The sequence below is a fragment of the Natrix helvetica genome (assembly GCF_964273705.1).
Source record: "Natrix helvetica genome assembly, chromosome: 4".
NCBI lineage: Eukaryota > Metazoa > Chordata > Lepidosauria > Squamata > Natricidae > Natrix > Natrix helvetica.
Window position 1 is genome coordinate 159,467,723 of NC_138550.1, and position 142,568 is coordinate 159,610,290.

General features: G+C 44.6%; 1 protein-coding gene across 1 annotated transcript; it reads right to left on the bottom strand.

The window, feature by feature from the left end:
* Positions 1–24,971: 24,971 nt before the first annotated feature.
* CYRIB (CYFIP related Rac1 interactor B) lies at positions 24,972–116,309 on the bottom strand. Its single transcript, XM_081949878.1, has 13 exons — positions 116,073–116,309; positions 77,383–77,457; positions 62,052–62,083; positions 45,067–45,149; positions 43,098–43,219; positions 41,312–41,417; positions 40,703–40,839; positions 38,434–38,511; positions 38,217–38,333; positions 36,114–36,193; positions 31,255–31,381; positions 28,068–28,138; positions 24,972–25,869 (listed from the first exon to the last, which is right to left on the bottom strand). Exons 4-13 carry the CDS (start codon positions 45,137–45,139, stop codon positions 25,806–25,808), a joined length of 975 nt encoding a protein of 324 aa, XP_081806004.1. The 5' UTR covers positions 45,140–45,149; positions 62,052–62,083; positions 77,383–77,457; positions 116,073–116,309; the 3' UTR covers positions 24,972–25,805.
* Positions 116,310–142,568: the final 26,259 nt, after the last annotated feature.

Below are 142,568 nucleotides of genomic sequence, written 5' to 3' on the forward strand. Positions count from 1 at the left end.
TCCAGAATGGTATATAGGGCTGTGATGGCGAACTATGGCACGACATCAGTGAGGCAGAGGAACAGCTGGAGCCTGTTCCCAGTACGCACATGTGCAGAGTTGCCAGACGAAGGGAACAGCTAAAGAACAGGGGTTGACTTGGGAGTAAGGCCACAGGTGGATGATGAACGGCCCCTCCCAGAGGAAATAAAAGAGGAGCAAAAGGGGAGGGGAGTTTGCAGGAGACAATTTGTTCTCTTAATTAGTTCGTGACTCTCCAAGATCGGCCGGCACACATCAGCTCCAGCACGCATGCGCACACAGGCTAGCTGATTTTCGACCTTTCGGAGGGCTGGGGGAGGCCGTTTTCTCCCTTCCCAGGCTTCAGGAAAGCCTCCAGAGCCTGGGGAGGGTGAAAACCAGGCCCAACGGGCCAACTGGAAGTTCGCAAACAAACCATTCCCGGCTTCTGGAGAGCCTCTGGGGCGGCGGGGGGGCATTTTTGCCCTCCCCAGGCTCCAAAGGCTTTCCTGGAGCCTGGGGAGGGTGAAAATGGCCTCCCCCCCCCAAGGAAATACCAAGCTCAGCTTGGAGGCAAGCAGTGTGGCGAGCAGGGTGGGGGGTTGTGCATGCATGGAAGGGCACACTTTGCATTATGGGTGCCAGCATGGACCCACATTTTTGGCATCCAACAACAAAAAGGTTCGCCATCACTGGTATAGGATCTCCTGCTTGGGCAAGAGTTTGGATTAGAAGATTATGTCTAGTTTAATAGAAAGAAGGACTAGGGGGGACATGATAGCAGTGTTCCAATATCTCAGGGGTTGCCACAAAGAAGAGGGAGTCAAACTATTCTCCAAAGCACCTGAGGGCAGGACAAGAAGCAATGGGTGGAAACTAATCAAGGACAGAAGCAACTTAGAATTAAGGAGAAACTTCCTGACAGTTAGAACAATTAATCAGTGGAACAGCTTGCCACCAGAAGTTGTGAATGCCCCAACACTGGAAGTCTTTAAGAAGATGTTGGATAACCATTTGTCTGGAACGGTGTAGGGTTTCCTGCCTAGGCAGGGGGTTGGACTAGAAGACCTCCAAGGTCCCTTCCAACTCTGCTATTGTATTGTATTGACCTCCAAGGGCCTTTCCAACCCTATTGTTCTATGTTCTAAGAACTGAGGTGGATCTCCATCAGAAATCCTGCCTAGCTTCCAACAGTAGCCTCCTTACCAAGGCACATTTTAGGGACATAAACAGAAAAAAGCCAATGCATGCCATTCTTAATTTCACTTCGACATTTGGCTGAAATTCTTTCCACCTATATCTGTTGGCCAAACTGGCTAAGGAAGCTGAGAATTATAGCCCAACACATCTAGACAAAATATTCCTATAGCGAAGGAGGTCCAAAGGTATAACTCTCACCTGTGGTTGCAAATGAAAGATACTTATTACTCGGCATCCTAGCCATAATAACCTGCTTTCCTTCGGCCTGTATATCCCATCCCTCTCCTTAACCAGCAAGGGACTTGCATTCTTCTTTTGCTCACTATATTCCCACGCTGGAATTGGATTCCGTAATTCAGCAAGAGAGAATCTCTCCTCTCCCTTCTAGTACAACAAAGAGCTGGCCACACAGCAACAGAGGAAATGAGAAACAGCTGGCCAGCTTCCTTTCTCTCTGCTAAGCATTGCACAGCAACAGCTGTGTCTGGCATTTCATCCAGTGCAGAAATCCATCAGGCTTCATCCCACCCACCCCTCTTGTTTTACATCACACACCCCTCAGCACCGGCATCTGGGCTCACACCAAACAAAACAATTGCAGTAGTTGGAGTCCTTCTGAGATGCATGGTCATAGAAGTCCTCACTCACCTTTTGGCACAGAGGTCCTCACTCACCTGTTGATGGAGAAATGCGAAGGGCCAGTCATCCCTTTTCCAAAACAATGTTCTTTTAAATGAAAACATGTTGCGGGGTCTTCAACCTTTTATCTGCTTCCTTTGTAGAATCCAGAAGGTTTAGAAAGTTGTGCATATAGAGGCATTACATGTACCTTAGGGACATGGTGGCTCAGTGGCTAAGATGCTGAGCTTGTCGATCAGAAAGGTCGGCAGTTCGGCAGTTCAAATCCCTAGCCCCAGAGTGAGCTCTCGTTACTTGTACCAGCTTCTGCCAACCTAGCAATTCGAAAGCACATAAAAAATGCAAGTAGAAAAATAGGGACCACTTTGGTGGGAAGGTAACAGCATTCTGAGCGCCTTCGGCATTTAGTCATGCTGGCCAAATGACCATGGAGACGTCTTCAGACAGCGCTGGCTCTTCAGCTTTGAAAAAGAGATGAGCACCACCCCCTTGAAAAAGAGATGAGCACCGCCCCCTTGAGTCGGGAACAACTAGCACATATGTGCGATGGGAACCTTTACTTTTACCTCTACATATAGAGGCATTCTTATCATTTCCATCTTTCTCAACGAAAGAGTTCGGATTTCAAGCGTAGTAGACTCATCTCTTTGAGGTTGCTACCTGGATGAATTCTTGTCAGCCCAACACAGTAAATCAGATTAAGAAACCATCATCATAGAGGTCAGAACTACTTTTATTGTAATACTATAGTATTCCCAGGGTATATGTTTTCAAGAGTAGCATAGGAGGTAGTATTCAGCCGGTTCTCACTGGTTCAGCCAAACCGGTAGTTGAAATCACGGGTGGCCCCACCCACCCCAGCTTTACGGCATCCCATTTAGGCCCCCTTTTTTTTAGGCAAAGCGCATACACCGAAGGCAGAGCGCATGCACAGATGTGGGGCGCATGCTCACTGGTAGGGAAGGTAAGTGATTATCACTCCTGAGTAGCATGCATGCTCTGAAGCTCCTGGATCTGGGCGGACCTGTCACGAACAGCAGCCTAGAGAAATAATCAGCAAAAGAAAATGTGCAAAGAAAGAATGATAAAACGTGTGTGCCTCGAAGACATTGCAGCCTTCAAGAATCCTGCGGGAAGAAGGGGCTCTCTTGATCCCACCCACCCCCCTCCAGTTTGCAAAAGTTCCAGCAAAAAGTTTTATGGTGCTGTCAAAACATTGCATTATTTCAGCTAATGAATTAAACATCCTTCCCATGCAGGCTTAGAGGAGTTGCGCTCAATGGCTGAAGCCAGATTCATCCCAAGAAAGAATGTATCTGGTTTGTGAATTTTTCTAATGAAAACAGATAATCATTGTCGTAATAAAATATTCTGCCATGCCACACAGCAACTGATGACATAATCACAGATGGACGTATGGGAAGTGGGCTAATGTTTAAAATGTGTTGTTCTTTCTTTTCCTTAGGTTGCAGCAGACATAAATATATGTCAGAGGAGAGGCAGTAAAGTTGCTTTAGGTTGTCGTGAAAAATATTCCCTTGCAGACTGAGCATTTTGTGTAGATTGCAGGTTTGTGGCAATTGGCTTGGACTTTAAAGTGTCCTAATTTTTCTGTCTGAAGTAACTGTAGGTGGAAATATCTCTGATATTCCAACTATTTTTGTAAGTTGTGGGCTGTTCACCCATCTCTAACTGATTCAGATTTAACAGATTAACAGAGTTGGAAGGGACCTTGTAGGTCTTCTAGTCCAACCCCCCACCCAAGCAGGAGACCCTTCACCATTTCTGACAAATGGTCCTGTCTCCTCTTGAAAGCTTCCAGTGTTGAAGCTCCCACAACTTCTGAAGGCAAGATGTTCCATTGGTTGATTGTTCTCACTCTCAGAACATTTCTCCTTATTTCTAGATAGAATCTCTCCTTGGTCAATTTCCATCCATTATTCCTTGTTTGGCCTCCGGGTGCCTTGGAAAATAGCTTGACCCCTTCCTCTCTGGGAGGGAGTGGGAGCCCCTCAAATATTGGAAGACTGCTACCATGTCTCCCCTGGTCCTTCTCTTCACTAGACTAGCCATGCCCAGTTCCTGCATCCGTTCATCATCTGTTTTAGCCTCCAGTCCCCTAATCATCTTGGTTGCTCTTCTCTACACTCTTTCTAGACTCTCCACAACTTTTTTTATTGTATGTTGACCAAAACTGGTTGCAATATTCTAGGTGTGGCTTTACTGGGGCTTTATAGAATGGTATTAGTACCTCACTCAATCTTGATTGTATTCCTTTGTTAATGCAATTTAGGCTTTTTTTTCGCTGCTGCTGCACACTGCTGGCTCATATTTAGCTGGTTGCCCACTAAGATTCCAAGATCCCTCTCACAGTTACTGCTATTAAGCCTGATTTCACCCAGTCTATATGTGTACTTTTGGTTTTTCTTGCCTAAATGTAAGACTCATTGAATAATTTATTGATTATATGTTACCAAGTCTGTTAGCAAACTCATAGACAGAACTTCTCCAGATGATCTGGAGAAGATCCTTCAGAACTCCAAACAGTGCACTCATTGTCCCTGTGGTTGAGTCCATCATTCTGCTTACTGATCATCCTTCTCTTTTTCCTTTCATCTTTTCCAGCTTTATGGGCTTCTCAAGGCAGTTGGCTGCTTATATGTCATTAAATCAGTGCTAAATCTTAGCAACTACATCAGAGGTGAAATTCAGCAGGTTCTAACAGGTTCTGGAGAACCGGTAGCGGAAATTTTGAGTAGTTCAGAGAACCAGCAAATACCACCTCTGGCTAGCCCCAGAGTGGGGTGGGAATGGAGATTTGCAGTATCCTTCCCCTGGAGTGGGGAAGGTTATGGAGATTTTGCAGTATCCTTCCCCTGAAGTGGAGAGGAAATGGGGATTTTGCAGTATCCTTCCCCTGGAGTGGGGAGGGAATGGGGATTTTGCAGTATCCTTCCCCTGGAGTGGGGAGGGAACGGGGATTTTGCAGTATTCTTCCCCCAGGAGTGGGGAGGGAATGGGGACTTTGCAGTATCCTTTCCCAGGAGTGGGGAGGGAATGGAGAATCTGCAATATCCTTCCCCCAGGAGTGGGGAGGGAATGGGGATTTTGCAGTATCCTTCCCCAGGAGTGGGGAGGGAATGGAGAATCTGCAATATCCTTCCCCCAGGAGTGGGGAGGGAATGGGGATTTTGCAGTATCCTTCCCCAGGAGTGGGGAGGGAATGGAGAATCTGCAATATCCTTCCCCCAGGAGTGGGGAGGGAATGAGGATTTTGCAGTATCCTTTCCCAGGAGTGGGGAGGGAATGGAGAATCTGCAATATCCTTCCCCCAGGAGTGGGGAGGGAATGGGGATTTTGCAGTATCCTTCCCCAGGAGTGGGGAGGGAATGGAGAATCTGCAATATCCTTCCCCCAGGAGTGGGGAGGGAATGGGGATTTTGCAGTATCCTTCCCCAGGAGTGGGGAGGGAATGGAGAATCTGCAATATCCTTCCCCCAGGAGTGGGGAGGGAATGGAGAATCTGCAATATCCTTCCCCCAGGAAGTGGGGAGGGAATGGAGAATCTGCAATATCCTTCCCCCAGGAGTGGGGAGGGAATGGGGATTTTGCAGTATCCTTCCCCAGGAGTGGGGAGGGAATGGAGAATCTGCAATATCCTTCCCCCAGGAGTGGGGAGGGAATGAGGATTTTGCAGTATCCTTTCCCAGGAGTGGGGAGGGAATGGAGAATCTGCAATATCCTTCCCCCAGGAGTGGGGAGGGAATGGGGATTTTGCAATATCCTTCCCCCAGGAGTGGGGAAGGAATGGGGATTTTGCAGTATCCTTCCCCCAGGAGTGGGGAAGGAATGGGGATTTTGCAGTATCCTTCCCCTGCCACGCCTACCAAGCCACGCCCCCCCAGAACTGGTAATGAAAAAAAATGAATTTCACCACTGAACTAAGAGAGATCTTAGTTCCCAACTAAGAAGGATCTGTCCCAACCTGGTCCTTTGATCCTTCCTGGATCCATAAGGTGTATAATGTGTTGAAAATATAAGGAACAAAATCTGCTGCTACTCAGCCATTAACCTATATATGGTTAATCCAGGAAAGAAAGAAGAAAGAAAGGGTTGTATTGGAGCAATCGGAAGAACATCTACTCAAGCATTCTCTGTCACAAATGCGTTTGGGAAACTCACAGGCTGAAGTAAAGAATGATAGTCCCTTCCACTATCTCTTTCCACAGTTAGTGCTGAAAGTCCATGATTAAAGAGGTAGTCAATAAACATCAATATTTGTAGCCATTGATAACCCGCTCCTCCAGTCCTCTGTTAAAGCCATCCAGCTTATGGTACAAAACTCCAGGGTTTAACACTACATCGGATGTCCCAAAGGCGCTTTTTTTCACGAGGCACTTGGACTTTCTGGTTTTTCTTTGAAGACGCTCCACTTCTCATCCAAGAAGCTTCTCCAGCTCTGACTGGATGGTGGGGAACGGAAGGATTTATATTCCATACAGACGGCTGTACAGAAGGTGCAAAGGGGAGAGGTGATGGGTTGCTCCATCAGCCCGGATTGGGCGAGCCGGTAGTGGCAGTGGCGGGAGGCTCCGCCCACCTGACTAGATGCTTCTGCCCATGCGCAAAAACATTGTGTGTGCGCCCGTGCATGAGCAAACCAGTAGTAAACAAAATTGAAACCCACCACTGGTGTGGAGCCTTCTTGGAACTGTTGAAAGGACTGTGTTGTAGATAAATCTCTAGATGACCTTGAATGACTCACTAAAAAATGCAAATGTACGCGGGCCAGATGTATCCCACACACTCCACAGTCCAGGGGTGGGTTCTGGTTTCTGTTACTGCCAGTTTGCCGAGGGGCACTCTGCATGCGCACTCCGCCCACGGTCACAGAAGTAAAAAAACAAATTGCTTCTGCGCATACTCAGAAGCAAAAAACAAGATGGCGGCGCCTGTGGCTCTGCCGATAGAACCAGTTCAGGGGCACGTCCAGCCAAGTTACTACCTTCTCAGCTGAACCAGTCCAAATCGGTTGGAACCCACCTTTGATCCACACCCACCCCAGCTCCACAAATGGGGAAAATGTCATGAAACGTCACCTGAAGGCAACGCAATGCGATGTGAGTTTGACACCTGTGCTCTAAGCCAACTCACTCTTTGGGAAAGAAATGATGTGTCCCTAAAAGATGGAGAAGATGGAAGATTCAGGAAATTTCTCAGGGAATATCTCCTTAGTTCCAGGTTGCTTCTCTCCTTGATTAGTTTCCACCCATTGCTTCTTCTTGTCCTGCCCTCAGGTGCTTTGGAGAATAGCTTGACTCCCTCTTCTTTGTGGCAGCCCCTGAGATATTGGAAGACTGCTTCTTCTTTTCATGAAATTAGATATCATCAATTTCCAGCAAGATGCCAGGCTGCCCGTTTGCCATGGTTGCATAACAACGAAAGATGGGCCTGCCCCGTGTTCACCAAGCCGATGGGGCGGGAGGGTTTACACAGCCACAGAGTGCGGCAGCACTTTCTGTTCCTCACACCGAGAAAGAGATCTTGCCAGGCACACCACCAGCAGTTAGGTAATCGGAAGCCTTTGTTTCCGCTAATTGCCACATTGGGGCACTATATAAAGGAACACATTGTTGTGGAGGTGACCAACGACCAAGCCACAAAAGATGCAATGCTGACAAGGGAATTGATGTTTCTTTCTCTCGTACGTACACCACAAACACACTCACATATGTACACCCAGCCGGGCCAACACTCCCATGTTTCGTTTCCAGGGACAGATCTTGGTTGGGCGGCTTTTGACCCAGGCACCTTTGACATGGAGAGAGGGAAGGCAGGCATTGGTCTCCAGTTGGCACCATCTCCCATCCGTGTTTTTACAAGGCCAGCGGGAAATCTCTTCTCCTTCAAGAAGAAAAGTTGAGATGTTTTGGGGGGAGGGGGGAATGCAGTCTTTCCTCCAGAATTGTAGAGCCGGGGTCCTCAATGGTGGAACAATTTTCTCACCCTGGTACCTGGTGCTTCATGGATATCGCGGCACCTCGCCATCACTTTCCATCCTTCAGTAATAATTAGATTTATTTTCCTCTCCCTCTGCCCAAACATCACCCTTGTTCCCCTGAGGAGAAAGCAAACTCAGCAAAGAAAGGAGGACATTGGAAATCTATCTCATCTACCTACCTACCTAACTACCTATCTACCTACCTATCTATCATCTATCTATCTATCTATCTATCTATCTATCTATCTATCTATCTATCTATCTATCTATTTACCTACCTACCTACCTACCTACCTACCTACCTACCTACCTACCTATCATCTATCTATCTATCTATCTATCTATCTATCTATTTACCTACCTACCTACCTACCTACCTATCATCTATCTATCTATCTATCTATCTATCTATCTATCTATCTATCTATCATCTATCTATCATATATATATATATATATATATATATATATATATATATATATATATATATATATATATATATATATATATATATATATATATATATATATATATCAATCTATCAATCAATCTATCTATCTATCTATCTACCTACCTACCTACCTATCATCCACCCATCCATCCATCCATCTATCTATCCCTCCAATCAGATTCCCACAGGCTCCATTACGGTTATAGGTCAAAAACTACTCTTCAACTCTCTGCCTGTGGACCAGAAGAGAATTTAACGATTGTGCGGAATTCTGTTTTTCTAGCTCATGGATATGAGATAAGTGTCCAAAGGACAAAGCTAGGAATATTAAGGTCATCTATGAGAGCCTGTTTGTTCAAATGGTTAGGGCAGTGGTAGTCAATCTGGTCCCTACCCGCCACTAGTGGGCGTTCCAGCTTTCATGGTGGGCGGTAGGGGTTTGCTGTAACTCTGCTTTATACATTTTATAAAGTAAAGTTACTTCCCTACTTTATAAATCACCATTACTGTGGAACCGGTGGGCGGTTAGAAAATTTTACTACTAACAGAGATACAAAAGTGGGCAGTTGGTATAAAAAGGTTGACTACCTCTGGATTAGGGCATTGGACTAGAAACCAAGAAGCTGTGAGTTCTAGTTCTGCCTTAGACATAAAACTAGCTGAGCGACCTTGGGCCAGTCCCTTTCTCTCAGCCCTAGGAAGAAAGCAATGGCAAATAATTCTGAAAAACTTTGCTAATAAAACTGTGAGGACTTGTTCAGGAAATCTCCACGAATTGGGCACAATTAAAGTGAAGAAAAAAAAGATCATATATACTGTAAAACGCTTCACAGGGGAAATGATTAGATTAGATTGTTCTTTTTCCTTGAAAATATATATAGTTAGTCCTTGACTGATGACCTATGACCTGGATTTGAAGTTCTGACAGTCCCTTCCCGCTCCCCCCTGCCAGTTATGTGAATGCACCTTGGTTGCTTAGCAAGTAATCTGCCTTTTATGACGGTTTTGCTGAAAACCAGAAGTTACATCTGGTTTTCGGCAAACCGCAATCATAGCCAACTATTGGTATGCTTTAATGATAGTGAATTTGCTTAATGAGCACAGTGATTTCCTTAATGAGCACTGCAAAAGGGGTCATAAAATTGGGTCAGTCCTCGACTAACTCACTTTATGGCTATCACCAGTTTTGAGTATGGTGGGGCAGGCTTCCAAATGGTCGTAGCTCAAGGACTATCGGTATACACTGAGTCTGTTTAGTGATTGATTTTTGGTTAGTAATTGATACCCTCACAATTCTGCCATGACACACTGACAAAAGATGAGCCATGGTGATCCCACTGTCACTGTCTGAAACCCCCTCCCACTACAGTTCAACAGGCTGGGATAACTCTCGGAATTCACATAACTTGGGAGATGTTTAAAAAAAACCAGCGCTGAAATCAATAGCGCTTTTTCTGCTACCACTATCTCAGTCTCTTGAATTTGCTGGTTTCTGCTGCCATCTACTGCCTCTCTTGTTTTCCAGGGACTAATGTGCGAACGCATTAAACACCCCATATCTCTATGCAATGTTGCATATCTGGATTGCAGAAAGGTGATCATCCACTAGATGGCAGCAAGGACAAACAGGAAGGAAGCTCTAGGCTGCTGTTGCCACCTGTTGGACACCTGGATTTTTGCAGCCTAGGTGCATTGATTTATTTATTTAAATGGAGATGTTATTGCTACGATTACTGATTGAATAATATTGTCAGTGATATCTCTCTCCTGGCTGCACAATGCCATTCCCGCCCCAGCTGTTTAATATCCAGGTGGGCATTTTTAGAGTAGTGGTTAGAGTAAGTTCAGCATGCTTTTCGGAATGGGGTCAAAGACGGCTGGGAATTTATGACCACTATGACAATCATGGGTTAATCTCCAAGACATCAGGGGCCCAACCAATGGTGAAATTCAACTTTTTTTTACTACCGGTTCTGTGGGCGCGGCTTGGTGGGAATGGTATAGCTTGGTGGGCGTGGCTTGGTGGGCGTGATAGGGGAAGGAACCGGCATTTGCCGGTTCTCCGAACTACTCAAAATTTCCACTACTGGTTTTCCAGAACCTGTCAGAACCTGCTGGATTTCACCCTGGGCCCAACTCTTCTGATCTAGGAATGGCTGTTCTTGTTCACCAGATTGAGTTTTGTAAAGTCTTTCCTGGCCACAGCAACTACATGTTCCTCAAGCAAGAGGTGTGAGTCCAGAAGACTTTGAAGTCATAAGAGCGGCTCTACTCAGGGTCACTCATGACTTGGTCACCTCTCAACTGGACAATTGCATTGTGTTCCACATAGCACTGATCACTTGGAAGCTGCAAATAATCCACCATGCAGCATCCAGAACTGTTCTAGGTGCCTCTTTCCTTTTATATTGGCCCATATACATTCTGGAGGGGTTTTATCTTTGGCCAAGTGCATTTCTGTAGATATGTCATGATCTCTTACATATAGTGCCCCTCCTCTTTTTGCAGATCTGTTTCTTTTGGACAATTTGTATCTGTCCATCCATACATTCCAATCATGGGGTGAAATCAACTTACCTTTGCTATGGGTTCGGGTGGTGTGAGCGCCCGCGCCCGCCTCCATGCATGCACAGCACCATCAATTTCCGATCATCAGCTGTGATACACAATTTAAATTAGCTAGAAAGCAGGAAATCTGACAATTCTAGCTAATATAAATTGTGCGTCCCAGCTGATTGTCAGAAATACTGGTTCCCGCCGAACCGGTAGCATTTTACCTTTGGTTTCATCCCACCAGGTTTCTATCATGGCAACTATAAGTCATACTAACCCTCATGTACCATTGCTTCTACTTCACCCTGTTTGTTCCCCAAGCTTTGAACGTTTGTATATAAGTACTTAAGACTTACATGCCTGTCCATGGGCATGTTTCCTGCATCTCCTACCTGTTGTTTGAGTTTTTCCAAAGCACCTGAGAGCAGGACAAGAAGCGATGGGTGGAAACTAATCACCCAGCATTCCAAGAGATACATTTTATTACGGCAGCAAGAACGGTCTTTGCCCAAAACTGGAAAAATAGGAAAATTCCACAAGAAGAGGAAGTAATTAGGAAAATTCTGATTTGTGCTGAAATGGATAAATTGACATGGGAATTGAAGAACAAAGACGAATCAGAATATTATAAGATCCGGGATAAATTTTATCGATGGTTGGAACAAAAAAGGAAAGACCCCCAAATAAGCAACGACTAAGATTTATAGAATGGAGATTAGAATTAGGTATGAAATCATAACAGTGAGAATGTATAAGACAAGGACAAAGCAGCATGGTTAGAAATACGATATCCTTAGATTTGTAAATATTGAATAGACCAATTGTAAATAAGCATGGTGGTTATAATATTTAACTTTATATTCTAGTATGTATGGCAAAGACATTTCCAGGGCAGTTACTCTGTGTCCAATGTTTTAATGTGTGTTTAATAAAAAAAAGTTTTTAATAAAAATAAAAAACAACAACTGGATTTCTCACACTACATGATGTTGCCTAATGCCATTTCAATCTAGCTTGGCGTTTCATCTGAAGCTAGCCAAGGCGTAAACTGTTACTTCATGGACAGCACTCCTTTCTCTGGTTTCCTTCTAGTTTAACTTTAATTGTGCATGCTTGTTGTAAATGACTTTGAGAGAATTCTTCTTCCCTTCACCACTTGTAAAGTAAATTTATCTTAAGTTTGTTCCTGTTCGCAAGACTTTTTTCTTTTAATTCCTTTTTTCATGCCCAGCTGCTACTTTAAACTTTTGCTGGGAATGCGCTCTTTTTTTCTTAGCCAAAAATGACAAAGATCTTCCTGTGCAACATGACAAGGATCGAAAGTTATGGAGAAAGCTGTTCCGTGTTTAAAATCTTGAAATGTTAAATTTGGGGGCGGGGGGAATGCAGGGCGAAGAGATAATAGAAAAGGAATGTGGGTTCGTTTAAAACAAAATTCAAAGGGGCAACAAATGGCTCAGAGGATTGTTGTATTTATTCTATTAACTGTGCATGGCCCTTCTTCTCTCCAAAGGTCATAGACTCATTCCATAAGGTAAAGGAACATGGCGAGCGCCATCTAGTGTATTTATCTAATCTAACTTTGGCAGAGTTGAGATTAAGAAAGCCACACAAACTTCCTTTTTTAATGATTTTTTAAAAGGTCCTGATGGACAACACCGATGTTCTAAAAACAATAGCATAATGAGTCAAAGAACAAGGTAGGTAGATGCATTCTAGAGACTTCTGAACATGTCAGGTGGCATATACAGCACATCTAAAATGTATAGGGTTATGGCTAAGAGTCTCTAGAGATTCTCAGTCATTCAGGTCATGGTTGTCCCCAAAGTGCTTTTTCAGGAGGCAAGTGGACTTTCTGGTTTTTTCTTTGAAGACATTTTGCTTTTCATTTGACTTTTTTTTTGCCTTGTGGAGCAGGGGTGGGCGTGGCCTATATGTGATGCATCCAGCCCGTGAGCTACCAGTTTGACACTCCTGGTTTAGCCTATCAAAGAGCAGGATCAGGTGGGACATGATAGCCAACTTCTAGTGCTTGAGGGGATGTCATAGAGAATAGGGGATTGACTTATTCTCCAAAACACCAGAGGACGGGCCAAGAAGTAATGGGTGGAAGTTTGTTAAAGAGAGATTCAGCCTAGAAGTAAGGAGTTGTAGTGGCCCAACAGCAGCCAGTGCAGCTGGCAGCAGATTAGGACAGTGAGGAGGTTGGGGAGAAACATGGGCCAGTACTGGAGTCTGGGGAAGGCTCTGATGAGGGCTCTATGTCGGAGGCAGAGAGGGGGCCAGAACCATATGCCAGTTATCAGCTGCCTTCGGAGTCAGACATCAGTGAGGCAGACAAACAGCTGGAACATATTCCCAGTGTGCGCATGTGCAGAGTTGCCAGACGAAGGGAACAGCCAAAGAACGGGTCGACTTGGGAGTAAGGCCACAGGTGGATGGTGAATGGACCCTCCCAGAGGAAATAAAAGAGGAGCGAAAGGGGAGTGGAGTTTGCAGGAGACAATTAGTTTGCTTAATTGATTCATGACTCTCAAAGGCTCCTTGCCAAGTTTTGCAGATATCGGCCTGGCAGCTCTCCAAGCCAGATAAGGTCTGTGACTGTAAATCCTCCCTTGAAAGACTTTCCTGGATGTGAATGAGCAGAAGTCACTGTAACTTTAATAAAAAGGGTTTTTTGTCAGGACGAGGAGTTTGCCTCATGCTCTTGGGAAATCTCGGTCAGAACAGGAGTAATTTTCTGACAATGTGAACAGTTAATCAGTGAAACCTTGCCTCCTGGAATGCTCTATCGCTGGAAGTTTTCAAGAAAAAAAATGGATATCCATTTGTCTGGGATAGTATAAGTACTCCTGCCTTGTGGAATCACAGGAAAACCTAATTAGTTACACAGTGGTGAGAACTGTGAAACTTCAGCCAAAAATATCACACACACACACACACACACACACACACACACACATACACCCAGTTCCCAGGAGATATGGGATTCCCACCCTCCCTCCAACAAATGTTCTCTGAAAGCTGAATGCCTGTGGATCATCAACAGTGAATGGAGGTGAAGTCTACATGTCCCAGGCGGGGGAAATGTGACATTTTACATACTAGAGAAACGTAACCGCCTTGATGAAACCTGGTGTGTAAATGAAAAGAATGTCCAAAAAGGCTGAAATGTTTGAAAGAACAGCTGGGAAGACATTATTCACTGCTTAAATTAGACTCTCTTCAACTTTGCTTTGAGGAGTATTGCAGTTACAACCCAAGGCAAGCAGAACTGAATAACACGGCTTCCATATGGAATGTATATGGCTCCAAACCAAATGCATAATAATCAGCCCATTTGGCACTTCAATTATTTCAGCCAATAAATAAGTTGTTAATTTATTGAAAGTTTGTTTTGTCTATTTTTATCTTTACTGTGGATAATTTACGTATCTGTCTATCTGCATTTCCCCTGCATACCCAGTTAGCTTTCGTGCCTAAGGCAGGACTAGAACTCATAGTCTCCTGGTGATGGCCCAAAGTCACCCAGTCAGCTTTCGTGCCTAAGGCGGGAATAGAACTCATAGACTCCTGGTGATTGGCCCAAAGTAACCCAGTCGGCTTTCGTGCGTAAGGTGGGAATAGAACTCATAGACTCCTGGTGATTGGCCTAAAATCACCCAGTCAATTTTCATGCCTAAAGTGGGACTAGAAGTCACCATCTCCTGGTTTCTAGATCAACACCTTAATCACTAGACCAAACTGGCTCTTGATACATATATAAGGTATAATAAGGCCCAAAGATGATTATAAGACTCAAACAATGTTACTCTGGGTGGTGTACAACAGAAACCAAACATGGCACAGGAAAAAACCACACAAAGCTAAAAGGAACAACCCAATATGTAAAATATAAATGAGATAATCCAACAACCAACAGGGAACTTGCTTCATCTGGAGGGGGGAAATGGGGTCTTAACCTAGTGGTGAAATCATTTTTTTTTACTACCAGTTCTGTGAATGTCGCTTGGTGGCCGTGGCAGGGGAAGGATACTGCAAAATCCCCATTTCCACCCCATTCTGGGGCCAGCCAGAGGTGGTATTTACCAGTTCTCCAAACTACTCAAACTTTCCGCTAACGGTTCTCCAGAACCTGTCATAACTTGCTGAATTTCACCCCTGTCTTAACCCCTTTTTAAAAGGCAAGTAGAGTTGGGACCTGTTGTGTTTTTGCTTAAGCACATGTGGGAGATAATTTGTGAAACCAGGAGACATCATCAACTTAGAGATTTCAAAAAATCCTTATTACTCAGAAATCCTTGATAAAGGACTTTATCAATGACTTCTCAGTAAACGTAACAGCCTTGGAATAAGACAAGTAAGTAAGTAAGGCCACAGCTGGAATACAGTATCCAGTTTTGGTCACCACATTACAAAAAGATATTGAGACATTGGAAAAAGTGCCAAGAAGAGCAACTAAGATGATTAAAGGCCTGGGGACAAAAACATATGAAGAACGGTTACAGGAAGTAGAGTTGGGACCGGTTGTGTCTTTGAAGAACGGTTGCAGGAACTGGGTATGTCTAGTTTAATGAAAAGAAGGACCAGGAGAGACATGATAGCACTATTCCAATATCATTCTAAGGGGCTGCCACAAAGAAGAGGCAGTCAAGCTGTTCTCCAAAGCACCTGAGGGTAGAACAAGAAGCAATGGGTGGAAACTAATCAAGGAGAGAAGCAACTTAGAACTGAGGAGAAACTTCCTGACAGTTAGAACAATTAATCAGTGGAATAGAAGTTGCCTCCAGAAGTTGTGAATGCCCCAACACTGGAAGTCTTTAAGAAGATGTTGGATAGCTATTTGTCTGAAACGGTATAGGGTTTCCTGCCTAGGCAGGGGGTTGGACTAGAAGACCTCCAAGGTCCCTTCCAACTCTGCTATTGTATTGTATTGTATTGTATTGAATTGGGTATGGCCAGTCTAGAAAAAAGGAGGATTAGGGGTGGGACATGACAGCAGTATTCCAGTATTTGTGGGGCTGCCACAAAGAAGAGGGAGGGTCAGCTTATTTTCCAAAGCACCAGAAGGCAAGGCAAGAAACAATGGATGGACACTAATCAAGGAGAGATGCAACCTGGAATTAAGGAGAAACTTCCTAACAGTGAAGAAAACAGGAGTTTTTTCCAGCACCATAGTTCAAAGGCCTCCATTCTTTGGCGCTCAGCCTTTCTTAGGGTCCAACTTTCACAGCCATCCATTGCAACTAGGAAAACCATAGCCTTGACTATGCTTACTTTTGTTGGCAGGGTGATGTCTCTGCTTACAATACAATACAATAGTAGAGTTGGAAGGGACCTTGGAGGTCTTCTAGTCCAACCCCCTGCCTAGGCAGGAAACTCTATACCGTTTCAGACAAATAGCTATCCAACATCTTCTTAAAGACTTCCAGTGTTGGGGCATTTACAACTTCTGGAGGCAAGCTGTTCCACTGATTAATTGTTCTAACTGTCAGGAAATTTCTCCTCAGTTCTAAGTTGCTTCTCTCCTTGATTAGTTTCCACCCATTGCTTCTTGTTCTGTCCTCAGGTGCCTTGGAGAATAGTTTGACTCCCTCTTCTTTGTGGCAACCCCTGAGATATTGGAACACTGCTATCATGTCTCCCCTAGTCCTTCTTTCTCTTAAGCTAGACATACCTAGTTCCTGCAACCGTTCTTCATGTTTTAGTCTCTAGTCCCCTAATCATCTTTGTTGCTATTCTCTGCACTCTTTCTAGAGTCTCCACATCTTTTTAGTATGCTGTCTAGATTCCATAGCTTTCCTCCCCAGGAGCAAGCCTCTTTTGATTTCTTGGCTGCAGGCCCCCTATGCGGTGATCTTGGAGCCCAGGGAAATAAAATCTGTCACGACCTCCATTTCTTCCTCATCTATTTGCCAGGAATTGAGAGGGCCAAGATGACATGATCTTAGTTTCCTTAATGTTGAGTTCCAAGCCAACTTTTGCACTCTCCTCCTTCACCCGCATCAACAGGCTCTTTAGTTCCTCTTCACTTTCTGCCATTAGAGTGGTATCATCTCCATATCTGAGGTTGCTGATATTTCTCCCGGCAATTTCTGCTGGACGAAGTAGCAAGAGATACCGTGGGGAGACCTTTTTTCTAAGCATTATTTTTTTTCAAAGAAAAGTAAAGGAAAATCGGGAGTAGCAGCAACCTACTCTTGGCCCCCTAACCAAAGGTGGGCAATCCCTTCTGTCTTCTAAAGATAATGGCTGCTTCCCGGAACCGCATTCTTATCAGGGAGTATCTTGGGTTGACACAATAGGGAAGAGGACTGGGCAGTGACACCAACTTCAGCACTGGGGCAGAGGTGGGGGGTGGGGGGGTAGAGGGGTTTCAAGAATCGAGCCCTGGAGTCCTGCTAGGAAATGGCAGACCCTCCCTTAACCCTTCCTAGCACTGATGGTGCTACCTAGTTCGTGGAATGCAAGGCAACATCCAGGTTCAGAGAAAAAGGGGTGGGCTTCAAAAAATGTTAGCAAGGGGTTCTCTGCCCGGTTGCTGGGTGGGTGTGGCCATGATGGGCGTGGCCTAGTCAGCCACCTGCACCATGGTGGTGGTGGGGCAGTGTTTTTGCTCTCCCCGGGTGCCTTCCTGAAGCCTTTGGGAGGGCAAAAACGCCCTTCCCAGGTAACAGAGGCCCTCTGGAGGTGGGAAACGGGGCCATTCCTGCCCTTCCCGAACTTCTGGTGGCCCATTTTTCACCCTCCCCAAGCCCCCATGTGTGCCCTGCACTTATCTGCATCGAAAATGGGTTGTGTGGGGACTCCGGGGAGGGGTAGGGTGGCCGGGGCAGCCAGGAGTGGGATTTGGGGGTTTTCCGAACTGCACACAATCTTAGCTAGAGGTTCTCCCAAACCCCTGCAAACCCCCAGCAGCCCACCCCTGACAAGGACCCTTCATTTCAACCCCGAGCTATATTCTCCTTTATTGGTAACTTCCTTAACAGCAATAGCAATAGCACTTAGATTTATATACCGCTTTACAATGCTTTACAGCCCTCTCTAAGCAGTTTACAGAGTCAGCCTATTGCCCCCATTAATTTTGGGTCCTCATTTTATTCATCTCGGAAGGATGGAAGGATGAGTCCATGGTTCTACTTTCTGCAAATAGGGACTGGACTTGCTGGATAGGTGAAGAGGACAATGTATGGGCTGTAAAGGCCTGAGGAAACCCAGTTCAAGTCCAGCCCGAGCCACAGCTCACTGGACACCCTGGGACCATTTGTCTCTCTCTCTCCAAGGCCATGCTACTGGTTATACTGGGGGTAACTGGGGAGTGGGTATACTGTTTTGAGCATTTGAGCAGGCAAGAAGGGACAGGGAAGGAGAAAGAGGAAAGAAAAATAAAAAGAAGGGAAGATGTGAAGAGAGCAAGGAAGAAAAAGAAAGGAAGAAGAAAGGATGATGAAGGGGGGAAAAGAAGAAAAGGAAGGAAGGAAGGAAGGGAGGAAGGAAGGAAGGAAGAAAAGGAGATTATAATGAGAGTAAGGGAGGGTCTGAGGGAAGACCACCACAAGCGCCCCTGACTGACACCAGTGAAATTGAGCTGGCCACACCCACCCTAGCCACACATACACATACACCCCAAGTCAAAAACATCCCTGATGTGGCCCTCAATGAAATAGAGTTTGACACCCTTGTCATAGAGCCTTCCAGGAATGGGCTAAAATGGATTGTCCTTTGATGTCCAGAATGGAAGAATGCCAGAATTTCTATATTGTTTGCAAGAAGGACCCTGGGGGTCTCAAAAGAACTTGACCTTTTTAAGGGACAATAGAAAGGAGAAATCTGGAGGGGGGGAGAAAGGGAAGCTGCCGCTCTTAAGATTACGGGAGAAGGGCCTTAATTCATTGCGTGAAACTTTCCAAGGCTCGTCAAAAATGGACGGAGGACCGAAAAAAGATGATCTGACGTAAGGAGAGGCTAATCTGGAGCAAGGGGTTTGGGGGAGGAGAGGCGGGCAGGCAAAACTCTCTCGCCATCCTGCCTTGCAACATTCATCACTGACAACACCACCACTACCCCCTCCTCTCCAGGGCCTGCCTCTTCAAAGCTGGCAGCCTTTCAGCGTTTTCGTGTGCCAAATCTCCCGGCGATACCATTAGCCTACTTTCAAAACTGCCACAGCCTTCAAAAATCCCTGGAAACAGCCTTTTGCGTCAAAGCCTTCTAGGAAAGGAGGCTCAGCAGTTCATCAACTCGGAAAGCGGGTGGTGGGACGGGATGGCTGCTGTGTCAGCACAGAAAGATTACCTGGGGAGGTGGCTGGTTTAGGTTGTCGGGTGTGTGTGTGCCCCAATCCATCCTTTAAATAAAAGATGAAGCCCCGGTCATTATCTGAGCCGTGTCAAAACTTCCTTACAAGCAAACCAAGCAAAGCAAGTAGTAATCATTAGAATGAAGGACATGGAGTTAAAAGAACTACCCTATTTTTTGGAGTATAAGACGCATCAAGATTTTGGAGTGGCAAATTAAAAAAAAAGGTTTTTGCACTCTGCAGACCTCCCAAAAACAGCCCGTTTTTCGTGAAAACAGGCCTGTTTTTTGACAAAGAAGGGGCATACATAGCCTTGAAGATACTTGTAGAGTGCTCCTGGGAGCTGGGGAGGGGGCAAAAACAAGCAAAAAAGGTCTTTTGTGAAAACGGGCCTGTTTTTTGTCCAGAAAAGGGTATACATAGCCTTTAGGAGGCTTACAGAGTGCTCCTGGCAGCTGGGGGGGGGGGCAAAAATGAGCAAAAAAGGCCCATTTTTTGGTAATTTTGCCCTTCCCAGCCCCCAGGAGCACTCTGGAAGCCTCCTAAAGGCTATGCACAACAATGTTTGCAAAGGGGGTTGGGTTTCAGGAGACCAAAAATGCTGCATTCAGTGTATAAGACGCACCCAGATTTTTTGAGAGAAAAAGGGGTGTCTTATACTCTGATAAATATGGTACCTAGGGAGGGGGGTGGTTTAGGTTGTTTTTTTGGGGGGGGGGGTCCCAATCAGTCCTTTAAATAAAAGATGAAGTCCCGGTCATTATCCGAGTGGTGTCAAAACCTCCCTACAAGCAAACCAATCAATAGAATGAAGGACAGGGAGTTCGAAGAAGAGCTAAATAGGTTGCCTCTCCACAGAAGGGACAGAATCAAACAGTGTCTGTGGGAATCGGCAAGGTATCTAAATGATCTGATCTTCCCAAAACAAATAATAGCTTTCTTCAGAGCCAGATTTAACATTCTCCCCTCAGCACTCCTCCAGGACAGGTATCAGAGGACACCAACAGTAGAATGGGTATGCGTGTGTAGCAAAGGAGAAGTTGAAGATATCTCACATGTTTTATTGTACTGTGAGTTATACCGAGTTTATAGGTCAGCATATATTCTCCCCTTACAAGAGAGATTGCCAAGGAGGGCAGACAATTTTTATGTAGGCTTTCTCCTTCGCGACTCAAACCCGTCTACCACGCCTGCAAGTGCTGAAAACTCTGTGTTGCTGCAATGTCCACAAGAAAAAAAAAATGGTTACAGAATTATAGCTGTCAACTTGTACCAATTTTTGGAGATATCTCTAACTATTTTGGGAACATTATATTTACTCACATACTTATCAGCCTCTGGGCACAGAAAGGAGATCAAACACGTATTATAAATAGCTCCCAGCTCCCGCCATTTTAAGACAGCATGCGGTGCTGTGGGAATTATGGTTAAATCATGGGTGACTGAACAGAGAACATATCAAGCCACTGTGCTAGGGACTGCGACGGCTGCATTGCCCTAACAAGTCACCTTCTATCCCTGATGATCCTGGGAAACGTCTTCAAACATGATCATAATAGAAGTCTGATGCAATTCAAGATGGTCTGGATATCTCCTGGAACAGATGGGGATTGAAAAGCAAAATCTATTTAGGTAGTCCTAGAGGAGATCAACCATGACTGCTTTTTAGAAGGCCAGATCCTGAAGAGGAAAGTCAAAATACTTTGGCCACCTAATGAGAAGGAAGGACTCCCTGGAGAAGAGCCTAATGCTGGGAAAGATGGAGGGCAAAAGAAGAACGGGACGGCAGAGAAGGAGGTGTTGGATGGAGTCACTGAAGCAGTAGGTGTGAGCTTAAATGGACTCCAGAGGATGGTAGAGGACAGGAAGGCCTGGAGGAACGTTGTCCATGAGATTGCAATGGGTCAGACACGATTTTGCAACTAACAGCAACGATTTACAACCATAATTGGAACTAGAATTTCTGGAGCTAAGCAAGTTAAGTGAATCATGGCTGATTTTTACCACTTTTTTTTTTTTTTTTTTGCTATTGTTGCTAAGCAAATCGTTGTAGTTGTTACATGACTCTTGTGGGTTTTTAAGCCAATCTGGCTTCTCACATTGACTTGATTTGTAGGAAGTTCGCAAATGGGATGCTGCAAACTGTCATAAATATGTGCCAGATTGCACGTGCCCGAATTTTGATCGTGTGACTATGGAGATCCTGCAATGGTTAGAAGTGCGAGTACCGGTCGTAAGTTTCTTTTCTTCTCTACTGTTGTAACATCAACAGTCACTAAATGAATGGTTGTAAATCAACCTAAAGGCTACCTATAAAAACTCCCTTTTTGCGACCCTGTAATCCCTTAAAAGTCGGGTTGATTGGACAGAGCTGAGCGCTTACTGGCCGGATGGCCTTCCTAATGCCTACATGGAGTTCACAGCAGTTATTTTTTTTCACTAAGCCCTAGGAGATAAATATCTGCTGCTCTCTAGGACTGAACTATCAACCCTCCGAGTGGGAGGCGAGTGTCTTCTCCAGTAGGCCAGCACACTGCTCCTATAAAGACTACCTCAAGAGGGTGCTAAACTTTGCTTTAGAATATCACAACAGCCCACTTTTTCTGCTGAGCCAAAACTGGCCAGTTGTTGCAAGTTACAAGTAACCTGTTGCGTGTCTATGATGGTTTTCTCCAAGTTGATGAATTGTAGGCAGATATAATCCCCAGCCAGTAAAGGGCGGAGTAGATTGTTTTAGACCAGGGATGGCGAACTTTTTTTGCCTTGGGTGCCAAAAGCACGCACATGCTATCATGCGCACTCACCTGCCCCCCCCCAAATTTAATGCCCCCCCCACCGTTCTCCCGACAGATGTGTGCATGACTCCCGCTGCTGCCCCGCACATGCGCATACGGCTTTCTTGGAGCCTGGGGAGGGCGAAAATGGCCTCCCCCACCCACATGGAGGCCCTCCGGAGGCCAGAAATGGCCCAATTTCCGACTTCTGGTGAGCCAAGTAGGTCCATTTATCTCCCTCCCCAGGCTCCAGAAGCTTTCTAGGTTGCCTGTTTGGCCGCTTTTCTCCCTCTGGAGGCTTCAAGAGACTTTCCTGAAGCCTCCGGAGGGCGAAAAACAGCCTAACGTGCAAACCGGAAGTCTGTTCCCGAACTTCCGGTTTGCGCGTTGGGTGGTTTTTCACCCTCTGTAGGGCGAAAAACAGCCAAAAATCAAGGCCAAAAATCAGCTGCACACATGCGCACTGGAGCTGTCAGGGCAATGCCTTGTTTGCCCTCAGAAATGGCTCCGCATGCCACCTGTGGCACAGGTGCCATTGGCTTGCCATCACGGTTTTAGGCAATTGTCTCACGCAACAAATCCAGGATTTCCTCCTCTGAAAGGCCTTGCCAAAAACATTGGATTTCTCTCCCACATACCTACACTCAACCTCTTTCAATTTAATTCCACCCACCTACATCATTCATCGCAGGAATCCCGGATGCAGCCCTCAACAACATGGAGTTTGACACCCCTGCCAGGTATTGTGATGAGTCAGCTGACTTATCCCAAGACATCATAATGTAACAGAAGAACACTCTACTTCCCCTAAACTTCGCTGAAGGTATTACCTAGCCTGGTAACGAAACATTCGGAAACCAACCCATAAGCTCGGAGAACGAACCTTCAACTTCAACCTACATTCTACACCTGAGCTACAGATATTCACCACTATTACAAATTGTTTCAAGTGCTGGGCAGGTCTGGGAGACTTGAACGGGAGACTTTTCTTCCTTTCCATGCACCCCCTAAATCTGATCCAGATGCTTGAGGGGGACTCCCCCCCCCAGAGTAGGTTGGACAGAAAGGGAGGTCTTGTGTCAGAAAGTTGCTTAGGCCTACCTGGAATCTTTAAATGGTTGTTTGAAAATGGACTGGTCAATTTAGGGCAAGGTTTGCTATTTTGTACACACAACACGGAAACCAAAACATGTTGTCTGTAACCAGAGCACCTCTTTCCCAGCGCAACAAACTAAACCAAACATAAAAACCACATGACGACTTGTTTTTAAAAATTCTTCAATAACAAAAACATGGTGATTCTTGTGGGAAAACAAGACTTGGGAAAAAGTTAAGTCAAAATTCCATAAATTCCACGTAAAGCTAACAAGGCTGTCTGTGAGACGAGAATTTATTACTGTATGTAACTGTTTCTCAGGAAGTGGATTAAAAGCGACTTAATCCAATGAAGTTATGCCGGTATTAACTCACGACTTATGGCAGAGAGGTTAAAATAGGTTTTTTTTTCCAGCCAAGAGAACAAGTAAAATTAATCTTGCTAAAATACTATTAAAATGAAACAAACAAAATGTTGAACAATTATATTTATATAGTTACATACTGAGCAAGAATAGAATGGGATGGGGGTGGGAGTAGAATGGGAATTGGAATATAGAATAGAATGGGATGGGATGGGATGGGAAGGGGATGGGATAGGATAGAATTGGAATATAGGATAGAATAGAATAGGAATTGGAAAATATAATAAATAGAAGAGAAGAGAAATCATCTGGAAGGGGCCTTGGATTACCACTCCAAACAAGTGTTTATCCAGTCTCTTCTTAAAAACCTTCAGTGATAAAGCATCCACAACTTCTGAAGGCAAGCTAATCAAGGAGAGGAGCAACCTGAAATTAAGCAGAAACTTCCTGACAGTTAGAACAATTAATCAGTGGAACAGAAGTTGCCTCCAGAGGTTGTGAATGCCCCAACACTGGAAGTCTTTAAGAAGAGACTGGACATCCACCTGTCTGAAATGATACAGGGTCTCTAAGGTCCCTTCCCGCTCTGTTCTGATTGATTGTACAGGATCTAAATCCAGTTCCACCGAAATTACAGACAGTACTCAACTTACAATTATTCACTTGGTAACTATTCAAGGTCATGAAGGACCTCCCCAAAAGATACTTATGATCCAGTTCTGAAATTTGAATGGCCGCCCCGATTCCACCCGTGTTTGCAGAGTCTCATGGTCCCTGGACTGCTTTTGTTGAAAACCAGGATTTTACTTCTGCTTTTCAGCAAAAACGCCCCATAGTGAATAATAAGTTCACTTAACAACCATGGAATTTGCTTTATGACTGTCCATTCATTGAACTGAGGAGAAACTTCCTGACAGTTAGAACAATTAATCAGTGGAACAGAAATTGCCTCCAGAAGTTGTGAATGCCCCAACACTGGAAGTCTTTAAGAAGATGTTGGATAGCCATTTGTCTGAAACGGTATAGGGTTTCCTGCATAGACAGGGGGTTGGACTAGAAGACCTCCAAGGTCCCTTCCAACTCTGCTATTGTATTGTATTGTATTATTGTATTGTATTGAATGCCCATGATTTACTTAGTGACCACCATAGAAAAATCATAAAATCAGTTGAGTTACTTGGCCATTTTTACGACCATCTTGACTCACTACTGTAAGTGGAAACAGGACTATTTTTCAGAGTTACGACCTTTGCAGCATCCCCATGATCACTTGATCAAAATTTGGATGCTGGGCACCTGGTTCATACTTATGACGCTTGCAATGTCCCAGTCTCGCATGATCCCCTTTTGCGACCTTCTGACGAGCAAAGTCAATGAACGGGGAAGCCAAATTCAAATAACAACCGGGTGACTTATTTATCAACTGCAGTGATTCACTTAAGAAAGGTCCTAAAACGGGGCAAAACTCACTTAACAAATGTCTTGCTTAACAACAGAATTTTTGGTCTTCAGTCCAGGACTCCCTCTATTCTTTTTAAACCAATTTTCTCCAATTACAGGCCCCTCCCTCTTCAATTACTGAAACAAACCACGCTTAGAAAAATGAAAGCTGATTTTTATTGTTGTTTCCACAGCCAATCCTTTGACACAAACATGCATACGTAATTTGGCTACGCACACACCAATTTTTTTTGAAAAACATTAGTTATTAAACATACAACGTACATCCTTACAAAAATGAGTCGAAATGCAAACTTAACCTTTTTTTAAAAAAAAACAAAAAAACGAACGGTTTTTACTAGTTTCTTTTTTAAAAAAAAATCTTTGTGTTGGGTACCATTTGTACAAACACAGTTAATTTAAACAAATCTGCTTTTTTTTTTTTAAGTTTTCCTCCTGGTTGCACATAAGAAAAGCTGCAATAGAAAATGAAGTCACTGAGGAGTTTTCTTTTTTCTTTCTTTTCTTTTTTTTTAAATAGCAGTAATAGGCAGTTTTGCCATGCACAAGAAGCAATATTAAATATTAGTTTTTCAAAAACAAAAAGGAAAACAAAAACCACATTTAAAAATATTTAGTTCAAGTCACAGAGCTTTCTCTCATACAGAGAAATCCATAACGCAATGCAGAAATTAGCTGCCATGTACAATGGCGACTCTGAAAAGTAAAACCAAAACCCCCCCCAAAAAAAATTTACCTTCCAGAGATGATACATTTCATTGATTTTGGCACAGAAAAGAAGTTATCAGCTTACTCAAGGACAAGAACGTGATATATTTTTTTTTAATGGAAGAGAGGACACGGGGAAAGAAAGTCAAAAGCAAGACTGAACAAGATAGTAGTTGCAATCACTTTTTTTAAAAAAATCTGTGCATCTCAGTCATTGCAGAATACTGTTTACAGCAGGAACACACCTTGCAGGTAACTGTTATTGCAACATAGATTTAATTTGCTTGGAGGTAGTCTCATCGTTCAAATGTTTTGTTGTGTACCTATCGAGGAATGAAAAACACATTGTTGATCTTTCGCCGTTTTTTATTTTAAAAAACTCAGCTCAAGTACGGTTTGTAGCGTTGAGATGGCCATAGCAACAGCACTTAGATTTCTATATGCTTTGTAGTGTTTTACATCACGCTCTGAACAGTTTATAAATATCAACCTATTTCCCCCAACAATCTGGGTCCTCATTTTACTGAGCATGGAAAGATGGAAAGTTAAGTCAACCTTGAGTCAGTCAGGATTGAACTGCTGGCAGTGGGCAGAATTAGCCTGCAATATTGCATTCTAACACTATGTCACCACAATGATGCTAAATAGTGCAATTGTATCCCTCCCTCCCTCCCTCTCTCTCTCTCTCTCTCTCACACACACACACACACACACACACACACACTCTTACTCTCTCTGTGTCTCTCCCATCTTTCTCACCAAGGGACTCTGGGCGGTGTACAAATGACATTTTAAAACATAAAAACTGTACATAATTTTTTTAAAAGAGGCAATTAAAATTCCACATTAAAAAGTTGATTAAAAGGTGGGAGTTCTGGAACAACAGATTCTCTGGATGAGATTTATTTGACCCACAATGCCAGAAGACATTTTGACACAAACCAAACACAGCACTCCTCCTGGAGAACCTAAAACAACGGAAAAGCATGGTGGTGGAAAGGTTATGATTTGGGGCTGTTTTGTGGCATCAGGGCCAGCTTCCCATCAAAGAACCGACTGTGAATTCTTCATTGTACCAGAGGATGCTTGAGGATAAAGTGAGACCACCTGTCAGAAAACTGAAGCTCAACCAAAAGTTGGCCTTGCAACTATGACAGGAACCCTAAATCTTCTACTAAACCAACCTAGGGAAGGAGAGAAAGGGAGGGAGGGAGAGAGGGGGAAAAAGAAAGGAAAGAAGGAAGGAGGAAGGAAGGTTCTGGAACGGCCAGGTCAAAACCCAGATGAAAGATCACTGAGGGGTGGTTTAAAAATGGGCTATAATGCAATAATCCCCTCATTTTTTTCCGCACAACTGGGAAAAAATGGGGGGGGGGGTCTGGAGAAGTGGAGGAAAATTCCTTTTAGTTGATGTCATAGATCGGTGGATGGTTATAAGAAATACCTACTTGAGGTTACATCTGTCCAAGGGGCAATACCAGGTATTGGAGCCATGGTGCATTTTTTCCACAGGGGAAAAAAAGGAATATAGGTAGTCCTTGATTGACAACCATAATTGAGCCTGCAATTTTGGTTATGTCACAATGGTCATAAACCATGCTTGATTTTATAACCTTTTTTGCAGCGATGGTTAAGTGAACGTCACAGCCATTAAATGAACTCGATCTGTTAAGTGAATCCATTAAGGGGTGTATTTTGCTGGAAACCAGAAATAAATGATGGTTTCTGGGGGGTGGGGTGGGGAGGGGGAACCCCATCATAAATTGTAAAAAAAAAAAGGTTTTTCAGGTCCATTGTAACATTAAATGGTCACCTAACCACTGGACATAGACCACAAAGTTCTCTGCTAGGTTTCTCAGGAACCTGTTGGATCTTCCACTTGGTGCAGAGTTTGTCTCCCAGCTGATGTCAGGATAGTTAAAATCCCTCAGCTTCAGGCAATGTGTTTGCACTATTGTTTAACCAGCAAATGAAAGAGGATGGAGGACTTGCTACCGTATTTTTCCAACTATAAGACACACTTTTTTGTCTCCCAAAAGGGATTGAAAATGTCCATGCATTTTATAGACCAAATATTGCTGAAACCCTGCCCACCCGCAGGCCCCTTTCTCAGCCTGTTTTTTAGGCTTTTTTGTCCCATTTTCTTTCTCGAAAATGGGCCAAGAAAAGCCTTGAAAACAGGCCAAAAAGCCTCAAAAATGGGTAGAAAAAAGGACCCAAAAGGGGCCGAAAATGAGGTGTGCAGAGGCCAAAAACCTTTTTTTGTTGTTTTCCTCTTCTAAATTTAGGCGCGTCTTATAGTCAGGTGTGTCTTATAATCTGAAAAATACGGTAATTCTTACAAATATGTTTCTCGGAAGCAAGAGAGCCACAGCTAGCAACTCCATGCAAACCTCTGGGATTCAAACTGAAGGGCATTCACTCTATGTCAAGATGGATTTTAAAAAACGCACGCACACACACACACACACACATCCAAAACGCAACAATTGTGCTTAACACTAGAGGGCTTGTGAGGTACCTGAGAGCATTTAGAAGGCCTTCTACGCTGTTTGGAGGCTGGTCTTTGAGAACTTTGATGCATCCTTTCATCTAGAGTGCCATAAAACAGGGGGGGGGGGGGGAGAGAGAAACAAAGTATAGTATTTCAACGAATGTCTAGACGTGATGCAGTAATCCCATACCTGTAACTTCAGCAAACTGATTCATGCAAAGACCTTTTGATTGGATATTTTAGGAAATATCCAAACTTGGCGTCAGGGTAAGTCACCTAAATTCTTAAAATGACAACTTAATAATAATATTTTTTAAAAAAACCTGCCACCACAAAAAAAAAAAAATCAAAGAAACTGCAGCACACGTTTTCTCAAGCTCTGTCTAGTTGTGAACTTAAATTTCCAGGGCGAGATGAAATGCATTCCAGAATACTGAAAGAACCACCTTAATGGGCTGGCCAAATATTTGGGTATTATTATTATTATTAGACTCCCTAGAGAACCGAAATCTTATCTTCAGAAAGAGGAGCAAGGAAGACCAAAGATGCAGAAAACTATAGATCCATCGTTTTGATACCAATGCCTTGGGAGATGCTATAGTAACAGATCTGTTTGTAAGCACTTTTAAAAAACAATCAAGCCAGCATGGATTTGTCAAGAACAATTCTTGCTACATCCCATTTTTCAAAAATCATCTCATTTTTGATCAAATAGCTTCCCTAACAAATTACAGGAAGATTGCAGATTAAATATTGATTAGCACCCTCACTCGATATTTCTCTCCAATTCGATGAAGTGGGTATAATTATTGATCTACCTATTTATCCATTTAATTGGAATGCTTTCCTGCCCACTTAATCTGCTTGTAATCAGCGTGTTGTAGGAACTTGGACTGAAGTGGTTACCAACTGGTGGTCCGTGGACCACCGGTTGCCTGTAAGAAAATTTTGGTGGTCTGCAGAATATTTGCATTTGTTATATTGCACTAAATCAGGAGTCCTCAAACTACGGCCCCTGGGCTGGATACGTGCAATGAATGCTTGTGTTGCTGCAGAGAGTCTCCCCCTTTGGGGTCTTTTTGTGCGGGTCAGAGGGAGGGGGAAAAATTCCGACTTGGGGTCTGCTTCAGCCTCCTGGTGTGAGGCTTTGGGCGAAGGCTGGAGGGAAGTGCCGCTGGTGGTAAAGAATTGGAGGGCCTTGTTCCAGTGGGACTGCATCATGGCCTGGAACTGGCTGACCATCTCAGCCCAGTGAGACTCCAGGTGCTGGCCTTGCACTCCCGCAGGTCTGCTTGGAAAGTCGATGCTCGTAGTCCTCAAGTGAGGTGCTTCTGCTGAGCCTCCTTCTCAGTCAGATCCAATTTGAACTGAGCCAGCTGTTTTGCCAACTTTTTCTCGTGATGGCTGCTTAGTTCCAACAACTGCTTCCTGTTGGAGCCCTAAGGAGCCAGGGCGGGCAGGCGAGGAGTGGCTGGGGGGGGGGGCGAGTAGAGGCTGGCGAGGTGCCCCTTGACATGAGTGACATCAAGTTGGACACGGCCACCCAGTCACATGACCACCTAGCCACACCCATCCAGCCAGTCATTAGGCAGATGATATTAGTGGTCCACAGGATTTAAAATTATGAAGGTACTGGTCCATGAGGTCCAAAAGTTTGGGGACCCCTGGTGTAGAGAATGTGTCTCCCATTTGAAGCTGATACAAAATTGGAGGGGAGACAATACGTTAGGAGAAGTAAAGTTTAAAATTGAGTTGATAGGCTGGAAAAAATGATCTGAGTGTAGTTCTGTAAAAAAAAAAAAGTACAGGTAGTCCTCAATTTACAACAGTTCATTTAGGGACCATTCAATTACAACGGCACTAGAAAAAAAAAGTGACTTATGACCGTTTTTCACACAATCGTTGCAGCATCTCCGTAGTCACACGATCAAAATTCAGGTGCTTGGTAATTGACTCATATTTAAGACGGTTGCTGTAAAACCGTAAAAGTCGTAAAGCGGGGCAAAACTCTCACTAACAACTGTCTCGCTAACAATAGAAATTTTGGGCTCAACTGTGATCATAAGTCGAGGACTATCTGTACCTTTCAGAGTTTTTTTTCTAAAGGCTCTCATTCAGTAGCCAAAATGTGCAAAGCTTCCCAAAATCTGAAAGGGAAGAAGTATTGTTTCAGAGAAGCGTAACAGAAACAGCGTCAAGGGCTTTGCCTGGGGAGCGAATTCCAAATGTGCTAGGATTGAATATTTAGGGGAAAGATCATGGAGAAGTCCTAGATTGCAAACTGAATTAGAAACCATGTTGCAATAAAAACACTTATTGGTCTGACTCAACAGAAGCATCGTTGCCAAATCACGGGAAGTAATGGTTCCCCTTTATTCTGCTTCAGTTAGATCCCGCTGGGCTCTGTTTGAAGGATTCAGAGAAATTGGAAGAGGCTAAGAGAGATGCAATAAGGATGATCAGGGGAGGATAAATCTGAGAGAAGGAAGGAAGCAGGCAGGGTTACTCTTAAGAAAAAAATATCTGAGGGTCACATGGTTGCTCTCTTCAAATGAAGACTTAGGGTTGCAAAGGTTGGATGTTGTTGTGAGTTGCAAAGTCGTGTCCGACCCATTGTGACCCCATGGGCAACGTTCCTCCAGGCCTTCCTGTCCTCTACCATCCTCTGGAGTCCATTGAAGCTCATGCCTACTGCTTCAGTGACTCCATTCAGCCACTTCATTCTCTGTCGTCCCCTTCTTCTTTTGCCCTCCATCTTTCCCAGCATGAGGCTCTTCTCCAGGGAGTCCGTCCTTCTCATTAGGTGGCCAAAATATTTGAATTTCCTCTTCAGGATCTGGCCTTCTAAAGAGCAGTCAGGGTTGATCTCCTCTAGGACTGACCGGTTGGATCGCCTTGCAGTCCAAGGGACTCACGGGAGTCTTCTCCAGCACCAGAGTTCAAAGGCCTCCATTCTTTGGCGTTCAGCCTTTCTTATGGTCCAACTTTCACAGCCTTACATTGCAACTGGGAAAATCATAGCCTTGACTATACGCACTTTTGTTGTCAGGGTGATGTCTCTGTTTTTTAGTCTGCTGTCTAAAGGTTGGATACTGTGGACTAAATAATCATTCCAATCTATAATTAGCCCTCTGTGCCCTCCCAATGTCCGTCTGTCCCCCAACCCATTCAGCAACGAAAAGGAACATTTCAACTATCCAAACCCAGAACTTACATCAATTTTTGAAGTTTTTGCAAAAGCACCCACTGGATGTACGTGGTCGTAGAGGATTATGACACCCACCATTACCCTCAGGCAGAAGGATACGGTCTCCTCATTTGTAAACCTGCTCCTGTATTCCCTGGAGAAACAACACAGAGAAAGATTACCAAAAGCTGAAACAACATAACCTGTTTCCCCCGAAAATAAGACCTCCCCGGATAATAAGCCCAATTGGGCTTTTGGGTGCATGGGCTAAAATAAGCCCTCCCCGAAAATATCGCAACCCAGCAGCAGCCATGAAGTGACCACGTGAGTTCAGCTCAATAGCTTCCCAAAACATGACCTACGTTTGCCATGAGAGATTGTAGGGCAGACATTTATGGAGTCTTAAATTAAGCTTATCAAGTATGACAAACAACTATTGTTATCAAATCTTTCTTTCCATGAGACCTGACTCAGCTCCCGAACTTTATTTTTTAAATTTATTTATTCATATCTTGCTTTTATTATTTTTTTTCAAAACAACTCAGGATGGAGAACAATGTAATTGGCCCAAATCACCCAGCCAACTTTCATGCCTAAAGTGGAACTATAACTCACAGTCTCCTGGAGATTGGCCCAAAGGCACCCAGCTGCTTTCATGTCTAAGGCGGGACTAGAACTCACAGTCTCCTGTAATTGGCCCAAATCACCCAGCCAGCTTTCATGTCTAAGGCAGGACTAGAACTCACAGTCTCCTGGTGGTCAGCCCAAGGTTACACAGTTGGCTTTCATACCTAAGGCAAGACTAGAATTCACGTTCGCCTGGTTTCTAGCCTTATGCTTTTAAACACCAGACCACACTGGCTCTCCTTAAATTTGATATTGTTCTCAAAGGAGAAAGCTGCCTTTATATATTTTTTTTAAAAAGGCTTCAACTTTACACAGACTGTACTGTAGGCAAAACAGACAGTTTCATACCTTTTTTTTTTAACTATGTAGGAGGTGAAAACATGTAGAAAACTACCATTCACCTTGGAACGCATCTCCAGTGTTGAAATATTTAACAGTATTCCCACAAGAAATAAACTGAGAGTTTCCCCCTAAACGTAAGAGAATATTAAAACTGAAAGTGGCAAAATCTCTCTAAGATGAATGTCACTCCATCTGCTCTTTAAGCGGGGCGCAATTAGTTCTACTGGGAGAAAATGGGAAACAGTCTTTATTTCTCCTTAGGGTCGCCATCACCTGATGATGAGACAGGGCAGAGGCAAAATGTATTTTATGGTTCTATTTCAGGGGTGGGGCTGTTGCAGGTTCGCATGGGTTTTGGCAATGCTGTAGCTAAGATTCTGCACAGTTTGGCAGATCTGCAAATCCCACCCCTCGCTGGCCCCTCAACCATGATCTTACTATATCGCTCCTGACGGGTTTTTTATTTTTTGTAATTTATTCATTTATTTAGGGGATTTTAATATTGTGATTTTAATTGTTTTTATCCATCAGCCCACCTCCTCCTTGTACACGTCTATATTATATGTATGTTTTGTCCATATTTGTATTTTTATGTGTTTTATTGTATGCCGGGAGAGGGTGCGGCTGAGAAATAAATATTATTATATTATTATTATATCTGAACTAGGCTGTGTGGTTTCTCCGTGTCATATAACAATATATGTGGGTATAAACATAATTTTGTATTTGTTTATTCATTTTTTTATTTTGTCATCTTTATGTAGTGTAGAGTGTAGGTGGAGACCCTTTGAGAGCTGTGTGCAACGCAATTTCATTTTAATATAGGCCAATTAGTATGCATTTATAGTGACAAAAAAGTTATTCTACTCTATTCTGACCCCTCTCTTCTTAACACACTACTTGGATAAACAGATCAAACTAAAAGAAGGAGTAATGTGTTTGTGACCCAGCATTTTGGAAAACGTGAGGTTATATAAAACCATGGGAGAAAGAGACCTAAATAATGACCTAAATCTCTCTCTCAATCTTTCTCTTTCTCCCTCAATCTCTCTCTCTCCCTCAATCTCTTTCTCCCCCAATCTCTCTCTCTGTCTCTCTCAATCTCTCTCTCTTTCTCCCTCAATATCTCTTTCTCCCTCAATCGCTCTCTCTTTCTCCCTCAATATCTTTCTCCCTCAATATCTTTCTCTCTCTCTTTCTCCCTCAATCTCTCTTTCTCACAATCTCTTTCTCCCTCAATTTCTCTTTGTCTCTCAATCTCTCTTTTTCTCCCTCCCTCTCTCTCTCTCAAGCTCTCCCTCAATCTCTCTCTCTCAATCTCTCTCTCTCAATCTGTTTTTCTCCCTCAGTCTCTCTCTCTCAATCTCTCTTTCAATCTCTCCCTCCATCTCTCTCTCTCTTTCTCCCTCAATCTCTCTTTCTCCCTCAATCTCTCTCTTTCTCCCTCAATCTCTCTCTCTTTCTCCCTCAATCTCTCTCTTTCTCCCTCAATCTCTCTCTCAATCTCTCTTTCTCCCTCCCTCAATCTCCCTCCTTCCCTTTCTCTCCTTTTCCTCTTCTCTCCAATGGCTGGGAAAAGATCTGCCCCAACTCCCCCCCCATTCCTACCCTAAAAGCAACTTCTGGGTTGAAAGGATTCCTTTGAGGAGAAGAGGAAGCTAATTTAAGGAAAATAGGTTTGGCCTCAGCCTTTGTTCTATATATGTTGCAACAACCTCAGCGGTTGGGAGAGGGATGGGAGGAGATTGCCATTCTGCAATATTCTGTCAATTTAGAAAGGTTCCGGCTATTTTAACACAAGTGCAGCTTTGTGTTTATCTGTGTGTGTGTGTGTTTGCATTTGTGTGTGTGCATGTGTGTGTGTGCATGTGTGTGCGTGCAGAGACCAGAATGAAGTGATTGGCTGACTTTACCCTTCCTTCTTTTACCGATTTTAATTTCTTTAAGTCTTTTACAATTTTACTTGTGCCAATAAATTCATCGTAATGATGAGGATTCTCACCCACTGGAAAAAAAAACCCTCATTTACGTTAATTGAAAATTTACAAAATACTACTCAAATACTTCCTTGTCAAGCAAGAAGGAGGAAGGGGGGGAAAGTCACCAAACATATATTTTAGGCTATAAAAGGTATTAAAGTAATGGCAACTTTCGTCAGAGATTCTTCCAAATCTTTCCAGGAATAAAAAGCCAACATGTAAGAGTTGCTCCCATATTTGTTAAAATCAAAGTTGGCTCTATCCTTTTGTGTAAGATAATCCTTGGGTTATGACCTTCACAGCGATACCTGGCGAGGGCCATGCAATGGTCAGTCATGCAACCTACCTGATTTGATTTTACGATCCTTTATTGCACCTGAGGTTAAGAGAATGCCACGGTTGTTAAGCAAACACCACCGTCGCTACACAAACCAATGGTTCGATATGGGTGTGGTTTTGCCGAAAAATGGAAGTAAACGCCAATTTTTCAACAAAACCATTGTAAAACTCATTCGCGTGACACTACATACAGAAGTGAGTACACTCCCTCACTTTTTGTAAATATTTTAAGTATATCTTCTCATGTGACAACACTGAAGAAATGACACTTGGCTACAATGTGAAGTAGCGAGTATATAGCTTTTATAACAGCATAAATGTGCTGTCCCCTCAAAATAACACAACACACAGCCATTCATGTCTAAACTGCTGGCAACAAAAGTGAGCACACCCTTAAGTGATCAGGGCCAAATGGGACCCAAGTAGCCATTTTCCTTCCCTGGTGTCATGTGACTCAGTGTTAAAAGGTCTCAAGCGTGAAGGGGGAGCTGGTGTGTTAAATTTGGTGTTGTCACTCTCACTCTCTCATACTGGTCACTAGACGTTCAACAGTCATCTCATGGCAATGACCAATGAATGCAACCATTAGAACTTTGAATCCGGGTTTTAAGTATCTGCCAGGTAGGTCTGTCAGAACTTTGGACTGTCGCCAAGTGACCAGTCGTAAGTTGAGGACTACCTATATTTAACAATTCTCATTTGCAAAGTAAACACTCCTTTGGGTTAAGATAAGGATCTAGTAACTTCTTCAACAGGTCCATGTGCTTTTCTTGGGAGCGTGTTGGAAGTGGTTTGCCCTAGGCCTCCTTCTGTTTTTGTTGCGTTTTACTTCTTGACTTCCCAAACTAGCTGACATCTCTGGAGCTTCCCATCCAGACCTGATGTCACTTAGCTTTATGAGTAAGTCCAGGGCCAGTTCAGTATAGCCAACTATCTGTGAACCGAAGGAATTAAAAATGATTCCTATATTTCCTTGCCTGGTCGGTTTAGACCAGTGATGGCTAACCTTTTCTGGACTGAGTGGCCAAAGCATGCACATCCGAACCCCCAAAATGCAATGCGTGCACCCCCCATGCATGCACCCTCCATCCCCCACGCACACCACCCTCGCATGCACCTCCCCATACCACTACACGCATGCGTGTGTGTCCGGAAGACTAGCTGGCTGGTGGGAGGCGCGTGCATGCACAGCAAAGGGCCTATGCATATTGGTACAAGTAATCCTTCGCTTACAACCACAATTGAGCTCAACATTTCTGATGCTATGTTAATTTTGCCCCATTTTATGCCCTTTCTTGCCACAGTTGTTAAGTGAGTCTGGCGTCCCCACTGACTTTGCTTGTCAGGAGGTCGCCAAAGGGCGTCGCGTGAACCCCGGGAAGCTGCAACAGTCATAAATATGAATCACAGTGGCCAAGCGTCCGAATTTTGATCCCGTGACATTCAGGGACATTACGACGTGTGAAAAACAAGTCACAAGCCTTTTTTTGCCCCCAATGCCGTCGTCGTCATGTTGAACGGTCACTAAATGAACTGTTGTAAGTCAAGGACTACCTGCATTTGACAATGATGACATCTGGAAGGGATGGCTCTACTTACGGGGTTTCCAGCATAACTCTGCAAACGCTGGCCATGGTGCTTAAGCAATCCGTGGTGTTTTCTATAGGTAAATTCTTGTTCTGTGAACAGATGGGTAAGGAAGAAAAAGGGAGTAAAATGCGATTGGGAGCATCGTTTTTGCCTGCCCTTTCTTCATGGGAGGGGGGGGGGGTTTGTCTGTAATAATAATAATTATGGTTAAGGATGTCCCAGCGGTTATTTGAGCAATTTCTCCCGATTGTAAACTGAGAAATAGGAGGAATATTCAGAGATTCTGTGGTCTAATGGGTTTGTATTCTACCTGGAGCGACCCTTAAAGAGCACCCCAAAGTTTCTGCTGGCACAAAATGCATTTTACCAGCGGAAAATGCACAGCCACACTTTGGCTCTGGGAGTTGCACTGGTTGTCAGTTTGCTGCTAGTTGCAGTTCAAGGCCTTATGGATTTGACTTTTAAAGCCCGATTAAAGCTATAGGATCTTATCTGAAGGGCCATGTGAACTGCCCCGATGGTATATACAGCAAAAGAAACTCCTGGGACATTATTTTACCAAGAGGGTAACTTTACTGATAGATAGATCAATATAGGCACAGTAGAAGCAAAGCCAGTTCTGAAGTTTTCGCGCGAAAAACTGTATAGATAAAATCCCCATTTTTACCTCCCCCCCCCCCCGGGGCCATTGTCCCCCAATCTAGTGCAATCTCTTTGTTTTGGGAAACAGTCAGCTCGGCTCAGAAGGCTCTCATCATTCGACCTCGAGGTGTTGATATTCTCCCAGGCCACAGACTGTGCACATGAATTCTTCAATTCCCTCCCAGGCCCCTCATACATTCCAATCGTACCCCTCTCCTCTCCTCCCTGGTTTCTCTTGTCTGGCTGTGAACAAAAGTGCACAGCGAGTCGGCCTTTGACAGATCACCTCTTTCCAATTATAACTATCTACCCATCTAATCAAGCCTAGTAGAAGAGATATGATCCAGGTCCTGTCAATTAGCAGCTCTGGGGGACTCTGGAGATGCATCTTTTCTGTTGTGGCCCCCATCTTCTGAACCTTCAGTCTCCAAGGGGATATTAACCCCATCTTTGTCAGTCTCCTGGAAAGCCTTAACGCATGTCTCAAAGATGCTTTTTCAGGAGGCAACAGGCCTTTGTTTTTGCTTTGAAGACGTTTCGCTTCTCATTCAAGCAAAACGTCTTCAAAGAAATAACAAGGAAGTCCAGTTGCCTCCTGAAAAAGCACCTCTGGGACAACCATGACCTGGATGACTGAGGATCTCTACGGGCCTTAAAGCACAGTTCTTCCTTGGGGATCCCATGGTGGACCTGCATTGTATGAGGCTGAATGACGCCGAGAGGCCCTGGATGCCTCTCTGAGCTTGGTTGTTTTGTTTTGTTTTTGCAGATATTTCATTGCTCAAATTAGGTAACATCATCAATGCTAGACTAGCACTGATGATGTTCCTTAGCAGGGTAATAAAACACCTGCAAGGAAATAATCAAGGTCAGAGAGCACTCTCATTCAACCCTGACCTAATAGTGTTCTCCTTTATCAATATCTTCTTTTATATTTTCATTTTTGTTCTTGTTTATGATAGATAGATAGGTAGGTAGGTAGGTAGGTAGACAGACAGACAGACAGACAGACAGACAAATATAGATGATTGATAGATAGATAGATAGATAGATAGATAGATAGATAGATAGATAGATGATAGATAGATAGATAGATAGATAGATAGATAGATAGATAGATAGATAGATAGATAGATAGATATAGATGATAGATAGATCGATAGGCAGGCAGGCAGGCAGGCAGGCATAGAGATATTGTGATATGGTTTTGTTATTCTACTTGTAAGCTGCCCAGAGTAATTTTTTTATGAAATGGGCAGCTACACAAATTTGCGAAATAAATAAATAAAGCTCCCTGAGCAACATTACACAGTTCTTGTTGTCCGTGAAGAACAATTCATAATACTGACAAGGCTTCACCCTTCCTCTCCACTGAAATCCCCAAAATAAGATTTATGCGAACCAGTCACAAAAAGGCACAATCGTTTTCCAAAACAATCTGTGTTGACGAAAACCAATTCATGCACATACCTCTGAAACAAATTTTGTTGTGGCATCACTTAAGGTTTTCAACATTGGTGTCGCTTCAGCGTAAAATAAGGACATTCGGTTGGCCAATTCATTGTTTACTTCGTTTTCCCCTTCTGCCTACCAGAAGTTAAAACAAATGTTTGCATGATTAAACGGGTCAAGTGAAAAAGAACACAGGGAGTTATTTTCTTCTAGTCTACTTATAAAGGTTACCTACTGGGACATTGTTGATTCTCATACGACTTAAGGTTCTTCTATAATAACTGAAATCATTCTGAATTGCAGGATTTGTCATCTAAAAAAACCAAAAGACAAAGTCAAGATACCGAGAACCTCGTGACAAATTTACAAACAAGCCTGAACAAATCAGTTTCTGATACCGCAAAATGACGCCCACAGAACCTCCATGAAATACTGAAAACATTAATTGCCAAATCTTGTGAACCAGGATCCCATGTGTCCCCCATACATGACATTTGAGGGGAGAATATGCCCGTTCTTGAGGCAGAGGAATCCTGAAATCACATTTAAGATTGGGTGAACTTGTGAGGTTTTCTACACCTTTCCGCTTTCTGATCTCCTTATACGTAATTGCTATGCCTGTCCATCATGAACACTGTTACGTTTTGGTGACTCTCACAATCTAATTATTGTGATTTTATTAGGTGAAATGTCAACCTTTGCCTTAACCAGAGGTGGGATTGAAAAAATTTAGCAGCCGGTTCTCTGCCCAGTTGCTGGATGGGTGTGGCCATGGGGAGCGTGGCCTACTTGGCCTCCTGCACCACGGCAGGGGGAGGGGCTTTTCGCCTTCCCCAGGAGACAAAGGCTTTCCTCGAGCCTCGGGGGTGTGTGTGTTTGTGTGAAAGCAGCCTCCCCGAGGCTCCAGGACTTCCAGAAGGCCCGTTTTTTGCCCTCCCAGAGTCTCCACACGGGCCTTGCACTTATCTGGCATCCAAAACGGGACGTGTGGAGACTCCTGAGAGGGTGGGGAGGGGTAGGCGGGGCCAGCCAGTTCCTTCCAACCACCGGTTTGGTGAACCAGATGCAAAATTAGCATCCCGTTTGCCCGAACTGGCTGAATCCCACCCCTGGCCTTAACTTGTTCAAAAGCGGGCTGAGTTTCTAAATTGTAAAAGGTGGAGAAATTAGACACATTTGATTTTGTTTAATCCTGCCTTTATTATTTAATAGGTAACTCTGGGCGTTGAACATATGTGATGCTTCTTTCCTTCTCCTATCTTCCCAACAAAAACCACCCTATGAGATGGACTGGCCTGAGAATGATTGACTCAAAGTCAGCCACCCAGCTTTCATGCCTAAGCCAGGACTAGAACTCACAGCCTTCTAGTTTGGCCCAAACTCCCCAGCCAGCCTATGAAGCCTAATAAATAAATATAAATAAAATGGCATTTCAAGCCCAAGTCACTTCACTAGCATTGATGATCATGGTTCATGACCTGATCATATATAAAGCTTAGTCAATTGGCTTATTAGTGATGCTCCGAAATATAAATAAGCAAAAATGGTGGGTCTGGGGTATAATTATCAGGATTACCAGATTTCTTTTTCTTCCTCTGAAGACTGCACTGACGTGATGGATAGGATGCAAAACTATAATAGCTCCTGATTTGATTCAGGTCCCTTATTTATACCATTACGGTCGGTTATTTATATTCTTAATGTGGATTAATAGCCCGACTCATCTAACAAAAAGATTCACTAGTAAATATGAATGTTCTAAGAGAATATTAGAAATATATTATTTCTGCAAAAGGCGGAAAAAGGAAGAAAGACATCTAAGTACCTCTTTATGTTCTGACCGAGGCTTCCCAAGAGCATGAAGCAAACTCCTTGTCCCGATAAAAAACTATTTTATTAATTTACTGTGAATTCTGCTCATTCACTTGCAGCAAAGTCTTTCAACAGAGGATTTACAGTCACAGACCTTATCTGACTTGGAGAGCTGCCAGGCCAATATCTGCAAAACTTGGCAAGGAGCCTGAGAGAGTCACAAACTAATTAAGCAAACTAATTGTCTCCTGCAAACTCCACTCCCCTTTCGCTCCTCTTTTATTTCCTCTGGGAGGGGCCATTCATCGTCCACCTGTGGCCTTACTCTCAAGTCGACCCCTGTTCTTTAGCTGTTCCCTTCATCTGGCAACTCTGCGCATGCGCACACTGGGAACAGGCTCCAGCTGTTCGTCTGCCTCACTGATGTCTGACTCTGAAGGCAGCTGATAACTGTCAGACAGACCTGGCCCCCTCTCTGCATAGAGCCCTCCTCAGAGCCTTCCCCAGACTCCAGGACTGACCCATGTTCCTCCCCAGCCTTCTCACTGTCCGAATCTGCCACCAGCTCTGTGGGCCACTGGCAGGCCACAACACCTTATTTCTTTTAAACGCAATCTGAAAAGAGACCAAAACCTCACAGTCAATAAGGTGACAGAGATCATCCAACCGTTCAGGAATTACTCTGTATTTACCTTCAGCTCGTCAAACCGAAGCGTGAAATGAAGGATTTCTGCAAACTGTTTAGCAAGAGCCTGCTCTCGCTCCAGATGCTGTGTAGGAGAATATGGCGTGCTAGTCAGGGCCCCAAGGAGACCTCGTAAAGCAGCTTCTATTTTGAAGGTGGAAAAAAGAAAGACAGGCATATAACAAACACTGGGGACGTGTTGGTAATATCTTGGCATAATTCACGGTTACAAAAATAGGGGGCAGTTTAAGCATGACAAAATCCTAGGTGTTGGTGTGTTGTTTAAGCAGTCAAGTTTAACCTGCCTCCAAAAAAAAAAAAAAAAAGAAAAAAAAGAAAGGAAGAAAGAAAGAAAGAACGAAAGAAAGGAAGGGAAAAAAACAAACAGGTTCTTGCCTAATTACAGGCACACTGAAAATTTGCAACTCAAACACACCAGCAAGCAAGTTGCCAAAATGATGTAGGGGTGTGATTTTGTTTTTAAAAGTCATCTCCGATCATCTGTCATGCTGAGATGGATTTGCAGGTTGCTAATCTAAACATGTGTGAAGTGCAAATGCAGAATTGAATAAAATAAACACTCTGAACTATTGCAGGCATGAGCTAATGCTCTTACCTAGCCTCTGAGAAAATTCATAGAATTTCTTTAATTTGCCCACTAGGGGGACAACTGCACCCCATGCCTTCTCTTGCAGTCTCTCGTCGGTGGGATGCTGTATTGCCTGAAAAAAAAATTAAAACAGGAGTTCCCCTTTACCCTAACCTTTTAATATTATCTTCTTTGTTATTATTATTGATTGATTAGTTGGCCTATAGGCCATACCAATGTACAAGGTTCAAACACATAATACCAGTAAAATCCTATACAAACTATTTAAAATAAGAGTAGAATAAAATGCAATAATTTAATACATAAATATATAAAATAAAGTGACGTAACATTATACTTCTGTACCCCACCCCCTCCAATCTACACCAATCTTTAGTATTATCTAATGACAAAGTAGAGGCGTCATTTTGCATGTTGTTTACACATTCCGGGGAAAGAGAGAGGTACAGGATCTAAACATTTTCACTGTACACATCAGGCTAGGAGGTCAATAGCAGCTCTATGAGGATCACCTTTTACAACAAGTTCGTGATGCAAAGGCAAACTGGCAACTGGTGTGTATTTACAATGGTTGCACAGTGCTCCATGGTCACGGGATCTCCACTTGCAACCTTCAAAGCCGGCTTCTGATTTGCAAAGTCGATGGGGAAGACAGCAGGAAGTCGTAAGTTGCAGTTAGGTGGCATCATGCTTAATGACTGTGGGTGGCCTACTTAATGACCATAGCCAGAACTGAGAGATTGCTGTTGTTAAGTTGGGAATGGCCACGTGATTCTTCACTTTACAATTGTACAGTCCACAGCCAGGAGTTTGATCTTGACCGGTTCTAGGTTGACTCAGCCTTCCATCCTTCCAAGGTCAGTAAAACGAGGACCCAGATTGTTGGGGGCAAGATGCTGACTCTGTAAACCGCTTAGACAGGGCTGTAAAGCACTGTGGAGCGGTATAGAAGTCTAAGTGCTATTGCTTCCGTGTTTCCCCCAAAATAAGACCTAAGTGAAAAATAAGCCCTAGCATGATTTTTCAGGATGCTTGTAATATAAGACCTAGCCCCAAAATAAGTCCCAGTTAAGATCGTTAACCAGATGGATGCATTTAGAACTGTATTTTCCCCAAAATAAGACCTAACCGGAAAATAAGCCTTAGTGTGTTTTTTGGAACAAAAATTAATATAAAACCCAGTCTTATTTTTGGGGGGGGGGCACAGTATTAGTGACAGAATTGCCGGTCCCAAGGGCAGTCTTTGATCCACATCCTGATGCGTCAAAAAGTGGGGGAAAGGAGATGCCTTAAATAAAGTGTTATCTTTAAAGGGAGCAGTGTGTTGGCAACACAACAAATGAGAAATAGATGTAATTTGTGTGCAAGCCATTGATTGCTTACATGGAAAAGCATAAAGCAAGCCCTCTACGTGGTAATATATTATAGCATAATAACAAGAGTTGGAAGGGACCTTTCTGATTGCTAAAGACATGCTTGATCAAGACCAGTTTTTTTTCCCAAACTTGGCAACTTTTAAGATGGGTGGACTTCAAATCCCAAAATTCCCCAGCCAGAGTAAGGCTGGCTGAAGTCCACCCAGAGTTGCCAACACTGTGTTGAAAAACACTGATCGAGACTCTTGACCTACTGAATATGCTTGTAAGTATTGTGTTAAGGCTAATAAACAAGCAATATTATCTAACGTTTTCTCACTTAAGATACCAAGAGGCCTTCCACTGGTTGAAAAGCAGCTCATGGGCGCTAGGCTTTTAAAACAGGATTCCTGAATTGAATATCCGATGAAGTTTACCTCTCGTATTTCATGTCCCGCTCCTCTGTACGATTGTAAGTCTTCCAGGATTCCTTCTGCATCCTTTAACACTACATTTACCTGATTGTAAATTTCCTTTTCTGATTCTGTAGGTTGAGCATCTACACACAGGAGAGAATATCAGGTTACGTATTTATCCTCTTTACAAATGTTATGTCCATATTTTATTCCTAACTCTATCAACTGTTCTCAACTTTACTGGAATACCTTTCCACTATGACAGCTGATGACAATGTATTTGTCATCAATTCATTTGGAATAATGTCTGTGTGACTTACCTTTATTTATTTATATTTATCAACCAGTGTATCTCTTTTTAACTATTACATTGGTGGTAGCCTTGGCATATCTCATTTAATCCATTTACTTTCATATATCATTGCAAGAATCTTGCAGATTAAAGTAGATCGATTACCTTTTCAGGCAATGTGTTCTTGTGCTGTGTCCCCACCACCAAATATAAAAATATTATCACTGATCAGCATCTTGTGAAATGCTAGGTACCATTCTGAGTGATTTAAGAGGCTAATAAAAAGAGATACTACAATTATTATAAAACCACATAGGCATAGAACGTATTCTAATTTTATTTTAAAAAATCTTTACTCAAAATCAGGAACATTTAGCACATTTCTCTATTCTCCAGCAGTGCTTTTCAAAAATTAGAAGGCACTGAGCTGTATACTGCTTTGGATGTGAAAGGAAAAAAGTATTCTACAGTGAATGGGAAACATCTCATTAAAGTATCTGCAACTTTTCCCAGGGTCACATGGCTGCCTTTTCAGTGAATCCAATAAAGGTGGGTGTAGTTCAGGGGTCGGCAACCTTAAACTCTCAAAGAGCCACAAAGGTCCTACAGGAGCCCCCCCCTCAATTCTGGAGCCAACCGGAAGTCTGGTTCAACCACCATAAAGTCTCCTCCTAGTGCCGCATCCTTTTTCCTCTACCTGTCCTAACCAAAAGCCCTATCAATTGTGGAGCCGTCCAGAAGACCCGCCCTTTGCCATAGAGTCTCCTCCTGGCGCGCCATGCTTACCCTCCCCCCCAACCGGAAGCTCTTCTCAAAATTGTGGAGCCAACTGGCGACAGGGAGCCACAGCAGAGAGATGAAAGAGCCACATGTGGCTCCAGAGCCACGGGTTGCTGACCCCCCGGTATAGCTTAAGGAGTTATCACCTAGTGACATGACTCTACCACTATGGGCGCCAAAGAATCTTTTTTCCTTTGAATCTAAAGGGGCTGCACAGCCTTCGTAAGGGAAACTTCTAAATGGAAATGTTCGTTACGGCCTTAATCAGGAGAGTTACGCACAGATGTGGGCAAAGGGATGTTTGAACATGTGGTACTTCTTTCCTCCTCCTATTTTCCCAACAACATCCACCCTATGAGACATTTTGCTTGCCCAGAGTTATGCACAGATGTTTTGCTTGCCCACCCAGCTGCTTTGCAGCAATTTCATTTCACAAGGAAGACACTTAATCTTGGGGTTTTGTTACATTCAAACTGCAAAACTGTGATTATTCAAATGAAACCAGTTTCCCAATGAGTTTTTTAGGGCCCTCTTTTCTTTTGAAATTTGTTTCCTGGTTCTGATAAAATAGGACACAATGTTTGGAGACTTGCTAGCTTTGCAAGATTTGTTCCACTAGAGTTGAGTGCAAGTTGTGGGCACCAACAAAATATTTAAACATATTTACTATAACCTATAATTAATTAACAAAATAGCCCCCTTTCCCCCCTAAATGGATATTGTTGCCTCAATGAATATTCCTAACACAAGCTCAGATTTTTTTTTCATCCTTGTGTAGCCCACTCTCATATAAATTAGCCAATAAAAGAGAATTTAATTTATGATTCAGGCATTGTCTAATAAGGTTCTTTTTCAAAAAATGCATAAAACAAATAGCCAGGGCTTATGTAAAGTACATAAGTGAAAAACAGTTCTCACTTTCAAAATCCAGGAAAAAGTTTGGTCCCTGTTCAAGGTCTGTGCACGTCAAAACTTTAAGAAGGTTCCCCATGTTAAGATGCCTGTTGAGACAAAAAAAAAAGACACATTTTCTTTAGGAAATATTTTTTAGGAAAGACATTTTCTTTAGGAGGAGATGTATACATCAATATTCACATACCCTTGGGACAGGGATGGTTTTCACTTACCTTCCCTACTGGTTCGTAAATGTATGCTTGCATACGGCCTGTCCGTGTATGGGCCTGGCCTTCCGCGTATGCGCATTGCTCAAAAAACATTCGTAAATAGGATGAAATAGATCTGGGGCGGGTGGGTGGACCCACCCGTGATTTCTACTACAGGTTCAGGCGAACTGGTCTGAACCGGCTGAATACTACCTCTGCCTTGGGAGCTTAGAAACTCCCTATCAAAGATCAACAGAGTGGACATAAGGTAACGGTAAAGGCTTCCGACGTACATATGTGCTAGTCGTTCCTGACTCGAGGGGGCGGTGCTCATCTCCATTTCAAAGCTGAAGAGCCAGCGCTGTCCAAAGACGTCTCCATGGTCAAGTGGCCGGCATGAAGGCCCACAGAACGCTGTTACCTGGCCCTATTTTTCCTATTTTTCTACTTGCATTTTTGCATGTTTTCGAACTGCTAGGTTGGCAGAAGCTGGGGCAGGTAACGGGAGCTCACTCCGTTACGTGGTACTAGGGATTCGAACCACCAAACTGCTGACTTTTCTGATCGACAAGCTCAGCGTCTTAGTCACTGAGCCACCGCGTCCCCTAGAGTGGACATATCATATCCAAATTCCCAATGTCGTATAGATGACAACTGGTTCTTCCATAACAAATGAAATACCCAAGAACTCCACTCCCTTGAACTCTGATGAAACTAATTAAAAAGGTATATAACTTCTTATTAAATTTAAAAATGGAGGATGAACAAATAAAATATACAATGGTACAATGGGAATTATTATTATTATTATTATTATTATTATTATTATTATTATTATTATTATTATTATTATTATTATTATTATTATTATTATAACGTAGAACTAAGAGAAATGGCAAAATTTATGGGAAATAAACTATAGGTTAACCATGGCAAGTTCTTATAAAGAAAATTTATATAATATGTTTTGTAGATGGCATTTACCACCTGCTAGTTTAGCTAAAATGTTTAAAAATATGTCTACTAAATGTTGAAAATGTAATTTAAAAATGGCACATTTGATTGTATGTGTTTTATCGGCTTGTGTTAAAGCTAAAAAAAATTGGGCAGAAATACACAGATGGATAGAAAAGAATAGGGAAACAGGTAGATTTCAAACCTGAACTGTTTTTATTAGGGATGGTATCAGAAAAAAAATGGATATGTATTTACTCTGTTTCCCTGAAAATAAGACCTCCCCAGATAATAAGGCCAATTGGGCTTTTGAGCACATGTGCTAAAATAAGCCCTCCCCAAAAATATTGCAACACAGCAGCAGCCAGGAGGTGACCATGTTCGCCGCCTCCTGCACCTCAAAAATAATAAGACCTCCCTAAAAATAAGGCGAAGTGCTTATTTTGGGGGTCAAAAGGAAATAATACGGTCTTATTTTCGGAGAAACACAGTAACATTACATGTCTTAACAGCAGCAAGGATTATTTTCGCACAATATTGGGAAAATGAAGAAATACCGCAAGATGAGGAGATAAAGAAGATATTAGATTGCGCAGAAATGGATAGACTTACATTGAAAATCAAACAGAAAGAAGACAGAATATTATCAAACATGGAACTTATTTTACCAAAGTTTGGGAAAAAGGGGCGTAGAGTAATAAGGCCGTTAAGCAATTTAAATACCCAGACAACATGATGTTTTTAAAGCATAAGAAATGTAATAAATAGAAAATTAATAATTAATTAATATTTATAATTATTAATAAAAGAACCCCATTCCGAATTCATTAAAGCCACAGACCGCACTGTTATCCAAGTACGATTATACTGCTCTCCTAAGATTTAACTGATGCCTAGGAGTTGAAAGAGGCTCTTTGAATTACTGAATGCATCCAAATCGGTAGTGGAAATCACCTGCTCCGGCTCTATGCTGTTCTATTTAGGCACGTTTTCAAGCCAAAGCACATGCGCGGAAGGCTAAGCGCATGCTCACACTTGAGAACAAGAAGGGGAAGTAAGTGAAGACCATCCCCGATCCAGTCCCCTTGTCAGTGAGCAAATGTATTTTCCCTTTGCCCACGGCTTGTAGATTTGGCAGATCTGCACCCAGGTCTTCCTTTCTTTGCTGCTTTTACATCACATCAACAGCAAATTCTCATCATCCTTCCATACTATAAAATAGGGCCGATCAGCTTAACGCCCTTAAAATGCTTTGGAGTATGACTTCCAACGCAGCTGATGGAAAGTGTAATCCAGAGCATCCGAAAAGCAGAAAGATGGCTTATTCCTCAATCTATATCATCACAGCATGTATCCAACATAGCTATGCAGTTATCATTTTTCTTCAATACTAAGCCTTTCTCCAGGGGGTGGGCTGCTGCGGGTTCGCACGATACTCTAGCTAAGGAACAGCCCAGTTCGGAGGACCCCCAAATCCCACCGCTGGCCCTTCCTACCCCGCCCCTCCCACGAGTTTCCACATAGACCGTTTTAGATGCCAGGTAAGTACAGGGCCTGTGTTGAGGCTCCGGGAGAGCGAAAAGCGGGCCTCCCAGAAGGCCTCTGGAGCCCGGGGAGCTGTTTTCACCCTCCCAGAAGCTCTAGGAAATCCTCCAGAGCCTAGGGAGGGTGAAAACACAGAGAGAGAAACCCCGCCGTGGTGCCGGGCATGACTAGGCTATGCCCACCCAGCAACCAGGCAGAGAACCTGTTGCTAAACTATTTGAAGCCCACCCCTGCTGCCTTTCTCCTATTTGGCTTCTTTTTTCTGTAAGTTTTATAGCTACACACCTACACCCACACCCCAACCTGTATCTTATTGAACTATCCATAGAAAGGGATATCAAGTTTCTTATTACTTATGTACATATTAATAGCAGTGGTGGGATTCAAAGAAAATTTCTACTGCTTCTGTGGGCATGGCTTGGTGGACATGGCTTGGTGGGCGTGGCAGGAGGAGGATACTATAAAATCTCCATTCCCTCCCCACTCCAGGGGAAGGATACTGCAAAATCCCCATTCCCTCCAGATCAGCTGGGACTTGGGAGGCAGAGAATAGATAGGGGCGGGGCCAGCCAGAGGTGGTATTTACCGCTTCTCCGAACTACTCAAAATTTCCGCTACCGGTTCTCCAGAACTGGTCAGAACCTGTTGAATACCACCTTTGATTAATAGCCAAAGCGTACATTGAGGAGGTGGACAAATTGTTTCTTTAATGCAGAGAAGAAAGGCGTATAACACAATACAAAGAAAAACCTATAACATCTCCAAAATAATGTTTCTCGGGTCATTTTACCACTGAATCTGAGTTGAATGGCAATATTTCCTTCTCACCAAGTGGCTTTCATAATGTTCTGCTACCCAGAAAATATTTATCACGTAGTGAGAAATGTTGAGTGCGATCCAGTTTAGTCAGCAGCTCGTTGTACGTTTCACTTCTGGAATCATTTTCCTTCACCCACAAAAGGTAGGTTTATTTTTCACAGCAAGCCGTGTTAAGGAAAGCTTTGGGATTAAGATGGATGACACCCCTGAAATACCTTCCTTTTAGGTCGAAGAATCTTAAACGCCGACAATTTAACAAGATGTCAAGCCTATGCTTTAAGGCAGTGTTTCCCAACCTTGGCGACTTTAAGTCCTGTGGACTTCAACTCCCAGAATTCCCCAGCCAGCATAGCTGGCTGGGGAATTCTGGGAGTTGAAGTCCACAGGACTTCAAGTCGCCAAGGTTGGGAAACACTGCTTTAAGGGTATCATGTTGAGACAAATGATATTCTGGGAAAATCGGCAGCGTGAAACTCGGTGCAGGAAACCATCTGTTGAAAAAGCAATTATTGGTACATGAATAGGGAAAATCTTGCTTCCCCTTCCTCCCCTCAGTTCTGGGGCAGACTGCATGCATTAAGGTTAAAAAAAAGCAGGAGGATGAGTTTCTAAAGCTTTCCTATATGAACTCTTAAGGTCAAAACAAGTTTGGGCGATTAATAAACCAGCTGCCCATCCGAAATTAGAATCTTTCAACATCATGGAGCAAGGATATAAAATTAAACCTCGGTATTCATTAGAGTCTCTATTCTCTGAACTAACTACTCACCAGTTCCCACAGCTTAATGATGCAACCACAGTAACCATAATGTAATATTGATTTACGGGGCAAAGTGGGAAGAGAATCCCCAGTGCAGCAATAAACAAGCACTTCTAGCGGGCTTCTATATTAATACAGCTCTCTATATTTATAAAGTATGGTCAGATGTAAACGCAAAGGGGAGGAAAACACATCTCCCCCCCCCCCCCCCCGCAGCCCTACAAAGAAACTACCATCAATGAATGTTGCTTACTGCCTGCTATTATTTAGCGGCCATTCCCTCCAGCCGCAACAGGTGTAGCGACGGAAGGAGGAAGATGTCGGCAGCTCCACTGAGAAATCAATAATTTTACGTGCCTTCTGTCGTTCAGCTTTTACCATTCCAGTTGGAACTGAAAGGAAAACCAACCACTCCTGCTGTTTTATAGTATTGTAACTCTACTGCGGGAAGTTACATACTCTAAGACCGTGATGGGGAACATGTGGCACGCAGAGCCCTCTCTGTGGGCACGCCAGCCGTCGCTCCAGCCCAGCTCCAACGTGCATGCGCGCATGCCTCCCACCGCCCAGCTGGTCTTATGAGTCTCTGAAGTGCATGCGTGAAGGGCAGGGCGCATGCGGGGACGCGCATGTGCATGCGTGTGGGAGCACGTGTGTGGCGCTTGCATTGCATTTGGGGGGGTTGCATGCGTGCGCACACACACACACATACTCGCACCTCATTTTGGAAGGCCTTCTGTACCAACCCGGAAGCCAAACAAGGCATGGGGTTGCCGCATGAGGCCCCCCATTCCCCGTTTTGGACCTGGAAGGCCTCCTGCTATCAAATTTCCTAATGATCCCTAATTAATTCATAAATATCGAGTCAAGTTTGCAATAGAAAACCAATAATTTATTAGGTGCACCATAGGCAATATCTGTTCGCAGTCAAGCCTGTGCTTTTGCTACTGAACTTTACACCTGTTCCTACTCTACCCAGTCTGTGTTATAAATCATGTTTAGACGCACCCCTCCCAAACCGTATGCATGGAATGCACTTTCACTCATTCTGTCCCTATGACAACATGGAGAGTTGATACCTGCACCAACCTGGAAGCCAAAAATGGGTGATGGGAGTGCAGGGTGCAGGGCGCAAGCGCGAGGGGGTGCTCATATTGCATTTTGGGAGTTTACACATGTACGCACTTTGGGCACTCAGCACCAAAAAGGTTAGCCATCGCTGCTCTGCTACCTTTGTTTTTCCGAAAATAAGACCGGGTCTTATATTAATTCCTGCTCCAAAAGCCACATCTAGGCCTTATTTTCTGGTTAGGTCTTATTTTCAAGGAAATACAGTACTAAATGGGTCTGTCTGGTTGCCGATCTTACCTGGGGCTTATTTTGGGGGTAAGGCTTATATTACAAACAACCTGAAAAATCATGATAGGGCTTATTTTCCAGTTAGATCTTATTTTGGGGGGAAACACAGTATATAATGCAGCAGTCCTTGACTTACAACCATTCATTTAGTGAGGAATCAGAGTTACAACAGCACTGGAGAAAATGACTTATGACCTTTGCAGCATCCCCACAGTCATGGGATCGTAATTTGGGAGCTTGGCAACAGGCATGTTTTTATGACAGTTGCGGTATGCCCGGGTGAGGGGATTTTCTTCTGTGACTTTCTTACAAGCAAAGTCAAAGGGGAAGCCTGGTTCACTCAACACCCGTGTTATTAACTTAACAACTGTGAAGATTCACTTAACAACTGTGGCAAGAAAGTTCATAAAATGGGGGCAAAACTCACTTAATAACTATCTTGCTTAGCAATGGAAGTTTGGGGCTCAATTGTGGTCATTAAGTTGAGGACTACCTGTAGTAGGAAAGCATACCAGAGAGTTTCCGCTTCCTCCAACCCTTTCCCATATTTTTTTTAAAGGCTGCATTGCTAATAGGTAGCCAATTTTGGAAGTTTTTAAGTTAACAAAGCTTGAAAGGAAAGACATGAAGTCAGAGGCTACAAGTACAAAAAGTGTTCCTTTGGACTCTAACTTAAGAAGAGATAAATATACATTCGCTCCTGATATTACATCATCTGACAATGGCCAATAAATGCACAATTTAAAACTGGAATCTGCTGAGATGGATTTACATACGTTGCCACCCTTGGCCTATATATCCAGAGATTTTGAAATTATTTCAATTTAGTGAAATAAAGTTATGGTCCTTGGGATGGTCCAAATTACTAGTCCTCTACACCTGTAGGATTTAGATGGTTATTCCTCTGTCCTGTTAAAAAAAAATGACGTCTTACAAGATTACAGATTAACAGAGTTAGAAGGGACCTTGTAGGTCATTTAGTCTAACTAACACACACACACATGAACGAACGCACACACGAATTCAGACTGGATGCTGAATCTGGTACCAGATATCAGTGAATTGAAATCTTGTGGGTATCTGGGCCTTCCAGACAGAAGGGAAGCCATGGGTGGTCACTCTTGAGAATTCATCACGGTTTTGCTTGGCCTTACATAGTTTCTCTTGCCCTACCAACAGCAGCAGGGTAGAAATATATGATGGGCTTAAATTCCCAGAGCCTCACTGCAAAGGAGACGGAGGCAACATAACCTTGGAAAACAAAGACAGATTAACCGAATTGGAAGGGATCTTGTACTGTAGGTCATCTAGTCCAACACACACACACCCCGCTCAAGCAGAGAGACCCTACACCGTTTCTGACAATTGGCAGTCTAATCTCTTCTTAAGAGCCTCCAGTGATGAAGCTCCCACCATTTCCAAAGGTAAACTGTTCCACTGGTTGATTGCTCTCAATATCAGAAAATGTCTCTCCTTGATCAGCTTCCATCCATTATTCCTTGTCTGGCCTTTGGGTGCCTTGGAAAATAGCTTGACCCCCCCCCCTCTCTGTGGCAGCCCCTCAAATATTTGGAAGACTGCTATCATGCTCCTGGCAATGGTCCTTCATTGACAGAAGGCAAAATGTATGAACACTATAGCTCTGGTTCGACGAAACTGAATAATTTTCCTCTTAAGAATGAGAAGGTATTCATCTATTTTAATTCTTTTTAAAACGTTTTATTTTTAGGCACTAATTCTCATTATCGGATGCTGTCTGATGGGAGACATTTACAGTCCCAAATGCCAATGACCGTGAGATTCTTACCACTGGTTGGTCCGGATTATTCACCAAGATATCAGCCAACTCTGCCTGCGGCCCCCTATAAGAACAGGCTGCAGGAATCAGTGGGAAATACTATTTCCAACTTGACCTACTTTCGCGAAATTAGACACATGGAACGCTGCATTTGATTACAATGACTCGGCCCATTACAGCCTTATGGGATTGTCTGATGCAAGGGGCCATGTCAAAATCAGACAGGCAGAAAGCTGGGGCACATTTTCCAAACAAGAATTGCACGCATGGCCTTCCTGCTGGATGCATCTGACACATTTTAGTTTGGGCTTAATTCAAAGGAAGACGCAATAGAATTACAAGATGTAATACCAATTCTGAAGCATCGGAGAGAACTCCCTTAGGGGTAAGAGTACTTTAATAATGACTTTGTCCCCGACGCATGGCTCGGTGAGTGATAACAGACCCCCCCCCCCCCCGCCTACCGTCCAATTTCAATGCTTTTGGAAGAAAACACCCAAGATAAAGAAATCTTCTTCAAAGGATCAAATTAATGAACTGCAAAGCTATTCTGTTTTTTTTTTCATTTGAAGAACCAATATTTGAAGGTAGTATGGCAGTTTTTCTATAAACCAAGCACGTGTACATAGACCTCTCTATTTCTATTTCCTAAATGAAATTCAAAACACAAGAGATCGAAAGCTGACTAGTAGTGTGAAGTGTTAATACCATTTATAATGCCTTGGTAAGGCCACACTTGGAATACTGCATTCAGTTCTGGTCGCCACGATGTAGAAAAGATGTGGAGACTCTAGAAAGAGTGCAGAGAAGAGCAACAAAGATGATTAGGGGACTGGAGACTAAAACATATGAAGAACGGTTGCAGGAACTGGGTATGTTTAGCTTAAGAGAAAGAAGGACTAGGGGAGACATGATAGCAGTCTTCCAATATCTCAGGGGTTGTCACAAAGAAGAGGGAGTCAAACTATTCTCCAAGGCACCTGAGGGTAGAACAAGAAGCAATGGGTGGAAACTAATCAAGGAGAGAAGCAACCTAGAAGTGAAGAGACATTTCCTGACAGTTAGAAAAATGAATCAGTGGAACAGCTTGCCTCCAGAAGTTGTGAATCCGCCAACACTGGAAGTCTTTAAGAAGATGTTGGATAGCCATTTGTCTGAAACGGTATAGGGTTTCCTGCCTAGGCAGGGGGTTGGACTAGAAGACCTCCAAGGTCCCTTCCAACTCTACTATTGTATTGTATTGTATTGTATAGTATATTTGTATCACTAGGGTTGCTTAGATCTCTCCCTCCCTCAACCCACATGTACAACAAGGATAATGAAGCTGAAGTGCAGTATGGAAGGATGTAATACCAATGAACGGAAGAGACTGCCAAATGTTTAAATCACAGAAGCCAACAGTGATCATGAGTCAGTTCCCATAATTTCTAATAAGGAGTAAACAACGCACAGACAATAAACTAGGTATGTGTTTTGATGTACCAATGGCATCCATCCAAACCACCTACCAATGGCATCCAATGCATGGAGCCCTTGATTTAGGACTGCAATTGAATGTCAGAGGTGAAGAAGCTTCTTGGATGAGAAGTGAAATGTCTTCAAAAGAAAAAAAAACAAGGAAGTCCAAGTTGCCTCCTGAAAAAGCACTTTTGGGACAACCTGGATGACTGAGAATCTCTCTTGACTTTTGAGCTATTCAATTTGGGACGAAGACCCTTGGAATGGTGTGGGAATAAGGAATGGATTTCCAAGAGGAAGAATTTCAGGCTACAGGAACCAGAAGCACAACTCAGGTGACCCTGAAGACACAGCTAAACCTCCAAGCGGCTTCAAAGGATGCAAATGACCAGCTGCCTGCAAGGAATATAAATCCTTCCATTCCCCACTGTCCTGTCAGAGCTGAAGAAGCTTCTGGGATGAGAAGCAAAACATCTTCAAAAGAAAAAAACAAGAAAGTCCAGTTGCCTCCTGAAGAAAGCACCTCTGTGCAATTGAATTGTACCAAAGTTTCCACTGCCAAGCAAGCCAGTTGTTAAGTGAGTTTTCCATCATTTTACAACCTTTCTTGCCACAGCTGCGAAACACTGCAGTTGTTAAGTTATGAACCCTGTCGTTAAGGGAGTCTGGCTTCCTCATTGGACTTTGCTTGTCTGAAGGTCACCAAAGGTGATCATACAATTCCGGGACACTACACCCATCATAAATACATGCCAATTGCCATGCCTGTGAATTTTGATCACATGACCATGGGAATGCAGCAAGGGTGACTTTTTCCAGTGCCGTTCTAACTTTGAACAGTCACTAAATGAATGGTTGCGAGTCGAGGATTGCCTGCATAGCTCAAGCTATCTTCGCTCATCATGTGCGCAAATTACATGCTACTCTGCGCTGTTCCCCCACATCCTTCAAAAATGAAGGTGTCGGCATGGGGTACAACATAAGGAAATTGAATGTAAATTGCAAATAATGATTTGGAAAGAAGGATTAGAAAATTTTGTTATTGAATATTATGGATGTTTAGCTAGAATAAGATATAAAGATTCAGTGTTATTGGAGGATTTTAGAAATAGTAAATGAAATGCCAGTATGTGGTTATGTATTAAATTTTGGTATATTTTATGATGAAGGACGTTTAAACAATTATAGTCAAATGTAAATGGAGGTATGATGATGATAACATGTATAAATATCTGAGTTAAAACACTTGAGTTAATATGAATTATGCTTGATGACTGTGGAAGAGATGCATGAAAGCCTTTTGTAACCAACTGATACACTTTCTACAGTATGCAAAAAAGGAAGATTTTATGTGTTGTGTTTGTTTTGAAAACAAAAAAAATAAAATAAAAATAAAATAAAAAAACAAAAAACAGAATGAAGGTGTCTGTGTATACTGTGCACACAATAAAAGCCATTTTATTTCATGTAGCTTTTAAGTTGCTTTCAATTGGATGTGCACTATCCAAACTCTAAGAGGGTGGCTGACTGCATTATTTTAATTTGGATGAAAGACCATTTTGAGAATATTTCTATAGTGACCTTTTTCCTTGTTTATTTCCAAATGCATCAATCTGTATTTTTTAAAAGAAAACAGAATGTCATTCTAAATTTAAGGAATTGGATCGGTATAGGATTGTCCCTGATTATGGAGATTATTTTTTTGCCACGTGCAGAGAATCTACTGAACATATAAAATCCTCAATTGCACTGTGCTGAGTAGTACATGCCCTTTAATTTATGAGCGTCTTGATGTTCACAAGTTTCTTAATACCAAATTTCTGAGCTCAATGGTAACAAAGAAAAATACATATTGTAGTCAATTTGCATTCAGCATTTTAATCATGCATTCAATAAGCAAATGGTAAAATTCTTGACGCCTATTTCTTTATTCTTCTCTCTATGGCTACTTTTAAAATCTTAACAATGCAAAAAGGATTACCTCTTTCCTAACCAAAGTTGTGATGCAAGGATTACAGCTTTCTCTCAGTTTAAAAAAAGATAACTGTCACACACTCGAAGCTTTTATCAGTGATAAGAAAAAAGGAAGAATATATTTCGTGCTTTCAGAACTGTACAGCAACATGTGCCTACAAAGCCCATTTGTATGAGCCTACAGGAGGATTTCCATAATTTATTAAAAAGAATACACAAACGCACCGTATTTTTCGGAGTATAAGACGCTTCGGACTATAAGACACCACTACCTTTTTTGGGGAGGAAAACAAGAAAATGATGGATGCCTCTTGCCTACCATCATCCATCGGTATTCCAGGATCCCCGCCACCCGGAACCTGCCAAAAATGCGACCCGCAGAAACCAAAAACAGGGAGCGCGGAAGCCAAAAAAGTGACGCACGGAGGCGGCAATCAGCAACAATGTGCTGTGGGGATCTCCACATACTAGAATGAGTCTAAAACGGAGCATATGGAGGCCCAAAATTATAAGATTATATTATATTATATTTATATGCACACACACTGTATACACCAAAGCCCAAGCCTCCAGCAACTGCCTGAGTGCAGTAATACTTAGCAATATTATCTCAGAGGTATCCCACGGAAGCAGAGCAAGCAGATCAAGAAGATATTAAGACATTTTTATGAGAAGGAGAACCCTCTCAATTTTCTTTATCTAAATTAAATCTAATGTGAAAGCTTCGATTTCCAGCTCTAACAAAGGAACGTATTTTGAATTGTTTCTTAAAAGAGTGCAGGGGGGTGGGGGACATTGTGGGCACAATTGGAAAGCTTTCATGTTGTGTCCTATTATGTCATGGCAGAGACTTAGTTCTATACTTAACACCAGTTCTACTAGACACTAAGTTAATTGCATTTCAAAAACTGCAAAGATAAATATTTATTATTTGGAAGTCATAGGTAGACTGGAGCAAATTAAAGGTAAAGGTTCATATGTGCTAGTCATTCCCGACTCTAGGGGGCGGTGCTCATCTCCCTTTCAAAGCCGACGAGCCAGCGCTGACCGAAGACGTCTCCGTGGTCATGTGGCCAGCATGACTAAACGCCAAAGGCGCCTAGAATGCTGTTACCTTCCCACCAAAGGTGGTTCCTATTTTTCTACTTGCATTTTTACGTCTTTTGAACTGCTAAATTGACAGAAGCTAGGACAAGTAACAGGAGCTCACTCTGTTACGCAGCGCTAGGAATTCAAACTGCCGAACTGCTGACCTTTCTGATCAACAAGCTCAGTGTCTTAGCCACTGAGTCACTGCGTCCCTTTTTGGTGCAGCTCACTGTTACTCAAGTGTTCAGATAATTTGATTGACTGCAAAAAAAAAAAATCCCTATGGACTGCAAGGTGAGAAATGGAATTACTAGTCCCATTTTCTTCCTTTCTCTTCTTTGGATGGATGGATGGATGGATGGATGGATGGATGGATGGATGGATGGATGGATGGATGGATGGATGGATGGATGGATAGATAGATAGATAGATAGATAGATAGATAGATAGATAGATAGATAGATAGATAGATAGATAGATAGATAGATAGATAGATAGATAGATAGATGAATCCAAGCACTGAGGAGCTCCACAGCAAATAATACAGGGCAAGAACAACGGAGACACAATTTAATCTAGATATTGAAATAAGAGGAAATATTTGCTAGACTTTTGTTGTGGTGGGGAGTGAGGAAATAGGATTCAGCAACACTTCCTCTTTAGCAACTTCAGTATTTTTTTTTTTACCTGCCATGGTCAGGACCTGCACAAGAAGAACCTATTTTAATGGTGAAAGAGCAGCAAATGACATTTCAACAAAAGTGATAAAAGGAGAAATATCCACTCCTTGAACAAGACGGAAAAGCAAAGAAGAATGAAAGCTGTTCCGTTTCTGAGCTTGTCTGCACATCCCCCAACTTCAAATTCCCAACCAGCCACCTGAGAAAAGCACGCACAACTACCACACTCCCATCAGCCTAGTGCAGTGATGGCTAACCTTCTTGTTGTTGTGTGCCAAAAGCACAGGCGCATGCAAAGGTGCACGCCTACACCCATAATGCAATGTTCCCACACCCCCTGTACTCCATTTTGGGCCTAGAAGGCCTCCTGCACCAACCTGCAAACCAAAACGGGACGCAGGGACGCTATGCGAGGGCCCAAAATGCAATGAGCATCCCCCACACACGTGTGCACCCCGTACACATTCATGCGCACATCCCCCACATATGCCCCACCCCCTGCACATGCCCAGCAGGGACACGAAGACCACCTAGCCGGCGGGAGGCATGCATGCATGTGCGATGGAGCTGGGCTGGGGCGACAGCTGGCCTACCCGCAGAGAAGGCTCTGCATGCCACCTGTGGCATGTGTGTCATAGGTTCGCCATCACAAGCCTAGTGGGACTACCTGCCATCGGAGCTACAGTCTCTGGCAAGGATCATCAAGCTTACCTAACAGGAGAAAAGAGCTACCCGTTGCATCCGGTTTCTTAAAAAGTAAAATCCAGACTGTAAAATGTACTGAGCGTAATAAAGGAGAATATTTGTAGCTCACGGTTGACATGATTCCTTGTCACTCTCTCAGCTTGGTTGTTTCCTTGCAGACGTTTCGTTACCCAAACTAGGTAACATCATCAGTGCTGGTAAGCAATGCTGTTTGTTGCCAGTTTATATTCTAGTGGCTTGCCTGTCAAGTGGGGTGGTGGACTTAAAGAGATTCAGCATCCAGATCAGTGTAAATTAACTCCAAGGTTAACATCAGGCTGACAATCAAGTAAACTATAATCCAGAAGCCAACAGCAAACAGCCCAACCAAAGAATCCCTAAGATCAGGGGTGTCAAAGGCCGGGGAGATCTGGCCTGTGGGGCCACCCTGGAAACAGGCCCACGGTGCCTCTGCCAACCGAAAACAAAGCTTGCAAGGGCCGTGTGTGCCTCCCACCCCCTTGAGTTCGTTTTTTTCTGGCAGAGGGTTGCAGCAGGCTGTCGCAGCCGAAAATGGAGCTCGGGAGCCCATTTTTGCTGGCAGAGAGCTCGGGCCGCCACAGGCACCCCCCCCCCACACACACACAAGTGACATGCTGACCACGCCCCCCCTGCCCCCCCCCAAAAAAAATCAAACACAACCTGATGCGGCCCTCAATGAAATGGACACCCCCTGTCTAAGACCGTTCCTACCCACACTGATGGGCAAGTCCCTAGAGTATAAACTGACAGCAAACTATGCTCTTTACTAGCACTGATGATGCTACCTAATTTGGGTAATGAAACATCTGCAAGAAAACAAGCCAGCTCATAGAGCACCAAAAGCCCCTCACGTACTGAGCACTTTGGAAGACAAGAAGCAAATATTGTTTGCTCAAGTCCCTAAAGAATCTTCGTGCTTTTAATACTTCTTTAAATGCCTAAAAGCGATACCCGGTGTTTGGAGAGTGTCAAAGAGACAGGGGCAAAGACTGATGCACTTCCTTTTCACTCACTTTTGAAACTGGTAACCGGCCACGAACACAGGCAAGCATTTCCTCTTCGTGAACTGCACATAAAAACCTGGCGCTTATTCTGCACCGTACAACCATCTCTTGAAGTCAGCCATTAGAATTTGAATTGCGCGCAAGCACAGACACACACACACACAAAACCAGCCATTGGGGCTAAAGCTACTTTGCAGCCCAGCTCTTGCAGGAATATGAACTCCTCCAAAATCAAACCCGACAGAAGCCCACTGCCTACTGTGGAAGATGAATTTGCCAAACACTTTCCGCCACTACAAGGTAGTCCTCGACTTACGACCACGACTGAGCCCAGGATTACAGTGGTAAGTCACGGTGGCCGCTGAAGCAAATTACCGCAATGACTGGGGCCTGACTTTTAAGCTTTTATTTGCGGTGGCTGTTTAAGCAAACGGGCCAGATAAGGGAATGTGGGGATCGTTAAAACAAATCCTTTATACTCAGTGAGCATTTTTTTAAAAAATCAGAAACTAGAACCAATCACGAGAAATTGGCAAAACTACATTGTCCCAAAGATGCTTTTTTCAGGAGGCAACTGGACTTTCTTCAAAGAAAAAAAAAAACAAGACAGCCCAGTTGCTTCTTGAAAAAGCCCCTTTGGGACAACCATGACCTGGGTGACTGAGAATCTCTACAGACTTCAAAACTGCATCGAAAAATCGTGATTGTGGGATGCTGAAAAACTGCCATAAATCAACCCAGTTGCCAAGCACCTAAAATGCAACTCCATGCCCATGTGGGGTGAACATTGGAACACTGGAACTGGGTCATGAGTACCTTTTTGGAGATCTATTGTAACTGCGACCATCACTAGGCGTTAAGCGAGGACTACCTATACGTGTTTCCTAATTGGCAGAGACCATCAATATACGTTTCCACAGACCTACAGGTTCAACTGTCTCAGTTCTTTGGTAATGCTGTAATATAATTTCATTCACTAATCTATGTAGAACGCTAACTCCTAGCCCTCCCCCCCCCCAATAATTTCAGAGTTAAAAATGGGGGGGGGGGGGGGGATAAGACACAATTGTCTTTACCTAAAATCAAAGTAAATTAAGCTACTGCAAGAAATACTGTTTATGTCATAAGTTCCAGACCTATATACGTGGCTGCAAGGAATGGGAATAGTTGAACAAACATTGGGTGTCAGATGCAAGATAAAACAAATGTTTTGAGTCATTTGTATCTTGCGCTACACATCCTTCCTTATTCTCTTTTCTATTGCTGACATCTAGTGGCAAATTTTAAGTGTGCGGCTTTAGATTGGTGCAAGACACTAATGACTACAGAATAATATGCTCATTAATAGGAAAGTTTGAAAAGATATTAAAAGCAATCAAAGTGTCAGTTCTCTTCAGTGTGAATAAAGCATTACTGTTTTTAAAAAAAAAAATTTATGGCAATAAAAGCAATTCAAGTAAACACAAAGCAGGAATCTTATAAATAATAGGCAAGAGTTTTATTTAGGGAGATTTGAAAATACCCCCAAATCAGAATTCATTTTTTGGGACTTCCAATGTTCTGTAATAGAATGGAAAACTGAAATTGTGCTATGGCTACACCTATAGCATTCTTTTTATCATTTATCAAATATCAATGACATTTGCATTTGGACTAGGGGCGACCTGATAGCAGTTGTCCGGTATTTGAGGAGCTGCCACAAAGAAGAGGGGCTCAACTCATTTTGCAGAGCACCAGAAGGAAAGACAGAAGGGATGGAAGCTAATGAAGGAGAGAAGCAATCTGGAATTAAGGATACATTTCTTAACAGTGAGAACAATTAACTAGTGCAGGGGTGTCCAAACTTGGGAACTTTAAGACTTGTGGAATTCACCTCCCAGAATGGCTGGCTGGGGAATTCTGGGAGTTGAAGTCCACAAGTCTTAAAGTTCCCAAGTTTGGACACCCCTGAACTAGTGGAACAGATTTCCTACAGAAGTTGTAGCAGCTTCATCACTGGAGAGTTTTAAGAAAAGACTGGAGAGCCACCTCTCTGAAACGGTATGAGGTCTTCCGCTGGAGCAGAGGGTTGAACTAGAAGACCTCCAGGGCCCCTTTCAGCTCTATTCTATTTTATATAGGATTCTATTTAGGATTAATTTTTACTAGCAGGTCAACTGTACAATGAAATGCAAACCAAGTTGCATCACATTTAGGTAAACAGGATTTACAGCGTCCTAATATTTGTGAGAAATCCTACATCATATCTTGCGGTCAGCATCTTTTGCTTTTTTAAAAATGCATTATAATAAATAACTAAATACTTAAGTCATGGAGAGTTCATTATTCTGTGTAGTAAGAGAGCTGCAGGGAAAGCCAAGTAAAAGAAAATAGCACGTTAAAAATGGAAGACATGTTTATTTATTCATTTACTGATTCAGGAAAGGTAGGTGTTCTTATGCATTAAGGTTGCATTATGTCTCACTTTAAGAAAAAAAAAGAACAATATTGCATTAACAACTGTTTTAAAAATGAGCTTCCAGATACCATCCCCAAACCAAATGTAGGTAACAACCTTCACTGCAAAAATGAAACAAAGAGCAAGGGGTGGTGGGAGAAACAAGCATTTACTGTGTAACAAAACAACATTCTCACCTTCAGCCAGTGCTGCTGTTTTTGTTCCCAATCTAAAAATATAAAAAGAGGAAATGACCATTGGCTTACCTGAAGGGTCCTTTTCTGTACACCGCGGGAGAGTCCAAGCAATGGGTTAATTCAGTCTGCTTGCCCTTAGGACTGAGGAACTATTTTTCCTTAAGCCACACCTCCTCCTGGTGTGCTCAATCCCCCAGAATTCTTTGAAGGAGTCAGTTCGTGCGGACGGAGCGAAGCGTCCAAGATGATGTACTGTTGACACGAGGAACCCGAATCCCGGCCTTGAGAGCCAGGGTGGGTTGGACTCTCCCGCGGTGTACAGAAAAGGACCCTTCAGGTAAGCCAATGGTCATTTTCCTGTACACCGCTTGGAGAGTCCAAGCAATGGGACATACCAAAGTTATTGTCCATCTGGGTGGGCAGAAGAAGGCTCCCGGGATTCGGTCTCTGACACAACCGCCTGGAGCACACGCCTGCCGAAAGACGCCTCAGCCGAGGCGAAAATGTCCAGTTTATAGTGTCGCACAAATGGAGAAGGAGAGGACCACGTAGCGGCCCTGCAGATGTCCAGGATCGAGGCCTGGGTGGCCCAGGCCGCTGAAGTAGCAGCACTTCGTGTGGAGTGTGCAGTGATGCCGCGCGGAACGGCTTTGGATTGACTTTCATAGGCAGTCGCAATGCAAGCGCGAAGCCACCTGCCAATTGTGGAGGAAGTGACCTTCTTCCCTAGGGAACCGGGCTGGAAGGAGAGGAAAAGAGCCTCTGATTTCCTGAATTCCGCAGTACGAGCGATGTAGACCTTCAGGGCCCTCCTGACATCAAGATTGTGCCAGGATCGCTCTCTGGGATGCGACGGATGAGGACAAAAATTTGGCAACACAATGTCTTGCGCTCTATGGAACCATGAGTTTACTTTGGGGGTAAAGGTCGGGTCCAGCCTCAAAATGACCCTGTCAGGGTGGATGACGCACAGATCCTGGCGAACAGAGAGAGCCGCCAGCTCCGAAATCCGGCGAGCTGACGTGATGGCAATCAAGAAGGCCGTCTTCAGCGTCAGGAATCGAAGAGAAGTAGTGCGTAAAGGCTCGAATGGAGGGCCAGAGAGGGCCCGCAGGACCACGGACAGCTGCCAAGTAGGATAGCGATGAACGGTGGGAGGGCGAAGGTTAGAAGCGCCCTTGAGGAAAAGACGCACCTTCGGGATTTTGCTGAGAGGCAAAAGGTGGTCGCCCGACCAGACAGTAGACAAAGCCGCCACTTGGCGTCGAAGGGTGTTCGGGGCCAGGCCCTTGTTGAGTCCCGCTTGAAGGAAGTCAAGCACTCTGGGAACAGGCGCGGTCGTCGGCTCGATGAGCAGCTCCTCACACCACTTGGCGAAGGCGGCCCAGGACGCATCATAAATCCTAGTGGTTGAAGGGCGTCTAGCCGCCTGAATGGTGTTCACTACCTCCTCCGACAGGCCTTGGTCTTTTAGTTGGTCCCCCTCAAGTGCCAGACGGCCAACTGGAGCCACTGGGGCTCTGGGTGAATCACGGCCCCCTGGCTGAGGGAGATCTGGTCCGGAGGAATGCGCCACGGAGGAGACACCGACAGGTGGACAAGGTCGGCAAACCACGACCTGCGGGGCCAATGCGGGGCCACGAGAAGGACCTCTGCTCCCTCTGCGATGACTTTGGAGATGAATTGAGGAAGGAGAGGCAGGGGAGGGAAGGCATACAGTAGCTCGCGGGGCCACTTGCAACGCAGTGCGTCTGTCCCCTCCGCCCCCGGGGTGAAGAACCGGGAGTAGAAGCGGTCGAGCTGCTTGTTGTCCCTTGACGCAAACAGGTCTACGGCCGGAGTCCCGAATCTGTCGGACATCTGGTGGAACAGGCGAGGGTCCAGTTTCCACTCCGCAGGATCTATGGTCGTCCTGCTCAGCCAGTCGGCCTGTGTGTTGTCCACTCCGGAGATATGGTCGGAGCGAAGGGATTCCAGATGGCGCTCCGCCCAGCGTCCCAGGGACTCCGCCTCTCTCATCAGTGCTCTGGATCTGGTGCCGCCCTGACGGTTGATGTGGGCCTTGGTGGCCACATTGTCCGTCATCAGAAGCACATGTTGACGATGGATGGGCCGGCTGAAATGTCGCAGGGCCAGGCGAGCAGCTCTCAGTTCCAGCAGGTTGATGCTGTAGCTGGATTCCACTTGGGACCACTTGCCTTGAACAACCAGGGACCCCATGTGGGCTCCCCAGCCGGAGAGGCTGGCGTCTGTGGTGATGATCAACCTCTCGGGTTCCTTGAATAGGTGGCCCTTGAGGATGGCCGGAGACACCCACCAGCGGAGAGACCTCTTCACGTCCGGGGGAACTCGAATCGGCCTGGTAGAGTTGCTCCTGGATGCCCTCTGGTGCGGCAGCAGCAGCCACTGAAGAGACCTGGAATGCAGGCGGGCCCACGGCACGATGGAAATGCAGGAGATCATTTTTCCCAGCAGCTGCGACAGAAGGACCACTGGAGCCTGCCTCAAGCTCAACACCTTGTGGGTCATGGACCTTAGACCGGTCAACCTGTCTCGGGAAAGGAAAACCCTGCACAAGTTGGTATCTATCACCGCCCCCAGGTGTACAAGTCTGTTGGTTGGAGTGAGATGGCTCTTCTCTATGTTTAGAGTGAAGCCGTGATTTCTGAGGGATCTCATAGTGGTTTGGAGATCCCGAAGGGCCTGCTGCCTGGACGACGACTGGATCAGGATGTCGTCCAGGTAGCACTGGAGCCTTATGGGCCTGCGTCTTAGCTGAGCCGCCACTACCGCCAGCACTTTGGTAAACGTCCGAGGAGCGGACGAGAGGCCGAATGGAAGAGCTTTGTACTGGAAGTGGCGACCCGCATAATAGAAGCGCAGGAACTTCCTGTGCTGAGGACGGATGGGGATGTGGAGGTATGCCTCTTTGAGATCTATAGATGTGAGAAGATCTCCCTGTCGAATCCCCGCCAGAATGGACTGCAGAGACTGCATCTTGAACCTCCGGTAGGCGATATGCCTGTTGAGGTTCTTGAGGTCCAAGATGGCTCTCCACCCCCCCGAGTTCTTTGGTACCAGGAAGAGGATGGAGTAAAACCCCTTCCCCTCTTCGCCTTGGGGAACTGGTTCCACGGCCCTGATGTCCAGGAGATGACGGACTTCCTGGTCCATACGCTGCCTCTTTTGGGGGCAGGACGGGACAGGGCACCGGATGAAGGTCCGAGGGGGAAGGGACAGGAATTCCAAGGAGAGGCCTTCCCTGACTGTCTGCAGAACCCAAGCATCCTCGGTGTTCTGGGCCCAATGGGAGGCGAACAGCTGGAGGCGACCCCCGATGGGCGCCAAGCCCTGGCAGTCACTTTGACTTACGGAACGGCCTGTTGGAGGCCCCACCGCGGTTATACTTGCGGAAGCCGAACTGCTGCCTGCCTCTGTCCCGAAAGGGCGCTCTGTCTTGGGACCTGTCGCCCTGCTGGCCGAAGGACCTATTAGAGGGAGAGAAGGAAGAGGCAGAGGTGGAAGGCTCGGAGGCACGAAAGGACTGCCTCCTAGAGTAGGGAGCGGCCTTACGTTCCTGCTTTTTATTTAGAGAAGGTAGGATCTTCCTCTTGTCCTTGGACTCAATGAGGAGAGGATCCAGGGACTCGCCAAACAATTTGGACCCCTTAAAGGGGGCGGAAGCCAGTTTCCATTTGTTTTTCTGGTCCGCTTGCCAATGTCGGAGCCAGATCAGTCGACGGGAAGTTATGTTAGAACCGAGGGCCCTGGAGGCAAATTTGGTGGCATTGAGGGACGCGTCAGCGGCATACTGGGAGGCCGCGATTATTTTTGACACGTCCTGGTGGAGACGGATGTCTCCCGCCGGGAGCTTGTTTAGGAGCTCGCGCAGCCAGATCACAGAAGCCCTATTAAAAAAGGAAGCGGAAGAAGAGGCCCTGATGGCCCAGGCAGCCGCCAGATGGGTCTTGTGGCACGCCTTTTCCGCCTTCTTGTCCTCCGCCTTAAGGCCTCCCAGGAGGTCGGCCGGTAGCGAGGAGTTGGAAGTGAGCGCAGCGATGGGCGGGTCGACAGTGGGAAGGGCCAGAAGGTCCTCCAACACTGGCTCCATAGTATAAAGCTTCCTATCTACCCCACTGGGAGAGGATTGCGTGGCTGGCTGAGCCCACTGGCGCTGGATTAAGTCGAGGAACAGCCCCGGGACCGGAACCAGCTCTTGCTGGGGCGCTGGCACATCAAACATGACCGCATTGGGATTAGCCGGAGGGGCATCATCCGCCGGCGCGGTCGGCTTGGGCTTGATCCCCACCCTGGTGGCAGCCTTGACCTTGTGAAGGACCGATTTAAAAAGGCTGGGCTTGAAGAGACCCGCAAAGGCGGGCGCTTCGGGGGGAAGGTCCTCGTCGTCCGAGAGGCCTAGCACCTCCGGGTCAGGGTCCTCAATGGCAGAGGCCTCGCTGACCACCGAGGATTCCAGGGAAGGATGGCGAGCACGCTTGCTTGGGGGCGGAGCTGCCTGATCGGGCTTGGGACCCCTAGGGGCCGCTGCGGTAGGGCTTTTAAATTTCATGGCCTCCGTGATGCCCTTGGCAATGGCGCGGGCCATTAGCTCCTGCATGCGGGGCGATAACTCCTCAGAGTCAGAATCGGGATCCAAGCCCTCTTCTAGGGGGGGTGAAGCCTCACCCTGCATATCGTCTATGCTAGCATCCCCAGGGGGAGGAACCTGTTCACAGGCCCAAGAAGGGACCGGGGAAGCCGGCTCTGCAAATGACCTATTAGGGGATAGGTCCTGGGATTCCACCTCCTCGGCGAGGACCGACTGGAGATCTTCCCGGGAGGGAGGGGCTCCTGAAAGGGACTGCACCCTGTCTGCCTGGCGTCTGGCCTTCTCGAATTGCTTGTCAAGGGCCCGCTGGCGCCTTTCAGCATCCTTGGCCTCAGCTACCGAAGGGGTTCTGGAACGCTGTTTCCCAGAGCTACCCCCACCACTCTTGCCCGCACCCCCACTCCCCGAAGAGGAGGAACCCTTGCTAGGGGCCTGCGAGAGGCTCGGCCTAGCGTCTTGGGAATCGGGAGGACTGGGCAGGTCCATAGTCAATGACCACACAAGATGGAGCAAGGCTATGATAAGGCAGAAGGATAGATATAGACTGGGTGCTGTAATGGGAAACAAAACGAAATGATCGTTAAAATTGCCATATATACAATTAATCGAATCAATACTATGAAATCATCCCATGTTTCACACCAGTCGGAGGCCCAGGGGTAGGATTGGGGCCTGCACCGAGGTGCAAGGCTCCGCAGGAGAAGCAGGGAGGAGAATGACTATAGAAAAAATCTTCAGGCCTGCGCTTACTTAGGCCTCCTCCCTGAGCCGGTATGATGACCGTTGGAATGGCACAGGAACCAGCGCCGCTCGCAAAAATAGACAAATGGCGAAGGTGGCGATCCTAGCCCGAGAAACCCTTGCTAGGCCCTGCCACCTCCAGCGGCCTCCTGACAACGAGGCTGATGCAAAATGGCGGCCATGGCTGGGCGCGCTATTTTCGCGCCTAAAAATGGCCGCCGCAACAGCGTGGGGCTAAGGGAGAGCGAGGGGCGAACGCGCCTCGCAATGGCGACGATCGCCCACTCCTCCCTGCGGCAGAGGTCCTCTAGCAGGCCGGGGAGCGAAAAAACTTCGACGAAAATAACAAACGAGGGGCCTGGGGACTTAGGAACCTCGCCGCTGCAGCCGCGCCGTTTTAAACGACAAGCGGCAGGCCTCCGAAGCCGTCCCAAGAGGATCGGCTGAGGGGCACCCCCCACCACCTTGTAGCTTACCTCCTGGCCTTCAAGTGCAGATTCTATTGAAGAAAGTCGCAGAATTGAAGAGAGAAACGTCTCACGAGGTTGGGGAATATTAGAGAAAAAACTTTAAACGCAATTAGAGAGTCCAAGCCAAAAAAAAAAGATCAATTTAGCTCAGAGCTCTAACTAAATACGTCCAAACGGGCTGACTGAGGAAGAATTCTGGGGGATTGAGCACACCAGGAGGAGGTGTGGCTTAAGGAAAAATAGTTCCTCAGTCCTAAGGGCAAGCAGACTGAATTAACCCATTGCTTGGACTCTCCAAGCGGTGTACAGGAAAATGAAAACACGTCCAGTCAGTTTTCAACTAACACTTTGTCTGTTTTTTTCCCCCCAAACAGAACATATTTTTAGTCACACCCGAGTACCCTCAGCAAATGCGCTAGGGTTTAACAGAAGCGTCTATATATCAAATTTAGCACATTTTCTATATACAGTGGCTATCCTAAATATAATTGCAGATACAGTTAAAATATTTTTAAAAACGGGAGTATATTTTGGCAGATTTCTCTCCCTCAAAAGAATACTAATCTGGCTGTGGAGGGAGTGACTATGTCATAAATGCTTATCAGCCAATTCTTATTTGGAAGGCGCTTGGATGAAATCTAATCACGCAATTTACCCAGCTTAAGCAGAAGGTCTTAATGCTGATACCATCAACACTTGGTCACATATCAGGATGTGAAACCAGCATTTGAAATAAGGATGCAAATAAAGGCTAAGTCATTTCCCCTCTTTCTCCCACTTCACCGTCTGCAATACGACAAGAGACTTTGCTGGCATGTAGGGCACCTATTCTTTTTCATACTGTTCACGTTTAGCATGCATCAAGGAGGCTTCAAATGGGAGGAAGGTGGAAAAGTATGGTTGAGAGGTGTAAATCAGCTCACAACATACCAAATCAACTATTTATATGGAAGTTCTATGCCAGGGGTGTCAAACTCAAGGCCCGGGGACTGGATCAGGCCCGCGGAGTGCTTAAGAGTTGGCCCACAGGGCCGCCCTGGAAACCATCAAAGGAGTGGCTCGCGGTGCCTCTGCCCGCGAAAACGGCGTTCGGGAGGGCTGCATGCGGCGCTCCCAAGCTCTGTTTTCACTGGCAGAGAGTTGCAGGAGGGCGTTGCAGACGAAAACAGAGATCAGGAGCCCATTTTTATTGGCAGAGTGTTCGGGCCACCGCAGGTGCCGCCAGCGCAAGTGAGGTCAAGCTGACCACGCCCATCCCCCCCCCAAGGAGTGCTTAAGAGTTGGCCCACAGGGCCGCCCTGGAAACCATCAAAGGAGTGGCTCGCGGTGCCTCTGCCCGCGAAAACGTCATTCGGGAGGGCTGCGTGCGGCGCTCCCAAGCTCTGTTTTCACTGGCAGAGAGTTGCAGGAGGGCGTTGCAGACGAAAACAGAGATCAGGAGCCCATTTTTATTGGCAGAGTGTTCGGGCCACCGCAACACCGCCCCGAGTCCCTTTTTGGGAGAGGGGGCGGTTTATAAATCCAAAGAAATAAATAAATAATAAATAAGTGAGGTCAAGCTGACCATGCCCATCCCGCCCCCCCCCCCCAAGGCCAAACACCAACCCTGATGTGGCCTCAGTGAAATCGAGTTTGAGTGCCCTGTTCTAAGCACATAGTGAGGCAGCCATTTAAAACATCTCACTGCACATGATCCAATATATAGTGTATGTCTGGGAGAATTGACGGACAGCAAAAGTAGTTTAAATAGACAAACCATTTGCACCTGCAGCTGGAACATCACCTAGTAATTTCAGAAGCAAAGAAGCATACAATATGGCCAAGAATCTCACTATATATCCTGCAAGGGGATTTGGGCTGAAATCTGCTTGTTGGCCCTTCATATCCATTTCGTGACAAAAAGAGAATCCGAATCCATTCAAATTTTCCCTCAGTACTTGCACTGTATCAACACTGGGGAAAAAAATATTGAGGCAGTAATTGAGTATGCCAAACATTTAAGATTGAAGGAAGAGGTTGAAAAAAAAAAGCACTGGTGGCCCCAATAAGAGGTTACTATTTCAGCTACCTCAAAAAAATATGTGGTCCTACCTGCCATAAGAAATTTTATTTGAAGTCTGGAACAGATTTTATGATTGGTATAAGACAAGGTGACAAGACTGGAACAAACTGTATATATTGTGATTGGACAGAAGGATAGATCATGCACTAAGCAGGCTAATAGTTAATGGCTGAGACTAATGGTGTATAATGTGAATGTATGGTCACTTCGACTCTGCGGTACTGCACTGTTTTAAATGTAAAAATAATTTTAAAAAATTAAAAAAAGAAATTTGAAGGTATCTGGATGGAACATACTGTATATTGTCCAGGAGTTCTCCTTGACAAAATGTACTATCAGGTTGATCGTATCTGGCTCTACACCGAATGCAATTTCAGATCTGGCACTGACACTGGGAAAACCATGGTTATATAGCAGTGTTCCAATATCTCAGGGGTTGCCACAAAAAAGAGGGAGTCAAACTATTCTCCAAGGCACCTGAGGGTAGAACAAGAAGCAATGGGTGGAAACTAATCAAGGAGAGAAGCAACTTAGAACTGAGGAGAAACTTCCTGACAGAACAATTAATCAGGGGAACCGCTTCCCTCCAGAAGTTGTGAATGCCCCAACACTGGAAGTCTTTAAGAAGATGTTGGATAACCATCTGTCTGAAAGGGTATAGGGTTTCCTGCCTAGGCAGGGGGTTGGACTAGAAGACCTCCAAGGTCCCTTCCAGCTCTGCTATTGTATTGTATTGTATTGTATTATTGTATATCTTGATGGATGGACTATTCTGAATGATTTGCAAGGGGCTTTGGTATCACTGACCATGGTGTTAATTAAAGCTCAGCCTCGACACCTTTTGCGTATGTGCTTTACTTAACCTTTTGCTTTTTCAAGAGGCAACGGGACTTTTTGTTGCTGTTGTTTTTCCTTTGAAGACATTTCGCTTCTTATCCAACAAGCTTCTTCAGCTCATGAAGAAGCTTCTTGGATGAGAAGCAAAACATCTAGGAAAAGAAAGTCCAGTTGTCGCTTGAAAAAGCACCTTTGGGTTAAGAAAAGCCAAAGCAGGATTCTCCGCCCTGAGATTTCTTTGATGATAGTCTTCTGATACAATGAAGGCTATCTTGACTCCCTCCATCACACTTGTTATGGAGAGCACAGTGTGGATGAGAGGGAAGTTGCAAATGTAGGCCTGGAACTAAATACAGGGATTATTGCTCTTGTCATCCTATTTATACAAGTACTATTAATGATGATATAGGTCTACAAGAGACATGGAAGCTCACTGAACGAAGTGAGTGGCATTAGGTTAGCTATAACACAGGATTGTTTTTGTGGGGAATATATATTTACCGTATTTTTCAGAGTATAAGACGCACCAAGGTTTTGAAGAGGGAAATTTTTAAAAAAGTAGGTAGGTAGATAGAGTGATAGAGAGGGAAAGAAATAGAGAAATACAGTAGGTAGGGAGAGAGAGAGAAGAGTTAGGTAGGTAGGTAAAGGGAGAGAGAGAGAAATAGAGAAATACAGTAGGTAGGTAGGGAGAGAGTGTGTGTAGGTAGGTAGGTAGAGGGATAGAGAGATAGAAATAGAAAGAGAGAGAAATACAGTAGGTAGATAGGGAGAGAGAAAGTGTAGGTAGGTAGGTAAGAGGGATAGAGAGAGAGAAATAGAAAGAGAGAGAGAGAAATACAGTAGGTAGGTAGATAGAGTGGGGAGGGAGAAATACAGTAGATAAGTAAGGAGAGAGAGAGAGTAGGTAGGTAGGTAGATAAAGGGAGAGAGGGGGGGGAGAGAGAGAGAAATAGAGAGATAAGAGAGAGAAATACAGTAGGTAGGTAGGGAGAGAAAGAGAGAGTGTAGGTAGGTAGGTAGAGAGAGATAAATACAGTAGGTAGGGGGAGAGAGAGAGAGTAGGTAGGTAGATGTTTTCAGGTGTATTTATCCATGTGCTAGAGAAGGAAATCGCTGACAATCTGCAGCACCTAACTTTGTTCCTGCTGGCACAGCACTTGATCAATGTAATTCTCATCAATCAGTTAAAGAGCTTTCCAAAAGGGGGGGGGGCAAAAACGGGCCCATTTTTTTTCAAATAAAAGGCATGAATAGCCTTGTGGGGGCTGGCAGAGTGCTCCTGGGGGGTGGGGAGGCCAAAAAGGAGCAAACAATGGCCCGTTTTTCTCAAATTTGGTAACTGCCAAGATATACAGACTTCAACTCCCAGAATTCCCCAGCTAGCAGGAATTCTTGCAAGTTCACACATCTGGAATTGGTTCAGTTTGGGAAACATTAATTTTACTCCAATACTAATCAGAAAAAAAGTAACAAGCTGGCTGCACCCAAGAGTTCTCAAAACCAACTCATGGTCAGAGAAAATATATTCAACACATTGGTGTGTTAATATAATTACGCATTTACCAATAAATCTAGTTAATTTTTTTTTGTTTCAACTTCTACCCTCAAAACAACGCTATAGGGCACTTGCACACCAGAACAACTAGACAGAAGGAGAGTTTTTCCCCGAACGCCATCACTCTGCTAAATAAATAATTCCCTCAACAAACTATACACTAAGTCTGCATCACTATTACTATTAATCTTCTCATCATTCCTATCACCCATCTCCTCCCCCTTATGACTGTAACTTTGTGGCTTGTATCCTTACGATTTATACTGATTGTTTCCTAGTATGATTTGATTGCTTATTTGTACCCTATGACTATCATTAAGTGTTGTGACTTATGATTCGTGACGAATGTATCTTGTCTTTTATGTACATTGAGAGCTTATACACCAAAGACAAATTCCTTGTGTGTCCAATCACACTTGGCCAATAAAGAATTCTATGCTATGCTATTCTCAAGAGGGTCCCCCCCCCCCCATTATGCATCTCAGATCATTTTAAGGCATTTCACAATCCAAATCACAGAACGGCTCGTGTATTAAGCAAGAAATCATTTAAAATCTCCACCGCTGCTTGCAACTGGGAACCGAGAGCCATTTGACAAGTCCCTGTCCTCATGAGGATTGGTGTACGATGAATCCAATGTTGCTGACCCTTCAAGCTGCCTCAGTACAAATTATGGTCTCAATTACCTAAATTTGTCAACTGCAGACTCAGGTGTCTGGAGTGGCTCATTTTAGCTTGCTCAGTTTCTAACTTAAAAAGTCATTTGCAAGGCAACATATGCTTTGCCACAGATAAGTGAACACACAAGAAACAAAACTGCACACACCATCATATATTTCCCTACTCTATACAGCTGGCAGCCCAGTTAGACACACTTGATGAATTCAAACACCGCCAACCGACAGGCACGCATCAAATGTCGCCGCATTTTTATTTTATCAGAATTGCTCCCATTAAATACTAAATCCCATTCTGCTAGATCATTGCTATGCCCTGATAATGGAATCCCTTCACTGCACCTGTGAAAATTATAAATAACAACAACCCTCCTACAGACAAGCAGAAAATGTATTTCGGAAACCCCTGCTTTTTGGAGAAGTGAGCTTTCTCCAACATGGAAAATAAGTCATAACGGTTAAGGTGAAGGTAAAGGTTCCCCTTGCACATATGTGCTAGCCGTTCCCAACTCTGGGGGGCGGTGCTCATCTCCGTTTCAAAGCCGAAGAGCCAGTGCTGTCCGAAGGCGTCTCCGTGGTCATGTGGCTGGCATGACTAAATGCCAAAAGCGCATGGAACGCTGTTACATTCCTATCAAATGTGGTTCCTATTCTTCTACTTGCATTTTTACGTGCTTTCGAACTGCTAGGTTGGCAGAAACTGGGACAAGAAACAGGAGCTCACTCCGTTACACGGCGCTAGGGATTTGAACCGCCAAACTGCCAAGCTTTCTGATCAACAAGCTCAGCGTTTTAGCCACTGAGCCACCATGTCCCCTTTTCATAAAGGGTACTAGCCAATAAAAGTATTAATTCAGTCTTTGAGTTAGCCAGGTATCCGGAGATGTCAAAGTCCAAGGGGGAAATATTTTTTAGAAAAACCTCTTTCTCCAAATCCTTTACTTTTAATTTTATTGATATTTTTTCCCCTTACATCAGAGGCAAAAACATATTCATATACAGTACTGCTATGCAGTGTAATGTGCCGAATGATTTCTTCAAAGCTATGTGAAAGACAACTCACCGTGTGAGAACATTAAAAATTCTATACGTCGAAGACAACCTATAGAGAGCAGCTCCCAAATGCCAAGGGCAGGAATCTATTTATAGGGTGGTTTCTATCTGCTGACTTTTGATCCAGAAATTGGGGGTGGATCTGCTCCTTCCCTATGGAGACAGCAGCATTCATATACTGTATTTTTCAGAATATAAGATGCATTGGAGTATAAGACGCACCAAGATTTTTTCAAGAGGTACATTTTTTACCAAAAACAGGGCATGCATTTAGGATGTGAGGTTGACATAGGAGGCTTGTAGAGTGCTCCTGGGGGCTGGGGGGGGGGGGCAAAAGCAAGCAAAAAACGGCCCATTTTTCGCTCATTTTAGCCCTCCCCAGCCCCCAGGAGCACTCTGGAAGCCTCCTAAAGCTATGCACAGCCATTTTGGAAAAGGGGGAAGGGTTTCGGCACGTCAAAAATGCTGTATTCAGTGTATAAGACACACCCAGATTTTCACCCTCTTTTTTGAGGGAAAATGGTGTGTCTTATACTCCGAAAAATACAGTAACTCTATCTGTAGCGTAGGGCTGGGCAAGCTTTTGTTGACAAAGAGCCGTATTTACCATCTTTTGTGTGGCTGGAAGGCACAGCAAGTGGTTTCATGACGTCAAGTGGGTGGAAATACGATTTTATGGCAGTGGGTGAGAGGAGTTTTGGAGTTTCTCTTTATTAAACCATATTGAGGCAATTCCAAGGCTGATATCGCAGTTTCTGAGCAGCTCTTTCTTCTACAACAGCACTGAAAAAAAATGACTTACGACCTTTGGTCAAAGTTGAAACCTCTGCAGCATCCCCACAATCATGTGATCAAAATTCAGAGGCTTGGCAACTGGTTCATACTTTATGACCCGTTGCTGCCTCCCATGGTCATGTGATCCCTTTTTTGCAACAAGTAAAGTCAATGGGGCAGCCAGATTCGCTTAACAACTGTGTCACTAACTTAGCAACTGCAGTGATTCACTTAACAACTGCGGCAAGAAAAGTCATAAAATGGGAAAGGTCATAAAATCGGGCAAAACTCACTTAACAAATATGAGCCGCGGTGGCGCAGTGGTTAGAGTGCGGTACTGCAGGCTACTTCTACTGACTGCCGACTGCCTGCAATTTGGCAGATCGAATCTCACTAGGCTCAAAGTTCACTCAGCCTTCCATCCTTCTGAGGGGGGTAAAATGAGGACCCAGATTGTTGGGGAAAATATGCTGACTCTGCAAACCACTTAGAGAGGGCTGTAAAAGCACTGTAAAAACAGTATATAACTCTAAGTGCTATTGCTATTGCTATTTCATTTAGCAACAAACATTTTGAGCTCAATTGTGGTCATAAGTCGAGCATTGCCTGTATTTAAAAAGCAAGAACCAGTATGTATATCCTCAGCTGCTTATCCTAGTGCCACTTAGATATCCCGGAAGAGCCATTCTATAAATGCTTCTTTGCTACCCTGACAAGAGACAGTCTTAACTTACCACATACATATGAGCCTATTTTGGGTCTCCTTCACATAAAACACTAAGAACTGTTGGACCAAATCTTACATTTACTCATTTCTCTTCCCTTTGCTGTTCCTTCCTCTTTCTGCAAAGCAAAGTAGCAGAGCTGAAAATTACCCTTTAAGGCAAATTTCCAGGGGTGGCACAAACTCTAGATTTCTTCTCCAGATGCAATAAAGTAAAACAGCCAACGCTGTGCTGTGGCAAAGTCAGAAACCACAACAGTGAGGCAGGGGGGGGAATGGACATTGAAAACACTCGAGTCACATGTGGCCAGCAAGATCTTGCATTGCCATAGCCGCTTTACCTGTGGGAGAAACCCCCCCACTGTATCTTGTACATCTCCCAGAGTGGAAGGTAATCATTCTCTTCAACTTTTGGGAGCTACTGTACATTTTCTGAAATATGCTCAGGTATACATCAAATGGCAACACTGCATTTGGTTTGCAGTATAAACAAGCATACACGTATCAAAATTATCCTCAAGGAAGATCTAGTTATCTAAAATTCCTAAACTAGAATAGAATGCAACCATACAGCCAATAATTGAACTATAATGAAAAGGAAGTCCTACATAGGCAAAGATAAAGGTTCCCCTCACACGTATGTGCTAGTGGTTCCCAACTCTAGGGGGCGGTGCTCATCTCCATTTCAAAGACGAAGAGCCAGTGCTGTCAGCAGACATCTCCGTGGTCATGTGAACGGCATGACTAAACGCCGAAGGCGCAGGGAACATTATTACCTTCCCACCAAAGTGGTTCCTAATTTTTGTAGTTGCATTTTTTTTACATGCTTTTGAACTGCTAGGTTGGCAGAAGCTGGGACAAGTAATGGGAGCTCACTCCGTTACGTGGCGCTAGGGATTCGAACAGCCAAACTGCCGACCTTTCTGATCGACAAGCTCAGAGTCTTAGCCACTGAGCCACCGGGTCCCTCACCCTACATAGGTAAACAACTCTAAGTTAATCATTCATTTTTCTCAAAAAAAAAAAAAAAAGAATTGCAAGGAGGTAAGTTGGAGGAAGCTCTCCAGTAAGATTGACACAAGGCAAATAGAATTAGGTGGAATTGATGTAGCCTGATTTTTTCCCCTTTTCAAAAAGAAACAATCCTGCCTTCTAATGCAGCAGCCCCCAACCTTTCCAGGTCTATAGACCAGCAGTGGGGAGAGAAGATGGGATGGTTTCATGTGTAGTTTGCGCAAATGCAGCTTTGTGTGATCGCATGCTTGACTGCTGCTTGTTCCTAATGTTCCTAATGTGCCGTGGCTCGGCACCAGGTTGCGGACCTGGGGTTGGGGACCCCTGTACTAATGGGAATTGCAGTCTATATACTAGGTTTGGGACACGATGGCTCAGTGGCTAAGATACTGAGCTTGTCGATCAGAAAGGTCGGCAGTTTGGTGGTTCGAATCCCTAGCGCTGCATAATGGAGTGAGCTCCCGTTACTTGTCCCAGCTTCTGCCAACCTAGCACTTCAAAAGCAGGTTAAAAAAATGCAAGTAGAAAAATAGAGACTACCTTTGGTGGGAAGGTAACAGCATCCCATGCGCCTTCGCTGTTTAGTCATGCCGGCCACATGATCACGGAGACGTCTTTGGACAGCGCTGACTCTTCGGCTTTGAAACGGAGATGAGCACCGCCTCCTAGATTCGGGAACAACTAGCACATATGTGTGAGGGGAACCTTCACCTTATACTAGGTTTAGATCATAGCTTTGGTCAGTATTGGAAGCCTTTCACATGGATGGGTTTTTTTTTTTAATCGATAATGAACCTCTTGAAGATACGTACCAGGTAAACTATGTCTTGAAACTTCTACAGACACTTACTCCTTGCACGGAATATGCACCAGCTGTTGTATGAAGCCTGAAAAAATAGGAAAAAAATGAATTACAGTAAAACTAAAACCATTAAGCTAAAGAACCTGTCTGGTGTATACTGTAGCTACTTCATATAAAATATGCGAGATGCAGACTTATGCAGTAAAATCCACATGATTAATTGGTAGTACAATGAGCATACTCAATGGAGGACAGCAGTCTTCATTTCTGTACTGCACAGACAAATGATAAACCCACAAGAGATTTACACTAGATAATGTTTTGCTTAATTTGTTGAGTGTCAAAACCGTGAAGATAATATGACCTTGATACAGATTCTGCTCTTGAAGAGTTTATGTATTTGACTGTCGTAATTACTTTTTTTCCCAGAAAAAAGCAGTCCAGAGAAAAGGGTTACTTCCTCGTTAGAGAAGGAAGATGGAGTAGATTCACACAAGGTCAATGAATGCTTCACAGGAAGGAAAGGAAAGTTATCTAAAATATTCATTGTCACAGTAGCTGACTCTTATTCCAATCTTTCGTGACAAATATTTTCAGAATGACAACTGTTATCATCCAACCGCATCTAAAAGCACAGATTTAAGACAATACACAATATACTGTACAATTTACACAAGTCCCACTTCTTCCTCCACAACATGCTTTTCCAGTTTGCCATGATAAATGTGCAAAGACAATTATAAAAAAATAATAATAAAGAAAACTGGATCTTTAAAGAAAAAAATAACACTATAAGCTTACCTTAAATTTATAATACAGTACACTAGGGACTTGCTATATGCATGGGAAATCTGTATTTTCTGCTATGTTGCCTCTACTGCCCATACAATTCATTTAAGGCAATGCTTAATGAAAAACAGGAGTGTCTAATCTCAGAAGTTTAAGACTTGTATACTTCAACTCCCAGAATTCCTCAGCCAGCTAGATTAGCCAACTCTCTGCCTGAAAAAAAATCATCATCTCACTTCTGTGGTTCTCAAATTTGGTAACTGCCAAGATATACAGACTTCAACTCCCAGAATTCCCCAGCTAGCAAGAATTCTTGCAAGTTCACACATCTGGAATTGGTTCAGTTTGGGAAACATTAATTTTACTCCAATACTAATCAGAAAAAAAGTAACAAGCTGGCTGCACCCAAGAGTTCTCAAAACCAACTCATGGTCAGAGAAAATGTATTCCACACATTGGCGTGTTAATATAATTACCGCATTTACCAATAAATCTAGTAAACTTTTTTTTTGTTTCAACTTCTACCCTCAAAACGATGCTGGCACTTGCACACCAGAACAACTAGACACAAGGACAGTTTTTTCACAAATGCCATTACTCTGCTAAACAACTAATTCCCACAACACTTTCAAATTATTTACTGAGACTGTATTACTATTCTTCTTCTCTTCCTTACAAGTATCTATCTCTTATGACTATAACCATGTTCTTTGTATCTTTATAATTTATATTCTTTTTATTTGTTTCCTAATACGATTTGATAGCTTATTAGTAACCTTGACTATCGCTAAGTGTTGTATCTTTTTATTCTTGATGAATGTATTTTATTCTCCTTATGTACACTGACAGCATATGCACCGAAGACAAATTCCTTGTGTGTCCAATCACACTTGGCCAATAAAGAATTCTATTCCATTCCATTCCTTTTTCCTCTCCTCTCCTCTCCTCTCCTCTCCTCTCCTCTCCTCTCCCAGAGGCTCCTGGGGTGTTGGAGAGGGCAAAAACGAGGAAAAACCGGCCTGTTTTTCACGAAAATGGGCCCATTTTTCTTTTTTAAAAAGGGCATGGATAACCTTCAGGAAGCTTATAGAGTGCTCCTGGGGGCTGGGGGGGAATTTCTGAGCTCCTCAGTCCCCAGGAGCTCTCTAAAAGCTTCCTACAAGCTATGCATGGCCATTTTGGTGAAGGGGGCGGGGTTTCAGGAGGCCAAAAATGCTGTATTCAGTGTATAAGACGCAGCCAGATTTTCAGCCTCTTTTCTGAGGGAAAAAGGTGCGTCTTATACTCCGAAAAATACGGTAATCCCCCCACCCCCAAAAAAGAAAGAAATTGTATTGTGATACAATATTTTATAATGGAGCATTTCACTATAGACTCTCCCAATTCTAGAATTATAAGTCTCCATTCTCAACATCATTTCTGGAGGGGAGACGAATGCGTAGCCCTCCAAATTCTGTTTCCCTGAAACTTAACTGTAGTTACCAGACCTCATTAACATGCCAGGCTCAGTGATCTAACTTTAACCAATTTCTGGAGGGACGAATATTCCCCACCCTGCCTGACGGGAACCAAGTGGTCGCCATTTGTTGGTAACTGAATCCCACATTATTCCAGTAATGTTTGAATGATTGGAACACATGGGTTTATTACCCAAACCATCAAGGGCTGGAGGGGTGGGGGTGGGGGGGGAATACAGGCTATGAATAATAGCCATGCAACTGCACTTACTCCGCCAAAGTTGTTAGTGATCCATATCCAGATGAAAAGTAACAACCGCGACAAGTGGAAAGATCAAATTAAGCCTTGTTTTCACCAGTTTTAAGTCCGACACCGTTCAGTCCGTTTGCTAGGGACTTTATTATGACATCAGCTTTCAGGAACCTGTGACCATTTTGCCAGCTGCATTGGGGTGCATTATGCTGAGAAGAGAGCTTATGTGCACTAGGGATATGCAAAACAGTTCAGGGAGTCGCTGGTGGTTTCTATCAGAAGGGAAATATGGCGACCTATCCCCAAATCCATCCCTTTTTCTTCACTTAGTCCTCAACTTAGGACCATAATAGACGCTGGAATTTCCTTCGGTTTAAGTCAGGGTACTCACGTGCCCAACTCGATTACACAAGGCATTCTCAGGCAGTCATTAAGCGAAACCCATGGTCTGCGATGAGCATTTTTTACGGAACACAGAAATAAATGAGCCACGGTGATGCAGTGGTTAGAGTGTGGTACTGCAGGCTACTTCTGCCGACTGCCAGCTGCCTGCAATTTGGCAGTTCAAATCTCACCAGGCTCAAGGTTGACTCAGCCTTCCATCCTTCCAAGGTGGGTAAAATAAGGACCCAACTTGTTGGGGGCAATAGGCTGACTCTGTGAACCGCTTAGAGAGAACTGTAAAGCCCTGTAAAGTGGTATATAAGTCTAAGTGCTATTACTAAATGCCAGTTTCCACACAAACCATGGGATGCTGCAAATAGCTTTAGACGAAGGGAACAGCTAAACAACAGGGATTAACTTGAGAGTAAGGCCACAGGTGGACAATAAATGGCCCCTCCCAAAAGAAATAAAAGAGGAGCAAAAGAGGAGTGGGCTTTTGCAGGGAGCAATTCGTTCATTCGTTTCAGAGGGTATAATCCCTCATGCTTACAGGAGGATGGGACAATCTTGAGGCATTGGACAGCATCTATCCGGAATGGTGAAGAATCTCCTGCTTGGGGAGGGGGGTAAGACTAGAAGACCTCCAAGGTCTCTTTCAACTCTCATTTGTATTCATTGAGCAAATATTCCCGCCCAGCAGCAGCTAAGATCCAATGGGGATTCTCCAACAGTCCAAGTCCACCAATCTCAACCTGTGGCAGCAAGCTTACTTCCCCACCAGAAGAAAGACAGGCCCTGTTTGCTAAAAGCCAATTGAAGTTTAGTAATCTGAATAAAGACCTATTTAAATCTGTTTGGAGATAGGAGCTATGAGATGACACATCCGCTCTTACGGAGTGAACTGAGTCAAAAGCTGGGTGTGCCTAGCAACAAGGGCATGTCTTAATAAGCTTCAACAGACTCAGTCCAATCAGTGAGCAGACGAAGTCAACCCATGCCTGGATGCTATCTGCACCACAATGGAGAATACTAGGTTCTGCATTACTGAGTGGAGGAAGGTAAGGGGGCAGACCCATTCCACTCCACACCCATCTAAATTTCATTGAAATTCACTTATCATCCGCCCTCCTCTTCAAATTCCCACAACCAATTGCCATGGCTTACCTAAACAAGCAGTCCCTCAACTTACAACACCTCCCCTCCAGTTGAGACCAGAATTTCAGCCATTAAGCACTGCGGTCATTAAACAAGCCATCATGGGACTGGCGCCGATGTTATGAACATTTATAACATGGTTGTTAAGTGAACCACGTGGCCATTAAGCAAATCTGGATTCCCCAATTGAGTCTGCTTCTTAAAAGCTGGCTGGGAAGCTGGCTGCAAATCACAATCATGTGACGGAAAGAAACAGCAACCTGTCATAAATGCCATAAAGTCACTTTCTCTAAGGCTACTGTAACTCTGAACTGTTGTAAAATGAATGAATGTAAGTTGAGGACCTTCAACCACAGCCAAGAACAACGCTGTTTTAGCCCCAATCTCAGACCCTGAGAGTTAATTTTAAAGCAATCCCTCAATGGACAGGCTGGGATTTATTTTCTGCCAAGAAATCCTTTTGCCTTGGAGGAGGTAATTAATTTGAAAGAGTTGTTTGTTGACTTGCTGGAGAGATCAAAGCTACAGAGCCAGTCTATTAGTAACCCACCCCCACCCCCCATTTTCCATTCAATTAGCATACCTCCAGGGCAAAGTAGATTTATATTGGGGTACTTAATTCAAGAAAGGCAGCAGGAGAGGAGGAAATATGATTGCATAATCATAGCATCAAAATCTCGTGAAATATTAGTACTGTTTTATAAAATCTTAGTAAGGCCACACTTGGAATGCTGCATCCAGTTTTGGTCATCACATTACACAAAAAAAAGATGTTGAGACTTTGGAAAAAGTGCGGAGAAGAGCAACTAAGATGATTAAAGACTTGGAGACTAAAACGTATGAAGAATATTTGCAGGATTTGGGTATGGCTAGAAGGACCAGGGGAGACATGATAGTAGTCTTCCAATATCTAAAGGGCTGCCACAAAGAAGAGGGAGTCAAGCTGTTCTCCAAAGCACCAGAAAGAAAGACAAGAAACAATGGGTGGAAACTAATACTGGAAAGAAGCAACCTGGAATTATGGAGAAACTTTCTAACAGTGAGAGCAATTGACCAGTGGAACAGTTTGCCTTCAGAAGTTGTGGATGCTTCATCACTGGAAGTCTTTAAGAAGAGATTAAACAGCCACTTGTCTGAAATGGTATAGGATCTCTTGCTTGAGCAGGGGTTTGGACTAGAAGACCTCCAAGGTCCCTTCCAGCTCTATTCTGATTGAAAGAGAGGAAAGGAATTGCTTCCTGTTCTTCTTTGTTGTACTGAATGCTAGATAATTGGGCTATACAATACAATACAATAGTAGAGTTGGAAGGGACCTTGGAGGTCTTCTAGTCCAACCCCCTGCCTAGGCAGGAAACCCTATACCGTTTCAGACAAATAGCTATCCAATGCCTTTGTTGATCTGGCTAGTCTAGTGAAGAGAAGGACCAGGGGAGACGTGATAGCAGTGTTCCAATATTTGAGGGGCTGCCACAGAGAGGAAGGGGTCAGGCTATTCTCCAAAGCACCTGAAGGCCAGACAAGGAATAATGGATGGAAACTGAACAAGGAGAGATTCAACCTGGAAATAAGGGGAAATTTTCTGACAGGGAGAACAACCAACCAGTGGAACAGAATTTGCCTTCGGAAGTTGTGGGAGTTTCATCACTGGAGGCTTTCAAGAAGAGACTGGACTGCCATCTGTCAGAAATGGTATAGGGTCTCCTGGTTGGGGGAGGGGGGTTGGACTAGATGACCTACAAGGTCCCTTCCAACTCTGTTAATCTGTAAAACCTGTTTAGCCTCCAACTTCTGGGTGAAAAGGAAGGAGCGAGAAACTTACACTATTTCCCATGCTGGAAAAACCACCTGAAACGGTTTCAGGATTTTGTTTCGATGAAACAACTGTAGGAAGTTATCACCTAGCCCTCTCCCAGAAAAATGAAATATCCTAGGAAATATTGAAAAGGCAGAATATTATACTTTCCTGGATGTGAAAAAAGGGAGAAACACATTTTAAACACAAAGTAAATTCCTACAGCTTCCAGCCCATCCCCACTTTGTCAATGGGCCATTAAGAAGACCAAGCTAGTCCACTTTACATAATAAAGAGTTCTCCTCTTCAACTCCAGAGTGATGGGATAAGGCAGGATAATATAAGCCTTCATTCAACTGACCACATGGCATCTGAACTCAATCAAACCTGAATTCAAAACAGCCTATAGAAGGTTGCCCTTGCACGGGCCCATGGGAGTCTGGCAACCAATCAGAATACATTTCTTACACAGGAACAGGAAACAGATAGGTGGGGCCGAACAGATTATAAAAATCACTGCAAGCCCTTCTTCAGCCCTTTCTTTTTCTTCTCTTCCCTTCTCTTCTTCTCCACCAACATTGAAGCATGTGATCACCTTTCCTGTTCAGGACTCAAGCCATGTGGTCCTGTCCACCATTAAAACCATCTTTCCAAGCAGCCTCCATGTCTCCAGTGTCTTTTTCCCCACTTGGAGCCGAACCCAGAAGGACATTTCTTCCAACACAACAAAACCAGCTTTTTAGCTTGGGTCTCTTCAACCACAAGCAATCTGAGCAGAACTTTCAATGTGCCATGTGTTATTTTTTCCAGGACTGTCATTTTTTTTGTTTTTTGTTTTGTTTTTGTGTATGCTTTCAGACTAGTGCTGACCAGGAGGTTGTCTGCTCAACACACTCTCAGAAAAGCACAATACTGTTAACGCTGGGTGTCAGTTACCTCCAGAACGGAGAAAATGACAGACAGCTAAACACACAGTATCTTTCTCTCCCAGCAGTGTAACACTGTCAAAGACACAGTTCTGACACAGACAGCTGACCACCGCTGGGATTGTCGTTTTTGACTTACAGCACCGATGTACACCTAGAGAAGTCTTAGGGGAGGTGGCCACCATGAGGTCAGCGATACCCGAACACAAAGATGCCAACAGTAACAGATATGTAGAGAGCAGCTAATCACAAAATAGCTGCTGGCAGTGACAGACATTCCTGCACCCGACAGCCTAATCCTTATGAGAGAGCATTATTATCTTGCGTTTGCTGAAGATTTTAACAGCTGAATCTTGGACAGAACTTTCACTGTCTGGCACTAAAGCTTTTAAAAGAACAAATTCAGTGTGGATTCACCCTCTATTCATAGCCTACCGCGATCAGGAGCAGTGTTAAATATATATGATGGTATTTCTATGTTGCTTTTCCATCGGTCCAAAATTATTTGCTCAATGATGAAAGCAGAAGGGTTCAGCTTTGATCACTTTTAAGACATATGGACTTCGATTCCCAGAATTCCCCAGCCAGCATAGCTGGCTGGGGAATTCTGGGAGTCGAAGTCCATAAATCTTAAGGTTGGACATACCTGGATTAGAGTACATAGATCAGAGATAGCTAACCTTTTTGGCACCAAGTGCCCAAACCAGAAGTTGCGTACATGTGCCGGAGCACCGGAAAACCAAAGACCGCCCAGCCAGTGTGCGCATACCTGTTTTTTGGCTGCTTTTGGGGCCATTTTCAGGCTGTTTTTCAGGCCATTTTCCAGTGCCCGCAAAGACCAGCTGGCTGGCGCATTAGAAACCTGAAGAGAAGCTGGCGACAGTATGTGTGCCCACCGAGAGGGCTCTGCATGCCACCTCTGGCACCCGTGCTATAGGTTCGCCATCACGGATATAGATGTTCACATACAGGTATAGGTAGTTCTCGACTTATGACCAGTCACTTAGCAACCATTTGAAGTTACAACAAACCCTGACCCAGATATTAAGCCCTTTTGCCTGCCATATTTTGGGCGCATGGCAACCAGCTACCATTTATGGCCCTTTGCAGTGTCCCACAATCACAATGTTTTCATCCAGAAACTGGTGTTTGCTTCCAGTTTCCAGAAAAAGAAATGGCCCATTGCAAACAGTTGGTTCATTTAGGGACCATATTTACTTAGTGACCATGACCAAGAAGGATGTAAAATGAAGCACGGTAATGGAATGATGACACACTTTACAAACATGATGACTGACAGTTATGGTTGTAAGTTGAGGACATCTGTAGCCCTCATTTAGCAACCACATTTGGGACTGTTAACCTGTTAAGCAAAGCAGTCATTAAGGAAAATGAAACTGCATATTCCCATCTTATTTTAGCTTTGGTTTGCTTTACAGACCCTGCATAGGTTATAAATTCGAGGACCGCTTGCAAAATTACTTTTTCATCACCAAAACTGCAAATGGTTGCTAAATGAGACGGCTGATAAAAAGGATTACATGCAATATTAAAACGGTGATTACACTGATTTTTTATCGTAAGTGATTAATTAAGGGGCAAAGAAGAAATGCAGAGTATGGCATACATTAGATGAATGTATTGCAAGTATATATTAATACTGGATGTGCATATCCTCAAAAAAATAATCTCCCCGTGACTCCCAATTAATTTTGCTTTACATTCCAATTAAGTAATTGGGTTTCTGCAAACCATATCAAAATCATCTCTAAAAATCATGAAAGTCTATTACTGAACTACCTAAAAAACTTTCTGGAAACACTTTTAATGCGTTAAATTAAAAAAAAAAACACTACAAACATCCAGGAACAGCAAATCCAATTATCTCTAATGCTACTCATTATCAATAGATCTTTTACACACATTCTCCCCCCACCCCCTCCATTCTCTCCCTCCCCAGAGATAAAGGGAAAGGATGACCATCTCAATTTGCAAACACTTGAATAATGAGTGTTCTCCAAGCATGATAAATGAGCACACATTTGGTTAAAACAGTACTTACAACCCACTCAGAAGCGGAGATAAATTATCATCACTTTTACAGGACCAAAAATTGAATCTAAAACACAATTATAGTGACATTTGATTATCGGGGGGGGGGGGGGGAATCCATAATGTGCAAATATCGTATTATTATTATTATTAAGGTTGGTCACCCAGTAAGCCAGATGTTAAGACTGGATTTGGCAGTTTTATTGTCCACCTATCAAGTTGAGATAGGCAGATGTTGTTTGACAGAGTTGAAGATATCATTACAGATGTTAAACTGGTCTGAATAAACTTTTTTTTTTTTTTTTGCAATTGATTGATAGAGATTTTTGTCAATTGTTCAAACGGTGCTCACGGGTTTTGGAATTGCATCCAAGGTGTCTATTACTATAGGTAGTCCTCGCCTTACGACTACAATTGTGCCCAAAATTTCTGTTGCTGTTGCAGGGAGACAGTTGTTAAGTGAGTTTTGCCCTGTTTTACGACCTTTCTTGCCACAGTTGTTAAGTGAATCACTGCAGGAGTAACACGGTTGTGAAGTGAATATGGCTTCCCCATTGAGTTTGCTTGTCAGAAGGTCGCAACAGGGGATCACATGACCCCAGGACACTGCAACCGTCATAAATACGAGTCAGTTGCCAAGTGTCCAAAACTTGATCATGGGGATGCGGCAACGGTTGTGTGAAACATGATCCTTAGTCGCTTTTTTCAGTGCTGTTGAATGGTCACTAAATGAAGTGTTGTAAGATTATAGCTGTATTGCACCACCTTTGCTTTCTTTTGCGTGTCACTCTACTTCTATTTGTAAATATTTATCATTTGGGTACCTTAGAACAGCGGTCACCAACTGGTGGTCCACAAGAAAATTTTGGTGGTCCGCAGAAAAATTATTTGCATTTTTTATATTGCACAAAATCAGAGGTCCTCAAACTACGGCCCCTGGCCCGGATACGTGCAATGAATGCTTGTGTGGCTGCAGAGAGTCTCCCCCTTTGGGGTCTTTTTGTGTGGGGCAGAGGGGGGCAGAAATTCCGACTTGGGGTCTGCTTCAGCCTCCTGGTGTGGGGCTTTGGGCAAAGGCTGGAGAGAAGTGCCACTGGTGGCAAAGAGCTGGAGGGCCTCGTTTCAGTGTGACTGCATCATGGCCTGGAACTGGCTGACCATCTCAGCCCGCTGAGCCTCCAGGGGCCAGTACCTGGCCTTGCACTCCCGCAGGTCTTCCCTCTGCTTGGAAAGCCTATGCTCGTAGTCCTCAGTGAGGTGCTTCTGCTGAGCCTCCTTCTCGGTCAGATTCAATTTGAACTGAGCTGCTTTGCCAACTCTTTCTCGTGATGGCTGCTTAGCTCCAACAACTGCTTCCTGTTGGGGCCCTAAGGAGCCAGGGCGGGAGGGCGAAGAGTGGCTGGGAAGGGAGAGGAGAGGCTGGCGAGAGGCTCCTTGGCGTGAGTGACATCAAGTTGGCCATGTCCACCCAGTCACATGACAACCCTCCCCCTGCCATGCCCAACTTCCCCCCCCCCAGCCATGCCCATCATTATTAGTGGTCCGCGGGATTTAAAATTATGAATTTAGTGGTCCCTGAAGTCTGAAAGATTGGTGACCCCTGCCTCAGTTTCATTGCCTGCTTCCTAGAGCAAAGAGTGACTGGTCCAAGGTCACCAATTGGCTGTGTGCCTAAGACGGGGCTAGAACTCAACAGTCTCCAGTTTCCAGCCTGATGCCTTAACCACTACACCAAACTGTCCCCCAACACCTTTATGAAGAGCAATGAAAAAGTCCTGCAGAAATGTTCACCAGGCAGAATGTTACAAGTAACGGGGGATGAGAAAACCCAAGAATATTCAAGAATGTGATCGGACACAAGGCAAGAGATTTAACATCAGTAGGAATATGGAAATTGCAGACTGAACACATTGGACTTGTACATTGTTTATAGAGTCCAGGTCACAGGTTATGTAAATAATCCTAAATGATATTAATATCATGGAAAATAACAATGGTTTGTCAATCACAAAGGAGATTGGGATCAGTGATGGCTTTCTGGCAGATGCTATTAAATGTGTTGCTTTAGGATAGCTATGAGATTAAGATTGATGCGAAACAGAAGGTTATATGCTTCCCATGCTCCAATTACATCTGGTACCAGTGATTAGAACATGTACAAATTCTATAATTGTACTGAAGCAATGGATGGAAACTAATCAAGAACCAACCTTAGAACTAAGGAGAAATTTCCTGACAATTAGAACAATCAATCCGTGGAAACACTTGCTTCCAGATGTTGTGGACACTCCACCACTGGAGGTTTTTAAGAAGAGATTGGACAACCATTTGTCTAAAATGGTATAGGGTTTCCTGCCTGAGCAGGAGGTTGGACTAGAAGACCTCCAAGGTCCCTTCCATCTCTGTTATTCTGAGCTATATTACTTATAATGGAGCTGGATAGATGGCAGTAAAAGCAAGAATAATGATACATTATAATTTGTAGGAAATGCATAAGGAAAAAAAATATTAAAATGCTCTAAATACATATTTCAAAGCCTAAACAGGAACTGTTTTGTGAATAAAATGAAATGAATAAAATGAAAGTTAATGCTCAAATAACTGAAAACATTTTGTGCATTCCTGCTGTACTTTCCATCTGCAAACCATCTCAATTATTTCTTGGCACACGCCTGAAGTGTAAGCATCTGTCCTCTACCTCTCATGCTGAGTCAGCATCAGGCTTTAATAGGTGTGCTAAAATGCTTCATCAGTAGAATGTAGCCTTGGGCAAATATATTGGGGGGGGGGGGGAACCCAAAGAGATAGCAAAAAATGAGAAAGAGCTTTGAAAATTAATCTTGCTATCTACGGAAATCAAGGACAATACCCAAGGCAAGCCAATTGCAAGAAAGTGAAGTTGTGCAGCTTTTTACCCGTTCTACCGAATTAAAAAGAAAAAAAAACACCACAAGGTAGAATTTCTCATATTAAAATATATATAGATACAACCTGTACGTCTTTAGATGTCACTGCTAATAGTTCTATACAATACAATACAATAGCAGAGTTGGAAGGGACCTTGGAGGTCTTCTAGTCCAACCCCCTGCCTAGGCAGGAAACCCTATACCGTTTCAGACAAATGGCTATCCAACATCTTCTTAAAGACTTCCAGTGTTGGGGCATTCACAACTTCGGGAGGCAAGCTGTTCCACTGATTAATTGTTCTAACTGTCAGGAAATTTCTCCTCAGTTCTAAGTTGCTTCTCTCCTTGATTAGTTTCCACCAATTGCTTCTTGTTCTACCCTCAGGTGCCTTGGAGAATAGTTTGACTCCCTCTTCTTTGTGGCAACCCCTGAGATATTGGAAGACTGCTATCATCTCTCCTCTAGTCCTTCTTTCTATTAAACTAGACATACCCAGTTCCTGCAACCGTTCTTCATATGTTTTAGTCTCCAGTCCCCTAATCATCTTGGTTGCTCTTCTCTGCACTCTTTCCAGAGTCTCCACATCTTTTCTACATTGTAGCGACCAAAACTGAATGCAGTATTCCAAGTGTGGACTTACCAAGGCATTATAAAGTGGTATTAACACTTCACGTGATAATTCTATGATCCTCTGAGTGAGGAATGGTAAAAATCCAATGCTATCTTTCTCTTTTTTGCAATGATTTTAAGGAGCAAAAAGGGTCCACATGGGGAAAATGGGGCTTGGGAGGATCCCTGCAGCCTGAAACAGCTGATTATTGGGAGGCCCATGCTGAAATTGAAAGTGAAACTTGCTGCAGAAGGCAAATTGCTGGGAGGCAGAGGCAGATTTTTTTCCCTTGTGCTAATCAGCCTGTTTGATGTTTGCTTCAAGGAGCTAAGTCAATAAGTATAAATGCCTATAGAACATTCAAATTATTAGACTTATTTTTTAAAGACTGTGTTATTATTGTTCTGGACAACTTAACAAAATGAAGAAGCTTTTTAAAATAAATGCTTGATCTGAAGAGGCCCAGTGCTATTGTATCTTCTTTTAAATAGCAGAGAATAATGTATACTTCCAGAAAGCCACATCAATTTGAACAGCATCTGTACAACTATAGTCTGAAATGTAACACCACAAACAGTGTATATCGTCTGTGCTGTTTGCTGTTTGTTGCAAGGAGGCAAATTGCTGGGAAGCAGAGGCAGATTTTTTTCCTTTGTTTTCCTCCCTAAAAGCTAGGTGCATCTTATACTTCGGAGTGTCTTATACTCCGAAAAATATGGTAATTTTTTAAAAAAGATCCAAAAATTGAACTCATTTGGGTCCTTGTTTCATCTACTTTTTATAAATTGTTCTTGGATCAAAAGAATTTACTCCATCCTGCATGTGTGCTACACATCTTAGAGTATCTTACTTCTTTCTTACTGGTTGGCTGATCCAGATTTGGTAGCGAATTGTAAGCTAAGCCATAATAATGTTCAGTTTGGTTTGTCAAGCAAACCACACCATGCTAGGAGTTCAGATCATCATATCAAGCCCTACACTTATATTTTAGTGTAATGTATGAATCCAGTTCCAGAATGAGTTGGAAGGGACCTTGGAGGTCTTTTAGTCCAACAATGGAATTATCAGAACAGTTGTAGGCCCTGCTTAATAAAGAGAAATTTAAAAGAAATTTACAGCTGACTTTTAACTGAGTTGGATTCCCAGATGATGACATCATTGAGTTTTCACAATGATGCTATTGCATTAGTTGCAAACTTTCTCAAATTGGTCAAAACTTAGCAGACGTTTTCTATTATATTACAAACTAATTTCTGCAATTCATACCATCAAGGCTCTACGAGTTTCAACTGGTAAAATTTGGCAGTTGGTCTGTTAACCAATGCAACATATTCAGAGAGCGTTACACTCCAATGTTGGGAAACCTGCTTTTGTCACCAGCATTTTTAATACACATTTGGAATGACCTCCCCCCAGACATCAGGACAACAACCGACCTTCGCTCCTTCCGTATGAAGCTGAAAACCTACCTGTTTCGACTAGCTGACCTGGCATAATACTACAACCTCTCCAGCCCAGGGCATTTTTAATTGGTAATTTTAGTTTTTAAGGGTTAATTTCACTGGGGTTTTAACTTTTTTAGGTATTGTAACTTATTTATTTATTCTTACCTCCTCTGTACGCTATATAATACTTTTGTACGTCGCCCCGAGTCCCTGTGGGGAGAGGGGGCGACTAATAAGTTCAAGTAATAAATAAATAAATAAATAAATTTATAGCCTTGGTTTGAAGCTCTAAAGCCACAAATGACAGAAAACTGATTGAATGAGGTCCACCCAACTCAATAATGAATCTGAGCAGTCCTTGAAGGAGAGAACAACAATGCTTTTATTTTCAGTGCCCAAAGCATTTTCTCATGAATTCTTCTTCTTCAAAAAAAATCAGGGCTCCAGGGCAGGGTATGCCTCATAAAAGTACAGGTACAGATAATACGACATTTAAGTTCACATCTTGGAAAAGCTGGCATTACAGATTCATGCCCATGCATGCCTATGATCATAAATGCACTTTTTCTCATCAGATTGCAAACCATTGTATTATCAGATGCCTTTCTAAATTATCCTTACAGTAATTAATATCTAAGTGACAAAATGGATACTATGGTGCAGTGGTTAGAATGCGGAATTGCAGACTAAACTCTGCCGACTGCCAGGAGTTCGATCCTGACCGGGTCAAGGTTGACTCAACCTTCCATCCTTCCGAGGTCAGTAAAATGAGGACCCAGATTGTTAGGGGGCGATATGCTGACTCTGTAAACTATTCAGAGAGGGCTATAGAGCATTGTGAAGTGGTATATAAGTCTACGTGCTATTGCTATGTCGATAGTGAGTCTTTAGATGTTCGGCAACCTGTGTGAAGTGTTGCTGGCAAAGTCTTTTGGATATCAGGGGATATTTGAGATTGGCTGAAACTGATCTTTATGGATCAATACTGCACACTGGGTTTATGCTTCTCAGCCTGTTAAATAAGTACTAGGAATTCACTGTGAAATAAGTACTAGGAATGGAATGGGACTGAAATATCTATGATGTTTTTGTTAGCTACAAATCTCATGTCATTGTGTGAAAAAATATCATGCAAAAGCTAAGGATATTCTCATATTCCCAAAATGAATGAATGAACAACAGTGTGTGTGTTTGTGTTTGTGTATGCGTGTGGCTTCTTGAGACAAAGTGAACAACTGAATGTCACTCAGTTGGCCTCATATCCAATGTAGGATTAGAATTCGCAGTTTCCCAGTTAATTTTGTATTGGATGTAGAAAGCAACACAATTTCATCCTATATAAGAATAAATATACATGATATCAAACATACAAAACATAGAATATCGGTATGGATGGCAAAAACTCGAGATGCACTTGTAGTAAGCTATCTATTATCTTTTTCTCTCTCAAGCCTCCGCTGGACTATGAATAGATATTAAAAAGAAGAAAACTAGCATACTCAGGGGAAAATGCCATTTTAAACATGGAATTATAACCTGGAATTCTTAAGGATACTGAATGAAAGGCATTCCTGCCTTTCATTAGGGCAACAGGAAATCTTCCATTGCAAATAGTTTGTGCACTCATACAGAGATGTTTTGATATAGATTTTTACATGCCAAACAGTTTGTTAAGAAAGCACTTACGCTGTAAAGCTGCTGTAGACATAGAACAAAAGATACGAAGATTAATTTCTAAGAGCTCAGTTGTACATTTTGAAGGCAAAATAAAAGGCATTATAAAAACATATATGTTTCAAAATTTGACAGCTACAATGAGAGTTGATTATCGTATTTTTGGGAGTATAAGATGCACCTTTTTCCCTCAAAAAAGAGGCTGAAAATCTGGCTGTGTCTTATACACTGAATACAGCATTTTTTGCCTCCCGAAACCCCGCCCCCTTCACCAAAATGGCTGTGCATAGCCTTTAGGAGCCTTGCAGAGTGCTCCTGGGGGCTGGGGAGGGAGAAATGACTGAATAACAGGTCATTTTTTGCTCAATTTTGCTCCCCAGCCCCCAGGAGCACTCTACAACCCTCCTAAAGGTATGCATGCCCCTTTTTTGGAAAAAAAAAAAAACTAGGCCTGTTTTTGCGAAAAACGAGCCGTTTTTGGGAGGTCTGCAGAGTGAAAAAACTTTTTTTTTAAAAAAATTGCCTCTTCAAAACCTTGGTACTCTGAAAAATATGGTATTTTCTTATAAATGTTGATCAAAAGCAAATAGGAGAAATGACAAGCTCTGTTGACTAGATTACAACTACAGTATTTCAATATCCAAATCTATATTTGAAGATTGAGGGTATGCCAAATGTTCACTCTGGAACCATTTCAAGTGTATAACTTCAAGAAATCTCCCAATTTTGCATGTAAAACTGACATTCTGAGTGCAAAATGGGCAGTTGGAAAAGTTCTAAGCTCAAAATGGAGATATGAGGGGGGGGGGGGGGAGTTTGCAACATTCTCGCTTCCAACCTGAATCCTAAACATTCAATGCTGGGAATTTTTCATTTTTGTGCTCAAAAACAAGATGCTTCCCAAAGGTCCATGCTGGTTTTGCAACCTCATTATTGGAAGATCTCACAGGTATCTTATCCTGTGCTGTGCTTCTAACCAAGCCATATTTATTCCATAGGAAGTACAATATATTTTACAACCATAGCACCAGTGATCTTAGTGAAACTGACACCTCATGAGGTGTGCAAATAAAAATAAAAAACTTTTAAGTGAAAGAGAAGTTTGTAAAAAAAAAATGTACAATGTTCCTGTCCAAAACTGACAGTTCTACTGTGGCTTTCAAGACTGGAAAAGGCTACCTACCGATATAGTGAGTAATCATCTGAAATGCAGCTGAATGTTTTTCAGGCGAGCAAGAAATTTCATTGAGTAACAACTACACACCCCAGTCAGTTTGTTTCAAGCTTTAGCTATGTTCAGTTAGTGCTTCCTTCCTTCTACTGGGTGGAGTCATATCCTCAGGTTTAGTTTCTTTTTAGAAAAAGGGAAATATATCACACTAAGAGGCCAGGGCTGCAATCCTAGGAAGAAGCTTCTTTCTAGAGCAGTGTTTCTCAAACTTGGCGACTTTAAGTCCTGTGGACTTCAACTCCCAGAATCCCCCAGCCAGCTATGCTGGGAGTTCTGGGAGTTGAAGTCCACAGGACTTAAAGTCGCCAAGTTTGAGAAACACTGTTCTAGAGTATGGTGGGTGAGAGGGGGGGGGAGAGGGAGGGAGGGAGGGGGAGAGGGAGGGAGAGAGAGAGATAGAGAGAGATAGAGAGAGAGAGAGAGATGATTAGAAAAAGCACCTTTGCCATGTCCTGGATGACTGAGAATCTCCAGACATTTATCCAGAAAAGAAGCTCTCTAAGCAATGGGTTTTCTATGCTCAATTGTATCATTTGGTTGACATTTTTTACACCTCTCAAAAAACCATTTGGAATTCTGACACATGAAGAAAAGAGTGGGCTCACTTGACAAGAATAACAATTAAATACAATTTTAAAAAATACTGCTAAAAGGAAAAATAATTACAATTATTTTGTAATTATTATTATTGAAACTACAATTCTATTGTAGGACTGTAAGGATTCTATCCATAAGAAAGGCTGAATGCCAAAGAATGGAGGCCTTTGAACTCTGGTGCTGGAGAAGAGTCCTGTGAGTCCCTTGGACTGCAAGCCGATCAAACCGGTCAGTCCTAGAGGAGATCAACCCTGACTGCTCTTTAGAAGGCCAGATCCTGAAGAGGAAACTCAAATACTTTTACCACCTAAGGAGAAGGAAAGACTCCCTGGAGAAGAGCCTCATGCTGGGAAAAATGGAGGGCAAAAGAAGGGGACGACAGAGAATGAGGTGGCTGGATGGAGTCACTGAAGCAGTAGGTGTTAGATTGGGTAATGGACAGACACACACACAGGCTAATAATAATAATAATAAATTTGGATTTATTAGCCGCTCCCTTTCCAAGTAGGACTCGGGGCGGCGTACAATGGAGCATATAACATGAAACATATATAACAACACCAAACGTACATACATACACAACACACATACATACACGGAGGAGGAAGCAAATTACATCAATAGACAGTTAAAAATCTGCTTTAAAATACCCCAATTGTAAAAACCCAATAAAATTAATATTTAAGAACAATTTAAAAACAGTTTGGAGGAATGGGAAAATTACGATTGCGATTGAGCCAGGCCGGATAATTGAAAGAGGTGGGTCTTCAGCTGTACACGGAAGGAGCGGAGATCGGAAATCATCCTGATGTCACGGGGGAGGTCATTCCATAGGGCTGGGCCCATCACAGAGAAGGCTCTGCTCCTGGGTGTCGCCCCCCGGCACTGTTTGGCGGACGGCACCCGGAGAAGTCCCTCTCTGTGTGAGCGAATTGGTCGTAGGGATGTGTGGGGCAGGATGCGATCCTGCATATAACTAGGCCCTGTGCCATGGAGCGCTTTAAAGATCATAATCAAAACCTTGAAACGCACTCGGTAGACCACAGGCAGCCAGTGCAGCTCGCGCAGGAGAGGTGTTACAGGGGAGTATCTAGTCCTCCCCATAATCACCCGCGCGGCCGCGTTCTGGACCAATTGTAGTCTCCGAGTGCATCTCAAGGGAAGCCCCATGTAGAGAGCATTGCAGTAATCCAGGCGAGACGTCACTAGCGCATGGGTGACTGTGCGTAGGGCATCCCGGTCCAATAAGGGGCGCAATTGGCGCATCAGGCGAACCTGATGGAACGCCCCCCTTGCCACGGCTGTTACATGGTTGTCCATGGACAGCCGGGTATCCAGGAGGACGCCCAAATTGCGCACCTGTTCCATGGGGGCTAGTTGGACGCCCCCGATGGCCAGAGATGGAAGCACCTGGTTGAACCGGGAGGCCGGAAGCCACAGCCACTCCGTCTTGGAAGGGTTGAGTTTTAGTCGGTTGCCATCCATCCAGACCCGTACGGCCTCCAGACACCGGGACATCATTTCGACGGCCTCATTGGGGTGGTTCGGAGTGGAAATGTATAGCTGAGTATCATCAGCATACAGATGATATCCCACTCCAAAACCACGGATGATCTCGCCCAGCGGTTTCATATATGTGTTGAACAGGAGAGGCGAGAGCACCGATCCCTGTGGCACTCCACATGTGAGTGGCCTCCGGGTCGAACTCTGCTCCCCTGTCAACACACGTTGCGTCCGACCAGAGAGGTAGGAGCCAAACCACCGTAAAACGGTGCCTCTGACTCCCAGCCCCTCTAGCCGGTGCAACAGGATACCATGGTCGATGGTATCGAACGCCGCCGAGAGATCTAATAGGACCAGGATAGAGGAACAACCCCTATCTCTGGCCCTCCAGAGATCATCAACCAATGCGACCAAGGCCGTCTCCGTGCTGTGCCCGGGTCGGAAGCCGGACTGGCGCGGGTCTAGATAATCATTTTCCTCCAGGTGACGTGGGAACTGCTGTGCTACCACACTCTCTACAACCTTCGCTAAAAAAGGAAGGTTGGAGACTGGACGATAATTGACTAGGTCCGTTGGGTCCAGGGAAGGCTTCTTGAGCAGGGGCCTCACCACCGCCTCTTTCAAGGCGGCCGGTAGAGACCCCTCACCCAACGAGGCGTTCACCAGGCCCAGGAGCCAGTCACGCGTGACCTCCCAGGATGCCAGTACAAGCCAGGAGGGACACGGGTCCAATAAACATGTGGTGGGTCGCAGACGTCCACGCAACCTGTCCAAATCCTCGATGGCAACCGAGTCAAACTCCTCCCAAAGCGGTCCCTCAAGACTCGCAACGGGCGTCTCTACTGAACCACTGAAAGGGGTCCATCCCATCCGGATTTGAGCGACTTTGTCCTGTAGATAATTCCCAAACTCCTCTGCTCTGCCCTGTAAAGGGGCTTCCCGTGGTCTCTCAAATAAGAGGGAACGGGTCACCCGAAACAGGGCGGCAGGGCGGTTATCTGCAGACGCAATAAGAGCAGCGCAATGTTGACGTTTGGCCGCTCTTAGTGCCACAAGGTACGTCTTCAAATAGGCTCGTGCCTGTGCTCGGTCAAATTCGGAACGGGAGGATCTCCAACGACTCTCTAGGCGTCTCTTGTGGCGTTTCATAACCCTTAGCTCCTCGGTGAACCAAGGTGCCAGGGTGGTTCTTCGCCGCAGGAGAGGCCGCAAAGGCGCCACCCGGTCTAGGGCCCCGGTAGCCGCACTATTCCATGCGACTACCAGGTCCTCTACTCGGGGGCGGGTCAGGTCCACAGGAGGTGGCCCAAGTTCCGTCTGGAACCTATCCGGTTCCATCAGGCGCTTGGGGCGGAACCATCTAATACCTTCCAGTTCCGCCTCCTCGCGGCGGGGGGTAGCACCAGGGAAGTCCAGCCGGAGAAGTGAGTGATCCGACCATGACAGGGGAATAGTGTCTAGATCCCCTATTCCCAGATCACTCGTCCACTGGCCAGAGACAAAAACAAGGTCCAGGGTGTGGCCTCCCTCGTGAGTAGGGCCCTGAATTAACTGGGTCAGGTCCATGGCTGTCATGGAAGCCATGAACTCCCGAACCCCCTCAGACGCTTCTCCCATCGACGGCAGATTAAAATCCCCCATCACTAAAAGTTTGGGGGTCTCAACCGCCACCGATGAGATCAGCTCAAGGAGTTCGGGCAGGGCCGCTGAAGTATAGCGAAGAGCCAGGTATACTATCAGCAGGCCCAACTGCCTCCCTGGGCCCCATCTCACGACGAGGGACTCACACCCGGATGTCTGCGGCACAGTGAACTCTCTCGGCTCTAAGTCTTCCCGGATAATCACTGCTACCCCACCGCCCCTTCCCTGGGCCCGAGGCTGGTGAAATGCTCGATAACCTGGAGGGCACATTTCCACAAGGGGTAGACCTCCCTCGTGGCCCAACCAGGTCTCGGTTATTCCGGCGAGGTCCGGGTCCCCCTCCAAAATTAGATCGTGGATGAGGGGGGCCTTATTAACAACGGACCTCGCATTGCATAACAGCAGTCTCAGGCCTTGGGTCTGTAGATCCTGACCACCTAGTATGCAGGGATTGGTACAAACGACCGGGAATGACCAAAAACCCCGGTCTCCCAACCGACTACGTGCTCTTAAACTGTCCTCGCACCTGCCCCTCCCTACGACCGTTGGTATTAAGGTGCCCTGCATAGGAATGCTATCTTCCCTCTCCTCCCCCACTCCGCCCCCTCCTCTTTCGACCACACCTAAGTGCCTGGCTCTTCCATCCCTCCTAACCAGTTCCCCCCCCCCCCATCCCTACAACCCCTCCCCCCCCCATCCTTATAACCCCTTACAACTTTTAAAAAACATTTAATTAAAAAACCCCTTAACGTGCGCTTCCTCCACCTCTCTGGGTTAATGAACCCGTCCTCAAGGTGGGCCCTCGAGAGGGCTGGAGGCCAGACCTGCGAGAGAGGGGACTCCCGCAGCTGCAGTAAATCCGACTTCGTGTACATAAAGATCATATAGAAAAAATCATAGGGGCAAAGTTAGTTAGTTACAGATGCTGAAGATGTATCCTGGTTTGTCGTAGATGTTGTCCTAACCCTAGGTGAAAAGGGTAAGTTAGTGGGCTAGTCAATGGTAAAATAGATTAATGAGGTTTGAAGCTGTGGCAAGAGAATCAGTACTCGATAAAGGCAGGAAGGAAAAAGTCACACCTTCAGCAACTGTCCACCTATCCCCCTGGTGTCTCTCCTCCATGACCAGGCCCAGGAAAAGATGGACACTTGCCTTCTTGGGACCCCTGCTGCTCATCTTCGCAGGGGCTATTGTTAGATGTTAGACATGTTAGATGTTAGACATGTTAAATTCCACAACCTTAGATTTCAAGCTTTCCATTCCAGTTGTCTTTGCTCTGATGTGGTTCACTCAGCTCCCCCTCCACCAGCCGCTTCGTTTAGCTCTCCTCTCTTCTCCTCTCCTCAACTCCATCCACACAACGAAGCGGTCTTCCGGCTTTCCGACCAGCGCCCCGGCCAGCACGCCAACACACCAACACGCCAGACACCATCATCGTGACTCCGCACGTCTCTCCACCTCTCCACGCCTCTCGCCTTTCGCCATTTGTCTCTCCGCTCAGCGCCTAGCGCTCTGCTCAGCGTCTGGCGCTCCCACCAGCCAGACGAACACCCCACTACACACCTCTGCTCGCCTCTCGCCTCTCCGTTCCGCTCTCCGCCGAGCGCTCAGCGAAAGGCAAACGGCGTTCGGCGCTCTCATATTCATTCTGAGCTCGGCGTCCTCAGCGTTCCCGGTTTCCTGCCGGCCAGCCGACCACCCAAGTGCCCTGCCCGACCCATCATAGCCAGGCAGAGCCGGGGGGTGGTCACCGACAAAGCCCGACCCTCAGAATGATATTGAGGGTCGGCAGCACCTCTCCCAGCTGGGAGGCCCCTCCGCAATTCTGCGGAGCTTACACGACAGCCGCCATTCGCCCCGGAAGCTCCTCCTCCTCCAGAAGCTCCTTGATTATGATCAGGGGACAGTAACAACAGCTCTTTATTGTAACACAACAAGTGAGAACAATCCAGCGAAGGTTGAGTCTGACAGCAGCCCTTTTATAGGGAGCTGTCAGATCCTTTGACCAATGAGATTAAACCTTGGTGAAAACTACTATAACTGAAGCTAGTATCTAACACCCCTCCACTCTTAGATGGAATAATCCTACTGGTTACGTAGTCATGCAGGTAGGCGGGCTTTTTGGTAGCTCTGCCTGACCTGCGCAGTTCAGTTGGAGGGTGTTCTTCAGACAGGTCGGGTGGACCTGTTTGCTATGCAGCTCTGCTTGGTGGAAACTCCTGGAACCTTTCACAGGCCGCAGCTGGAGCTGAAGATGGCTCCGACGCCAAATGGGGAAGCGTCGCAGGTCAGCACCAATGGCAGGGTCTGGCTGTACTGCACAAGGAACGTGCCCGCCGACAGAAGTCTTTTTACCGCGGTAAATGCGGCAGCCTCGGCTCTGCCCCAGGACCACTTCACATTCTTTGCCAGGAGGCAGTGTAAGAGCTCAGCAACGGTGGCTTTCTGTTTAAGATGCTGTAGAAATGAAGGAGCCCGAGGAACGCCTGTAGCTCGGTTTGATTGCGAGGTGTAGGGGCATCCTGAATAGCTTTAATTTTTCTCGTGGTCGGGTGAATCCCAGAGCCGTCGATTATGTATCCTAAGAATTCAACCCTTGGCACGTTAATTTGGCAGTCAGACCCATCAGATTTGACAGATGTCACTATAGGGGTCTCCCAGCGTGCCTGATCAACTGGCTCTAGGATTCCCTGGCCTACGAGCTTGTCAATTTCCAGATCGATTTTGGGGCGGAAAGCGAAAGGTAGTCTCCTGGGCTTTAGCCTTATGGGGCTATGTTGGGGTCCAAATTAAAAGAGATTGGAGTCCCCACATAATTACCCAGACCGGTGCCGAAGACGTCCTCGAACTCCTTAAATATTGCTTCGGCGCTCTCGTCTTTCAAGGCGTTGATACCGGTCACTTCTAGCCCCAGGGCTTCAAACCAGTCAAGTTCCAGGAGGCTCTGCAGGTCTCCGCTGACCACCGTCACTGGGAGCTGGCTGCTGTAGTCTTTGAATTGCACCCGAAGGTGCCCTGGCCCACAATGGGGACTTGGTTCCCCTGGTAATCACAAAGGAGGATGTCAGGTGTGTGAAGGTGTTGCTTCTTTAGGTAGATAGCCCGCTTGAGTGTAGACCACGGCATGATGGTCAGTGATGACCCCGTATTGATCTCCACCTCACATGGAGAGCCCTCAATGAGGACTGTGACCTTAAGCTTTTTTGGCCGCCTAGTGTGGACTTGGCCGATTGAGGTGTGGTAGGTGACTCTGGAGTCGCCCTCTGAGCGCCGTGGTGGTTTCTGCCATGCCCCTTGGTTGGGCCTCTGCTGGCGGTTAGCTCAGCTTCTTGGCTGCCAGGTCATCGTGGGGTGCTCGCTTCTGCAAACTTTGTCGATGTGCCCCTTTCGCTCGCAGTGCTGGCAGATAGCGTCACGGAAACGGCAAGCCGATTGGGCATGGTCTCCTCCGCAGCTAGCGCAAGGTGGGAATCCTGGTTTGAATTTGCACGCCAGCTTGGCATAGCTACTGCGCATGCAGCAGCTGTCATCTTCTTCGCCTTCAGAGCTCTCGGCCTCTGCAGCCTCGCTATGTATGCATGTGCTCTTCCCTGCGTCTTGCCGAGTGCTTTGATGCTGCAGGGTCTCTGTAGACTTGACGGGGTTAGATTTGGCAAGTAACCTCCTCTGTAAGTCAATGTCCCACACACCGCATATAATGCGGTCAAGAATAAGTTCATTTAGGTCTCGGAACTCGTAGTACGCTGCGGCCTTTCGTAGCGCCGCAATGTACTCGTTGATTGATTCGCCTTCCTTCTGGTTGCGAATTTTAAATTCGTGCCGGCGAACGTGCTTAGACGGCTTGGGAGTGTAGTGGGTCCTTAGCGTCTGCTGGAGCACGGACCAAGTGACCAATTGTAGCGGTGTTGGTTCAGAGAGGTCTTTGGCCGTTTCCAACAGTTCCCATCCACAGTAACATGTTCTTCTTGCGGCCTTCAGAAAGGCCCATGAGGTCGTTGGCTTCGAGGAAGCAGTCAAACCTCAGCATATACGAGTCCCAGTGCTCGGTGACTGGGTCATATGAAGTAGGTGGGGCATGCATGGCCATTTTGTGTTCTGAGGGTGTTTTGAGTTTGCTGCTCAAAAATGACTGCTGAAAGCCACGCTGAGCTCCGGGCTAGATGTACTTGCTGGATTGCAATGCTCTTTTTGGTTCGCCTAGTTGCCTTCCAATCCCATCCTCGTCGCCAGTGTTAGATCGGGTAATGGACAGGCACACACAGACTAACGGTAACAACAGCTCTTTATTATAACACAAGTGAGAACAATCCAGCGAAGGTTGAGTCTGACAGCAGCCCTTTTATATGGAGCTGTCAGACCCTTTGACCAATGAGATTAAACCTCTGTTCTCACCGGAACAGAGGACCTCGGTGGAAACTACTATAACTGAAGTTAGTATCTAACAACAGGCATGAGCTTAAATGGAAGCCAGAGGATGGTAGAGGACAGAAAGGTCTGGAGGAACGTTGTCCATGGGGTCACGATGGGTCGGACACGGCTTCACAACTAACAACAAGGATTCTATATTTCAAAATAAATGTATACATTTTTGACCAAGTATGTTTACACAAGTTCAACAAGCATGCCCAGATTATTTTACTTTACCTATATTATTGTGTTTTTAATATTAACACAGAGAAATCAAAAGCGTCACAGCCATTGAAATCCTAAATTTTGAAGGAAAGATAGCACAATGTTCCCGCACTGTGACAGAACCCCAAAAGCTATTTTGGTTGCATGTTCTTACCTGAAAGTGGCTCTCTAATTAAAACTAAGTCCTTTTTAAGAAACAGGGATCTGCAGAATCTACAGTCATAAGATGCAGCACCAGTCATCAAAACAGCATCTCCAGATGACCAGGCATTTCCACTGATGGACAAAGCTGTCAAAAAGCATGTAGTCCTTACAGCAAAACGGAACCATTGTCTTTAGCACACATCAGATTATTCAGACCTTGGGATAAGCAGGATCATGTTCCACTTGTGAACTCCTAAAAGCAACTTTCTGGACACTACAAATAGTCCTCGCTTTATGACGGCAATGGGAAAAAGAATTCCTGCCACTAAGCGATGCATTGTAAAGCATAACACCAAATGACTAGATCACTTAACAATGGCAATCCCAGCAGTCATGGTTGCCATCGTAACTCAAAGTTGTGAACTGGGAAGCAGAGGGAATCCCAGTTAAGGAACATGGGGGTGCCAATGGGGTAGAGGGCTACCAATGGGAGGGGGGTAGAGGAGTTTCGGGGAGGCCAGGGCAGGTCCAGGGAATCCCAATACTTCCCATTGACTTTCCTTGTGGGAAACTGACATGTTCACAAACAGCGATCATGTGATCGCAGCTCCTTTGATGTCATAATCATTGTCATGCATCCAAGTACCAGGTCATGATAGTGTGACTGTGGGGTTGCAAAGGCTGAAATTTCAAGGACTGGTCCTCATGTCCATTTTTTCAGCACTTCCGTAACTTTGAACAGTCACTATATGAATGGACATAACCCAAGGACTAGATATTACAGTGATGGGACACAGAATGCTAACTTAAGATGAGTTTTGTTCTTTTGAATCAATAAGACCACTACTCATACCTTCCCAATTTTTAAAATTTGATTCTCCCCCCAAAACCTACAGACTAAATATGATCACGTAGGACTATATTTATCAGTGTCTTGAGTTATACAGCAAGTCAATCCAAATGAATTGGCAAAATACAGTTGTCCATTTAGAACACGGTTAAACAAACCATCTTGCACTGTCTTGATTGTCCCAAAGGTGCTTCTTCAAGAGGCAATTGGACTTTCTGGTTTTTGTTTGAAGACGTTTTGCTTCTCATCCAAGAATCTTCTTCAGCACTGACCGGATGGTGAGGAATGGAAGGATTTATACGCCTTGCAGACAGCTGGTCACTTGGTTTGAAAGAGGGGTCAAAAAGGCCATCTATGTCAAAATTGAACAGCCCTCTCTCAACACAATGAATAACTATTGTCACTTTGAATGTACATTAATCGGCACACATTAAAATGAATTTTTTTTTGCATACTGATAGAGGGATATTACATCATCTATCTTCAGTCTACAACACAATCCTTTCAACAGTTCCAAGGTGGCTCCATATCCATTTGCACCACGCAGGTGACCCTGAGATTTACCCAGATAAACCTCCAGGTGGCCTCAACAACTCTCTAAAAGAATGCAAATGACAAGCTGTCTGCAAAGAATATAAATCCTTTCATTCCCCACCATCCAGTCAGAGCTGAAGAAGATCCTTGGATGAGAAGAGAAACGTCTTCAAAGAAAAACCAGAAAGTCCAGTTGCTTCTTGAAAAAGCACCTTTGGGGCAGCCATGACCTGGATGACGGAGAATCTCCATAGATTGTTCACTCAAAATGCTGAAATAATGGAATAATTCACATTATAAACTGAAAACGTAAATTCAATTTTACCCAGCCTAGTATATATCCAGTGGTGGGATTCAAAAAAATTTACTTTTTTTAACTGTGGGTGTGTCTTGGTGGGCATGGCAGGGGAAGGTTACTGCAAAATCCCCATTCCCTCCCAATCAGCTGGGACTCGGGAGGCAGAGAATAGATGAGGGTGGGGTCAGTCAGAGGTGGTATTTAATAGTCCTCTGAAATAATTTCTGCTATTGGTTCTCCAGAACTGGTCAGAACCTGCTGAATACCACCTGTGGTAAGGATACTACAAAATCCCCATTCCCTCCCGATCAGCTGGGACTCAGGAGGCAGAGAATAGATGGGAGCAGGGCCAGTTAGAGGTGATATTTGCCGGTTGTCCCAACTACTCCAAATTTCCACGACCGGTTCTCCAAAATGGAACCCTTTATAAATGTCATTCTTCTTCATTAGATGCATCCCTATATTTAGGATGTTTTTCCTACCAATCTCATTAACAAGGCAATACAATGTCCCAGTTCCTATTTGATAAATATAGCCTTTAATACCGTTTTTTTTCCAACTGCCAGCTGCCTACGCTTGCTTCAAACCCACAGGAGGGATGGCAAACCTTTCAGAAACAGATTCCTGTCCTTACTTCAACTGAAATATTCTAAGATAATATGGGTATCGCAGTCAGCTTGCAGTGGGAATGGGTGGGAAGCGATCCCTGGTGAACGTGGGAGGCCTGCCTTAATTTTGCAGTAAAAATCCGCTTCAGTTGGAAGGGGAAGAATTTAGGGATCCGGTTCTGTTCTTAGGGAAGAAACTTTCTAGATTTGTCTGTGGACATTCTCAGTCATCCAAGTCATAGTTGTCCCAAAGGGGCTTTTTTCAGGAGCAACTGGACTTTGTTGTTTTTTTTCTTTTGAAGAGGTTTTGCTTCTCATCCCAGAAGTTTCTTCAGCTCTGACTGGATGGTGGGGAATGGAAGGATTTATATTCCTTGCAGACAGCTGGTCATTTGCATCCTTTTAGAGGGTCATTGAAGCAACTTGCAGGTTTATCTGTGTCTTCAGGGTCACCTGAGTAGTGCTACTACTTCCTATAGTCTGCAATTTTTTTCCCCTCTGGAAATCCATTCCTTATTCCCACACCATTCCAAGGGGGTTCATCCCAAATTGTATAGCTAAAAGTCTATGGAGATTCTCAGTCAATCCAGGTCATGGTTTTCCCAAGGGGGCTTTATCAGGAGGCAACTGGACTTTCTTCTTTTCTCTTTTGAAGATGTTTCACTTCTCATCCAAGAAGCTTCTTCAGCTCTGACAGGATAGGAATGGAAGGATTTATATTCCTTGCAGACAGCTGGACATTTGCATCCTTTTAGAGTGTCGTTGAGGCCACTTGGAGGTTTATCTGTGTCTTCAGGGTCGCCTGAGTAGTGCTCCTGATCCTGTAGTCATTTCTCTCCCCACCCCCCTCTGGAAATCTATTTCTTATTCCCACACCATTCCAAGGGTGTCCATCCCAAATTGTGTAGCTAAAAGTCTGTGGAGATTTTCAGTCATCCAGGTCATGGTTGTCCCAAAGGACGTAGCTGCCTGCGAGGAATATAAATCCTTCCATTCCCCACTACCCTGTCAGAGCTGAGGAAGCTTCTTGGATGAGAAGCGAAACCTCCTCAAAAGGAGAAAAAAAAAGACCCAAGAAAGTCCAGATGCCTCTTGAAAAAAGCAGCCAGTGATTTCCAAATCCATTCCAATCTCCACTTCACAAGAGCTATTTCACTCTGACTCAGCAAAGCCTTTTATGTATACAGGAAGCTTCCTCAGAAGCAGCCACTTCTCTTATTTCCTAAACAAATCATTCAGCTGCCTCCACAAGCATAGACAAAATGCCAAAAACTGGACTTGGCAATTTTTGCCTTCCAAAAAATGTGCTGTGCTACTGAACAGGGAGCAACCTAAATACTGTATCAGCACTAAGGCAGATTTTTTTTTTTTTTTGCAAACTCAAGGGAGTTCATAGAGGAAAAAAGGTTATTATCAACTACAGGTACCGTGTTTCCCCGAAAATAAGACAGGGTCTTTTCTTGTGACCCCCAAAATAAACGCTTGGCCTTATTTTGGGGGAGGTCTTATTATTTTTTAGGTGCAGGAGACGGCGAGTGTGGTCACCACATGGCTGATGCTGTGTTGCGCATCGCTGGGCCTAATCGCTGGTCATTAGCATGAGGGAAGGAGCGCGGTGGCTAGGGTTAGGTAAGAGCGTGTGGGGTGCATAGGGCATGTTCCCCCCTCCCTTCCCCCCCCCCCACGGCCTCACCTCATGTTGTTTGCACGGCAACCAATCAGAGGAAATGGCGGGGACCAGATACACATGAATTTAAATATTTTCGAGGGCTTATTTTCGGGGGATGGCTTGTTTTAGTGCATGCGCTCAAAGGCCCGATTGGGCTTATTGTCCAGGGAGGTCTTATTTTTGGGGAAACAGGGAAGTCCTCGACGTACGACCACAGCAAAGTTTCTGTTGCTCAGCAAGATATTTGTTGAGTGAAGTTTGCCCCCTTTTGCAACCTTTCTTGCCACAGCTGCTACATGAATCGCTGTGGTCATTAAGCCAGTAACATACTTTTAAAGTGCGTTTGGCTTCCCTATTGACTTTGCTGGTCAGAAGGTCGCAAAAGTGGTGGATCACATGATCCCAGAATGCTATGACTGTCACAAATATGAGTTAATTGCCAAGTGAATTTTGAGATACCGCAATGGTTGTAAGCAGGGGTGGGTTCCGGTAGACACTACTGCTAGTTCGCGTGTGGGCACATGTACGCATGCGCAGTGCAATAATTGTTCTGCACATACACATAAGTGAAAAAGAAGATGGTAGTGCCTATGGCGCCGGCCGAAGAACCAGTTTGGGGGCGTGGCAGGCCTGGGTCTCTGCCAGTTCCAGCGACCCACTACTGGTTCGGCCAAACCAGTCCAAACCGGTAGGAACCAACCACTGGTTGTAAGCGTGAAAAACAATCATAAGTCACTTTTTTTAGTGCCTTTGTAACGGTCAATGAATGAACGGTTGTAAGTAGAGGACTTCCTATATTTTTTATGTTTTCTCTCTGATAGGAATCCTGATGGTATATTTGAGCATCAGCTTGAGCCTGATAATGTGCTCTGAAGGTGGTCCCTGTGATTCCCAAGAAATCTTTGTAGGAAAAAAAAAACACATATAAAGTTATGGAATGCAGCAATGGCAAAGGAATTCTGCAACATCACCTGGAATCTATACGGATCCCGGTATTTGACTGAAGGCCATCCTTACCTTACAACAAGGGTGTCAAACTCAAGGCCTGCTTAGATCTGGCCCGCGGGGCAACCCTGCAAACAGCGAAGAACCGCCCCATGTTACCTTTGATCCATTTTCGCTGGCAGGGTTGCAAGAGCCTGTTTTTGCTGGCAGAGCATTTGGGCCACTAGAGGCAACCCCAACAGGTGTGACATCCAGTTGGCCACGCCCATCCTGGCCACTTGAAATCAAACACAACCATGATGTGGCCCTCAATGAAATAGAGTTTGACACCCCTGCCTTACAAGAATATAAAAACACCCACCACATTTGTTGTGCTTTTGTCTTGACCCACATAAAATTAAGCTGTATTTGGAAGCCACACAAAAGATTCCCCTTGCCATCTGTCCAGACTGAAACTGATTTGCGCAATTTTAAGACCTCTGGCTCCTTCCAGTTGTTTGCAATGCAAAATATAGCAGCAAGGAAGAAGGCGCAAGACAAGAACAGCTCGGCTCACTTCAGCTATTATCCCAGAGATGTTTCACAAACCCAACTGGGATGGTAACAGTTCAAGAGGAACCTGTACAATTACCGTATTTTTCAGAGTATAAAATGCACCAGAGTATAAGACGCAGCAAGGTGAAGAGGATTTTTTTTTTTTAAAAAAAAGGTTTTGCACTCTGCAAACCTTCCAAAAATGGGCCGTTTTTCACGAAAATGGAGCCGTTTCCCCCCCCAAAAAAGGCATGAATAGTCTTTAGGGAGCTTGCAGACTGCTCGGGGGGTGGGGATGAGTTAAAAATTGCCTGTTTTTCGTAAAAAACAAAAAGGGCATGGATAGCCTTTAGGAAACTTATGGAGTGCTCCTGGGGGGCTGGGGAAACTGAGCAAAAAACTGGGTGGCTTTTGCTCATTTCAGCCCTCCCCAGCCCCCAGGAGCTGCCTGAAAGCCTCCAACAAGCTATGCATGGCCATTTTGGTGAAGACAGCGGGGTTTCGGGAGGCAGAAAAAGCTGTATTCAGTGTATAAGATGCACCCAGATTTCCAGCCTCTTTTTTGAGGGGGAAAAGGTGCCTCTTATACTCCGGAAAATACGATAAGTTGAGAAGGAGACAGTGTGTATTGGTTCTGAGATGTAAATACCCCTCGACTTACATTTTGTTTGGTGACCATTCAAAGTTACAACGGCACTGGGAAAAGTGACTCACAACCGTTTTTGAAGCTTACAACCATAGCAGCATCCCCATGGTCACGGGGTCAAAAGTCGGATGCTTGGCAACTGGTTCATATTTGTGACGCTTGCATTGTCCCCGGGGGTCATTTTTTCCAACCTTCTGGCAAGTAAAGTCAATGGGGAAATCAGATTCACTTAACAATCAAGTTGCTAACTTAACAACTGCATTGATTTATTTAACAACTGTCGTAAAATGGAGTAACACCCACTTCACAACTGTCTGGCTTAGTAACAGAAATGGTGGGCTCAATTGTGATTGTAAGGTGAGGACTATCTATATTAGGCCCTTTATATAATTTTGCTAGGTTGAGACATGGCTTCCATGTTATGACTTATCACCTTAGCATTAGGTTTTTAACAAAGCTCAAGTTAACTTAAGTATGAATTAGAACCCGGGATATGATCCCATAAGCCTAGGGGGGAAAAAGACAAATCTGTATGCTAAGATTGTTAAGGCATATAAGAGTTGCTAACCTAGGCAGCAAATAAATACTGTGGGATTGAATAAATACATTTCTTATCCAGTCATATAGGAATAAAAGAGTCACAGTAACCAATGTACGGTCAAAACTTTCCTACTTCCTGTAAGAATTGCAAAGATTTATAATTCAAGTTGAAGATGCTTCTGATAATATTCTGTTAGTTGCAAAATCGTGTCTGACCCATTGCAATCTCATGGACAATGTTCCTCCAGGCCTTCCTGTCCTCTACCATCCTCTGGAGTCCATTTAAGCTGACGCCTACTGCTTCGGTGACTCCATCCAGCCACCTCATTCTCTGCCGTCCCCTTCTTCTTCTTTTGCCCTCCGTCTTTCCCAGCATGAGGCTCTTCTCCAGGGAGTCCTTCCGTTTCTTTGACTTTTTCACTGCTTGGTGCACAATTGATAGTACATCTGACATTTTTGCTTTCAAATTGTTAATACCATCATGTGGTTAATACCACTTTCATTCATTCACTTTTCACCATTCGAGTTTTTCTTCCTTTCCTTGTGGAAAAGCATATCAAATGAAGGATTGGGTTAAAAAATAATAATAATAATGGAAAGGCTTTAATATTATATCATGCTTACAAGGCCCCAAATGTGTGTACTGCTGCTATTATTCTGATTACTCTGAAATCATTATAACATCAGAGACCGGGGCACTTTATGCATAAAGTTAGCTGACTGAAGTACTGTTATTGTCAAGTCGTCCTTTAATGGAAATTAATATAGTCCACTTTTTTCTATTATGCAATTTAGAATAGCTATTCCAGGTGCTTTAATGATTCCCAGAAACATGCTTAATTTGTAATGACTAGTAAATAGCAGCAATATTCCTCCCCCCCCTTTAATTATATTGACCTAGTAGGTGAGTAAAATAATGTGGAGATCTAACTGCGGTATATTTTTTTTATACAGTAAATGTCATTATAAATAAACTATTTTATAAATACCCTGCAGGAGGATTCTATTTTATTCTAGGCCTGACAGGTGTAGAACCAGCCCTTCTAGCAATTTTAAAATTAGTTCTGTATATTTTATTTTGCGCTAATGCATCCCTATCCTGCATTAAATTTCACAGGTGGGGAAATTCTGTATAATTTGTAGTGAATTTCCTTTGAATATCCTAGACACTCTAGGACTGTGTGTGTGTGTGTGAGAGTGTGTGTGTAAGTGTGTGTGTATACACACACATTTACACATATCATGATGTATGCATGTGTGTGTGTGTTTGCAACATGTTTTCTGTCTGAAAAATGTGCTTTTCTTTTTAGAATACAAGGCATTGCAACTATCTAACTCCATTTGTAGGCCTTGTAGAAAGCTCTGTTCAACTTTCTTTGAATTTGTGCTAAGTTCTCATTTTTATCACAGACAGATCAATTTCTGAAGACCTTGTGAGTTACACAGGGATGTTGAATTTGCTTTCTGAAAAATGCTTTCAACTATGAGCTAGATTTGTAAATCAGAATGTTATTTATGCTAGGAACAGTTTAAAGTCTGGTCAGAGGACAGACTAGTAAAAGAGTAAGTCCCAAGAATGAAATCCACTAAGCACTTAGGACAGATTGTCATTGACCAAGCCCTGTGCAATCTGGCAATACAGATTGTCCTTGTTTAATGACTGCAATATTTTGCCATTATGATGGTGCTGGAAAACTTTAACTTTTATTTAACTTTAACCTGGTATTTGGGACCTTTGCAGATCTATAAGATAAAGAGAATGCCGAAATAAGATCCATAACACAGTTGCATGCTTCATTTAAAGATCAAATTGTTGATCCCAGTTGTTGCTAAGGGGAAACTATTGTTTAAGTATGTTCATGAGACCAAATTTTAAATGCAAACGCTGCATCTGTTAATCAGATCACAATTGCATACACATATACTTTTTTGTGTGTGTGTATTGCACTTAACGTTCACTGGTGGTAGACATCTTCAGAAAGTAACTGTCTACTTCCTGCATTGTATTTCCTGCCAAACACATGATTTACTACCACAGTTTTCACACTCACTGTAAGAGGATGTGCATATACCTTTCTCAGGGTCCTACTCATTCCATCTGTCTAATGTGCCTTATGACCCACAAAAGTTGCTGAATTAATGTATTAATTAATGTGGGACTGCCTGAAAGGTACTTTCAGAATTCGATTTTAGAATTTTTAGAATACTATAATATAATACTTATGGACCATAAGGAAGTTTGAGAGCCAAAGAATGGAGGCCTTTGAACTTATGGTGCTGGAGAAGACTCCTGCGAGTCCCTTGGACTGCAAGGCGATCCAGCCGGTCATTCCTAGAGGAGATCAACCCTGACTGCTCTTTAGAAGGCCAGATCCTGAAGATGAAACTCAAAGACTTTGGCCACCTAATGAGAAGGAAGGACTCCCTGGAGAAGAGCCTCATGCTGGGAACGATGGAGGGCAAAAGAAGAACGGGACGGCAGAGAATGAGGTGGCTGGATGGAGTCACTGAAGCAGTAGGTGTGAGCTTAAATGGACTCCAGAGGATGGTAGAGGACAGGAAGGCCTGGAGGAACATTGTCCATGAGATTGCAATGGGTCAGACACGATTTTGCAACTAACAGAATATTATCAGAAGCATCTTCAACTTGAATTATAAATCTTTGCAATTCTTACAGGAAGTAGGAAAGTTTTGACCGTACATTGGTTACTGTGACTCTTTTATTCCTATATGACTGGATAAGAAATGCATTTATTCAATCCCACAGTATTTGCAACTAATAACTAATCCCACAGTATTTGCAACTAATAACACATAGAATAAATTAGTGCTACCAAGATTATGTACAATACATCAAATAGGAAGACAGAAAAATGAAGCATTAAACCCTCCCGGATTCACATATAACACAGTAATACCTAAATAAAAAACACCGCATTATTAACTATCAACATTATGACCTTGGAAGAAGCATGAAAGGTCTGCCACTCTGGAGTAAGTTTACTTTTGGAGTAAGTTCTATCAGCTTTATTTCCAAATCCATCGTGTTCAGTTACAGAACTGTACAAGAGAAAATGGAATCAATCCTTCGGGAACTTTGTGCCAGAGTTTTTAATTATACCTTGAGCCCATTTCAGGATTCTATTATCTCTGCTAAGTTATTTCATATCTTGACGATGAAACCATTGAAGCGGGATCATAGGTCATCAATACGCAAATGACTCCCAGATTTCTCTTTCGTCTTGAGGAAACAGCTGTGGCTCTATCTGCCCTGAGCCCAGTGTCTGGATGGAGTTGATGAGGACAAGTTGAGAAGCCACCATCATAAGCAAGCTAAGTCAATGGTGTCAACTGCTAAAATGAATGGCGTTCAGATGAAACTATGCAAGGGAAGGTCAGGGCCCACTGAAAAACCTTAACTGTGAGGAAGACTAATGGAGCATCAATGGCTTCCAAGTTATTGTGCGCAGTTTAGTAATCTTTGTACAATTAGACATGCTTTCATAACCTCCCACCTGTGTTTCTGCAATAGATCACATGAGGGAATGTCTTTAAATAAAGTCCAGAAATTAGTTTGCCTAATAAAGTGTTGCAAGATTACTGCCTAGCATTGGGGGCTATGACCATGTTACATCAATTTTCAGTAACCATCTCAAGTTACAACAGCACTGAAAAAAGGGGACTTATGACCATTTTTCACACTTACAACCATTGCAACATCCCCAAGGTCAATTCTGGATGCTTGGCTACTGGTTCATATTTATGACAGTTGCAGTGTCCTGTGTGTGTGTGTGTCATGTGATCAAGTGTCATTTTTCTCACTGTGCATTTGGGAGTGCGTTAGGCACCTCATTTCTCATGAAGTACGTTCTGTAACTTACACGTTCTCAAAATGTAACATCTAAAATCTACATGGTGTGTTATGGGCAACATAAATCTTTCCAAAGTTTAGCATATGTGTTATTATATAAAATGCAGGTGTTCCAAACAAAAAAGAGAGACACTCATATTCAAGAAATTGTAGGGGGAAAACTGATTAATACATGTTTAAATTGGGCACAAGTTAGAAAATAAATGCAAAGAAATCTAACATGAACAGGAAATCCATGTAAACTTTACCACACAATCCGTTACACTGCAAATGCTTTTTCTTAGAGGCGTTTAAGAATAACAGGCATCCTTTCACTATCAGTATCCAACAAACAGATGTATATTGTCTCTAATATACAATTATTATGAGTTTATTCCATGAAGATTTCTGTTGTTTTAGAGCCTCCAAATAGCAAATCTCATATCATGGGGTACTGTAATTGATGGAAGGATGAAGAAACAGATTGAGATATGAATTCTACATTCAAAATAAGATAAAAGATAATTAGTATATTCAAGGCAGAGGTTTTAGGTATATTCTTCATCGCTCATTTCAGCACTGAGTATTAATACTCAATGTGATATTGTATGGTGCATTAAATTGGACATATTTAAAATACCTGTATGAATAACAAGGCAAAAAGCAAGCATGGCATGAGATATAGAAAACTAACCTGCAACTTTAAGAAAATGGAGCAAATAGCCTTGAAACAAGACCAGAGATCTATACATGCAAAGAAAAATAAGGGTGATATGTGGCATACAGAGGTCAGATCTGCAGAGGTTTTTGTATCTTATGCAAATGTACTCTCAGTTTGGTTCATGTGATGAGTTTATCCACAATGAACTCATTTTTCTGGCCACAAAGACTCAATTCACACAACACCCTAGGCTAAGATGGGGTTAGCTAATTTGCAAGATCTTATAGGTTCACAATCATTTGAAAGTAAGTAAACATAGGAGTAGTGTTACCAACAATAAAGATAATATAGAAAAGTGAAAGAACAGGTGGGCAGAAATGACAATGTCCTGTAATAAAACTTAAGGAAAACAAGAGTTCTCAATTGATGGGAGAAACTATGAAACAATTAGGAAAAATGTGAACCCCAACATGGTCTAAGAATTTGCAGAATGACAACTGCCTCTATCTGTAATATTCATTCATTCAATCAATCAATTTGTACAGTCACCCATCCTGATTAATGATGCTGGGTGGCGAAGAAGTTAAAATAAATTAAAATAATTCCAACTGCAGATATAAACATTGAAATACACACCAGCCAAGAAAGATATAACAAACCACAATGGTTAATACAACCAGGAGACAGACCCTTTGTACAAGATTACAAGACTACCGATTAACAGAGTTGGAAGGGACCTTGTAGGTCATCTAGTCCAACCCCCTAGAATTCAAAACGATGCTAGATAGTACCAGATGTCAGGGTTGGGACATGGAAGTAGGCCTTATGAAAGTCCACCAGGGTGATAATGAGTGAAGGTCAAGATATAACCTCGTCTTAAATTGCTTAGAACCATAAGTGCCATTAGGTTTACCTGTTCGCCTTCAGTTGCTAACTGAAGCAGTGCAGTTGCTTTATGTGCAAAGATGAATGCAGCGCTTGGCCATTATATTCTGTGCTAATGGCAGGTTTCTGATCAAATGCAAAGGCTGCTCTAGGTAAAACCCATTACAGCAGTAGTCCTCGATTTATGACCACAATTGAGCCCAACATTTCTGTTGGTACCACTTTTTCTTGACAAAGTTGTTAAGGGAATGGCTGCAGGTTTTTTTCCATGTTTTATTTATTTTATTTATATTACTTTCCATCTCCATCACACAGTGTGAGATCTGGGTACAATTATTTGAACAATCATAATCCACATATTTTTTGTTATGCTTGTCACAATAATATTAATAGTATAACTGCATATCAATATAATTACAACAATGATCCCACAGCAGAAAACATTCGATTTCTTCTTTATTCTTAATAATGAGCGTTAATCTGTCCATTTCTGTGCATTCTAATATGGCTAAGGAATGGCTGCGGTTGTTGAGTTAGTTACAGTTATTAAGGGAATCTTACTTCCCCATTGACTTTGTCAGAAGGCCGCAAAAAGGGAAAATCGTGTGACCCCGGGATCCTGCCACCGTCATAAATGTGAGTCACTTGTTGAGCATTCGAATGTAAATCAGATGGGGGTGGTGCAATGGTCGTAAGTGTGAAAAACGGTCATAAGTCGCTCTTTGGTTAAGGGCGTGTCGCCTCACTGTACCACCTTTTCTTGCCGGAGTGGTCAAGGCAACAGCTTTGTTGTTCAATTAAGTTGTTGGTAAGGGTGTTGCTAACTTAACAGCCGTCGTGATTCATTTAACAACCCTAGCAAGGAAGGCTGTACAATGGGGCACCATTCACTTAAATGTTTCGCCTAGCAGCAGAAATGTTTCGGCTCCCTTGAGGTTGTAAGTCAAGAACTATCTGTATAGCTTTTTTCCCGTTTTTTCACCATGGGGTTGAAGGACTCTCTTAACGAATGTCTCACTTAGCAACCTAAATCCTGGGCACGGTCGCGGTCGTAAGTCGGGGACTACCCGTAAAAGGTGGAGGGGCGCCAAGGGATTTAATTGGGTAGGTGGAGGAGAGAAATGCATTGAAACCCAGCCACCCACCCAGTTTTGGGGAAGAGGCCAAGCGAGGCCACCACGAGGAGGAAGAGCAGCAACAGAAACCACGTGGAAGGAAGGGAGCGGGGGAGGGAGGGGCCAAGGTGCGGTTTCCAGGGGAACTGCGCGTGAGGGGCTCGCGCCGAGGGGCGGGACCGCAAGGCAGGGGAGGGGGCGGGGCCGGCCCATGTGCCGCGCGGGAGGGGCCGAGCGCCTCTTGCAGACGGGAACCTAAGAGGAGAGGGGGGGGGTGAAAGCGCGCGCAGGGAAAAGCCTTTCCCCCCCTTCCCTTTTAAAGCGAGGCCTCTCCCGCCCTCCGCCCTCGTATTTCCTCCAAGCGCCTACTCACCGCGCTGTTCCCTCCCTCCCCCGAAGCTTGAGGGGAGGGACTCAGGTGGGCAAAGCGGAGCCGCGCCGGAGCCGCCCGCACCGTCCAGGCAAGACGGTGTGTGTGTGGAGGAGGCGAGGACGGCCACCGCCGGGCGTGCGTGCGTCACGCGCGTGCGCGTCAACCAGCCGGATATATATCTATACCGGGAGGCGCAGCACAGCTGCCCGCGGAGAGGGTGGCGTGCGGCAGGGCGGTTGTGGCGGCGACTGTTTGAGACACTGCGCATGCGCTAGAGCCGGCAAAAAAAAAAAAGGTGGAGAGAGAAAAATCCGAGTTTCTCCTTGCCTCCCTCAGGGTGAGAAGTGGAGTCGGGCGGGCGCCAAAAATAATAATAATAACAACAACAACACGGTGCTAAATCGCGTGGCTTGTAGTTCCCCGGGCTCTCGGGTGTTGAGCCGTTTCGGGTCCAGGTGGAAAAGGGCAGAGGATTTTTTTTAGGGGGGGGGGACCGCGGATCGGGTCGAAAAAAGCCAAGACTAAGTGGCAATTTTTTGGGGGAGGGGGGTTCAGTTGGAGGGAGGGAAGCGTGATCAAACCTTGCAAACAGACGCTATGAAAAGGGAGGACTCTGGAGAATCCTGGACCTGATCCATAGTTTGCTTTGACCATGGTTTGTTGAATAAACCATGATTTGTTGAATCCTTATTTGCATGTATTGCCTATACGTGCAACAAACCTATAAACCAGAATTGGTAAGCCGGAGTGCAAATTGCCAACGGTTCCCAACCTAGAGACTATGGTAAATAAGGGAAGGTGCAGGAAGGAAAACCAAAAGAAATGTATATCATTATGGGCTATCAGTCATTTTCAACACCTTAACCCAGAGGGGTGTCCAAACTTGGGATCTTTAAGACTTGTGGACTTCAACTCCCAGAATTCCCCAGCCAGCCATGCTGGCTGGGGAATTCTAGGAGTTGAAGTCCACAAGTCTTAAAGTTCCCAAGTTTGGACACTCCTGCCTTAACCTATTTCTTCAGATTTTCCAACAGTATCTAAAATTTCATAAGGTTGCCAGATTTCGTCAGATTTCAAAATCAATGGGGGCGACTTTTCCCAATTAAGTACCACAGGCAGTGGGGCAGGTTGGGACAGTGCAGGGGCACTGATGTCCACAGGCAGTCCTCAACTTGTAGCAATAGCACTTAGACTTATATACCGCTTCATGATACTTTCCAGCCCTCTCTAAACGGCTTACAGAGTCAGCCTATTGCCCTCAACAATCTGGGTCCTCATTTTACCCACCTTGGAAGGATGGAAGGCTGAGTCGTCAACCTTGAGCCTGGTGAGATTCGAACTGCCGAACTGCATCTAGCAGTCAGCTGAAGTAGCCTGCAGTGCTGCACTCTAACCACTGCGCCCCCTTGGCTCATATTATGACCACAATGGAGTCCAGAATTTCTGTTGCTAAGTGAGAAATATGTTTAAAGTGAGTTTTGCCCAATTTTATTACTTTCATGTTAAGCGAGTAATTGTAGTTGTTAAATTAGTAACAAGGTTGTTAAGTGAAACTGGCTTCCCAATGGACGTTGCTTGTCAGAAGGTCGCAAAAGGGGATCGCGTGACCACAGGATGCTGCAATCGTCATAAAAGTGAGTCAGTTGTCAAGCTTCCGAATGTAAATCACATGACCATGGGATGTTGCAATGGTCATAAGTGTGAAAAATGGTCATAAGCCTTTTTTTTTCAGTGCCATTGTAACTTCGAATGGTCACTAAATGGACTGTGGTAAGTCAAGGACTACCTGTAGTAGGTTGGGTTCACGCCATTTATAAATAAAGATAACCACCATTAAAACAACACCCAAAAAGAATTGGCTATTGCTTTATGGAACAAAGTGGACAGGTAATCCTCAACTGACAACCACAATTGAACCCAAAATTTCTGTTGCTAAGTGAGATATTTCTTAAGTGGGTTTTTCACCCCATTTTACAACTTCACAATTGTTTACTTTGCTTGTCAGAAATTCACAAACAAGATCCTGGGACACTGCAACCATCACAAAAACTGTATTTTTCGGGGTATAGGATGCTCCGGAGTATAAGACGCACCAAGATTTTGAAGAGGCAAATTTAAAAAAAAGTTTTTGCACTCTGCAGACCTCCCGAAAATGGCCCGTTTTTTGTCAAAAAAAAAGGGCACGCATAGCCTTTAGGAGGCTTATAGAGTACTCCTGGGGCTGGGGGGCAAAATTGAGCAAAAAACGGCCCATTTTTCATTCATTTCTGCCCTCCCCAGCCTCCAGGAGCACTCTGAAAGCCTCCTAAAGACTATTCACGGCCATTTTGGTGAAGGGGGCGGGGTTTTGGGAGGCCAAAAATGCTATATTCAGTTTATGAGATGCACCCAGATTTCAGTCTCTTTTTTGAGGGAAAAGGGTGCGTCTTGTACTCCGAAAAATACGGTAATATGAGTCAGTGGCCAAACCACCTGAATTTTGATCACATGACCATGGGGATATTGCAATGGTTGTAAGTGTGAAAAATGGCCATGTGGCTTTTTTTCAGTGCCGTTGTAACTTCCAATGGTCACTAAATGAACTATTGTAAGTCTGGGACCAGAGGTGGTATTCTACCAGTTCAGACCAGTTTACCCGAACCGGTAGCGGATATCGCGGGTGACCACGGCCACTCGCCCGGCTCTACAGCATCCCATTTAGGCCCTTTTTTCACCAAAAAACTCATGCACGGAAGGTGGCACCTGCGAGCGAAGAGAGCACGCGCACACACACGCTCACACTTGCAAACTGGTAGGTGAAGGGAAATGACTAACACACCTGTCTGGGTCTATCTTTATTGGTTCAGCTCTATTCTATGGTGAGCAGCAGCTAGTATGGCTGCTTCTTCCCTACAGGAAGGGCGCAGCTATTTCCTCCTTCAATGGGTCCTCCGTTAACACACCCTACACCAGTCTCTCCTTAGAGCTTAATCCAATTAGTATCGCAGACCCCGGTGGGGTTTTATTCTTCTGAATGGCACTGTCACAACATTGTTAGAAGTGCCAGAAGCAAGAGTCTCGGGTCAACTTCAGACTTGAGGTTCTCATCGGCCAGATGGCCACGCAGGTGGAGGCGGGGGGGTGGGGTGGGGACTGGGGTTGTCACCCAACATGCCAGGAGGACTTTGAGTTTGAAAAGAACTTAAAACAGAAAAGAGGATTTCTGAATCTTGAGATTTAAAAAAACAAACAAACGCCAAGCTTTAGATAAGAGGCCATCAGCTGTTCTTCTGCATTGCCAGTACATTAATTCCACCCTACTGGATGATGGGCTTAGCCTTGGTTGCAGAGTGTAAAAAAATGATCAGGGGCTCAAGAGGAAGACACCCCCCCTCATGAAGGTGACTGCGCCTTTATTAAAAAGCCTAACTGCACAAACTATAAACAACTAGACACAAGGACATTTCCACCCCCCCCCCCATGCCATCACTCTGCTAAACAACTAATTTCCACACACTGTCAAAACTATTTAAAGATAAAAGTTCCCCTCGCACATATGTGCTAATCTTCCCTACTCTAGGGGGCAGTGCTCATCTCCGTTTCAAAGCCGAAGAGCCAGTGCTTTCCAAGGACGTCTCCGTGGTCATGTGGCCGGCATGGCTAAACGCCAAAGGCACACGGAACGCTGTTCCCTTCCCACCAAAGGTGTTCCCTGTTTTCCTACTTGCATTTTTACATGCTTTTCAACTGCTAGATTGGCATAAGCTGGAACAAGTAATGGGAGCTCACTGCATTACGTGGCGCTAGGGATTTGAACCACCGAACTGCCGTCCTTTCTGATTGTCAAGCTCAGCGTCTTAGCCACTGAGCCACCCAAAACAATTTAGTAATAGGAAAGATAGGTAATAGGAAAGATGAGAAAAATAATAGTAATAGTGTCTTACAAAACTATTTAGTAAGACACTTGCTATTATTTTTCTCATCTTTCCTATTACCTATATCCTTTTCTACTTAATGACTATAATTTGTTGCTTGTACTCTTTACAATTTATATTGTTTTATTTGGTTTTATTTAGTACGATTTATGTTGATTGCTTATTTAGTATTCTATGAGTATCACTAAGTGTTGTATCTTATGATTCATGATGAGTGTATTTTTATGGTGATTATGATCATGATTTACCACTTATAGCTTTTAGGTACAATGAGAGCTTATGCACCAAAGACAAATTCCTTGTGTGTCCAATCACACTTGGCCAATGGAGAATGCTATCAGTCAGAATCTTGCTGGAAAGAACCTTGGAGGTCTTCTAGCCAGTCCCTTGCTCAAGCAGGAGACCCTATACCAACTACTCGTAGAGGACAGAGAAGAAATCTCAACTGGACCTTCTCCAAGACCATCTTCTGGACAGAGAAAACTGAATACGGGAGAGCTAGCGAAGGTCGGTCTACCAAGGGCTTAGTAGTAATATAGCCTTTATTGTCATTGTAAAACAGGTATACAACAAAATTGGTTGTATAGATTAGTAGCAGTATTATTAGTATTATTAGTATAGATAGTCTTCAACTTACAACTGTAATTACAGTGGTAACTCATGCCAGTCATTAAACGGCTCTCATCGTGACTATGCCCGATTTTAAGACATTTTTTTGAGGTGCATGGTCAGCAAAGATCACTTATTAAGCAAATCCATTGTCCACAATGGCTGCTGCTGTTGTTTTTGCTGGAAACCGGAATTAAATACTAATTCCCAGGAAAAATGTTGGCGATCACAGCCACATGACCATAGGCTGCTGTGAGCAGTTGTAAATGTGAGCAAGTTGCCAAGCACTCGAAATGTTATTGCACGGGGTGAAGTGTGGGGCTGTTAGAAGCTCAAATCCAGCTCATTAAGTGGCCCTGGGAAGACCCGTCGTAACTTTGAACAGTTGCTAAGTGACTGGTCAAAAGTCCAGGATTACCTCTAAACCATTTCATTCTCTCTCTCTCTCTTTTTTCCCTCCCTGTAACCTGACAACTAGAACAATCCATAAATGAGTGATTTAAAAACAAAATCAAAAGTTAAAAGGGCCCAGGGCTCATCAACGTGGCTTTATCTGGAAACTAACTGGGCAAAAAACACACAACTGTGTGACACCTAGTCTAAAACAACCTTGGCCAGTATGGAAATTGCTAACTAGACTGCGTGGGAGGGAGGAAGAATCATGGCTTAGGACCTAGTTACTTGCGGGATCGTATTCTGCCCCATACATCCCTGCGACCAATTCGCTCGCACAGAGAGGGGCTCCTCCAGGTGCCGTCCGCTAGACAATGTCGTGGGGCGGCGCCTAGGAGTAGAGCCTTCTCTGTGGCGGGCCCAGCCCTGTGGAATGACCTCCCTCCGGATATTAGGAATACCTCTGACCTCCGCTCCTTCCGTATTAAGCTTAAGACCCACCTATTCCAAGCAGCTGGCCTGGCTCAACTTTGATTTAACCATATCGCTCCTGACGGGTTTTTAACTGGGTTTTTTAATTACATTTAATTTCTAGGGGTTTTAAATACAGTATTTTAATTGTTTTTATTAATCGATCTCCTCCTTATATATATGTATGTATGTTTTAGTGTACCTTGTTATATGTTTGTTTTGTTTGCATATTTATTTCGAATGTTTTGTTGTACGCCGCCCCGAGTCCTTCGGGAGAGGGCGCGGCTAAGAAATAAATATATTATTATTATTATTATTATTATCAATCTTAAGGAAAAGGAGTTTTTCTTTTGAAGTTACTTCATGTATTTTGAAGGTAATCTGTGAACGTGGAGAGCAATCCATCTCACATGTGCTATGCTGCATACAATGTCCTTCAACATGTATGGAAGGAATGTCTACGGAGAGTCTCAGTCTTCCAGGTCCTGGTTGCCCCAAAGGTGTTTTTTCAAGAGACAACGGGACTTTCTTTTTTCTTTGAAGACGTTTCACTCCTCATCCAAGACGATTCTTCAGCTCTGACTGGATGGTGAGGAATGGAAGGATTTGTACTCCTTGAAGGCAGTTGGTCATTTGCATCCTTTTTAGAAAGACATTGAGGCCATTTGGAGGTTCAGCTGTCCTCAAGAGTTACCTGAGCAGTGCAAATGGGTGGATAAACCTCCAAGTGACCTCAATGACTCTAAAAGGATGCAAATGACCAGCTGTCTGCAAGGAGTATAAATTCCCCACCATCCAGTCAGAGCTGAAGAAGCTTCTTGGATGAGAAGTGAAACATCTTCAAAGAAAAACCAGAAGGTCCAGTGGCCTCTTGAAAAAGCACCTTTGGGATGTACGGAGGAAGACCTCATGCTGGCGAGAGATAATGTCAATGTGTTCCAATACTGGATGAATATCATTGAGTATATATGCATGCTGGTTTTGTTGTGTTCGGGTCTTTTCCCGTGTAAGGTTGAGATTGTCTTTGCAACGTTTCGGCAGGATCTCACCTTCCATCTTCAAGCTGTGGGCTTAAAAGATGGCAGGTGAGATCCTGCCGAAACGTTGATTGTCGGGTCTTTTCCCATGTAAGGTTTTCCCGTGTAACCTTACACAGGAAAAGACCCGAATACAACAAAACCAGCATACCTACACCGGTGAAAATCTACGAATATATATATATATAGCATAGTATGTATGTTAGTATATTATATATATATATATATAAAACATACTATGCTAGCTGATAAACCAGGGTTGCCCGGGTATTTATTTATAGTGGGAAAATGTCTGTCCCAAATGCAATTTCTAGCGTTGGCTTTTTCCCCTTACCAGAGGAAGCCTCTTTGTGGAGTACTGTGAAGTGGTTACCATGTCAACTCCACTGTACAGTAGAAGCCATTTTAAGGTACAACAGGCTGTATCTTAACAGAACACACACCCACACACACCCAAGGGGTGTGAGGGGCGTCTTACCCTCGCAGTATTTGTTTCCAGAGCGTAAGGCATCTGGGTACCAAGTTTGGTTGAAAATTGCTCGAGGCGGTCCAGAGTTATGTAAAGAAGCTGGAAATTTTGTTGCCTTTTTCATTCATCTGACGTTGGCAACATTGCTGCTGTTTTGATACAGTATCAGCAAGAACTTAGTGAAAGCGTGTTTACTGAGAGTGAGTTTGACTTGTGCAGATGTTCTGGCCAATTCTCACCAATACTTGTCGGGGCCTGCAATTATTCTGACAAACATACCATGGAGCACAACATAAGGATAGTTCAAAGCATAAACTTTTTACCAACTGGTTCAGGCGTCACATGGGGCCACAGCTTATGCTCTGTTTGAGGGGCCTTTGGTGCTCTCTGAACTAGATTGTTTTCTTGCAGGTGTTTCATAACCCAACCAGTGCCAGTAGAAAGTGGGGTTTGCTCTCTGGTTATATTTATAGTGGCTTGTCCTATCAATGTTGGTGGCAGTGGTCTCGGAGGCTCTTTGCTTTGGGGTGTTTACTGTTAACTTGTTTGGCAGTTCCTTGATTGGGGTATTGTTTATTTCTTGATTGTTGATCTAATGCAGTGGTGGGATTCTAAAATATTAGCAACTGGTTCTCTCCCTGGTTGCTGGGTGGGCATGTCCTACTCGGTCTCTTGCACCACAGAGGGGGTAGGGTTCACCCTCCCCAGGCTCCAGAGGCTTTTTTTGAGTCTTCGGGAGGGCAAAAACAACCTCCCCGGGCTCTGGAGGCCGTCCGGAAATGGACCCATTTCTAGACTTCCAGTAGGCTCATTTTTTGCCCTCCGGAGGCTTTCCCTGAGCCTCCAGAAAGGCGAAAATGGCATCTCCCGGGCTCCGGAGGACCTCCAGAAACCGGATACAGGCCCATTTTCAGACTTCCAAAAGGCCTGATTTTTGCCCTCCCAGATCCTCCGCGCAGCCCCTGCGCTTACCTGGCATCCAAAACGGGCCGTGTGGAGACTCCTGGGAGGGGAGGGGCAGAGTGGGCGGGGCCAGTGCATCCTTCCAACTACTGGTTTGCCTGAACCGGTGCAAACCAGTTGAATCCCACCACTGGTCTAATGTTAATCTTGATGTTAATCTATGCTCCTTTGGGTGTTGATTGCTGGTGGGAAGATGTTTTGGTCTTTTTGTTTCCTTTTTGGCTTGTCGATGGCCTCTTTCGCAGTGTATGCAGATGTTGCTTATATCTATTTGTCTATCAGTGGCCAATTTGTCAAGAGTACCAGGTTTATAACAGATTAACAGAGTTGGAAGGGACCTTGGAGGTCTTCTCGTCCAACCCCCTGTTCAGGCAGGAAACTCTATACCAGGGGTGTCAAACTCACATCATCATGGCGGTGTCACGTGACATATTGGGACTTTTCCCCCCTTCGCTAAACTGGCTGCAGATGTGGCCAGCGTGTGATGCAGCCGGCCCACGGATTCCACAATAATTCCACTGATTAATTGTCCTCACTGTTAGGAACTTTCTCCTTAGTTCTAGGCTGCTTCTCTGCTTGTTAGTTTCCATCCATTGTTTCTTGTCCTGCCTTCTAATGCTTTGGAGACTAATTTGAACCCCTCTTCTTTGTGGAAGCCCCTCAAATATTGGAAGATTGCTATCAATTGTCCTTCTCTTGGTTAGACCAGCTATATCCACCTCCTGCAACCGTTCTTTGAATGTGTTAGCCTCTGAGTCTCTAACCATCTTTGTTGATCTTTCTAGAGTCTCAACCTCTTTTTTATATCGTAGCAACCAAAATTGGATGTAATATCCCAAGTACGGTCTTACCAATGCCTTATAAAGTAGCGTTGACACTTCGTGTGATCTTGATTTTTGTCCCTCTGTTTATACAACCAAGGATTGTATTGGCTTTTTTGACTGCCGCCGCACACTGCTGGCTCATATTTAAGTGATTGTCCACTAGGACCCCAAGATCCCCCTCACAATTAGTTCCAGGTGGGGGCTGGTTGGCTGGACATCCTGCCAAGCTGTTCCCCTGGGGTGGCACCAGTGAGAAGGGGCACCACCTGGGCACAATTTAGTAAATAAAATCAATAAAGTGCAGATTTATTTCGGCACTGTGATTCCCTTTATCGGATAGAACTTGGAAACCTTCAGAGTAAAATGTTTGAGCCGAGACATTTTAAAAGATCTTGCTATAGACTTATGAAATGCTGGCTATGGCTAACTTTACCACAGTTCTTGCAAACCATTTTTGAGCAAGAGGTAGGTTGGAATTCCCGTTCTTCTTCCTGTCACTTTTCCCCCCCGTCGGCAGGGACGTTTCCTGCAAGCTTGGGGACTGAATTAAGCCTGCAATGCTTTCCAAGCAATGCAGCATTGTCTTTAAAATGCTGCAAGTGCCTTTTTGCAAAGACCCAAAGGTTTCAGTGTAATTTAAAATTTCCTCTATTCTCTAAGATGGGCAACGTCTCAGGGACTGCAGCACTCAGATTGCACAACTTAAAACAGCCAAGCCTTAAGCCTTAGAAATGTGCCGGATTTCAACTTCTGGAACCCCTGATGGGAAAATCATTCAATTGGAAAGTGGTTGCTTTTTTTTTTTTAGAAGCTGCACAGCTTTTTCTACCATCATAGATACGCCAAGGTGATACTGACAGTATGGCTATGGACTTTCTCAGTCATCCAGGTCATGGTTGTCCCAAAGGTGCTTTTTCAAAAGGCAACTGGATTTTGTTTTTTCCTTGAAGACATTTCACTTTCGATTAATACATAAATGTGTGTGTGCGTGTGTGCATGATAAGGGAGGAGCCCGTGTGGCTTAGAGGTTAATATAACTGCCTGACATGTAAAAACAGCCCAAGTTCGAATCCCAGCAAGGAAATAGATCTATACTAGTCTCCCTTCATTTATTTATCAGCAAAAATGCAAGTGTGTGTGTGTATCCAAATACACACACACACACACACACACACAGAGTGGGTATACATACATACATATATGTTGTGACCCCCCTCTCCATGCCTGTGAATAAACCAGAACACAGGCTTGGCTGTTTGCCACTGTTTAATTACTGAGATAACGAATCCTTTGGCTGAGGGCCCAGACAACTCACGTTCAATAGAGCAACCCAGATAATTCAAAGGAGCAGACACGGCAAGAATACATAGATTTTCTTAACTACTAATTCAAATGATTGTTTCCTGCAAATGTCCCCTCCCAACGCCTCACCTATCATCTCTCTTAGGGGGGGGGGGGAATCCACAACCACCTGTGCTTAATCATCTTCTGTGAGTCTGCCTACGGAGTTGCTGCTTCCGTTTCTCAGCCCTTCTTAATCTAGCATCAGGGACAAACTGCCTTTGATCCTCCCCGCTGTTCCATGCCTCAGGCGCCTCCTGGTGGCCAACCAGCCCCTCTGGTCCCTGCTCTGAGTCTGAACCCTGCACAGGGTCCTCCACATCGTCCAGGGCAGACTCATATGGTTCCTCCCTATCCGAGTCCATCAGCAGCTCAACCAGATTCTGCTGGGCCACAACACATATATAATTTTATTTTGAGAGCAGGCATCAGAATTTAATTTTTTAATGTGTGCTGCTGCGTTCAAAGAAAAAAAGTAACAATAAAGTTTATCTTATCTCACCCCAAAATGCATAGCTAAAAGTCCCTGAAGATTCTCAGTCATCCAGGTCATGTCCCAAAGATGCTGAAGAAGCTTCTTGGATGATAAGCGATATGTCTTCAAGGAAAAGCAAAGTCCTGTTGCCTTTTGAAAAACAAAAGCACGTTTGGGATATTGACAGCGTGGTGATTAGTGCCTGATTACGGTAAGGCAATTCTTTAACCAGCCCAAGGAAATTGCCCCAGTTAGAAAGTCAATTAGCAAGTCAGAGGGATTTGATAGTTAATAGCACTGGCACTTAGACTTATATACCGCTTCACAGTGCTTTTACAGCCCTCTCTAAGTAGTTTACAGAGTCAGCCTCTTGCCCCCAACAATCTGGGTCCTCATTTCACCCATCTCAGAAGGACGGACGGGTGAGTGAACTTTGAGCCTGGTGAGATTTGAACTGTCAAATTGCAGGCAGCCGCCAGTCAGCAGAAGCAGCCTGCAGTACTGCATTTTAACCACTGGGCCACCGCAAAAAAACCGACAGCACCATTTATCTGTAGATCAGCTGGCAAGAAAGCAAGCAGTTTTTGGTGACTGCCCAAATTGATTTATATTCTCTTTCTCCTTTTTTTCCCCATCACAACTGTCCCCCTTGTCTTCTAAGGGGAAAATAATGAAGCCGAGCTCCTTGCCTTGCCACATTTATACTGCATTCCAAAAGATACCTGGGATTTTTTTTTAAAGTAATATTTGAGCCAGGTAAATGTGATTACTGAATAAAGGGCTGTTTTAAAGTCGTCCTTTCCAAGTGGGGAGCCCTTTAGGTCTACTGCAGGGGTGTCCAAACTTGGGAACTTTAAGACTTGTGGACTTCAACTCCCAGAATTCCCCAGCCAGCATGGCTGGCTGGGGAATTCTGGGAGTTGAAGTCCACAAGTCTTAAAGTTCCCAAGTTTGGACACCCCTGGTCTACTGCTATTACATCTCTGCAGTTCCCTCTCTCCCATCATCCCCAGCCAGGTGGTGCACAGGGTTGAGGACAGAATCTAAATATTATTTATTCCAGAGGAGATGCCCTCTGAACTTTCAGCTAGCCCACCAAATACAGTTTGGCCAGTTTTTCACCACATGTGAAACTAAAACCAATCAGAATCATCCTGTAGGAGTTACTATAATGGGGGAAAGTGGGAATGGTATTTGTTGAACAAGCTTTAACGAAATCAACATTACCTTAGAGTAGGAGTGTCCAAACTTGGGAACTTTAAGACTTGTGAACTTTAACTCTCAGAATTCCCCAGTTGGGGAATTCTGGGAGTTGAAATCCACAAGTCTTAAAGTTCCCAAGTTTGGACACCCCTGCCTTAGAGTGATTTGTGAACAGGGACAAAGGCAGAACTTCAGTCAAACATGCCCCTTTCCATAATAGGCTAATCGTCCGTTCTCCCATTCTCCCATTCTGTTCTTATCGATGGACAGAACAGCTTTCTGTGTGTCACCCGGAGAGTTCTGATAATAATGTCGATATCGGAAAGTCTAGGATTTCCAGACCAGGTTTCAATTACCCAAGTCCACTGATAGGGCCACTTGGGAAACCTGAAGAGCAGCATCCAGTGGTGGGCACTCACTTGAAGCTGGTGGATTTGGAATTTGGGGAGATCACACAGCTCTATCCTTTTATCTCCTCAGTTAGCCTTCCTTCCTTCCTTCCTTTTTCCTGCCCTCCCTCATTTACCGCCCTCCCTCCATCATTTTCCTTCCTTCCTTCCCATATCATTCCATCCTATGATTCCCCCTTCCTTCCTCCTTCATTTTCCTTCCTTCCCATCCCATCATCCTTCCTTCCTTTCTTCCTGCCTTCCTTCTTCCCTCCTTCCCTCATTTACCTTTCTTCCTCCCTCCATCATTTTCCTTCCTTCCAATATCATTCCATCCTATGATTCCCCCTTCCTTCCTTCTTCCCTCCCTCCCTCATTTGCCTTCCTCCCTCCCTCCATCATTTTCCTTCCTTTCTTCCTTCCCATATCATTCCATCCAATGATTCCCCCTTCCTTCCTTCCTTCCTTCCTTCCTTCTTCCCTCCCTCCCACCTTCATTTACCTTCCTCCTTCATTTTCCTTCCTTCCCATCCCATCTCATCGTCCTTTCTCCCTGCCTTCCTTCCTTCTTCCCTCCTTCCCTCATTTACCTTCCTCCCTCCCTCCTTTTTCTTCCTTCCTTCCCATATCATTCCATCCCATGATTCCCCCTTCCTTCCTTCCTTCCTCTCTCCCTCATTTACCTTCCTCCTTCATTTTCCTTCCTTCCTTCCCATCCAATCCCATCATCCTTCCTTCCTTTCTCCCTGCCTGCCTTCCTTCCATCCTCCCTCTCCCTCCTCCAGGCAGAGAGAAGCCTCTTCAAAGATGGCTGCAAACACATTCATTTGTCTGCAAACCGTTTGTGGAAATGAAGATTATGGTGTAATTATTATTAGCCTTCACTCTGCAAAATCCCTAAGTCTGCCAGGCATGATTTTAAAAAGTTGTCATCTTGAATTTGTTTTGGGGTTGTTGTTTTTATGTCCACACCCAGATACCCCTTGCCAACATCCCATTTGCAACCAACAGCGTTGGTAGGTTTTCGTGAAACCCACCCATGTCTACCACAGGTTGTTCAGAGAAGGAACAAGTCTATTTCCTAAAACAGGAAACCTTTTGTTTCCACTTACTATCACTTTGTGTCATACCATTTAAAAAAAAAAATCCCCCAAGAACAGGGAACTAAAGTCACACGTTGACAGTAGGGGAAACTTCCAGTTAATGTGGTCTGGAATCATCATTTGGCTCCTTCTTTGGAGAAATGAGATTTCTGTCTTAAAATACAACCCCAACTGATGATGTGGAATAGCTAAGATGTGGTGTGAAGGAACGTCTGGGAGATTACAGAACAAAGCAAGGCAAAGACATTTCCCAAAGGAGCCAGATTAGCAGGTTGGGGATAATGGGATTTGTAATCCAAGCCTTACATTGGTGCAGACTCTGAGCACAGGATTAAAACACACCGCCTCCCTTCTAGGTGTGTCAACCCACATTCAGAGCTACGATTGGTGCCCCTGCTTTGAAGTGTCCACGCACACCCATTGACAACCTTGCTGACTGCAGGTGCTGGGAATTGTAGTTCAGTAGCATTTCAGGCCCTTCTGTCTTAAACTATAACCCCAAATTGATTATGTGGAATAGCTGTGGTGTTAAGGACGTCTGGGTGATCACAGAACAACCCAAGGTGAGGAAGATTCCAAAGGAGCCAAACAAGCAGGTTGGGGATAATGGGAATTGTAATCCTAATCTTAAATTGGTGCAGGCTCTGAGCAGGATTTCAACACGCCATTTCCCTTCTAGGTCTGTCAACCGACATTCAGAGCTGTGATTTGCGCCTCCGCTTTGAAGTGTCCACGCACATCCATTAAAAGCCTTGCCAACTGCAGGTGCTGGGAATTGTAGTTCAGCAGCATAATCTCCATTCCTGCTTTATTTGCCCTGCAGAATTTTTCAGCGCTAGATACAACAGTCTGGATTTAAGCGGGAGTTTGCTTCTGTACAATCGCCTTGGCTTCACCTTTTCCTACAGCCTGCTCATAAAAGGTTATGGAAGCAAATGGAGGGGGAAAAATATGGGGTAGTTGGGGGAACCCAATTTGTAGCCACCGTAGCTGGGAGAAGGAACTTGAAAAGCAAGGCAAACCCCATAAAGAAGCTGCAGACATCACCAGGCCTGTTCCCAATAAGAGCAATAAAGATAAAGGTAAAGTTTCCCCTTGCACGTATATGCTAGTCGTTCCCAACTCTAGGGGACGGTGCTCATCTCCATTTCAAAGCCGAAGAGCCAGTGCTGTCCGAAGACGTCTCCATGGTCATGTGGCCGGCATGATTCAATGCCAAAGGCGCACGGAATGCTTTTTCCTTCCCACCAAAGGTGGTCCCTACCGTATTTTTCAGACTATAAGACGCACCGGAGTATAAGACGCACCATGATTTTGAAGAGGTAATTTTTTAAAAAAAGTTTTTGCACTCTATAGGCCTCCCAGACCTTCGGCACGCCTCATTTTTTGCAAAAAAAAAAAAGGGGGGGGGGACATGCAGAGCTTTGGGTGGCTTGTAGAATGCTCCTGGGGGTTGTAGGGTCAAAAATGAGCAAAAATGGGCTGTTTTTGCTCATTTTTGCCCTCCCCAGCCCCCAGGAGCACTTTGCACGCCTCCCAAACCCTCTGCACATCTATTTTTGCAAAGGGGGCAGAGTTTCAGTATGCCAAAAATGCTGTGTTCAATGTATAAGGCGCATCTTATATCTGCGTCTTATACTCCAAAAAATACGGTATTTTTCTACTTGCATTTTTACCTGCTTTCGAACTGCTAGGCTGGCAGATGATGGGATAAGTAACAGGAGCTCAATCTGTTACGCGGCGCTAGGGATTCAAACCGCCAAACTGCCGACCTTTCTGATCAACAAGGTCAGCGGCCCTATAGTAGCAATAGCATTTAGGCAGATCTAGAACAACTCGCCACAACTGACTCACGTGGCCATCTGCTGTGGGACAATTCAACCCAGGTTAACTCAAGAGGGACTAGTGAATTGCAGCAGCCCTTGTCCTGCTTTAGGTTTGAACCTTCTCAAATTAGAAGTGCTCAAGGCTGGGATGAGCTGCAATTCTACTTGTCCCCCTCTTGAGAGATCCTGCACTGAACTGTTCCGTGTTGAGTTGTCAGCCAGGGACTGGAGGCTAAAACATATGAAGAACGGTTGCAGGAACTGGGTATGTCTAGTTTGATGAAATCAAGGACTAGGGGACACATGATAGCAGCCTTCCAATATCTCAGGGGCTGCCAGAAAGAAGAGGGAGTCAAGCTATTCTCCAAGGCACCTGAGGGTAGAACAAGAAGCAATGGGTGGAAACTAATCAAGGAGAGAAGCAACTTAGAACTAAGGAGAAATTCCCTGACAGAACAATTAATCAGTGGAACAACTTGCCTCCAGAAGTTGTGAATGCTCCACAACTGGACGTTTTTAAGAAGAGATTGGATATCCATTTGTCTGAAGTGGTGTAGGGTTTCCTGCCTAAGCAGGGGGTTGGACTAGAAGACCTCCAAGGTCCCTTCCAACTCTGTTATTCTATTTTATTCTATTCTGTACTGTTCTGTACTATTCTATTCTACTCTAGTCATGGCAAGTTGTCCCATTCCACATTTAGGGTTCTATACCACCCAATAGAGCTTTACTGAATGGTTTACGATGTAGAAGCATTATTTGCACATAGGCAGCAACAATCTGGGTCCTCATTTTAACGATCTCGGAAGGCTGGAAGGCTGAGTCCACCCTGAGCCAGTCAGGATTAAACACCAGATTGTGGGAAAGAGTATAGCCTGCAATTAACCGCAGCACCATCAACACTCAATAAACTGACTTTGCTATACAACTGGCACCAGATCGCTCCTTGTGGGTCTCCTCCGAAGTGTCTGAAAGGGCTACAAAGAGCTTTGGATGTGATTCAAGGATACGAAGCAGGGGTGAAATCCTACCAGTTTGGGCCGGTTCACCCAAATCGGTAGTAAAATAATGTTTAACAAAGTAAAAAAAAAAAGTTCCATGATCAGCTGTGCTGCGTGATGGTAGGGACATTTTTAAAAACTTTTTTTTAGCATTTGGGGTCCGTTTTTACTCCCAGAAGGCTTCCCTGCGACCTGCTAGGCCAAAAAATGGGGGTGCTGCAATAGAAAGAAAGGAGGGAGGGAGGGAAAAAGGAGAGGGACGAAGGACCATAAACCTGGCACTAGATGCAGCTTCAGAGGATACCTTGAAAGAGCACAGCAATCCAAGGCTGGAAGGGACCTGGAGGTCATCTAGTCCAACCCCCTGCTCCAGCAGGACATTGTTAAAGTGAGTTTCTGTATTTTGACATGCCACCCCCCCCCCCAGTCCCATGACCTCCACCAAACCATGCCCACAGAACCGGTAGGGAAAAAAAATTAGGTTTCACCCCTGATAGAAATACAACTCTCGCCCGTGCATTCTTTTTTCGAGATTGGCTACAGGAGAAGACCTACAGATTCATTCATTCATTCCATTTTGATGCTACTCAACCTGACTCTGGGCATAGCTACATTATAAGACACGCAACGTAAGGAACAGCATAAAAACAACAAGTAGGTCAATATCCCATGAACGTGAAAGAGTTTTAAAGTTTAAAAGAATTTGCAAGGTAAAATTTGGCGCGACTCGCTCCACCACTATCTTGATCAGCAATGAAAATTCTGTTCCTAATAGTCGAGGACTATCTGTACACAGGTAAGTCCTCGACGTACGGCCACAATGGCATCCAAAATTTCTGTTGCTAAGCGAGACAGTTGTTGAGTGAATATTGGCCCATTTTCCAACCTTTCTTGCCACCGTTAAGTGAGTCACTGCAGCTGTTAAGTTAGTAGGCGGCTATTAAGCGAACCTGGATTGCCCATTGACTTAGCTTGTCAGAAGGTCACAAAAGTGGATCACCGAACTCCAGGACATGGCAACGGTCGTATAAATGAGTCAGTTGCCAAGCATTTGAATTTGGGTCACGTGACCGCAGGGACGCTACAATGGTCATTTAAGTGAGAAAAATGGTCATAAGTCACTTTTCAAAGTGCTGCTGTAACTCCAAACAGTCGCTAAATGAACTGTTGTAAGTCGAGGACTACCTGTACTGCTAAATTGATGGAAGATTCATTTATTAAATGAAAAACACACGGCAGGTTCCTACTGTGCCCTAAACTCCAGCATGATATTTTAGCACTGTAGCAATAGCAGTAGCACTGTGGTGGGTTCTGGATCCCGTTCCAACCAGTACGGTTGGAACGGGCCTGGCGGCATCCACATGTATGCGTGCTGCGTCTTAACGCCTCTGAGATGCTCCAGCTGCTCAGTGGAGCATCGCGCAGGTGCTGTGTACGTGCATGGAAGTGCAGAAGACTTAAAAGACAGGTAAGGAGCTCAGGCGGGTGGGTGGGCCCTCCAGATCACCATACCGGAACGGTATCCTGTGCTTCGGGCTGGCTCCGGTACACCCGTACCGGGGAGTACCGTCTGCAACCCACCACTGCAGTAGCAATTAGACTTATATACCGCTTCACAGCCCTCTCTAAGTGGTTAACAGAGTCAGCCTATCACCCTCAACAATCTGGGTCCTCATTTTACCCACCTCGGAAGGATGGAAGGATGAGTCAAACTTGAGCCTGGTGAGATTCGATCTGCCAAATTGCAGGCAGTCGGCAGGCAGTAGAAGTAGCCTGCAGTACTGCACTCTAGCCACTGCGCCGCCGTGGCTCTTATAAATCCATCCGGTGTTTTCTTTCTAGCCAACCCCTTTCTAAACCGTGAAATCGCTTAGTGGCTACGATTCAGCCTATGACAGATGCATCCTTCGATAAGCGAGCAGGCGAAATGGGAAATCTCGGGCCCAGCATCTGGTCTGGCATAAAGAGGATAATCTGCTTTTTATTCAAATGAAATCTAACCAGCTCAGCCTACGATAAAAGCGGCTAGGGCCTGTGGTGGATGCTAACACTTGGATAATTGTAGCCAGCTTCTTAGAGATGTCTCAGACAGAAGAAACCTTTGGCTTAAAGTCTCTAATCACTGGGAAGGAACTCTGTGCTAATCGGTGCCGCTTAATAGATTTAAGTTAGCACGTGACAAAACAACAGGTAACGACTGTAGATGGCCTAGAAGATTTCAATTAAAAATGAAGGTCAAAATTCCCCTGACAAATTATGTTTTAATTTTACACTTCCTCTGCAAAACTAGGTGAAGCTTAAAACCTCTTGTCCCTGGTTTCCTAGAGCATCATAAATTTGCAAAACATTTTACAATCTTGTCTTTGTTTTCCATTCTCCTTTTCATTCCAACATCAGATAAATAGGGGACATAAACTAATTAATAATAATAATAATAATAATAATAATAATAATAATAATAATAATAATAATAATAATAATAATAATAATAATAATAATTTTATTTGATTAGCCGCAACCCTCTCCCGAAGGACTCGGGGCGGCGTACAATCAAAACAAATAAAAATACACATAAGACAAACATATATACAAAAAGAACAGAGACATATACATATGTGCATGGAGGAGAGTTGACTTATAAGTGAAAGACAATTAAAAACACAATTTAAAATCCCCTTAAATAAAATTACTAAATTAAAAAAACCATCAGGAGCGATACGAAGTTATGGTTGAGCCAGGCCAGCTATTTGGAAAAGGTGGGTCTTGAGCTTGACACGGAAGGAGCGGAGGTCAGTAGTGGTCCTAATATCCGGGGGGAGGTCATTCCACAGGGCTGGGCCCGCCACAGCGAAGGCTCTGCTCCTAGGCGCCGCCCCATGGCACTGTCTGGTGGACGGCACCTGGAGAAGTCCCTCTCTGTGCGAGCGGATGGGTCGTAGGGATGTATGGGGCAGAATACGATCCCGCAGGTAACTAGGTCCTGAGCCATGGAGCGCTTTAAAGATCGTAATCAAGACCTTGAAACGCACTCGATAGACCACAGGAAGCCAGTGCAGCTCGCGCAGGAGAGGTGTCACATGGGAGTACTTGGTACTCCCCATAATCACCCGCGCGACCGCATTCTGGACCAACTGCAGTCTCCGAGTGCATTTCAAGGGAAGCCCCATGTAGAGAGCGTTACAGTAGTCCAGGCGAGACGTCACCAGCGCATGGGTGACTGTGCGTAGGGCGTCCCGGTCCAATAGGGGGCGCAATTGGCGCACCAGGCGAACCTGGTGGAACGCCCCCCTGGCCACGGCTGTCACATGTTCATCCATGGACAGCCTGGCATCTAGGAGGACGCCCAAATTGTGCGCCCGCTCCACGGGGGCGAGTTGAATGCCCCCAATGGCCAGAGATGGAATTATCTGGTTGAACCGGGGAGCCGGAACCCACAGCCACTCCGTCTTGGAAGGGTTGAGCCTGAGTCGGTTGTCATCCATCCAGATCCATACGGCTTCCACACACCGGGACATCACTTCGACGGCCTCGTTGGGGTGGTTCGGGGTGGAAATGTACAGCTGAGTATCATCAGCGTACAGATGATATCCCACCCCAAAACCACGGATGATCTCACCCAGCGGCTTCATGTATGTGTTGAACAGGAGTGGCGAGAGGACCGACCCCTGTGGCACCCCACAAGTAAGGGGGCATAGGGTCGACCTCTGCTCCCCTGCCAACACACGTTGCGTCCGGCCAGAGAGGTAGGAGCTGAACCACCGCAAAACAGTGCCCCGGACCCCCAACCCCTCCAGTCGGCGCAACAGGATACCATGGTCGATGGTATCAAAAGCCGCCGAGAGGTCTAATAGGACCAGGATAGAGGAACAGCCCCTATCTCTGGCCCTCCAGAGATCATCTACCAACGCGACCAAGGCCGTCTCTGTGCTGTGCCCAGGGCGAAAGCCGGACTGGCGCGGGTCTAGATAATCATTCTCCTCCAGATGTCGTGGAAACTGAGAAGCCACCACACTCTCTACAACCTTCGCCAAAAAGGGAAGGTTGGAGACAGGACGATAATTGGCCAGCTCCGTAGGGTCCAGGGAAGGCTTCTTGAGCAAGGGTCTCACCACCGCCTCTTTCAAGGCGGCTGGGAGAGACCCCTCACCCAACGAAGCGTTCACTAGGCCCAGGAGCCAGTCGCGTGTAACCTCCCAGGATGCCAGTACAAGCCAGGAGGGACACGGGTCCAGTAAACATGTGGTAGGTCGCAGTTGTCCACGCAATCTGTCCAAATCCTCGATGACAACCAAGTCAAACTCCTCCCAAAAAGGTTTCTCAAGACTCGCCACTGGCGTCTCGACTGGGCCACTGAAGGGGACCCAATCCTTCCGGATTTGAGCGACTTTATCCTGCAGATATTTCCCAAACTCCTCTGCCCTACCCTGTAGAGGGGCCTCCCGCGGCCTCTGAAACAGAAGGGAGCGGGACACCCGAAACAGGGTGGCAGGGCGGTTCTCTGCGGATGCAATGAGAGCGGCACAATATTGACGTTTGGCCGTTCTCAATGCCACTAGGTACGTCCTTAAATGGGCTCGTACCTGTGCTCGGTCAAATTCGGATCGGGAGGATCTCCAACGACTCTCTAGGCATCTCTTGCGGCGCTTCATCACCCTTAGCTCCTCGGTAAACCAAGGAGCCAGGGTGGATCGTTGCCGCCGGAGAGGCCGCAAAGGCGGCACCCGGTTCAAGGCCCCGGTAGTCGCATTATTCCACGCGGCCACCAGGTCCTCTACCCGAGGGCGGGTCAGGGCTGCAGGAGGTGGCCCAAGCTCCGTCTGGAACCTGTCTGGTTCCATCAAGCGCCTGGGGCGGAACCATCTAGTGTTTTCCGGTTCCGCCTCCCCGCAGCGAGGGGTAGCACCAGGGAAGTCAAGTCGGAGGAGTGAGTGATCTGACCATGACAGAGGAGTGATGGTTAAATTCACTCCTCCCAGATCACTCAACCACTGGCGAGAGACAAAAACAAGGTCCAAGGTGTGACCTCCCTCGTGTGTCGGGGCTTGAATCATTTGAGTCAGGTCCATGGCTATCATGGAAGCCATGAACTCCCGAACCCCCTCTGATGCTTCTCCCACCGACGGCAGGTTAAAATCCCCCATCACTAGAAGTTTCGGGGTCTCAACCGCCACCGATGAGATCAGCTCGAGGAGCTCAGGCAGGGTCGCTGATGTATGGCGGGGAGCCAGGTATACTATCAGCAGGCCCAACTGCCTCCCAGGGCCCCATTTCACAACAAGGGATTCACATCCGGACGTCTGTGGCACAATGGACTCCCTCGGCTCTAAGTCCTCCCGGATAATCACTGCTACCCCACCGCCCCTTCCCCGGGCCCGGGGCTGGTGAAATGCTTGGTAACCTGGTGGGCACATTTCCACGAGGGGTAACCCTCCCTCGTGGCCCAACCAGGTTTCCGTTATTCCCGCGAGGTCCGGCTCCCCCTCCAAAATTAGATCATGAATGAGGGGGGCCTTATTGACAACGGACCTCGCATTGCATAACAACAGCCTCAGGCCCTGGGCCTGCAGATCCTGACCACCTAGAACGCGGGGGTTGGTACAAGCGACCGGGTGTAACCAGCACCCACGGTCTCCCAACCGACTGCGAGTTGTTAATCTGTCCCCGTATCTGCCCCTCCCTACGACTGTTGGAATCAAGGAGCCCTGTATAGGAATGATATCCTCTCCCCCCTCCTCCTCTCTGCTCCTTCTGCTCAAGACCCCACCTGGTGACCTGGCTCTGTCATCGCTCCTGATCTGACCCACCCACCCCTCAACCCCTAAACCCCTAAAACAATTTAAAAAACATTTAACTAAAAACCCCCTAAGTCTCCGCTTCCTCCACCTCTCGGGATTAATGAATCCGTCATCAAGAGCTAGTAGAATTATTTACATCTCTCTCCCTCTCCTTCTTTCTCTCCCTCTCTCTCCCCTTCTCTCTCTCCATCTCTCTCTCCCCTTCTCCCTTTCTCTCCCTCCTTTTACAATATCTTTATTAAATTTCAGATGCAAACATTAAAATACAAATTAGTATAAAAGGGAAAAGGAAGGGGAATAATATAACAAATTAAAAGTGACAAAAAGTACAACAAACCAATTTATAACAATGATGACCTCGAACTATCTTTAGTCCAGAGATGATAACAATTCAACAACCTCTACATTTCAGCAAACAATAGCAATGTCGTAAATTACTAAATAATCAAGCTTCTGAAAGACCCATACTCGTAAAATATTCTTCTCTTGATTTTAATCTAACAGAAGATAAATTGGGAAATGAGAGTTATATTTTACAAGGTGCAACTTTTCTCTTAATTCGGTTCAATCTAGTTGTCAAATCCCAGAATTTTACTCCTTGTTTTGTAAGAAATTGAACAATGGTCTTCAAGGGTTTTATTTATTTTTAATAATAAAACCCACTGAATTTGCGACTGTTAAGAGCCAAAATAAAATGGCAAAAATCTGTTAGCGATGAATCCCAAGTGGAAAGTTGTGGGCCTATCAGATTTGACCTTAAGGTAAAGGTAAAGGTTCCCCTCACACATATGTGCTAGTTGTTCCTGACTCTAGGAGGCGGTGCTCATCTCTGTTTCAAAGCCGAAGAGCCAGCGCTGTCCGAAGACGTCTCTGTGGTCATGTGGCCGGCATGACTAAACACCGAAGGCGCAAGGAACACTGTTACCTTCCCACCAAAGGTGGTTCCTATTCTTCTTGCATTTTTACATGCTTTCGAACTGCTAGGTTGGCAGAAGCTGGGATGAGAAATGGGAGCTCACTCGGTTATGCAGCACAAGGGATTCGAACCGGCAAACTGCCAAACTGCTCAACAAACTCACTGTCTTAGCCACTGAGCCACCACGTCCCAGATTTGACCTTAGAACTACAATAGTTGAACGGATTTAGAGACTGAAACTCTAATTAGTTCCTAAAAATACAGATGCCAGAAGATTCAAGGCCAGCTAAGAGAGAGATAGTGAAAAAGCTGTTTAAAAATCTCTGCTTCTGGATGGACAGGAATGTGTGAAGAAGCAGGAACATTAAAGTCAGAGAAAATAACATTGTCAGAGGAACGCAGCTCCTTTGCTAAGTCTCCTCACTGATTTTCTTGCATTCGTACAATCCTGACGAAAACATTGTTAAATGAAAAGAAATAGATCACACAGTGGTTTTGGTAAAAGTCAAAATGGAGCCAACAAGCTGGTTTACCCTCTAAAATCTGTAGGTAGTCTTCAATTTACGACTGCAGTTGAGCCCAAAATGTCTGCCGCCAAGCGAGACAGTCGCTAAATGAATTCTACCCCCCCCCTTTTACGATCTTCCTTGCCACAGTTGCTAAGAGAGTCACTGCAGTTGTTAAGTTAGTAACACGGTTGTTAAGTGAATCCAGCTTCCCTGTTGACTTTGCTTTTCTGAAAGTATTCCGATGGGGGCACTGCACCCGTCATAAATGTGAGTCAAATGCCAAGGGTTTGAATTTTGATCACGTGAGCGTGGGGATGTTGCAATGGCCGTGAAGTGTGAAAAATGGTCAAAAGTCACTTTTTCCAGTGCCGTTGTAAATGAACTGTTTTAAGTCGGGGAATACCTGTATTTTGCCATAGAAACCCTCATTATGCCAACAGAAAAGGATATTTGTAGTTCACATTTGAACTGTGTAAATTCATGTTCTCTGAGCTTGGCGGTTTGCTTGAAGACGTTCATTACCCAATTAGATAACATTACAGATTAACAGAGTAGGAAGGGACCCTGTAGGTCTTCTAGCCCAACCCTCCCAACCCTACCCAAGCAGGAGACCCCTATGTCATTTTTGACAGATGGCAGTCCAGTCTCTTCTTGAAAGCTCCCAGTGAAGAAGCTCCCACAACTTTTGAAGGCAACTTCTGTTCCATGGGTTGATGGTTCTCACTGTCAGAACATTTCTTATTTCCAGGTTGAATCTCTCCTTGGTCAGTTTCCATCTATTGCTTCCTGTCCTGCCTTCAGGTGCCTTGGAGAATAGCTTGACCCCTTCTTCTCTGTGGCAGCCCCTCAAATACTGGAACACTGCCCTTCTCTTCACTAGACCAGCCATGCCCACTTCCTGTAATCATTCTTTGTATGTTTTAGTCCCCAGTCCCCTAATCATCCTGGTTGCTCTTCTCTGCTCTCTTTCTAGTCTCAATGTCTTTTGTATAATGTTTTTTTTAAATATAAAACTGGATGCAGTACTCTAGGTGTGGTCTTATTAGGGCTTTATAGAGTGGTATTAGAATCTCACTTGATCTTGATTGTATCCCTCTGTTAATGCAATTTAGGATTGCATTGGCTTTTTGGCCTGCCACCGCACACTGCTGGCTCATATTTAGCTGGTTGTCCACTAAGACTCCAAGATCCCTCTCACAGTCACTGGTTTCACTCAGTTTGTATGTGTACTTTTGGTTTTTCTTGCCTAAGTGTAGGACTTTGCTTTTCTCTAGATTAAATTTCATTTTGTTAGATAGAGACCAATCATCATCAGTGCCGACAACTATGGATATTACCTAGTTAGGTAAAGAAATCTCTGGAAGAATATAACCAAGCTCAGAGAGCACCAAGGACTTCGAGCCCCAATTGGCTAAATCCACCTCCCTGCCTAGGCCAGGGGTCAACAACCTTAAACACTCAAAGAGCCACAAAGGTCCTAACCGGAAGCCCCCCGTTCAATTCTGGAGCCGACCAGAAGTCCGGTTTCCCCACCATAGAGTCTCCTCCTAGTGCAGCATCCTTCTTCCTCTACCTGTCCTAACCGAAAGCCCTATCAATTGGGGAGCCGCAGCTGGCGACAGGGAGCCGCAGCAGAGGGATGAAAGAGCCACATGCGGCTCCAGAGCCACACAGGTTGCTGATCCCCTGGCCTAGGCCAAAACCAAACAAATCACATTATAACTTAGGGCACTACAGTGGAACCTCCAATCATGACCGTAATCTGTTCCAGGACTTTGGTTGGCACCCGATTTGGTCGTGACCAGAAGCAAGACTGACTGCGCATACGCGCGCACACACACAATAAAAAGACGCGGCAGGGGAAATGGCAGCAGCAGGCAAAATCGCTGCGGCTCTGTTTGATCGCCACCCGAGGATGTGTTCGTGAGCAGAGTGAAACATTTGACGGATTTTTTGGTTGGCACCCGATTTGGTTATGGTCAGAAGCATTCGTGAATCGAGGTTCCACTGTATATGAAGCCAGCCAGTGTCCATTACCATTACCAAGTTGTGTTCCCTTTTGGAGCTAAAATACACCTCCAGAAAATGCTTTTCCCCCCAAGTTCCCTCAACTTTGGGAAAGGTTGATTCAAAGTCTTCAGGGGTCACGTGAAGTTCTTTTTTCCTTTCTCCATTGTCTTCCAGTCTCTCTTAGTTCCTCGGCCTTAAAGTCTTAACTTTCCTTACCAAACCAGCCCCACTCAATCAGAGAGCTCTTGAGCTACAGTATATCGAACGCACCCTTATCAGACTAATCCGTTGAGAAAAAGGAGTCACAGGTTGCGTTTTCTACTCCGTTCCTCATGACTGCAAACAAGGACAGAGAGGTTTTGGTGCTGGAATGTGGTCGCAAGTCTAAAAAAGGCCTGTGTTTTTTAAACTAGGCCATTTTAAGATGTATGGACTTCAACTCCCAGAATTCCCCAGCCAGCCATGTTGTAGTAAAATGGTGGATGAAGAGTCCTCTGGAGGCCAATCAACACATCTCCAGATCTACCTGTGTTTGCCTCATTAAAACTAGGCCAGGGGTGTCCAAACTTGGGAACTTTAAGACTTGTGGACTTCAACTCCCAGAATTCCCCAGCCAGCCATGTTGTAGTAAAATGGTGGATGAAGAGTCCTCTGGAGGCCAATCAACACATCTCCAGATCCACCTGTGTTTGCCTCATTAAAGCTAGGCCAGGGGTGTCCAAACTTGGGAACTTTAAGACTTGTGGACTTCAACTCCCAGAATTCAGATCCACCTGTGTTTGCCTCATTAAAACTAGGCCAGGGGTGTCCAAACTTGGGAACTTTAAGACTTGTGGACTTCAACTCCCAGAATTCCCCAGCCAGCCATGTTGTAGTAAAATGGTGGATGAAGAGTCCTCTGGAGGCCAATCAACACATCTCCAGATCCACCTGTGTTTGCCTCATTAAAGCTAGGCAAGGGGTGTCCAAACTTGGGAACTTTAAGACTTGTGGACTTCAACTCCCAGAATTCAGATCCACCTGTGTTTGCCTCATTAAAGCTAGGCCAGGGGTGTCCAAACTTGGGAACTTTAAGACTTGTGGACTTCAACTCCCAGAATTCCCCAGCCAGCCATGCTGGCTGGGGAATTCTGGGAGTTGAAGTCCACAAGTCTTAAAGTTCTCAAGTTTGGACACCCCTGAGCTAGGCTGTTCTTTCATAGTACATGCAGACCGTCTGCTTGTAGCAAGGAGGCTACCCTGAAAACCTGG

Excerpts from the sequence above, each read along its gene's own strand:
- CYRIB (XM_081949878.1), bottom strand. The coding sequence starts at position 45,139 with ATGGGGAACCTTCTTAAAGTTTTGACGTGCACAGACCTTGAACAGGGA. Across the intron at positions 28,139-31,254 it reads CAAAAACTTCAAAAATTGAT|ATGAAAGGATGCATCAAAGT; the intron begins GTAAGTTCTGGG and ends ATGGCACTCTAG. Across the intron at positions 25,870-28,067 it reads GGCCTTCTAAATGCTCTCAG|GTACACAACAAAACATTTGA; the intron begins GTACCTCACAAG and ends ATTCCTCGATAG.